This window comes from Pyxicephalus adspersus, chromosome Z (genome assembly GCF_032062135.1).
Source record: "Pyxicephalus adspersus chromosome Z, UCB_Pads_2.0, whole genome shotgun sequence".
NCBI classification, from domain to species: domain Eukaryota; kingdom Metazoa; phylum Chordata; class Amphibia; order Anura; family Pyxicephalidae; genus Pyxicephalus; species Pyxicephalus adspersus.
In genome coordinates, this window is record NC_092871.1 from 81677805 (window position 1) to 81821983 (window position 144179).

At 39.9% G+C, this 144179-nt stretch overlaps 5 protein-coding genes and 1 non-coding gene across 12 annotated transcripts in view; 3 read left to right on the forward strand and 3 right to left on the reverse strand.

Annotated features, from left to right (window-relative positions):
• Positions 1-14518: 14518 nt before the first annotated feature.
• Positions 14519-26294, reverse strand: APEX2 (apurinic/apyrimidinic endodeoxyribonuclease 2). The gene is made up of 7 exons (XM_072430314.1): positions 26158-26294; positions 24028-24143; positions 20615-20698; positions 20224-20404; positions 18801-18947; positions 18627-18696; positions 14519-16597 (listed from the first exon to the last, which is right to left on the reverse strand). Exons 1-7 carry the CDS (start codon positions 26184-26186, stop codon positions 15656-15658), a joined length of 1569 nt encoding a protein of 522 aa, XP_072286415.1. The 5' UTR covers positions 26187-26294; the 3' UTR covers positions 14519-15655.
• A 2828-nt stretch (positions 26295-29122) lies between these two features.
• PFKFB1 (6-phosphofructo-2-kinase/fructose-2,6-biphosphatase 1) lies at positions 29123-63644 on the forward strand. 4 transcript variants are annotated; one of them, XM_072431128.1, is made up of 14 exons: positions 29123-29292; positions 44420-44545; positions 45412-45508; positions 46149-46215; positions 46899-46973; positions 47630-47686; positions 47769-47890; positions 52447-52654; positions 54626-54772; positions 55427-55531; positions 56558-56687; positions 57376-57438; positions 58375-58439; positions 60190-63644. In XM_072431128.1, the coding sequence occupies exons 1-14, from the start codon at positions 29247-29249 to the stop codon at positions 60247-60249; spliced, it is 1368 nt and encodes a 455-aa protein (XP_072287229.1). In that variant the 5' UTR covers positions 29123-29246; the 3' UTR covers positions 60250-63644. The 4 variants fall into 4 exon arrangements, with proteins under 4 accessions (XP_072287229.1, XP_072287230.1, XP_072287228.1 ...); XM_072431129.1 differs by lacking the exon at positions 29123-29292 and adding an exon at positions 32900-32936; XM_072431127.1 differs by lacking the exon at positions 29123-29292 and adding an exon at positions 34579-34834 and having other exon boundaries at positions 57379-57438.
• LOC140344166 (non-structural maintenance of chromosomes element 3 homolog) lies at positions 63412-75482 on the reverse strand. Of its 3 annotated transcripts, none has more exons than XM_072431130.1 (11): positions 75424-75482; positions 74286-74349; positions 73247-73348; positions 71634-71697; positions 71147-71226; positions 70242-70336; positions 70054-70133; positions 69746-69788; positions 67743-67805; positions 66374-66488; positions 63412-63825 (listed from the first exon to the last, which is right to left on the reverse strand). In XM_072431130.1, the coding sequence occupies exons 1-11, from the start codon at positions 75450-75452 to the stop codon at positions 63685-63687; spliced, it is 876 nt and encodes a 291-aa protein (XP_072287231.1). In that variant the 5' UTR covers positions 75453-75482; the 3' UTR covers positions 63412-63684. The 3 variants fall into 3 exon arrangements, with proteins under 3 accessions (XP_072287231.1, XP_072287232.1, XP_072287233.1); XM_072431131.1 differs by lacking the exon at positions 75424-75482 and adding an exon at positions 75288-75416; XM_072431132.1 differs by lacking the exon at positions 75424-75482 and adding an exon at positions 75280-75409.
• On the reverse strand, positions 67577-67701 carry LOC140344653 (small nucleolar RNA SNORA11). The gene has a single exon (XR_011923627.1). It is a non-coding gene; the product is annotated as a small nucleolar RNA SNORA11 (small nucleolar RNA).
• A 15023-nt stretch (positions 75483-90505) lies between the features above and the next one.
• ITIH6 (inter-alpha-trypsin inhibitor heavy chain family member 6) lies at positions 90506-139223 on the forward strand. 2 transcript variants are annotated; one of them, XM_072430421.1, is made up of 16 exons: positions 90506-90748; positions 96843-96878; positions 108784-108938; positions 114674-114784; positions 115872-116119; positions 120315-120484; positions 120580-120696; positions 121691-121862; positions 123121-124665; positions 125642-125671; positions 127473-127529; positions 129115-129159; positions 130750-130863; positions 131181-131561; positions 132976-133219; positions 138447-139223. In XM_072430421.1, exons 1-15 carry the CDS (start codon positions 90644-90646, stop codon positions 133215-133217), a joined length of 3528 nt encoding a protein of 1175 aa, XP_072286522.1. In that variant the 5' UTR covers positions 90506-90643; the 3' UTR covers positions 133218-133219; positions 138447-139223. The 2 variants fall into 2 exon arrangements, with proteins under 2 accessions (XP_072286522.1, XP_072286521.1); XM_072430420.1 differs by lacking the exon at positions 138447-139223 and having other exon boundaries at positions 132976-134465.
• A 2800-nt stretch (positions 139224-142023) lies between these two features.
• Positions 142024-144179, forward strand: part of LOC140343361 (uncharacterized) — a 3621-nt gene continuing 1465 nt past the window's right edge. The window contains exons 1-2 of the mRNA XM_072430017.1: positions 142024-142159; positions 143991-144179. The exon at positions 143991-144179 is cut by the window's right edge and continues 1465 nt beyond it. Coding sequence (XP_072286118.1) covers positions 144008-144179 — 172 coding nt within the window. The 5' untranslated portion in view covers positions 142024-142159; positions 143991-144007. The remainder of the gene's footprint in view (positions 142160-143990) is intronic.

The window sequence follows — 144179 nt, forward strand, 5'->3', positions numbered from 1 at the left end:
GTGCAGCTCCCAGAGGGTGTAAAAAAGGGAATGGCTGCCAGAGAGCAAGGGAGAAAAGGAGACTCTACTGGAGGGGGCTTGAGAACCTTCCTCTACACAGTGTTCCTGAGAAAAAAAAAAAAAAGAGAAAAAGAGAGAGAGAAAGACTCTACAAACAAGGTGACCTAGTTGATTTTTCTGCCTTTTTGTTGGAAATGGACTGTTATAGTACACAAGACCGCTGGAGATAAGCGTTTATGTCTTTGATCTTTAACCGGCTGAAGTTAAGCCACCCTGTTGGGACAATTTTTGTTGTTGTTTTTACAATAAAACCCTAATTTGGCATCCAGTCCTGCTAGTTGCCTACCATTTGTCTAGCTAATTCCCACATATGGTGTAGGATGCGGGCTCAATGGTTGCTAAGGGTGACGGCTGCATACATTTTTTTTCTTGGACTCAGTAACCTGCATATGTCCTGGATAAAGGCTGCTACATTACTGCACAGCGAGGCCCCTGCCATGGAGCAGCTATTAAAGCATTTGGTGCAGGTCAGTGCTACCCAGCAGGGCACCAAGTCCTGGGGCAGAGGGTGTCAGATCAGTCAAAGAATATGGAGGAGTTATCTGGGACTATGAATGGGAAAAAGGCAGTGCACCGTGCCTTGCAAAAAATTACCCCAGATGACGACATAGAGGCTTATCTGGCGGTGTTTGAAAGGATTGTGGAAAGGGAGAAACTCCCTGCTGCTGAATGGGCTGAGGTTCTGGCGCCTTATTTGACTGGGGAGCCGCAAAAGGCATATTTTGATCTAACGGCAGAGCAGGCCAAAGACTTTAATGTCCTTAAGGCAGAAATCATGGCCTGGCTGGGATTCACCTTATCTGTACAGGCTCACAGAGTCCATGAATGGCGGTTTGAGGAAAATAAGCCATCCCGCTCCAAAATGTTTGATTTGCTCCACCTTGTGCGCAAGTGGCTACAGCCTGAGACACTGAGTACCGCAGACATGGTCGACCGAATCGTCCTTGACCGCTATTTGAGCGGACTTCCTTCGGACATTCCCCGATGGGTTGCTCAAGGAGACCCCAAAACACTGGATCAGTTAGTGGCACTTGAGCGGTTTCCAACCTCAAAGACCTGTCTGAGGCCTGAAAGTAAACCCCAGCAGTTTATGAGGTTCTCCGGTGTTTTTACAGAGATCCAACTCCAAAGCTATTTTTACATCTGACCAGGAGAACTTAACCAGCCGACCAATCCTGGGTGGACCCGCCAGGGGAAAGAGGTTTGACAGTCTAAGAAAAGTAACCCCCCATTTTGATACACCACTCAGAGGTCGAGCGGGGTTAGTGTTGTGGCTCTGTTGGACACAGGTAGCCTGGTCACCCTTCTACGCTCTGTCGTACCTCATGACCTGGCAATCCCTGAAAGGCGAGTGGGGGATGTTTGTATTCATGGGGACACTAAGCATTATCCGTTGGCCAAAGTGACTATAGAGACTGGCTGCGGGACAGTGACCCATGAAGTGGGTGTGGTACCAAACTTAATACATCCGTTGATTGTGGGACGTGATATTCCCTTATTCTGGGAACTCTGGTCTAAACCCCACTGTATTGATATGTCTGTTGCCGGGTCACCTTCTTTCAGCCCAGTTCCATTAGGGGAGGAGGCCCAAACAGATGCGGTAGGGGTGACCACGGATGTATCAGACAGTTTTCCCCTTGCAGTATTGGCTGGGGATGAGGGTGAGGCGTCTAACCCTGAGCAGAATGTCCCGGACTTGGAAGTGTCACGGGAGAACATCAGGACTGCTCAGTTACAGGACCCCACTCTGAAACATGCATGGGAAAATGTAACTGTACTGAAGGAAGTACCTCAGGAGTCTAATGCGGATCAAAGGTTTCCTCACTTGGCTGTAAGCAACAGTTTGCTATATCGTGTTACTAAGGTGCGGGGTGAAGTTGTGGAGCTACTGGTGGTACCCGTACCTTATAGAAGAATGGTCCTTGATTTAGCTCACACTAATTTACTTGGGGGTCATTTGGGGACTGACAAAACCAAGGAAAGAATCCTGCAAAGGTTTGGGCAGGTTGTTACCAAGAGATTGAAAAGTTTTGTAGGTCCTGCCCAACCTGCAAAGTAACTGCTCCTGTGAGTCACTTTCGGAGCCCCTTGGTTCCCCTGCCAATAATTGAGGTTTCATTTGACCGAATAGCTATGGATTTGGTGGGGCCATTAGCCAAGTCTGCCCGAGGCCACCAGTATATTTTGGTAGTGCTAGACTATGCCACCAGGTATCCTGAAGCAATTCTGCTGCAAAATACCTCCTCCAAATGCATTGCACGGGAGTTACTTCATGTATTTTCCCAAACTGGGCTACCAAAATAAATACTGACTGACCAGGGTACACCTTTCATGTCTAAAGTTATGAAAGAGCTCTGCAAATTACTGAAAATTAAGCAGCTAAGAACCTCTGTATATCATCCCCAAACAGATGACCTTGTGGAGAGGTTCAATAAAACCTTAAAAGGGATGTTGAGAAGGGTAGTAGAAAAGGATGGGAGGGACTGGGATTGCCTGTTGCCATATCTCATGTTTTCCATCCGAGAGGTCCCTCAGTCCTCCACTGGCTTTTCCCCATTTGAGTTACTATATGGGAGACATCCCAGGGGTTTGCTGGATGTTGCCAAGGAGACATGGGAGAGTGAGGCTACCCCATACAGAAGTGTGATAGGGCATGTGGCTCAAATGCAGGATCGCATCAGCAGTGTTATGCCCATCGTGAGGGAAACATGCAAAAGGCCCGAGTCCCAGAGCAGGGTATACAACAGAGCAGCCCGAGTGAGGCAGTTCAACCCGGGTGATTGGGTACTAGTGCTGGTTCCCACAATAAGAAAGCAAATTTCTGGCCAAGTGGCAAGGTCCTTTTGAAGTGGTAGAAAGGGTTGGAGAAGTAAATTATAAAATCCATCAGCCTGGGAAAAGAAAGCCCATCCAACTCTATCACGTGAATTTAATAAAACCTTGGAAGGATAGAACATCCCTAGTAGCAACCACAAAACCCCTAAGGAATTCTGATGCAGATATTGAAAAGGTTGCAATAGGCGAAACCTTGTCCAAACCCCAAAAACAAGAAAGCAAGGAGTTTTTTTATACCTTTATCCACAAACCCCTTCTTTGTTGCTATTTTATTTTAATTTTGTGGGGGAGGCTTATAAAATAAGTCACCTTCCTACTAGAAGGTCATTGCCTGCTCCATCTTTTTTGTTTCAATCCATGGTCCTATCCATATCCTTTTATGTTGCTTTAAGTTATAAGCAAAGGAGAAAAACTTGGGTTGACAGTTCTTAATCTCCTGACTATACAAGTTGGTGGAAAAAAACTTCAACAAATATGCAAGTTTGGAACTGGAAAATGTGCAGTAAATGAGTGGGAATAGGCTCTTTCCACTTTCCAGGCAAAGAATAGTTATCACCCAGAAAAAAAAAAAAAATACCTCCAGCTTATCAACCTTCTGTCGGCCAACTAGTGTTGACCATATAGGAGCCTTTAGGCATACAGTATGTTGGCAGGCACCCTCAACAAAGCAGCTGTGGGCAGTTCTATCATGACTAGTAATAAATTAAAATCCTTTTTACAGCATTTATTGTCAACTATCTACTTACAGGCTTTTGCTTTACCTTCTACTACAGATTTACATTTACCAAGCTTTACTTTAAAGCTGAACTCCAGGCAGATAAAAAGTGGAACTATCAGTTTAAAAAAATTTAAAATTTAACACTTACCTTTACAGGTGGAAAGCCGTTCCATCAGCGGTCCTAGTTCAGTCAGTCCTGTGCTGTTCTGTCTTACCTCTTCGTTCCGGCATGGGCTGGACACTGGTTACTAACATCCTCTGGGTTCTTCTTCCTATGTCACCCGCTAGTTCACATTAGCTATTTAAAATGTTTATAACTTTGAAACAAATGGTTCTATTTTTCTCTTTTTACTTAAGTACAGTATGTTTTTCTAGATGCTACATGCAACAATCAAGAGTAGTTACCTCTACTACTACTACTCTGCTACCTCTCCAGTCATCTCCATAGACTTGAAATGAAAACAATTGTTGCTGCTATGGCAGTGTTTTTAAGCACTTGCTTTATTTCAATGCAGTTTTAGTTAAAACATGCCAACTAAAAAAGCCTGAAATAGCATAGCAGTTACCTCCTGTTACTACTCCCGAGGTCTAGCGGTTGCCACCACACCAAAATGGGACGGTTTTATCTCAAACCCAGTCACTTCCTGCAATCATGAAGCTTTTCCGAAATTTCAAAAACATTCAGTTACATGATTATCCTTGACAAATCCATAGCCCTTTATCTTTATCCAAGACACAAACCCAGCTGGAGCACCTTACCCTTTCCAACCTTTACCCACACTTTAGATATTTAGACATGCAAATCCCCAAGAGCCCGGAGAGATTAAATGACCCTAATTTTTCACCAGCGTAATCACCTGCTTCTTAATCCATGGAAAAGGGTAGGAGCCCTGTAGAAAATAGGCTTTTTCAGGTACCAACACAATCAAATAATTCATTCTTTATAAGATACATGATCTTTATAGTTAACATAATTAAAATTAGATCCAGTCATCTAAAGCAACATAAAAACATCAACACAGAGGTAAGTCTAACCAGGGACCCTTTATGGCCACTAGACAAACTACTGCTACCAAAGAGTTAGAAACCTCAAAACATTTAAATTTTTCACTGGGGGGGTGGGGGGGGAGCATGTCTGGCTAGCGTCTAAGATGGCAGCGTGAGCTTAGAACTCCGGATCTGAGAGAGCCACTAGTGACTTTTCTAGCATCATACTGCAAGATCTCCTCTACCATAGAACACCTCAGCATGTCTGATGCATCCAGGCATCGGGTGAGCATGACGAAAAGAAGAAAACAGACAAGAGCCGCGAAAACAGACGGGATGGCGCAGAGGCGGAGCCTACCTCACTAGTGGTGTCTCCAGTTCCTCCTGCTGCCTCCTCAGCTGTGGACACAGGAAGTGGGGACCGTGGAAATCATCTGATATTCCAAGAGATGTATTAATTAGGGTGCATTTTCACCATAATAAAGAGAAACTGATGGTGGCTGCAAGAAAATCACCTGGTTTGCCTGAGATGTATAAGAAAGTTCAATTATCTGCGGACTTATCTCAAAACACTCTACATGCCAGGAAGAAATTGATACCCATCATTAAAATTTTGAGGGAACGAAAGATCCCTTATAAATGGGGTTTTCCAACAAAATTGATTGTATCTCATATGGGGAGAGCCTATACAATACCACATGTAGAAGCAGGCATGCAACTACTAACCCAATGGCACATTGTTACAGAACCAGCTCAACAACAAAATGTGTCTCCCAGTCGTATAGAATCTGGATGGGCTTGACTGTACACCAATTGCAGTATGTGTAATATTATGATACAATCTTGAGTGGCTCCCACTACCTTGTCTGTTTAGGGTTATTAAGTTTTAGAACCCTGAACAACAATGCCAGCACGGTTCTGAAAGGGACTATACGTATTTTTCCGCATCCCACACTTCCTATTCCCGGATTTTTTTTTTTGATGGACATTTGGACTCTACAGAATATTTCCTCTTCAACTATAGGAACTATCTCATGGTCAGACCATGCTCCTATTAACATTGAAATGGAGGATTCCTTCTCTCCTCCTGACCGCCTTTGGAAACTCAATACGTATCTGATGTCAGGTCCGCATATTTCAAGGAAAATTGAAGAAGCGCAACATATGTTCTTCGAGATCAATGCTCTAGCGGATACTGATTGCTTTGTACTATGGACCGCCTACAAAGCGTTCATTTGAGGGGTTTGTATAAAGGCATGTTCATTTTGAGACAAAAACAGAGGCAGAAAAAAAAAAAAAATCACAGATCTCCTGGAAAGCATTCGTTCTAATGATGTACTCAACAAACAAAAGCCCTCTCTTGCTAACCAAACTTATTTTGCAAGATAGACAACATCTCAGATACCTACTATAATATAAATTTGAACAGTCTGTCCAAAAATTTAAGGCACAACAATATGGCCTGCATAATAAAGCTGGTGCCTACCTAGCCAGAAGGCTTAAGTCCTTGAGAAATAAATCTAAAATTCTATCCACATTTGATCTGATTTCCAATTATATATGTATTAACCCCAAACATGAAGCGAATGAATTTTGAAATTACTACTCGTCTTTATATAACTTAATTTCAGATCCTAATACTCCACAACCTGAACCCACCAAAATTGAAAAATTTTAGCAAGGTTGAAATTATCTTAACAGAATAGCTTGAATCTTTATCGACCCCCTTCACGGAATTGGAGATTTTTAGGCATTAGATCTTTATCTAATGGCAAATCCCCAGGAGCTGATGGTTTTCCGAACGAATACCTTAAAGTTTTTTCATCACAACTGGTCCCACATTTGAAGGAGATCTGTGATTTAGCTGCAACATTGGGTTCCTTTCCCGCTGAAATGTTGCAGGCGATAGTGGTTACAATTCCTAAAATTGGTAAAGACCCTACAGTTACAAGTAATTATAGGCCCATTTCGCTCATAAATAGTGATGTAAAAATGTTTGCTAAACTTTTAGCTTAAAGATTAGAAGATATTATCCCAACTCTGATCAAGCCTGCCCAGGTGGGATTTGTCAAGCATAGACAGGCTCCAGACAACACCAGGCGTTTATTATTCTCCGCCATCTGGAGCTCCTTAAATGACCTTTTTTTCCATTGGACACAGAGAAGGCGTTTGACAAAGTACATTGGGGTTACCTGTCTAAGGTTCTGGACAAATTTGGATTTTCAGGGATTATAAAAACAGCGATATTGTCACTGTACTCTACACCATCTGCCAGTGTTTTCACCTCTGGAGCCTTATCCGATTCATTTTCTATATCAAACCAAACCACAAAATCAACCCATTTGCAGATGACATCATTTTAATGCTTACCAACCCCGAACAATCTTTGAGAAATGTCCGAGCTGTTCTTAGTGAAATTTCCTATTATAAGGTCAACGCCTCTAAATCACAAATATTGGGTATTCATATCTCACCTTATCGTAAACACCGTATTATATCTGATTTCCCCTATGTGTGGGAACCTAAATATATAAAGTTTTTGGGGATTAATCTCCCGTCTCAACTATTTGCAACTAATTTTCTTAATTTCCTGTTCGCACTTCCTAGAGAACTAAACCAATATGCACAAACTTTGGGCTGAGATAGAACAATCTTTATTTCCTCATGCCAATCTTAGACAACTACTTATTGATATTAAAATGGGCTTCCCTGTTCCATCTTCAATGTTCCCCTAGACGACTCCTAAGATATGGAATGCATCCGTCCTACACTAGCTAATTCACATACTAATATCACAATTTTTCCAGATATTAAGATTCTGGAAGTGTTTATTCTGCAACTATCCCTAGCTAGATGGAGAGCTTGCAACATCCTAAAATTGGGAGATTACTCTTTCGGGTCTTAAAATCTTTTCAACATTGCAGAGTATGCCCTTCCCGATAACAAATATTTTTCGTATTTGCAAATTCAGCATTTTACCAAATCAAAGATCTTAACACAGTTGATTTAGATGGATCCCTCGGTACGTATTTTCAACAACCTCTTAAATACCAGGAAAGCATCTCTAGGTACTATAATTTACTCAGTGAAAACTTAGAGTTTGCGACATCAAGTAATATGCAGAAGTGGGCTAAGGAGTTAGATAAAAATATTTCCCGGGTTTCTTGGACTAAGGCCCTTAAAGAGATATACAAAGCCTCTAAATGTGAAAATCACTGGGATCTCTACCAGCATATCCTTACCTATTGGTATCTTACATCCTATAAACTACCTTTTCTCTTGCTAGTTCGCCACCATGCTGGAGAAATTGCGGAGAAATAGGATCACTTTTGCATTTATTGTGGTTCTGTAGATCAGTTAAATCTTACTGGAATACTATATTCCAGTTGATTTCTGAATTAACTTCCATGCACTTCACCCCTATATCAGAACTAGCTTTAATGCATGTGAATATTGAACAATACCCCAGTACCCTTCGGTCTACGGTCATTCATATACTAATGTTAGCAAAATTCCATTTACCTAAATTTTAAAAGAAATCTCAAATACCTAGTTTCAGTAATCTTATTATGGATTTGAATATGTGCTGTGCAAATGAAAAGTTTTTAGCTCTTACAAATACTGCATTCTGACAATTTTCAGTTAACTGGGAAGTGTGGTTAAACTATCCTAAGTGTACTGTATCGAAATACTTTAGTAGTTAGGTTGTTCTACTTCTTTTATTACCATTTTTTTCTGGATTTCCAGTTACTATTTAAAAAATTTAATAAAGACTTATTGAACTATAAATTTGTCACTGGACATGTTTCGCAAAATTAGTCTGCTGCTTTAATTTAACAATTTTTTCACATTGGCAAATATTGATATTTAACAATGTGAAAAAAATGTTTTGTATTTACTGTTTTATTTATGTGTAACATTTGCCTTTTGTTTATTTGTAAGAAACACTGTTGCTAAATTGGTATAAGCTTAATATTTGTGGGACCCGTTGAGATTACACAAGACAGGAATTGTATTCACCTCTCTAGTTGTCTCCAGCTGCACGCAGAGCTCTCCTGACTTATTTTGCACAAGCTGCAGTGGTTTGGTACACAAGGTGCTGCAGAGCATCTGTTTGTGCTCAGTGTGGAAATGGCCAACAGGTCCCACTATACTCTGGGCAGGATGGGACTACAAAAGGAATCGCACACTACAACGCATTTCATGGTGTTTTGGGTGCTACCTGGCAGGGATATTAGTTCTCCCCTTTACAACTATTTCAAGCAACCTTTTCTGGATTTATTATGTAAAGGTAATTTGAGCTACCTATTCAGGCGGTTTTCAATTTAGCTCAATTTATTTGGATACTACCCTAACATACATGACAATAAACGTAAGTTATTATTATTACTGTTTAATTTTCTTTTCGAGTCAGGGATATTTATGGATGAATCAAGTTTAATTTTATACCACACTATTAGAATATTTCATGGTCAATATTTCATCATAATGAGGGCAGTATCTATACTGCCAGATAATTAATTCAACATCATCAAGAAGCTTTGTTATGCAGAATTTTTCGCTAAATGTACAAATTATTTATATAGGCTTTACTAAGAAACATACATAAGTCTGTCTGTGGGATAATAGGTTTATTAAGGTATTCAAATATGATCTACAAAATAATTCCCATACTTTAAAAATTACTTTACTTTTTGGAGATGCACATATTTAGAAAGATTTTTAACTATAAAGTTATATACACTCCTGAAGAAACAGATCAGTTCTGCGAAACGTGTCCAGTGACCAATTTACATGAACCTGTTTTGACATTTCTAACTATTTGTTTGGTAGCAGTATCTTGTCTAGTGGCCATATAGGCCCCTGGTTAACTTACCTCTGTGTTGATGTTTTCATGTTGCTTTAGATTGCTGTGGGTCATATTTAATTATGTTAACAATAAAGATCATGTAACTTTTAAAGAACTCATTTTTGATTGTGTTGGTACCTGAAAATCCCACTTTCTCTGGTAACTCGTTTTCTACAGGTCTCCTAACTAATTTCTATGTACTCTAACTAACCCTAACTAATTTCTATGTACTAGTTTTGGGATGTGGTACCTAATTTGAGTAGTTGGGGTCAAAAAATGCTTCTTAATCTAGACAAGTTACACACAAGGCATACTCCTTCCCTCCTTTAAAAATAATTTTCTATTCATTTCTGCTAATACAAAGCAGAGTGTACTGCAATCAGCAACATTCTACCTTTATAAGAATGTCAACAGATAAGACATTTATGGCGTCAAGTGGCACGCTTTATTCAAATGCGTCTCAAATTTTTGTACCTTTTACCTCTGAATGGGCCTTAAAGATAGCAAATTCTGCAAAACTTTCACCTTCCCCCACCTTCATTACTTTTCTTTTGTGACGAAATTCTAACAATTGTTTCAAATGAAATGTACAGAGGCCGATATTGGCTATCCCAGCAAACAAATACCAAAGAATCCAGGACCTCAAAGATCATAAAATATGCCTTTCAGGGAAGGTAAATTTACTCAGTAATGATACTATTTTCCTATTAAACCAATATAATGTACACAACCAAAACCAATATGCATTTCTTGTTACATGAACAAATCTAGCAACCAAAGCTGCTCAAAAGTGGAAGACCGATCCAATGAGGGGAGCATGATAGAGCTCAGAGACAGATTTTTCTAAGAATGCTAGAATCAGCAAACCTCCACAGGAGTTGGACTACCATTATAATAAAAGCTCACTCTTTCCACGACTTTAAACACAGCTACGACAGCCAATGAGAATTCCAATCCATGAACACGTCATTAAGACAAATACACCGGACATAACTTCAAAACAAAGTTACAACAAGCATTCTCAATTTCCATCCATAAACACATCCTTGAGATGACAAAAGCGAAAGCTAACTTTTTATGCAAAATTAGTTTTCTGTATCTATCCCTCAGTAGTATTTGACGTCTTGTCTTTTCCTCCTCTCCAACTTAGTGAAGCATTGGGAGCTGAATAATGGAAAACGCTCAGCTGAATAATGGAAAAAACATTGGAAAAAAAGACATCAAACACAACCTTTCATTTAGGATACACACAGTGGGGAAAGGGAAGGTGCCATGGGGAGCATTGGGTTTTGTGTGGGGTTAGTTACAAAGGAAACCCAGAGAAAAATCTTGTGAATTAAAAACTGATGCCAAGGGGACATAAGAAGATTATTCTGCAAAAAAAAAAAAAAAAAAAAAAAAAAAAAAAAAAAAAAAACACCACACTCATGAACCCCTATCATTTAGAACAAGCACAGTGGGGGAAGGGGATGAACCATGGGGTGCATGGCGCCCTGCGTATAAAAATGACAAAAAATGCACTAAAACCCACTAGAGGGAAGGATTACACCTATCTGTGGTCAATATACAAAAAAGCTTTATGTGGTTGTCAGTGACACTGAAAGCTCTGTGCATTTCCTGGAATGGCAGAAGAGCATATTACTACAGGGTTACCACTGCAATGACAAAGCGTTTTGAGGATTCAGTCCTCTTTCTCAAACTGGATGGGGTCTTTATTGGATCACTTTGCATACTGCCAGGAGGTTTGAGGGGAAGACATTAGAGGAGTAGGCATTATGTATTTGTATCAAGACTATGAAGAATATAAGGTTTTCAATGTCATGTCCGAGCCAAGCACAGAAAACAAGTGTTAAAAGATTTCCCCTACCAACTCTCCTAACAAAAGTGAGCAGCCAGTGGGGGCCCTCTAAAGCAAAATGCTTGGTGGGACCTCTGCATCACTGTTTCTAGATCACGGACCATCACGGCCCAGCAAATGTGAAATTTAGATCTTTATTCATGTCAAAATAAGCCACCAAAACTAACTGCATTTCTGGCACTACATGAAAGTAAAAAGACAGCATAGATGACTTGCCTCTACAGTGCAAGGAGTTTGCATGTACTTCCCATGTTTGTATGGGTTTTCTCTGGGCACCCAAGCTTCCCCAACCCAAAAAAAAGTAGGATGCATCCGTATGAGACAGCAAAAAAAAAAAAATCCTAAAAATAAGCGAATTCTAGTATCCATATGGATTGTGACAAATAAAAGACCAATTAGGTCACAAGGATTAGTAAGTACTTTCATCATCATCTGATCCAAGTCTGGAACAGGAAGTTGTAATGGCAAAGGGAAGCAGAAACCATTCGGTACAACACTGAAATAGACATGAAAGAAGGAAAAATACACCACCTAAAACTGTTACAACATGCATTTGAGGATTCTCATTAATAACAATCCTTGAAATGGCGAAAAAGCGCAAACACCTAACACTTACTGTACTCTAATCTACAGTTTTAATACAAGACCATTTTTTTTATCCAGCAGTAATGTTTCATCTATTGTCATTTTTGTTATCCCTCTTTCTAGCTACATGAAGCATCAAGTGTTACCAGATGCTCACATGGTTAAGGTTCAAACAATGGAACAAGGATTTCAGAAAATAAATCTGCTAACACGTGGATCATGATGCCATCTTTTTTAGGGGGGNGGGGGGGGGGGGTTCCTAATGTCCAAAAAAAAGTAAACAACGCAAAAACCAGAGAGTAAGAGATCATAACAGACATATCTCAATTGAGAGCATGGGGAATATAGGAATTCTCAGACTCCAACAGAATTTATGCAAGCTTTAGTTGCAGGGCCCAACACCAGACGCAAGTAGTACAAGATCTCCTCCTGTCACATCTATTCCCAGCAGAAATAGCCAGTGAAACTACACTCTGGTAAGCTGCTGAGATTTTGTGTCTGCTAACCAAGCAATACTAATACCTAATACATAGTTCTCCCCAGAGGTTTTTAACTGGTTGCTCCGCCCGGCTGACTTGAATACCCCAACCCAGCTCTCGGCAGCCCTCATCCTCGGATCCCGGATCTCAGTGAGGCTGCTCTGTGCCATCCATTCAGAGGATTGCTGCGATGAGAGGTGAGCACACACAGTTCAGCCTTCATGTGAAGGAGACACAGGCAGCCCCGCCCCCATCTCATAGCACGAGTTCAGATTTCTGCCTGTGAAATGTATCCACCTCTAGCTCTGCGTGTGAATTCTGCATCCTCACAGCTCTGTGTACAAACCTCCATATCTCCTAATATGTATGTCACAATGACCTGTAATCTTCAGAGTGTACAGGGGACCCTCATAGATACTGGGTATTACAATTTCAGCCCCTCAGCTTTAAAGAATTTCAAGATATGGGGGTCACAAATGTAAAAAGTACCTTCAGAGGCTTTCTTATAATGTAAAAAAAAGTGTTCAATCTAATGCATGCGCAGTGCAAGTGAGCATTAGAGAAGAGGTGGAAGCTGAGCCAGCATGGGCCTGCTGGGCTAATTTTGTAACAGAATCAAGTGAAAAAAAATTTTTTTCACAAAAGTTCACTTTAACTAAATATAGACACAGGCGCACATCTGAAGTTAGGCTGAATACACACCGGCAGTAAGGTTACATTTGTCCATTCCTCATGCCAGGAACCACTGCTGCCGTAAGTGCTAGGCTAGGGGCCTTGCACTTATGGCCTGTTACCAATACTAGATGCCTAGCAGTTGCCGGAAGTCACTCAGAAGGGGTAAATGTTTTTTGCTGCTAATATGAGCTAAGCCTAACTTGTTACACGACATTCATTATACTATTACATTACTACAAAGGATTACACTCTTAAAACTTAGAACACTAGTAAGTTGGGTCAATACATGGCATGGGACAGCTGTGGCAAAATACATAGAATAGAAAAAAAATGGATATAGTAACAGGGCAGACATTACAAAGTTGTAACAAATAATTGGGAGAAGGTAGAATACTGAAACAATAGGAGGTTACTGGATACCCATGGCATAAACAACTGGGAACACTAAATTTGCCGTTTTGCCACACCCCTTTTTTACCACCCGGCTGAAAAAAATTTCTGGGGAGAACACTGCAATATATATATATATATCTATATATATATATATCCCCTTCTGTATGTAGGTCTTGCACAATCGTGCGGTTATAGTTGAAAAAAAAATGCATATTTAGTTTATATATAGAAGGGTTATCTACTTTTTTTATATATAAAGTACAATTGTGGTGATAGCTCCACTTTAATTGTCAGGGGATAGGTTCACCACATTCAATATGAGAAATAAAATAGGCAATTCAAATATTGAATGTGCAATTCCAGTGTCTTCATTTAATGTGACAAACTAGAATAAGTACATTTTTTTGAGGAAAAAAAAAATGGTGTAATTAGGTAATTTATAAAGAAAAAACATGCATGCTTGCATTTCATGGTACATGTATCTTTTTCATGAATGTTCCCCACTTAATTTCAGATTGCAACTTCATATTTCAAAGCTTAGATCAGCTAGTGAAACTAAAACCCATTGATGTTAAAACTCAACAAATAATTGCTTTTATACAATTCCAATTTTTCCTGTGAAATACAGTAGTTAAACCACAACATGCTAAGGGAGGGAAAAAAACAAGCACTAGATTTACTGCAGTCTGTATAGAACTTTTTACACACACTCAAACTCCCTTATTTTGAAGGTTTTAACCTTGTTCGAATGATTCATTATATTATATTTAAACCACTGGTGAATCTTTATACTCATCCAATGCCATGGACCATCCTTAAAGCCAGAGAATTATCCCAAGGTTTTTGCCGAGATGGGAGACAGACCTTAGTTCCATTTTTGGATTAACAATAGGAAGCAGCAATAGTCTACTGAAATATTCTACATGTGCTGAGCATTTCGAAGAGTATTTGAAGCTTCTCTTACCTTGGTATCAGAATCCATATATTTTACCAAAATATAGCCCTTTCTCTCCTTGCTACTGAACCCTTTACCATATTTTCTGGAATTGTAAATGTGTAAGTGTGTGGAGGACAAGGTATAAAAGGCACCTCAGTAGTGCTGCATTTATTAAATCTAGATATGAATAGGATTCCTTGGGAATATCAGGCAATAACCACATATTACCTTTGAGCCGCTAAACAAGGGATTGCAAGCTGCTGGAAATCACCAGGCATGTCTAATCACTCAGACATAGTCTGCAAAGTCAACACACAAGCACAATAAAAAAAAAAACCTTGCTTTATTCTGGTACCTCACTATAAATTTAATGTAAATGGTCATCCTAGTTGTCCCACCCCAAATGCACAGAAATGATAAATATGGATCCCAAATGTCGGCACTTTCTGGATCCCACAGCCCCAAAATCAAAGGTTAAATCCAAACGACCTAACTAAGCAATCCTCTCCAGGACCAATTTCTATCATAGATAGGCCTTAAGATGGACACTTTAGAAAAGTCATTTGCCACTACCTGCCAGCTGTCACCCCACTCCCATGTATAGGACAGGTCCCACATACAGTATCCATAAGGTACTTCAGTTGTTTGGGCTGCCAACATACCATAAATCAACAAAATCTGAACCCTAGTCATTTCAAACAACTGGGAACACTAAGTTTTTGAACATATGAGTGCTTTGCATAAAAAAACTAATTGTGAGAAATACTCATGGGCTACCATCTGATCTCTCCTCCTGAAAATACAATAGGCCTGATTTATCAAAGCTCCCCAAGACTGAACATAGACTATTATGGGAGAACATGAGTAATCTAGAAAACTTGGAATGGATTTCTTGAAAATGATTTGCTATTAGGCTCCCCCTAGTCCTTGCTTCGCATTGCTGAAACTAGATTGAGAATATCTCATATGTGTGCATTAGGCAGCTGCTGATTTCTATTTGACACCTGCAGAATGATAATGAAAGCCCCCACGTCCCACCAGTTGATCTACATTAGAAATCATTCAAGTTCCACAACCTGAAACAAAGTTTGACGTGGATTTATGTTCCTAATTTGGAACACACAAGTCATGGGTAGTCCAGTTAAATCATTCTCTCAAGAAGGATTTTTGGACACAGCTATAAACAAGACGACCTACCCCTATTTTGGACCATATTGCAGTGGTGCTATGTGCAGCAGTTTGCAATTTTATTAAACAGGACAGCACCAATAAAACTTTGTCATCCATCTGTGCCATTTTTTTTGTTAACCCAAAGAAAAAAGTTGCAGCGGGCCTGTGGGTTGGAAGAGTGGCCTTCAGGACGTGCACACACATAGAATTGGCGCCCACAGTTAGGACCAGCCTTCTTTACAGTACGCAAGACACAGGGCTCTCCATGGCCTTTGCAGTTGGGTGGAGGAGGAGGTCCTTTCAATAAAGTTTTCCAAAAGGATGCTTGTGGTTGGTTAACTTTTTGAGAAACAATTGAATTGTCCTCGACACATTTGTGAAGTTCCTTTTCAGCTTCTGCGGTAGTAATGTTAGACTGGGATTGAGTAGTGGTTTCTCTCTGTGCTGCTGGCTTAAAAAAGCCAAGGAGACTGCCTTGTCCACCCTTGCAATTTACTTTTCTTTTTTTACTAACAGTCCCATTCACATTTACTTGTGTCCTCTTCCGGGTGGAGGCTGGCTCAGATCCTTCACTTGAAGACTGAGAATTTGAGGGGTCCTTAGTCTCCCCAGAAGAATCCAAAAAGTCTTTGTTCTTTTTCACAAAAAACTGTGAAAGCTTCTGCTGGCGACCTGCAAACTCTGGTAGGTATTTTGTACAGAGAGCAGGACATTTATCTGCTGCAACTGGTCTACATTTCATAAACCCCTTTACTGGACAATGGTCTGATCCCTCAACCTCTGGCATAATTACTGAATCTATAAATTCGCTCTCGACCAAACTTTTGTTGCCCAAAATATAATCAATGCGGGTGCCATAATTGGTCTGACGAGCCCCAGATGCAGAATGCCAACATGTAAAAGCATTCTTCTGAGTAGGGTGGAAGTAACGGAAGGTATCAAGGAAAAGACCTCCTTCTGGTGGATTGTCATCTTCTCTTGTTTTGGACATGATTGGGTCACCAAGGAACTGAGTCAACCATTGACGTCCCGGGTTCTCTGCAAAAGCTTCCTAAAAAAAATAAATAAACAAACAAAAGCCATCAAAATAAACATGATTTAAATCATGAAAATAAATGCACTTTAAGGCCAAAGCCATGTGGACAAATATTAGGTTAAGATTTTTTCAGTGAAGGGTGCTGTCAATTCTACAGCATACGGGAACACCTGAACTTTAGATCTTGGAGCAACAGTTGGGATAAGACTTTCTACTGTTCAAGCATGACTGTGCATGATAAAGCCATCTCCATGGTAGAAACAAAATTTAATAAGGGTGGTATGAACTATCACAAGTATTCTACAGAGAGCCATGACCCCAACCATGATGAAAACAGATTGTGGGCCTGGTCCTTTTATCTAAAATGAGAGCTAGACCACACAAACACTCGTTTGGCTAATTGGGTACGGCCTTCCACAGACACACTTCAAAAACTTTTCTTTCCAGAGTGGAAGCTGTTATAGTTGCAAAGGATGGCCAAGCTAAAATTAACGCCCATACTTTTTCCAATAGGTTTTCAAACAAGCTCATGACCTCAAACCTGGACACAAAGAATATATGTGGCATGATCACACAAACATTATTGCTTGTGAAATGTAATTCACTGCAATCAGATATATGATCATATATTCTAACCTGCAGCACAAAACAGCAGCTGGAATATAATTGGTTGTACAAATATTAATAATACAAATTTTGTTTCTCCACAACTCATGTCTAAAAATGGAAAGCTAAGTCAATGCTCTGTAATATTGACTTAGCAGATCAAACTGCAGATAAATATAAAAAAAGAAAAGGATGAATTACTACGATGCTGTATTACATCTGACAGCTTAAGAGTTTTGGTCAAAAACATAGGCAGATTTATTATTACCATTGCTGGCAGTGATAAAACAGATTTATCCCTAACAGATTCACCTACCACAACATTCTACACCTCCTAACTTGTAATATGATCTGGTGCTAAAAAAAACAAAAACAAAAACTAATTTTATATTTGGACACATAAGGCTCAATTTAAAAAAATGGGAATCAGACATTCCTTCAAACATTACCTGGTGGGAATCAATTTCTGCCATTGAAAAAACATTGACCTATTGACCTGGAAGATTACCAGGAAGGAATGTCTGAGGGAATGTCCAATTACCTGTTTTATAACTAGAGCCCATAGAAAGCATGTGTGGCATTCATATTTTATTTCTCCCCAAATTGGATTAGGGTTTTACATGATCAAATCGATCCAGTTGCTTTGCACTGATCCAGTAGCCACAGCAAAGGACAAATATTGTGTTTCCAGGACCCTTTTCAATCTCCAGAATGACTACACAATAAGTGTCTGTTTAGCCCTCTATTTTTTGTTCTGACTATTGAGTCACTAAATGTTTTGATCTGTTCCTTTCCTGACTTCCAGGGTTTTCATATAAACTTTTCAGATGAACGTATCGTGTATCATTGTTGATCGTGCTAGACAGCTATTGTCCTTGTAACTGCCTGTGTATCTAGATTCCTAAATAAGAGCTTTCAATCCGTCAACTACACAACCCGTCCAACCAATTAATAGACATGAAAAGAAAAGGGGCAATTTGCAGTCAACAGAGCTTATGCTGACAATGATTCCCCTTCATAGATACAGTACAGTGAAGAAATGTAGTCACCCTGGGACTGAAGTGTCATATTGGCAGGATAACCAGGTGAAACAAAGGCCTGGAAAAAGAAACAATTGCAAACATCTAGTAACTGGTAATCTGCAATTTATTGCATTGTTCTTCTTAAGCTTAGATATTCGGAGCACAGTAGCCACCCAAAAAATAGCTGGGAGGTTACTAAAAAGTGCTGGGTGGTGCTCCTGGTTACATGGTTGCGGAGAACATGGTGTATATGTATTTTAACTTTCTATTTGGCTGTTAGTCTGGAGTATCAAACACCAACAGTACCAACCATGTTCTGACATTTTGAGAAAAGTTACGTTTGAATTTGTACTCTCTTAAATCACAACACTGTCCTTTATATTCTTCCAGTGCACTGACCAAGAAACACAACTCACCAGATCATCGGGATCACAGTGGTCAATGGGCTTGTGCGAGGTATTTACATCTCCCAGTATAATCACATGGCTGAAAGATTGACAATAATTCATATTACTCACTTGTTTTCACTAAGACCTTGCCACAGTCCCCATTCCCAAGAAGAAAAAAAAAAAAAAAAAAAAAAAACTCACCCGCCTTTGCGCAAAATAGATTCCGCTCGTATCTGAAGCAATCGGTAAAATCGCAGCTTGTATGTCTTCCGCTCTGGCTTCTCCGGATCAGCCCGTGGACAATAAACATTAATTACCGTCAAAGTGTCCTCTTTGGCATCAGAAGTGCTAAAGACAGCAAACATTCTGGAATTATATGCACAGCAAGAGACATCTTTATAGATAATATTGGTCTGACGCCCTAAATGGGCAACGTGACAGGTTTCTCTGGTAAGTATACCCCAACCACTGATACCTTTTCTGTTCTTCCCCTCCGCTGACCTAGAGTGCCAAGTCCTGACCCTGTGTAAGCCTACCTACTTCAAATATGGCAGTGTTAATGAATGCCAACTTGCTGCTCAGATTGGAGAGGCATATCCTGAAAGAAGGCAATACGTTTTGCATAGTCATCACGAGAACTCAATATATACCAAGAGCACCATAGGAACTTTTCACAGTGGAGTATTACAGCTGCGTAAGAGGTAATTTTTCCTAAAATAGATTTGTCCTTATAGTTTTAGTGGCAACTGTTTTACCAGGCAAAAATTTAAAGGAAATCTGCAATACACAAAAATGTACCTACTCACTAATGCATTTTTGTTTGTGGGTTGGATTAGGAGATTTTTCTCACTTCTTGTCAACAGGGAGTGGGAATCACTAACTGATCCCCAAGATGGCATTAAAAAACAATGGTCTATTCCCTTAACATGCTACACTAATTTTAAGTATTAAAGTGGCTGGACAAACTGTACCAGGCATGGCAAGTGTTGATCGAGGATGAACAGCAACATAACATCAGGGAATGGGGAACATTCTGATCCATCAACATTTTATTTCACAAATCCTTCCTGCTGATTCTGACAGCGAGGATCCAGATAGGAGCATCAATCAAGATTTCCTCCGGGTACTCCGGTTTCCTCCCACATACCAAAAACATGCAGTGAGGTTAATTGGCTACTTCCTAATAAAAAATGACCTTAGACTACATTAATGACATATGACTATGGTAGGGACATTAGATTGTGAGCTCCTTTGAGGGACACTTAGTGACATGACTATGGACTTTGTACAGCGCTGCGTAATATGATGGCGCTAAATAAATGTTATATTTACAAACACTTCTTGTCCCTAAACAGTTGAAAATCCCAATATTATTAATATAACCGCGATATTTCTCATCTCAGGTTCCTTGAGCAACTAGCACCTCGGAGGCCTTTTTGACCATCTGCAAGGTTGACATTCTTCCCACTGGCCAGCAATGGAGGTATTCTTCCCCAAGACCAGTAGTGGATATAGTAATTATAGAAAGGGTTTCCTGAAGACCTGAAAGTTATTTCAAAGATTCCCTTATGTTAAAAAGGTAGAGAAAGCCTGCATTAGTGGGAAACCTGGATTATTCACTTACATAATCTTGTGCTGTGTGATTATTGTTCTTCCTTCTTGGTCCAAAGATAGCAGCTCCTCCTCGGAAAACTCTTCTGTGTTGCCATAACATCCAACAGATCCCTTCTGACCAGCAAACTGTCCCGAAAGCCCCTCCTCTGCTGCTAAAGGAGTTGCGCTGTTCTTACAAAATGTGGCCACTCCTAACCAAGCAACAGAAACACTTGATGAATCTTCCTATTTATGTTTCTACAGATGCACCACCAACATCATGAGTACATTTTATTTCTTAAAGAAAACTTACTTCTCTTAAAGGGATAAAGCAGGGGATTATACACATGTACTGCAGAGAACAAATATACACACACCAGTTGTAAATAAATATTGCTATAATATATAGAAACCGGTCTTACCTGAATATCCGCTTCTTGTGCGGCTGAAGCTAAAGTAGGAATTATAACCCTCCATAATGGCAGTAGGTTCATCCAGCAGGTCTCCTAGATAAACAAACAGCAGAACATTATAAAAAGGTACTGCAATAAAAATGTAAAAGTTGTCTAATCCCATTTGTACACATGATTAGGTCATGTGTTGTTTTAACGATATAAAGCAGACCTTGCATGTAAAAAGAGTAAAGTAGACTTCAAGACACTCAGTGTTGCGCTGAACTGTCTTGAGATATTCGGGGTAATCAGCAATACCAAGGATCCTGTTTAAGGAGGAGGAAATCACCCCTGCACAATGAAAGGAAGAGGAAAGGCAAGCATACATTCTTTCTTTTAGAAGTTTATTCCCAGTATTTTGGCAAAAAGGGGCAGGAAAGGTAGTCCAAAGTCCACTTTAGTTTCACATTTTATGATGTGTTCTCCAGTACCACCTACCCTTCAAATATGCATTCTAGGAATAATTATTCTCACAGCACTGAAGCATACCCTAAAAAAAAAAGCTTCTATTTTCAGGCAGAAAAACAGAGGTTGTTTGCTGGTTTGCCAGATGCTGCCATCTTCCTTCTCTTTTCTTTCTCCAAGAGACGATGGTCATCTTGACTGGACATGATGGGATGGCATAACTCCCAAGCAGTTGTACAAAAGTTAATTTATTCCCGACACAGCAGCACATTCATTCCTGGTGTCCCCAGCAACCAAAGCTGAAGCTCCGGATGTGCAATTCAGCTTTGTCACCAGAAAACTGGAACGATCAGGCCGGCAAGATAGATTATTGCAGAAGGGATGCTGCCTGTCTTTCTGCAAAATTAACCTGCCTGATTGACCATTTACAAACATGGAAATTTATTTAAAATCTCATTATCTGGTAAAGTAACTCATCATATAAATATGAGTGGAAATGTCCAGGCTCTCCAGCTTCTCCATTCATTCTGTGGATCTGTGCTTCATCTATTTTTCCTGTTGATCCTTCTTAAACATTACTCATCCAGGTTGAGTTCCACAAATCTTACTTATTGAGTGGGAGATATAATAAACAAACCACATCCTCCCTAATAATAATTTCAAAAATATATATGAACCATATGTAAAACTTTTTTTTTAATCACATAATTTATTTAAATGCAGTACTAAATACATTATAAAACACAGAGCTTCTATACACAGTTCAAACCAAATCATATATTTACTCCATTAAATCACATATTCTATAGATTCTTAGACGTGTATTGCATGTTTTTACTTGTTTCACCAATAGGCTTCCTCAGAAGCACATATTTCTCCATATACATCAAAATTCCTATATTCAATATCCAAACAAAGTTGAGTTTCTCTTTCACCTGTATTAAGGTTTATCTATTGTGCCAAATAATTAAATGCAGTGGTGGTTCTACCCCATAAAAAGGAAAACAAGTATGATCAAGGTGGCTAACATTTGCATACTAATCTAGTACTAGATTCCAAGGAAGTAAAGTATTAAGTGGATATTGAGTGTTTCCCTCCTTTTATCCAGCACTTTTCAGTAACCAACCGGATGTTTATTGAAGAGTTAGGTCACAATACAGGGCTGCTACCCACCTACAGTGTGACACTTACCTCTTCCTCCCTAAAGCACATGCATCTCTCTCCTGCGCACGCGGGCAGCTCTGACGCTGGGTGTGCCTCTGTTTCCAAGCTTTACCAAGTCCGTCCAATCCGCTGGCCAATCAGAAAACGGCCTCTCAACCAGCCCTGTTTTTTTATCTAGTTTACAGACTTCACTATGTGTTGGTGCAATGTGTTTCCATTGTGCCGAGCCGCTAGTTCTGTGAGCTAGTTCCTGTACACTTGTTGGCTAATTCAGCGCTTCCTCTGCCCAGCTCCTGCCTGAACACCTTGCTGCCCAATCTGTTGGTTCCCAGCCCATTCCCTTGGCTGGTCCAGTGTTCCTGTCTGCCTGTGTATTTCTGTGTCTCCAGTGCCTCCTGTTCCTTCCAGTGCCTCCTGTTCCTTCCAGTGCCTCCTGTTCCTTCCAGTGCCTCCTGTTCCTTCCAGTGCCTCCTGTGTTACCTGTGCCTGCAGTGTCACTGGTGTCAGGAGTTGTCTCCTGGCATGTGACCTGACCTCTCTTGCTTGCCGTCTGTCTCGACCCAGGCTTTCCTCGACTATCCTTCTGCTTTGTGATTTGGTACCATGATTTGCCCCCCTTGGTGTGCCCAAGGACCGCAACCTGGCAGTAACCAGCGGGGCAACATCCTCACCATCAGAGGCTCTGGAGAAGACCTGGTTACTGCTTAGACTCTGCACCTTGGCCCTTCTCAGGGCTCACACCACCTCTGTGAAAGCCGTAGCGCCCCCTAGTGGTCCTGTCTCTCCATGCATGACATACAGCTTCTTACCACCCAGCTTAAAAAAAATGTCTGGGATAAAAATGTTCATGAGCAAAGCCTAATTAATTAATTGTCACAATAGATAAAAGTTAACACACGTGAAAGAGAAACTCAACTATGTTTGGATTTTGAATAAAAGTATTTTGATGTATATGGTGAAAATATGTCCTTTCGAGGAAGCCTATAGGTAAAACACATAAAGGACAAATAATGTAAAAATATGCAATACACATACGGTCTAGGAACCTAAGGGATATGCTATTTCATGGAGTTATGGTAGAGTTTGAACTTTGTTTAGAAGCTCTGTATTTATGGTTTTTTTTTTTAGTAGTGCATTCGAATAAATTATGTGATTTAAAAAAAAAATTTATAAAGTTTTACATATAGTACCTAAAAAGTACACTAAAAAAATTGTGTTTGAAGTTCTAAAAAAAAGAAGCAAAGCTCTGCCTATACCAAGATGGCCACCACACAGTGAGAAACAACCCATGGTAGGTCATCCACAGGGAAAAGACGCTATACAGATCCCAATGGCAATACTCGTAACTAGCCCTTTGACAGCCTTTTTGGACAGAGCATCTATACCAGACTTTTTTGATGTTTTCAACATGGGGGGGACCCTTGAATTACGTTTCGGGTCTTCAGAGAACCCCTTCTATAATAACTATATCCACAGCTCACAGTACTTTATCATGGTGGTTAGTGGGAAGAATTCCTCTTACATTGCTGGCCATTGGGAAGAATGCCATCCTTGGATAGCCAAAAAGATCATTGTTGTCACCTGGGAGGTACAAAATGCTCATTGCTCAAGGAACCCCCACGCAACCTATGGAGGAACCCTGGTTGAGAAACACTAATTCATAATATAGGTCCCTGTTTTAGCTTAGGCTTTATAGCTACATTGTTGAGATTCACTAGAATTTTGTCAGAATCTTCAGACTAAAGCCCCCTTGTTCCAGTATAATTACAGATCACAATATTTACAATTTTTGCTTCTGCACCAAGACTACTTACTGGTTACTTTAGTCTCCTGCAGACAGATGACATCTGCATCCAGTGAGTCAAGGATTTCTTTCAGTCCCACACGAGTTGCCCGAATCCCATTTATATTCCAGCTGACAATCTTCATCCTTCAAGAAAAAAGAAAATTATCAATACTTTGCATATTATAGAGTAATTGCAACAAAAGCAGATTATGGTAGCTGCCTATATTTCTCTCCTCAATATGGCAACACACAATTGCAAAGCGCAGCATTGTGATTCACATTGGTTTGTGTCTTGTTAGGGCATTTGGGAAAAAAAGTACATCATACAGCAATGCTGTGCATTTCGGGACCATTAAAAATTTATGGCAACCAAGCAAACGTTTTCTGTGTTGCAATCTTTGACATTTCTGTTCTCAGGATTTAAATATGCTTTGAAGTGGACTAACACACTATACTCACCTATCCCCATTCCATCACAGGTCTTTTCCTGGATACAATATTTGGCCATCTTGATTGGTTGGGCCAGGATGACGACGACATGCATTCCCAGCAAGTGCAAGAAAAGTTAAGAATAATGGGTATGCATGCACAGCTCAATTTTTTGACAGTTTCCCAGAGCAATCAGGCAGGTAGGAGGGACTGTTGCAGAAGTGACATCACCTGTCCTTTCTGCAATAATGACCAGCCTGATCATATAAACTTAAAAGTGAAACTCTTAGATTGTAATCTCTTTTGAGCACAACCAAAACCAATATGCATATCTTGTTACAGGAACTGCAAGCAATTTAAACACCCTCTGGATAAAGAAGGCAGGAAAAAAATAAGATGGCTTCCTGTAAAAAAAAAAAAAAAAAAAAAAAAACACCAAAGCTTAACCCACGTCAGTCACATCCATCTCTGCAACCCAAATTACAGGAACCATACAGGGTCATTTGCAACCAGAACAATAACTTTAGTTACACTTTAGGGCAGCAACCTTTTTTTCTTCAGATAACCAAAAAAACAAATCTCCATTGGTTCCAAAGCTAGAACCTACCTCAAGGACCCATCATGGTTGCAAACAAATGTTCTGCTCCATGTCATGCCAATTGCACCCCATCACAAGTGCCTGGCTCCCAAGGACCAATCATAGTTTTCTCCCCAGCCCCTTTTAAAGCATACCTAAACTCAGAATTTTTACTTTACAGAAAAGGGTAGACAAACCTTTTAAAGTAAAATGTTAGTAACATAAAAAAAAAAAAATAAAAAAAAAATGGGAGCACAAAGCTTTCCAGGATAGCTATGTCACCCATCCCAGGAGGCTCTGTGTGCTCTTTCTATGCATGCATCTGGGGCATGCACAGAAAGACCCTTTCATCAAAAAAAATTGCATGCGCAGTGAGATCAGCAAGCTTTTTCACAATTTACATCACAGGATCTCACACAGTCCAAGTTTGGGTGACAAAGGAAGAAACACGGCAGGAGAAGATGTCAGCGTCTGGAGCTCCCTCTGCGCTGGGCCGAAGACAGATACCGGGACGACGCGGGACCCGATGGAAGAAACCTCCTAATGGATCGACGCATCTGCAGAATTAAAGGTGTGATTTTTTTTTTTTTTGTGTTTGCTTCTACTTTAACCGGGCACACCACATTGCACTTTTCCGTAACCACCCATCTTTTTTTGGTTGGTTACTGAAGAGTTGGGTCACAATACAGGGGCCACCATCCACCTATAATTTATTCACACCCAACTTAAAAACAATACCTGGGTTTAACACTGGATCATCTCCTAGACATACAATTAAACCCCTCCTATTGTGTGTTACTTCCCCCATCTCTTAGATTGTAAGCTCTTCGGGCAGGGTCCTCTCCTCCTGCCTGTATTTGTCATTTGCAACCCCTATTTATTGTACAGCACTGCATGATATGTTGGTGCTATATAAAACCTGTTTATTAATAATAATAATACCACATTGCTTTTTCAATAAAATGTTACTGCCACCTGCACAACATCATCACCCTCCTTTCAAGTCTTCCCCCAAATAAAGTTACTTGAGTTGCTCTCGTAGTAGAGCATGGAGAGGCCATATAAATAATAAGATGGTGATGCTGTTGCCAATAAAGTTTTATCAAAATTGGAAGAAATATAGTTTTCATGTCAAATACACATTTCACAAACCTACAACTGCGCTCCCCGTCCCCTGACATGTCTAACGCGCTCTGTCCGACTGCAGCACGTCATTGCCTTGTACCGACACCCGCTTCGCTTTCTATTTCCCGCTCATAGAAAGCAGCGAGTGGCGCGAACAATATACGTCTTCCGGGAGGCGGAGTCTGTCACAAGCTGTATGAAGAAGGGAGGGGTTATAGCGAGGGGCGGAGCAATAGTGGCAGCAATGACAGACGAACACGTGTTCTGGATTGGACAAGGCGAGGAGGCGTGGTCTTGTGGGCGGGGCGATAGTAGCAGCAATGACAGATGAGCACGTGTGCTGGACTGCTCAATGAATACTGTGTTCAGCTATTGGGAAAGTGGAAAGATGAGATCCAGATCAGTAAAAAAAAAAAGACATCATGGCTGCTAAAGTGCTGATTGTCAAGTTCAATTTCTGCAATATATATCTCTATATATTTATTATTCTGTTTTATTTCCATGCATTATCCACACCCAGCCTATTCTACCTAAATGGAGCTAGGAAGTCCTGGGCCACTGCAAATATGTGGATGTCCCCCCACATAGAAGGCCCTTATTATAGCACTCCCTCTTTGTAGTGACACTAATAAAGCACCTTCCCCTATAATGTCCCCCTTCTACTGCTTTCCCTTATAGCAAACCTGTTATAGTGCTCCCCAAAATAGCCCCCTCTCCTTTTAAGTGCTTCCCTATACCACCCTGGTATAGTGTTTCCCTATACAGTAAAACCCATTATAGTGTTTCCCCATATTGTGCCCCCAGATATACTGCCTGCCCTTTTACTGCTTCACAGTGACCCCTAATTATAATGTTTCCCTTCATAGTGCCCCCCTATTCTGCTTTCCCTTTTAGTGCCTCTGTTACAGTGCTCTCTCATTATAGTGTTTCCCCTATAGCGATCCCCATTAAAGTTCTCTCCCTTATACAGCCCCCAGATTTACTGCGTTCCTCTATACTGCCCCCCCTCCCCCATTCTGCTTTACTTTATAGTGCCCCCATTATAGTGTTTCCCCTCATAGTGACCCCCTTTTACTGCTTTCTCTATAGTGACCTTCATTAAAGTGTAATAAATAATAATAATAATAACGTTTTTCCCCTTATTATAATGCTTCTCCTCATAGTGCTCCTCTTATAATGCATCCCCTTAAATTGCCCCCATTTTAGGACTCCCCTTATATTATGTTCATTTTAGCATTTTCTCCTCTCTGTTACTGTTCCAGATACTCCCTTTTGACTCCTGTAAATAGTACACCTTTTCTAGTTCTTCTTCCTCTTAGAACCCCCATTACAGCCCCCTTTGTTATACTGCTCTGCCTTATAGTAATATAATATTATCCCCATTTTAGTTTTGTCCCCTTTTAAGTTTCCTATCCCCCTGTATTGTCCCATTGAAGTGCCCCTGCTCTATTGCTTCTTCTTATGGCACCCTCTTTATAATGCACCCCATAGGGTACCCCCTTTGTAGTTGCCTTTTCCATGGTGCTTTCACACATGCTAGATCATCTGATGTCCAATCAAGGACCAAAAAAATAAATAAAATTTGCTTAATGTCAGCCCGCTTTTTTATTAAAAACAGAACTGTTCATATTGGATTGGAAATCATATGCCATGAGTATTATTCCGATCTGCTGCCAATTTTCCAATTGACTAACCATACTGAACACTTGTCCAACACTAATCGATCAATCAAGATTCCAGAGTCACCGAACACCCAGCTGACCTTCCAATCAATTCTTTCCAATAGAAAATATCTTGTTTTATGATCAAATGTTATCGATGGTTTGCACAACATGTGTACTTTCTATCCAAAAAATACCAACATGTCCGACCTACCCACAACCGATCCATAATGGCAAAATCAGTCAAGAATAGATTTTAGTTAAATTGGGGAAAAAACATGTCAGCCTTGTGGCTGGTCCAACCTCTGTACCCCTAGATGTTTGTTAGGAGCCAGTTCTGTTTTATGGTGCGACAAGGGGAGGAGGATGAGCATCAGTGGCCACGCAGCAGGGACACAGCAATCAAAAGAACCAATTTTGTTGGATTAAAAAATCATATACCATTGTTCAGATCTGCTGCCACACCTGACCGACCAATCTAAACACTTGTCTAATCCAAAAAAGATCAATCTAAATTCCCTAATCACCGATCTCAGGGCTGACCTTCCAATCTACCTTTTTACTTCCAATGCAGTTCAGATCGATTTGCAAGTAAAAAAAAATATCTGCCAGCCCTGTGGTTGGGTCAACCTCTGTACCCCTGACATTGGCTGGCAGCCAGTTCTGTTGTACAGAGCAGCGAAGGGCAGAGGATGAGCGTGAGTGGGTATGCTGTTGGGACACAGCAATCAAATGAACAGGATTGGTTAATAAGCAAAGAATGATCGCTAAAAACCTTCCTACAATGACAGGGCACACCTGTAAACACACACAAACTATTGTTTCAGGCAACTAAAATCTAATGAGCTGCAAGTGTAGCTCCATTTTATTACCCTGAAAGATTAACACTCCATCTACCGCCACCAAATGCATCAATAAATCACCACCATGCTCTTATTGCTAAATTCTGTGCTACATTAACCTCTTCAAGGTCAGGAAGGGGAGTGCACAGGTTTACGAGCAGCATTGCAAGATTTGGAATACACAGACTGCATGCATTTCTGTGTCTGGTCCCTTTTAATTTTCCTGCATGCAATTAGTGGCTCTGCCTGTCCGCTATATATTGCAGGCCCGTCCTATGGCAGTGTTATCCTTGCAGGCTCTATTAGTACATAGAGGGTTGTCAATGGTCTGCTGACCGTGCGGCTTCCTGTCCTGCAAGATTCTCATCCCTGTTAATGTGTTTTAAGTCAGCGTCTGTGTGGGGATTGGTCTAACGTGTCTGGCTCACTTGAGGATTATTGAGCGTAGCACGAACAGCAGGTGCTGGGGGGGAATATATTAAGCTGCAAGTCAGTAAGACATAAAGGGCAAGGGCTGGTTTTATTTTTACTCCTCTTTGGTGAAGCTGACCTTTCTTTGCTGGTTGAGGGAGCTGCTGACTGTTTGGGCCTAAGGTCATATACACAGTACACAATGGAAGACTTTAACAAAACTATGGAAAAGGCCTCCAAGATCCCAGGTAAGTCTATGGTGATCATGCTGAGTGTATTGGCCAGCCCCATATTGTGTTTTGTTTTTGGGGGGTTATTTGGCCAACTAAACCAAAGTGTGCGGAAAAGCCTGCCTTAATTACACCCAGCAACCAGCTAGTGAATGAGTCCCTGGCAATAATCATGTGTGTTTTGGACACCCCTGTGTTGTGTTTATTTTTTTGGCCTTGTAAAACAAACTGTGACAAAGCCAGCCTTGGTTACTCCAAGCAACCAGTTAGTAATTATAATAATTCTGGGTGTATCTGACACCCCCATTTTATATTTTTGTTTTTGGCCTGCTAAATCAAGGTGTGTGAAAAGTCTGCCTTAGTTACTTTTCTGGTAATGGCTCTGTGAGTATCAAATGCCTCCATATTATGTTATGGGGTTTTTTGCCTTGTAATATGAGGTGTGTGTGTAGAAAAGCCTGCCTTGCTTGCTTCTAGCAACCCGTCAGTAAGTGAAGTCTGATTTATTCTGACTTTATTGGACACCCCCATTTTGTTTTCTGTATGCGGCCTAGTAAACCAGGGTGTGTGAAAAAGCCTTCCATGGTTACTCCTAGCAGTTGATCAATGAGTGAGTCTGTTATTTGGACACCTTAATTGTTTTGTTTTTTTTTTCTTAATAATTATATTTGGCCTACTAAATCATGGGTGTTGAGGGCACAAAACTACTTTATTTATTCACTTTATGTACTGGCAACCAGTCAATGAGTGATTATTTTTGGTGCGTTGGATGCCACAATTTTGTGTGTGTAACGCCTGCCTGGGTTACTCCTAACAAATTTTCAATGAGTGAGTCTCTAAAAATGCTTCTGGAAGTATTGGACACCCCTATATTGTGTTTTCAGTATTAGTTTGGCCTAATAAACCAAGCTGCATAGCAACCATTTATTACTTCTAGCAACCAGTCGGTGCGTAAAAACTGATAATTCTGGTTGTATTGCTCAAACAATATTTTATTCTTTGGTCAACTGAACCAAGGTTGCGTGAAGCTTGTCTTTAATGAAATTGTCAGTGATAATTGTGGGCTTTGGACACAACCCATATTGTGTTTTATGTTTATTTAGTTATATTTGGCCTAGTAAAACAAGATGTGGGAAAAGCCTGGCTTGGTTACCCCTAGCAACCAGCTAGCTAGAGTCTGACAATGATTCTGGCTGTATTACACATACTAACCAGTCAGTAATTTCACTTCTGACAAGAATTCTGGTTGTATAGCACACACCTATCTTGTGTTTCCAGTTTTTTTTTTTTTTTTAAGGAGCAAAGAAAACCAGGGTGTGTAGGAAAGCCTGGCTTGGTTATTCCTAGCAACCAGTGTGGAAGTCTCTGGCGATAATAGAACACCCTTATTTGTTGTTGGGCCTAGTAAACCAAAGTGTGTGGGAAAAGCCTGACTTGGTAACTCCTAGCAACCAGTCAGTATTACCCATTTCTAAGCTGAACATTAGCATGTGAATGAAATTAACAGTGGGCCCCAGTGCAAAAATTGACACAGGTACTTTCGGTGTCTTTGCTTTTTACGTAACGCCCATCATTCTGAATAGCCCAGGTCATTAAGATGACAGGCTAATGTGTGGCATGCTCCCTAAAAGTTAGCATTGTATGTAGCTGGGAGTGATTCTATTGCTGTAGGGGGGCATTCACTGCTAATTTGCTAGTGGCCGGATGAAGCAGTATTTTACCTGGTGGGTTGATGGGGTATGTGGTGGTTATGACTGGTAACAATTATTGCAATTATGGCTGCAAAAGAGAATTTTTTTTTTAGGCAAAATGCACTGACTTGAAAATGGGCTAATCAGACTTTGCAGCTGCTGAGTTTAAGCGCTCATTTCCAAGTCGGTGATATTTGCATACAAAAATCAACTTTTCTTTCAAACAAAACTTTTATTTGAGATGTTTCCCCATTGAGGTTTATCATTTTTGTATTCTTATGTTTCAAAAATGCCACCTTTTGTTTTTGTCTACACAGCACATTAATGTTAATACAATGAATTACCATTCCTAAAGTTTAGTTCTATTTGCAGAATCATAGACTGACATTGTGCCTGCGTTACACCTTTGCTGCAGGCACTTCTGTTCCCCACCAGATGGCGGTCTAAGGAGCGGATTTAGGGATCTCTCTGCCAGTATATGGTGCGCTCAAAACCAGGAGGCTGCAGGTTATCTTGTGTTGGGGCCATAAAATAAAAAATCTGACCTTTTTAGGATCCATAAATCACATACAAAATATTGCACTTCAAATGGCAGTAGTTATCTACTACATATGGTGCATGACCCAGCAGGAGTGTGAAAAAAAATTGCAGCCAAAATTGCACATTTTTAAATGGGCAGTTTTTTTTAAATGCTCACCTGTCCCCTTCTGCTGCAGGTACTCTTCCTTCTCTTCATCTGTTATAATGAACCTGCCTGATTGCAATTTTTTGCAGAACTATAGTTCCACTTTTAAGGATAACTTCATAAATTGGGCCCACTTTCATTCAGGCTGGTTCAGACAGGTGTTGTAGTTGATGTATTTCTTGTGCACCACCCCTGCGTCTAACTCCACATGCAGCTTCTAACCCACTGGGAATGAAGAGACAGTAGTGAGCTGTCCAGTGCCACTTACTGTAAGATGTTGATATGATTGGGGTAGCCAAGTAGCTGTAAAAGTGGCAAAATTGCAGACACACATTACCATCGCTTGGCTTTCATCCTCAATCCTGCAATCATTAATGTTCAGGCCTGCCTATAGAAGCTCCTCCACTAAATCCTTATCCTGTATATGCATGCCGAAGCCCCATTTATTCCTATAGGATGAGCTGTCCTGTGATGCAGACTGCAGTCAGTTCATTGTGCTGCTTTAATGCAACCAACATTCACATGTGATATACTAGGAAGTAAAGTGCAGCCATGGTTTAAAAATTGACTCATTGTAACCCTTCCTAAACCAAAAGTTGCACTTAAAATGCATGTTTGCTACAGAACTGCCCTCGGTCACACTTCTTGTCCCTATGTGTTGTAGTGTGTTAGGGCTCTGCCATTTTTAAAAACAGACCAAAAAGACATGCAGATTTTCCTGTGCAGTGTATCACAATTGTGTTATCATGCTTTGTGGTGTGGTGGGTAGAAGCTGGCCGGACTTGGCTCCTTAACGCATGCTGGCCATTCATTTTAAATTGGCACTTTAATATGTGTAACATACATTGAGAATACGCATTTGTTGCCGCAACCTCCCAAAGGTGTGATTCAGCCCTAAATATTCTAAAACCACATGACTATCATCTTTACCAGCATGCTGAACTCTGCGGCTTGTTAAACAAGGAGGGAACACGTTTACCAGCACGACCCATGGCTCGGCATGTGAGAACATGAAATCTGGGCCGGTTTTATATTTTACACATCAATAAATGTTTTCATGTGCATCAACCTGTTTTGTCACTTCCAGCCCATCATCCGACAGATGACGCATGTGAATTATGTAAGATCACCGAGTCAGGTGTAAGATTTGGCTTTGGGAAAAGAAATGTTTGCAGTCACAACCTCAATTTGGGTGTCAACATGGACTGGCAGAGAAGTGCTGCGTGAAATACCTACACCAAAGCTGGACTGATGGGATTTCAGAATGTGGCCAAGGGCTGCTACTGGTATGTTAATGGGCACAGTTCTGCATCTGGTGCAACATCTACTCATCAGCATGGAAGCCAGGAATAAGGCATTTTCAGAATGCACCCACAATACCTGCATAGGTAGCGATAATGTTTTGGGCGATATTCAGGTGGCTGAATATCGGCCAAAATATTAAAAACACCTGCCTGGTATTGTGTGGGCAGCTGGAACAGTTCTGACCAAAATGTGACTCATTAGACCAGGCCACTGCCTTCTACTGATTCATGGCCCAGTTCTGATGTCCATTGTAAAGGGTCAATAGTGGATAGGGGGTGAGCCATCCATTTTTTTTTTTTAGGGAGCCCCCTATGTGCATTGATACCCTTCCATTGCCTGTTGTAGCTGGAACATTGCTCTTTGCTCTCCTGCCCCCTGCTGGTAGGTGTTGAGAGAGGGTTGATTTGGCACAGGGTCCTGCCTTTTTCCAAGCTGCAGCGGAATAATGGACTGAATGGACATCTACAAGGCAGCCTAGGCAGGAGGCGGGGTCCCGATGCATATCCAAGGGAGTGAACCAATTCACAAGGGGGTGGGGGGCACTTGGCATGTGATGGAACTGTGAGAGGGATGGGGGGGCTCAGTAGAGCCCCCATGCAGAAATTTTAGGCGCCCCCCCTTTTCCTTTTTGCTTCCATTCAGAAAAGGTTTAAAGGGGCTTGGAACTGTGGACATTAGACTGGGCACTGATTGTTACTAGAGGAGCTGCTGGGGTGAGCGGTTATGGGGGGTGCCAGTGGATGGGGGGTGTGGGGAGGTACAAAATTGGTGTGCACTTGAAGCTGCCAGATGAACTAAATGATCTTACACAGGGCTTGGCAGATTTAATGAACAGGAAGGAGGGGAGGAATAAGCCAGAGGGTGAATTTATTGAACTGGGAGAGGGCAGATAGAACTCATATGCTGTCACATACCGGTAGGAGGGGAATTTCCACATCTGGAAAAGTTCTCCTAGCTTCCTGTTTCTGGGACAGGAAGTCAAAAGGAATTGTAGGGCATGCAATCTCGGGGTCACTTTTTTTTTTTCTCTGGACCAGGGACTAAATCTTTCGGTTGGCACTGGGTCAGACATCCAGGTGGGTGAGGGTCTGGTGTCGATGGCAGGGGATTATGGCAGGGGATTATCGCTTTGTATGTGGCTGTTGAGCTTTCCCTAGTGGATTAGCGCTGAGCGTTTCCTGATTGTTTTTAATTAGCTGTTCTGTGATCGCTTGCTGAGCCAAATCCATTTTTTGGCAGCAGAGGGTGGGCGTTCTGAGGAGCCAGCACTGATGGGGAAAATGTGCATGGCAATCTGTGTGGGGTCATACACAGCATCCATCATTAGATAACCATTTTTCACTCAATCCTGTGTTGTCACAAGGTCACCTGGAGACAAGTGGTTGTTCCCATTGGGGAAAGGGGGGGTGATGCCATCTGGTGCTGAGAAGTATTTTTAGTTTCCTATTTAAATAGAATATTTTTTTTCCTATTGCATTAGAATTTTTTTCCAGCACAGTACAATGCCCTAGAGTTGGGGTTTCCCTGTCCTTGCAAAGACATCATTGAGATTGTTTGCCCCCCCTAGGCGGTCTGGCCACGCCCCCTTCTGGCAGGTCTCGCGCTAAAGGGGGCGGGGTCTCCTTGCTCAGTCCGCGGCGCTCTCAGCCGGCTCTGCACGCCACCGGCCAGTCTCAGCGCGCGGCGCAGTCAGGTGACACCTCGGTGACCCTAAAGGACACGGCCGGGGCGATGCACAGCAGGGAGTCTGGGCTGTCAGTGCCGGGGTGGACTCCGAACAAGAAGGAGATGGCGGAGCGGCTCCGGGAGCTGACGCAGACCAGACTGCAGAAGATCTGGATCCCCCACCAGTGTGACCGGCTGCAGCAGAGGAGAGGATGTAAGTGCAATGTATGGGGGGTCACCGGGGTGGGGGCCACCGTGCACAGCCAATGGGGACACTTGGCACTGGCTGATCGTCCCATTTCCGCTTCCCATCGCTGTCTTGTCCTTGGAGACATCTCCGATCATTAGTACTTACTCCCATTGTGTCCCCATACTCCAGAATTCTCCCTGCAGCAGACTGTTGTCACCCTGCCCTGATCGCTTCCACATTGCTAGTTCATTTGTTCTTTGCACATTTTTGTATTTTTTCTTTATTTTGGCCAGGGGTTTCAAATTTTATCCCTGGTCAGCAGATACTTTTGTTTTTTTATGCCCCCCCTTTCACAAAGGTGGAAGGTGCACTGGACTTCTTGCAGCCCCCCAGATAAAAAAAAAATGATAAAAATACAGAATGCCCCTTATTTTTCAAGAACTCTCCTGTGACCTACTTTGTCCAGGTGGTAAAGGTGGGGTCTGCATCTTGGGACCTTCTTGCCAGGTTTTGAGCGGCTGAGGACCCACTGATGCCACCTGGAAAGGGTGAGGGGGTTAGATGCTTGGGGGGGGGGGGGGTAGGTGATCTGTCCCATACTACCCTGAACCCTTCATGTTGCCTGAGGCAAAAGCTGCCCATCCAGCAGTGGACAGAGGAAGGTGGCACTGCATTGCAGGGGGATGCAGCCATAATCCCCAACATGTCAGGCAGACTTCCCATTCCATAGAAAGTCTTGGAAGTTGACTACAAATATTGGCATGTGTAAGCCAATGCCCCACAACAAACTGAAAAGGGCATGGTGGGTTACTAGAGGTGGCAGCGGTCAAAATTGCCCTGGTGCCCAAAGTACAATCATAAAGAATAGCCCTTTTTTACAACCCCCACTGACCTCTGTAGGTGCTTTTATTGTGAAGTTGTTCATTCTCGGCGATCACATTGGGAGAGAGACAATGAATGACACTAAGATGTTTCACTGGCCAATGGCAGCCTCATCTCCAGGGTCAGGTGACGGCACCAGTTTTCTGACAACACTGGGTTAAGAGTAAGGACTGCTTAATTTTAATATACATGGACGACAATTGGATGTTCCTTGGAAATACTGAGTATGGGAAGACATGTGACCTCTAGGATTCAAGTAGCCAATCTCTGGGGCTGGCCAATGTCACATGGGGAGAGTCATTGGGCCCCTTGTAAATTTTTTTTTTTTTTATGCATAGTTACATAGTAGGTTAGGTTGAAAAAACACCATAAAGTTCACCTACTAGGGAAATAAACATATACCAGATTGAAAACCCTAAACAACATAGTTGGTACAGAGAAAGGCAAAAAAAACCCTGGTACAACTTGCTCCAACAATTTGTACACTATCGCAGGTCAGCATAAAGCAAACATCCAGCCCAAATGAACAATGAATGCCTATAAAGGAATATGTTTATCAAACCAGCTTTTGGGAAAGTTCCAATTGCAGTACTTTATTCTACCACTAGATGTTGTCAGTCTAATGGTCAGCATTCACTTTCTCTGAGCCCAGGACCCATTCCAGCATGTGAATGGAGAATTGAAACGGCTATAAAATTATTCATAACTCTGATCTATCAGCATTTCTTACCAGCTTTTGAGACAACTGGCTCCTTGTATTGCTAATTTTTTCACTTCCTATCCACCCCTTCTATAGGAAGACCAAAGCTCCTACAAAGTCAAATTCCCTAGCTGTATTATGTGTTATAGCTGCATTCAGTGTTTAATCCATGGCTACGTAGACTTCAGCTTTATTATAAATTCTCTATATAAATCAACCAGTGTGTATAGTGCTCTGATACCATTTGCAATCCTGAGGAGGCAGCTTGTTGATTGAACATTTCTGATTGGTAGACCAGTCCATGCAATCAATTCTCGGTCTCCTGGATTTTATAATTGGTAAAGTTTCATACCGATTTCCAGCACCTATTTTAGGTTTAGAATTATCCACAGGCCATTTATTAAATGTTAGAATAGATCTCAGCTCTCATTGGATGCTTTGTATGCATTGTGCAAATCGCAGCCAATCAGATCGCTCTGCAGTACCTTTAGCTGAGCGAAGGATGAACTTCCATTTGGTCGCTTTCAGTGATGGCACTTTAGACTTGTGTAATCCACTTTTGTGTTCATTTGAGGGCTTGGATTGGATTTATTTCTATATACAGAGAACGGAAGCTGAATTCAGTCTTCAGGCCGGATTTCTGTAATCCTCTGTACAGCTCGGGCTTTGTGGGGGCAACAGTGAGCTGGATAAGTATCATATAGATGAGTTTTTGCTGCTGGAGACCAATGGTTTTGGGTGACAATTGGGTAGCAGTGTTACAAAGTCACCTGGCATCTGTAGTGCAACTTCGATTGTAGTCCCTGCAGCAGAAAAACTTCAGTGTCCCCTTAAAAGTTGACACAATTTACATTGCTCTGCTGCAAGGTCCTTGTTCCTTACAATCACTAGCCTCTAGGGGGCGCAGGGAACTGTCTTTCTATTGCTGCTTTACTCTAGGGGTAAAAATGTCTAGGGGCAAAGTCCTTCCCCATTGGTCCTTGTTTCCAATTGGTGCTGTCACCTAGGGGTTGCAAGGAACTGCCTTCCCCATTGCTGCTGCCACCTAGGGGTGCAGGGTCCTTGTTCCCTCATCACCACTCCTAGGGGATGCAAGGAACTGGCTTCTCTCCTCTAGGGTGCAATCTCACCCCCTGCTTAATGGTGCAAGAACCTCAGTGTTCCTCCTAGAGAATTGCAAAGCTCCTTCTCCCTAATGCCACTACCCCTCTAGGGGTGCAAGGTCCATGTTTCCCATCCCTTCTCTCCTCTAAGGATGCAGGCCACCTTTCTCTCATTCCCTGCTATCTTCTAGTCTTCATTCTCCAACCATTAGGTAACCATTGCTGATGCAACACATGTGCACAGAAGTCGCCTTGTCTTAAAAATCCCTAGAGTGCACTCAGTACATGGATTACAATTTACATAAGACAGCTGAAAAAAAGTTTGTGTCATTTAAGTTAACAAGTTTTTATGTAAAACAGCAAAAATAGCTATGCAGTTTGTTGATTTTTATATCTGCAGTCACCACACTGCATGACGTGTTCCCTTGCTGTGGGACTTTAATCAGCAAACACTGCCTGGCTGTATTTACTCTTATGCAATGTTCATGACTTCTTGTTCATGGGGGTGTTTTTTTTTTTTTTTTTTTTTTTTTAGATTTGCTAATCTTTTACTAAATTTAATTCTATATTCAGGGTTTTGTGTTCTATTTTTTTTCCTTTCCTAGAAGACTCACAACATTCTGTCCTTTCACTTGTAAGGTTACACGGCTCATTAATATTAACCATTGCACTGCTAGTCAGTTTCAAGTATTCCCAAGGCAATTGATCTGTGATTAGTATTTTGCAAGGCTTAACAACAATCTCAATGCAAAAACAGAACAAACTGTCTTATGTTCTGTAGGTAAAGTTTAAATCAGTGTGTTGGTGTGCACAGGAAAAAAACAAATTGGATTTGTGTGCAGCACTCAAACACCTTGGAGCAGACTGCAATGCGCAGAAAAGCATAAAAAGAAAAATGCATTTTAATACCATGCATGTGCTTTCATGTGAACTCCTTATCTTTACCGTTTGCATATCGGTATTGCGGATTTGCTGCAACTACTGACTGTGGATTTGTCCTGATAATGGCAGACTTCAATGATTGCAGAGCACTGTCACCTTCAAACAAAGTACATGGATCTGCAAGAAAGGAGCACCATTTGTTTTATAAAGCTGCAGATTGGAAACATTTTAGTTGAAGTTATCACTTTATTTAGTTTTACATAGACTATAAAGTTGGAAAGAAGTCAGAACTTCAGATTTGTATAACTGTTCAGTCCTGGGATCTGACTACATGTTGCCAACAATTTGTTTCAGATCTTTTAACAATGTATGTGTGTGTGTTTAATATATTGCATGATGTTTATCTGTAGTCTCCCTTGTGTGGATATCCTAAACCTTGAGATCCAAGGGTGTCACCATCTTGGATGTAATGTCGGCTGTTTCTGCAGACCTGGAGCTGGTGATACTTTAGGATTTCCCTTTGCTCCTTTCCCAGAATTCTGTAGGGGTGAATGACATAGAAGCTAGATGATAATTAGACACTTCCAGAAGAGAAAAAGGACCCTAGAAAAATGGCTGCTGAAAAATGGGGCTTTGCAAGTTATGCTGTGACTTAAGTAATTTCTATTTATTTTTTTATGTAATTTTGATTTTTATACACAACCCTTTAAAAGTACAAAGTAATCATCATAATATAACTTCTTTTACTTGGCAAATGTCGGCAGTTCAGGCTTTGTTTTCCTTCCAGAAAGTGAAATGCAATCTTCGCTTAGCGGCTGGCTTTCACCTGTTTTTCTGTTTCTTCCTGGATCTCAGCCTGTGAACTCGGTGACCTCTCCATAGTGTTATGTAGGCAGTGTACTTCGCTTATCATATGACTCGGCAGTGGTTCCTTTCCCCACCTCAGCAGACATGATCGGGTGGCTACGCTGCATTACAGGAGGCTCCTTTTAAAGAGGAGTGAAAGTGAACTACAAATCCACTTTGAATAAGAATTTGTTAAACATTTAGTAATTTGCAAACAGAAATGTGCAACTGCTGGGAAACAGGACATGGTAGATGGCTTTTTTTTTTTCCTGTTGTAGCTTTCAAGGAAACCAGGCACAAGCATCCTAGACTCCATATCCTAAATGATAATCATTAGATTAATTAATGTGTAGTAAAATGTCATGGGGTGTCATTTGAATGCCCTGTTTCTACTGGGATTTTTGTGGCTGGTCCTTGAGGAAACCCCAATAAAGAACCTAGCCTAAAAGCATCGGCACATATATAACATAATCATGGAAAAGCTAAAAACTTTTCAGGGTTGTCAAGGTTCCTTGTCGGTGCTAAAGGAGATCAAAGGGATGAAGTTCAGACTGGACATCATCGGGTTGTCCCAATGGCACCCTCCTGTCTTATTCTAGTGTAGCGGCCCTATTGCAGGACCTTCAGAAACATGTTTGCTTTTCCCTAGGGATCCTAAATCGAACTTTATTTTGAAATTACAAATATGGACTTACAAATTACAAATAAGGTTATCCAAGGACTACCCAAACAGGTGCTAAAAGAGCTGGAGAGGCCAAATGTGTATCAAAAACCCTTGATGTATTGGAGTCATTTGGAAGTTCTAATTCTTCTAGCACTTGTGTGGATGGTCCTTCAGGAACCCTAAGAAGCATTGGCCCATATATATAATTCCAGAATGTTTCCATTTCAATCTCCTTCAGCCCTGAAGTTCCTCGACAACCTCTAAAACATGTTTGGCTTTTCCCTGGTGATCCTAAATAAAATAACACTTTTCTGGAGTTCTGAAGGTCCTACACTGGACTGCTGAACTGGAGCAAAAACAAAAAATGGGACATCTGTGTGATGAGGTGTAGTCGAGACTCAATTCTTTTGATCTTTGGCCCTAAAGAAGAGGATTGCATGACAACCCCTGAAACATGTTTGTTTTTTCCCTGGTGGATCTTGGATAAAATATTCTAGACCTTTATACATGGAGTTGGATGCCCATTCCCATATCCTTTATTTGATAAACATATAGGTTGCCAATCTTGAGAAATTTCAGATCCTGGACTCAAATGGTGTAGGATATTGGTTCACTTAATGTGTGGTAAAATTCTATGGAGTATCTAAGAGTTCCTTTGCTGCTCTAGATCTCTTGAATTTTTTTCTTTTCCCATGGGAAACCCCACAATGTCTGCACTGGTAAAAGTACCAGTGAATGGCAAGACCAACAATTGACCGGAGAACAGTATTTTCCCAAAAAAGTTGCATGGGAAGAACTTGTAGCCGGGTGTCGGCACCTGTATTGTGACAACTGTTGGTAACTTCCTAAAAACATCTGAGGGGGGTTACTGAAAAGTGCTAGGTGGTGCACCCAGCTAAAAGGGGCTGGGGAGAACACTGGAGTAGCAGTCAACTTGCCTAGTATATAAATAACATTAACTGAAAAGTGCTGTTTTTAGTAGGTCATTGCAACCTTCTGGCAATCTGAAGATTCTCCTTTGTATAAACCTTCCTCTTCACGTCTTTTCTATATTGGCAGCTCACGTAGGACTATGAAAATGAGCCTTGTACTGGCAACCTCCATCAGATACGTTCTTGGGTCTTCATTTTGGACATTACCCAATAACTCCAGAATGAGGGAGGGGGAATGAAAATGCTCAGAGCTCATGGAAGAGACTTTGTGCCTTTTGAAAGACTTGTTTTAGGGGTTGTGAGCATTTGCCTAGCAACTTATATTCACATCCATGGCAACTCCTGTTTGTAGACTCGGCCTGCGGAGATGTAGCATTGACCCTGACTGTATCTACAGATCTTTTCAACCACCGTGTGATGGGATATCTAATGGTAGAAAAACAAGAACAGCAGGTTATTTGGGAAACCTGCTCTTGGTCAGTCATTGCTGACTTTCTGGATTGTCCTGACGTTAATGCTTTGAGATGCTGACTTGGAACAAGCTTGCAGATCAAAGGAGTCATAAATTATATTCTACTTGCATTCAGAGGTGATCATGTGAATATTTGGACAAATTCTCATATGGGGTGGTCAAGTAATGACTTCCTCCATACTGTTTGGACACATTCATCTCCAAGGGTGGGAATTCCCTAAAATGTAAACCCTAAGAGAAGTCCAGTTACCATATTACAGGTACCATCACACAAACAAACAGTATTGGTAGCAGAATCTTCAGACCTCTGCACTTGCCATGTGTGCTTTATATCCTAATGGCTGTCTGCAAACAGATTTGCAGAAACTGAACAACTAATTAGACTATTGACACAAGGGAACACAGGCATGCCTCCACAGTCTGACCCATCCTGGAAAGGGACACATGCTAGCACAAAGGGTAATCTGGCAAAATGGCGCACTTCATGCATCAAGCAATATTTTTTCTTTTGTCCTTGGGTGTAGTTGGAGTTCTTGGACCATGTGTTTTGTTGCCTGGTCCTCCTGCCTTGCAGTGCATTTCATTAGTGGTATGTTGGCTCTCTTTGACATACCAACTTTCTAGAGTACATTTCTGAATTTAAAACCACTGAAGTGTTGAAAATGTAGACATTCTACTGTAAGGGTAGAACAGCTGCATAGATGACAGTGCTTCTTCCCTTTGCTTGGGTGGTTGGTATAATTTTGTAGTTGCCCAGTTTGGTAACCACACGCTTATATGTATAATCTGACCAATGTGACTCCCTGTAGAAAACATTTTAAAAGGTTTCTATACTTGGTTTGAAAACACTTTTATAGTTGTGCATTTTTTGACTTTTACAACTTGTTTGCTTTCTCTAATTGAGGGTTGGTGGTTTGTAGATCTCAATAACGTCATGGAATAAAAGTAAACTATCTGGATGATGGCTTGAGGTCCTGTATATTACTAACGCTACTGGTATACCGACGTTCCATCACCTACTGGTGCTTGGTAAGAGCTGATGTAGGTCAACAAGTGCAGAAAACCTCATATTGCCTTTCCTTCAATGCCAACTCGAAATGCTTTAGTGTTATTCTAAATGTTTAAAGTTTTTATATAAACTCCAATTGACTTTTTATAATTGCTCTTAAAGCTGTTAAAAATACCACTTTAACTTTAAGTGTTTGAATAAGTGCAAACAATACCCGTTGATCCTGTCTGACATTAGAGCTGTGCAACTGCAGGGTCATTAGGTTTTATCAGCCTACAGAATTCTTCTCTTGCATCAACACAACAAAGGAAGCCGCATGAATCATTTTCAGTCAATTTGCTTTTGCCTAACATTTGACTTGTGGTCTTCCTTCTCTGGTTCCTTTCACCAGGCTTTAGGTGACCTTCATGAGAAGTATGGAGTCACCATTGCAGTCCTCCATCTAAAAGTGCTACATGCCTAGTAGTAAACGTCAGGCAATAAATGTCTACTTAACTTACACAAGTTCAAGTCAACAACTTGGACAGCTTTGAAGCCCCAACATGATATCCAGAGAATTTGCATTTCAAAGGAGGCAATGGCTTCATAACTGGGCTCTCCTAAGTAACTGGCAGCATGGAGGTTGGATGTAATATGTAGTCTTTTCAGTCTAACATTTTTACAGACAGGACCCTAGGTACTGTTGCTTTCAACCCTGACTCCACAGCCCTGTTGGGGGGGCACTTTTATTTTTGCAGTTTTGTGAAGGGGTCCCTATTCCAGTGTTGTCCCCCATCCCATTTTAGCCAGACCACCCAGCACTTTTGAGCAACCACAGGGGCTGCCTCTATACCTACGAATTCTTCCCACCCAGCTTAAAAAAATTTCTGGGTTAAGCACTGCTATTCAAAGTTAAACTCCAGGCAGAAAACCAAAATGTTAGTAAAGTATTGCTAATTGAAGGGTCCACCCCCATGCATATGTAGGTATTCAACTCTATCTCAGCCTTCAGACGTTCCTCCAGTAGCCTCCAAACTGCTAAAGGAGGAAGAGAGAAAGTTATTAAAGCTTTGCTTTATTACATGGTGTTGCCCATATACCATTGAGAATGTGCTTATGGGAAGACCTCATTAACATTCTTCATTGCCTTTCCAGGGGTTTTCCTAGCCCAATCTGGTTCCTGGCGTCCTCTCTAGTTGTTTTCCAAGGATGTCTTGATCACAGAACTTTTGTTTTTATGCACCTAGACTGTATTTAGAGAAGTTTTGTAAACCTTTTTACATTTGAAAGAAATTTAGGTCATGGGAAACCCCTATTAAACACATTTGGGGGGGAACTTGCTTTACACTGGTGGTTAGAATATGATCCAGATAAATATGTTCATTGATGCAAACAGCTGGCTCTACCAAATGATATTGACCTGGAATATGCAGGTACCACCAATGGGTTGTCACTACATGGAACTCCAAGTAGCTTTGAGGGGGAACCCTGAATAAAAACGACTGATTTAGAAAATTTAAATTGAACACATATGAATTTGAAGTCTACATGATTATGTAAAATTCAAGTAGTGTTACTGTAGATCAGGGGTCGGCAAACTTTTTGGACTACTAGGCCATTTCAGGAGGTCAAAGGCACACTAGGTCAGAAGAAACAAGGTGTCCAACCACAACTGCAAGTGAGCAGCCTCAGTCTTCTGTTCATCTGCGGTGTAGTCTCTACGCGTGCTTGGCATCAAAATGCCCCCTGAGATTCAATCGCATAAAAGTGCTGTTGGTGTCGTTGCAAACTAAATGCAGGGCTTTGTTGCCATGTTGGACAAGGAAAAATAATTTGTCAGTCTATTCAGGGTTGAAAACATGACGTTCGAGGTCAACCTTCCGGAGACTGGTAGCTGCACGTTGCTTCTGCTCTTTAGGCATAGTAATTGGGGTTACTGTGCGGGAACTTGCGATACCGTGACAAATCGACTAGCCAAGATCCAACAATAACTAGGGGGGCGTTAGGCCTGACTGGAATATTGGCTGGGCCGCATCCAGCCTAAAGGTCGGAGTTTGCCTACCTCTGCTGTAGATAGAAGCCATGACGCTACTTGGGTTTTTGGTGGCTCCTCAATTGAACCCCTTTGTTTTCTTTGCAGCATCCATACCTCAGTTTACAAACTCTCCCACAATGATTGTAATGGTTGGGCTCCCAGCTCGGGGAAAGACTTACATCTCAAAAAAACTTACTCGCTACCTCAACTGGATTGGGACTCCAACTAAAGGTAATAAGACCCCCCACAATGATCCTTGTTTGTTCCTTCTGACATTTGTTTAGAAAAATGTCCCCATTGTGCAAATTTGTGTCTTTACACCTTGTGATATTATCTCCATGCTTTCACGTTTTCCAGCCACTAAAGCAACCTATTCATTTGTAATTGCTGACAAAGCACCGGAAACACCAAGGAACAGCACCTGCACCTATGGGGCTGCAAACATTCCCCCCCCCCCCCCCCCCCCCCCCCCCCCCCCGGGTAGATTAACATCATATGTCCACTGAGGCAAAATGTGTTGGGAAATAATTCTCAGAAGAACAAGGTGTAGTAAGGTTAAATCTCTCATAGGACACTTGTACCTATGACACTCTGTATGTAATTTGTTGGCACAGAATCTTAGATCATAGGCTATACTAACAAGGTAATACCGCATGACTGCAGTGTATAGCCCGAGCAAAGGGTGAGGCCTAGAAGGTCCAAACACAACAGGCTGCCTGCAGAAAAGAGGCGAAAACAAGACCAGTTACCCTGCACTAACAGAGGGTGCAGCAGTGTATGGTCTTTAAATACAGCAAGCTCCTGCACAGAGGCTTTCATGTGGATAGCTCCCTAGTTTAGTAAGAATACGCTCAACTTTTGTTTTATACCATACCTTTTTTATCCAGCAGTTCAGCTTTGAATGTATCCTATGTACAAAGTATTTAGTGTTTTGAATTTGTGCTCTGTGACCTTGCTTCATCCAGAATTTGACACAATCGTGTTGCTTTAGTATGTGAATGCTGCAATACAGTGTATTGTGTAATGTCACCTTCAGTAAATACAATCATAGTTGTTCCTACGCTTCCTTGTTCCTCATGTTCTCTTCTCACATGCAGTGTTTAACGTGGGACAGTATCGGCGGGATGCTGTGCAGAGCTACAAGAATTTCGAGTTTTTCCGCGCCGATAACCAGGAAGCTATGAAAATTCGGAAGTGAGTGGAAAGACCTGATTTGTGCTCTGCATGTAGTTTTGGTTGTATGTTTTAATAAGCATAGATTGCACAGGTGCACATAATCGGTATTAACCCTTCAGCTTTCATGGGGACCAGAGCAGTTTCCGCCATGGTCTTGTAATATACATTGTTTGAGGACAGCGTTGACATTTGATAGACTCCCTGTAAACTCTAAACTAAATATGTAAAAACTTAACTTAATTGTGTGATCAATCTATATTTTTGCAGCTTCTTGTGGTCCAAGTTAGGGATATTGTTCCCAAATAGCAACAAAGACATTGGCTTAAACCTTGCCTGAGTTTCAGAGATCTCCCATGAATTTTGGGGAGAGAAAAATAAAAAGTTGACTTTTGAAATGAGAATTTGTTTCCTTAACTGTGCCTCAAACATAAAAAATCGCACAGCAAGCCTGCAGCTCCATGTAAGCTATATTTGTGATCTGAAGCTTACAGTAGACCTCCATTTCGCTCCCAGAGATGGGGAGCAGAAGGAAGGCAGACCTTGCATGTGTAGAGGACTGCTTTAAATTTGAATCTCTTGTGTGAACAAGATTGACGTAATTCACATTTATGTTTCTTTGATTGGTTCTCTATAATAAACAAATGTCTTTGCTTTGCAGGCAGTGTGCACTCAATGCCCTCAAGGATGTCCACATCTATTTGTCACAGGAGGAGGGACAGGTTGCTGTAAGTCTTAAATTTAGATTTCTCCTCCCTGGCGGTTTCCTGCCCTGTAGAGAATTAGAGCCGTGTGTGTGCATATTTCCAGGGAATGATAAATGTAAAGCAGATTCATGGAAAGAGTAAAATGAGAAGCTACTCATTATGTAAATAGGAGTTTCTCAGTGGTGGTGAGGAGGGGTCCTGTGCTGAGTTAGATGCACCTGGCATGCGTGCCCTTTTCTATATTGTGCTGAATATAAATAAGCACTTTTTCCTTGTTGGCTAAGGGCCTGACTATTTACTGGCTGCTAAAAAGTTGGGTTTCCAGATGGTGCTTAGACAAAATCCTTCTACAGGGGTTCTCATTATTTTTTTCTTCCTGTATAGCAGTCAGGGCTGAACTTAGAACTTTATAAGTTTTTATTGGAACCTGTTAGTGGTGTGGTTACCACTTGATGAGTAAGGCCACATGCCCCCTATGCTGTAGTCATGGGATGGTTGGGGGCATTTTTATGAGTTCCTACCAACCATCGCAATATTTTAAGTAGTTGTAGATGCAGCTGGTGGACTTTTAGCTGCTCATGTGAAGTGAAAGGCTTAAAGCCATTAGTTCTGAGTCTGCAGAAGCAGCAGTTGCAACATTCCAGGCTTCTCTGTTCCATTCATGTAATTTACATTTTTTTTTTTTTTTTTTTTTTATGTTATAGGTAGTCGATGCTACCAACACCACCAGAGAGAGGAGATCGGTAATCTTGCAGTTTGCCAAGGAGCGCGGATACAAGGTAAAGCCTGCATGAAGCATTGCAAGCCACTTTAAATCCTTTTTTCACCTTTCCAAAGGTGCCTGTCTATTCAGTATACTGATACTTACTTTGTCACATTTCAAGCTTGAAAAAATGTCTAAGTAGGATTGTCTATCTGTAATGATATAAAGAGTTGTGAATATAATAAATATTCATGGGTTTCCCCATGACCTGGAAGATTTTCCAGGGTCCCCCATGTTAAAAGGTTGTATGATTACTCTACATTGTAGATTTTATACTGCAGTAAAGCTGGTTTGGGTTTTCATCTTTTGGCTGGGCTGTTCATGGTCTTGTTTTGGCTTGAGTTGAACTTAACTATTTGCACCGGTGGCAGGCTGCTGCTCATTCTTCCTTTATTACTAATACATCCTTATCACTTGCACGTTTCCCCTCCTCCTCTGTAGGACAGAACAGCATTGTGTATACAGAGCTCATTTGTTCATCTGTCACTGCTCACAAAATATAATTTGAAGCAACAATCTGACACCTGTATGAGGCTTAACTCTAGTTAATGTAAGATGGACATTCAACTGGCAAGAGCAAAATGTACTTATCAGTGAAGAAAATAGGAGTTGGTAAACTTTGAAAAGGTCAAAATTTCATCCACATTACATCTTATTTTATTTTCCCCCAAGGTATTCTTTATAGAATCAATCTGTGATGACCCGGATATCATTGCTGAAAATATCACTGTAAGTTACGGAACTGGGAAATGGGTATTCATGCTTCAAAAATCTTCAACCATCAACTAACAATTATATCTTTGTTACCTAGCAAGTGAAGCTGTCTAGCCCGGACTACATAGGTTGTGATCGGGATAAGGTGGTGGAGGACTTTCTGAAGAGGATTGAATGTTATCAGATGTATTATGAGCCACTGCATGATGACCTGGACAGGTATGTGCCAAGAGGCACTCTATAGGCATTGAGGACTGTAAGACTGCCCATGTGGAAGACAAATTCTAAATATCGATTTGTAGAGCACATGACGCTTTCATTGATTTGGACACAAAGCTTATTGGCCTAGAGCAGGGATAGGTAAACTCCGGCCTTTAGGCCAGATACGGCTTAGCCAGTAGTCCGTTCCGGCCTAACGCCCCCCTGGTCAATCCGACCTAATCCTGGCTGGCAGGGAATGACAACCCGCGGCTCATGAACCTCCTTGTTATGCCTCCAATCTCTATTTGCCACTGCCGGTGTTAACACTTCCGCTGCCGGGGTAAGGGGACATTTCCCTCTTCTCCATATGCATTGTGGAGGAAAGGGATTTCCCTTCAGGGGTGTTGGTTTGGGGGGGAGGGGGGCAGAGCCATCAGCTTGTCACTCAAGGGAGAGTCCAGCCTAGTGTGCCTTCTTGACCTCCTAAAATGGCCTAGTAGGCAAAAGTTTACTGACCCCTGGCCTAGAGTATAGTCTATCATTAGATGGTTTGAGTCCTGGAGTACTAGCCATAGTCCATTGGTGTGGTTTCTGCTTATGGCACACAAAGAATTTGGCTTATTAAAAAGGATTTTTTTTTTCATCCATGTCATATGCTCTTGAGTAAGGCTGGGTACACACGAGCAATATTTGTCTTTGGAATACATCTTTTACGATTCTAATGACAAGACTGCACAATGTATGAACGAGCACTGTACATACAGCACTGTAATACTCTTTGGATAGGGGAGGGGAAGAATGACAGTGGCACTCCGCTGCACACGCTCCCCTTCACTTTAAGCTGGGTACACGTTCAATAATTGTCGTTGGAAAGGATCTTTCACAATCCTTTCCAATGACTAGAGACTACACAATGCATGAACAAGTGTTCTACATACAGCACTGTTCTGCTCTATGGGGAGAGGGAGAACAACAGAGTGGCACCCTGCTGTGTGCTCTCCCCCTTCACTTCTATTACGATCATTCGTCATCTATCTTCCGTCGATCCGCCAGGAAGGTCGTATGGACGACACGGACTTTACATATGCCAGATTCTCGTCCGATATCTGCCCTGAGCCGAAAATCAAGTGAGAAGCATTGGATGTGTACGTAGCTTTATGGTGGTCCACATGCCAGATTCTTATCTGACATGTGTATGTAGTCGGGGGGATACTGCTGCTGTTTGCCAAGGGCTTCTCTGCTATTGAACCACACCCGGGACACACCCAGCCTAGGATAAGGACTATCTGTATTTCAGTGTCCTTGTGTAGAGTATTCCCATTCTCGCATGTCTTTTGGCATCTACCAAACATGCAAATCTTCACTAAAAGATTTCCACTGCCTATCAATATGCTGCATGGGTTGTGTTAATGTGGCTTCTCTTACTTGCTCTGTAAAGGTTAATACTAATTTCACACAGACACCCATGCAGCCTCTTTATCTACTTCACTACTTAGACATTAGACACTCTGGAGTCATCTCATTACAACGTAGGACCAACAGCCCTGTATCTTATGGTAAGAACATACAGGAACTGCCCAAATTCCAGAGCTGCTGGCAGAGGGAGAGATGAAACAGCTTTATCTCCTTGTCTGGGATCTAATAGATAAAACAAGGTTGTACTTTTGCATTGGGGAGGGGGATCCACTCCTAGGCTCGAAGTTTTGGTCCACCATCCTTTTAAATTTCAAATATTTTTGAAAAGGATCAGCGTTTCAATTATAGAGGTGAAGATGTTAATGAAAATATCACTGCTGTGGAGGCACTAGCGATCAAGATGGCCACATTTTGGGCTCTGCGTTCTCCTCGTGTGCTCCAGCATCGGCTAACAGTCTAAGCAGGTCTTTTTCTCCTCCCTTTACGGGATCCTTACCTTGTCCACCAGTGTTACTGGGATACGTAAGAAATCCGGTGGACTCCGCTACCAGATGAAGAATGCACGCGGTGCAGTCCCAAAATGGGGGACACACATGCAGTAGTTGACAACACATCAGCCTCTTCCTCAGGAGACCACAGATGAGATCTCCAGCGACGGTTCTCTCCTATCCGTTCCCAGTGCTCAACCTAATTCTTCCTGCAGAGATTGAGTTGTTGAAACAAATTTAAGCAGATGCTGCAGCAGGAACTCTCCCAGGCTACAGGCAAGTTATCTGTCAGTCTTACCAGGGAGATTAGAGATTTGGGCAATTGGAATTCACTCTTGAGCAGAAAATGGATGATACCATTACAGTGATAGACTCACAAGAACAGGTCCTTAGCATGCTTCAGAAAGATATCCAAGTGGCAATGCTTAGTATTGAGGATCGCAAACACAGGGCTAATTTTTGGGTATGGGGGAGTCAACTGTTGATTTTGGGGGGCCTAGGAAAACGGGGGGGGGGGGCGCCGCCCACATGACATTATTCTCAAACCCACTTTTTATGCCACAAAAGCTATTTTGAGAGCATCCTGGAATAAAAGGGACCTAGCACTGCAGATAATCCGAAAGCAGAAAGCTCTTTTCTACAAATATCCAGGCTTTGCAATATCAGGTACAGGTGAGGTTTCCCTTTTAAGCTCCAGTTCACTTATCAAAATCGTCAGCACTCTATCTCTACTCCTGTAGAAGCCCAAGAACTGTTTGATCCACAGTTGCGGTCATCTACTTTGCCTACCAAGCCACCACCTGCTTCACAAAGATCCCCATTGCCTGTCTGGGATAAAGCCTTCGTGAATAGACGCTCTCCTGTTAAAGATTGTCCCATTCGCCTGATTGTTCTCCGAGAACTGATCTGGTCCTAGGGGTATTGCTTATCTTATTGCCTTGCTATGATGCAATCCTGTGCACTGTGATGGATTCAATATTGGTTGTGTGCCTTTAACCTTACTTTGTCTGCTGATCTATGTGAGGCCCTACAGGGTGCATTCTGTTTTAAATAGGCTTGCTCTCATTTAGAATATTTGGGCGTAAAACTGACCACTGACTCCACCCCTTTTTTTTTTTTTTTTTTTTTTTTCCCTCTCCCTTTGTTGGCCTAACTAAAGAGGTTACGGCAAAAATGGGAGTCTTCATCCTATCTCTTGGATAGGCAAGATCAACTCGGTTAAGATGACTTCTCTTACAAAATTACTTTATTTCAGAACACTTCCAGTTCCGGTACCTGTGCATATACTGAAAACCTTCCAGGGCAGGAAATAGTCTAGAATTACCAGAACCACTATGTATGCCCACAAGCGTCAAGGTGGCCTGGGGGCCCCCAATGTTCTGAAATATTATCAGGCAGCCCAAATAGCCCCTCTAACGTCACTGTTTGCAGGCTGAAAAGCCCCATCCTGGGTGTCTTTAGAAGCAAGTCTGGTGTCCCCAGTGGCAGTGGGACTACTTCCCTGGCTACCCTCTAAATTATGCCCTCCCACCATGAGCATTCATCTGCAGCAAATTGCAAACGTTTGGGATGGTGTTCGGTATTCAGCAGGTTTGATGTACCCGCATCTGCTGCTCCTCCCTATACAACGCAACCCCCTTAAGCCGGGATTGGATTGCGCGAAGCTTTTAATTGGTGGAAGGCTTGTAATTATGGGACAGTTTATACCCTTTTAGGAAGGGCCTCTATTGTTGGGAAGAGGTTCGTATGACCCATCAAGCACCAAATAATGAGCTTTTCCGATATATGCAGCTAAGACATTTGGCTTAATTCTCTTGACTAGTGGTGTGGATCTTTCATATAGACTAACTTTGTTTGAGCATATTTGCCTAAGAACGCCTCTGTCCTAAACTGATATCTATAGTTCATTCCAAGCTGCCAACAATTACCTGAGCCCAGGTACGTACAAACAAGTCTCAATGGGAAAAAGTTGGAAGCTGTTAAACGGATGAAGAATGGTTCTGAACCTGGGTGACAATGGCAACATGTTCCACAAATGTACAATTTGAAATCTGCTTTCAAGGTGATGCTGCAGTGGTACCTGGTGCCCTCCAAGATTATTATTATTATTATTATTATTATTATACAGTATTTATATAGCGCCATCATATTACGCAGCGCTGTACATAGTCCATAGTTGTGTCACTAACTGTCCCTCAAAGGGGCTCACAATCTAATGTCCCTACCATAGTCATATATCATTAATGTAGTCTAAGGTCAATTGTTAGGGAGAAGCCAATTAACCTAACTGCATGTTTTTGGGATGTGGGAGGAAACCGGAGTACCCGGAGGAAACCCACGCAGACACTATTTGTAATTCGATGGACTGGGACAATTATTGTTCTGGGAAAGTGTTTCGTAATCCATTTGACCTGGTCCTATTTGTTTGCTTATATTTGCAATTTAAACTTTGAGATTTGTGTTTGCCTACTTTCAAATCTGTTTCAAAGTTAATAAAAAATATTAAAAACAAAAACCATCACTGCTGTGGCATTTTAAAAAATCTGGATTGCACTTTAAAACTAGTCTGGTGCATCTTGTAGTAATTATTGGTGAGAAACATTATGGGGATCTAAAAAAAATTGATCCTAAACTATATCCACCTATTTACTGACATTTTCTCTCTTGCAGCTCTCTGTCCTATATTAAGATTTTTAATGTTGGAAGCCGATATCTAGTGAACAGAGTGCAGGATCACGTGCAAAGCCGGGCAGTTTACTACCTGATGAATATCCACGTAGCTCCACGTTCCATCTACTTATCCCGCCATGGGGAGAGTGAGCTCAATCTTCTGGGCAGGATTGGTGGAGACTCGGGGCTTTCGGCACGTGGAAAACAGGTTAGTTGAAACATTATAAACTTTGTGCTTTGCCAGTGTTGGGCATATCAACATCAGTGTTAATCCCAGAAACTTCTTTAGGCTTTGTGGGTGGGTGGCAGCCCCTGTATTGTGAGTCAACTCATCAGCAACCACCCTAAAACAGCTGGGAGTGCCTGGCTGAAGGGGGCTGAGGGGAACACTGAACATGTTTACAATAACTCACCTCTGCCAACCCTTCCCTGATCTAAGGAAGTCCTAGATGTTATAGTTCGAGCTTATACTTTGCTTGGGTCTCCCTTTATCATTTGATTGCACTGGGCCAATTCTCAAGCCCTAACACAAAAGTATGTGGTAGGGGGTGTGGGTCACATACCCCTCCATATCTAGCATTATTTATTATCATTGGAATCTTTAAATACAATCATAGACAAATATATGCTGCTGGATAGGGGGACATTAATGTGAACCAATTGCCTCGCTCTTTAGCCCAACCTTGCAACTATATGAAAAGCTTATTTGTTACTATGGACAGTGCAGTGACCCAAATGTAGTAGGACCTCCCATTGCTGTTATGTTTACTTATTCACTCATGGACACTTTACCAAACTTGAACAAGAATTAAACCAGTTGTTGGGATTTTTGACTTGCACACACTGTATATGTTCTAGGCTTGTAAAGGTGTAAACATTGGTAAAGAAGTGACTACTCCAAACACTTCAGTGATGGCAGCTCCCATATCTATCCCTAATGCTTATGTTAAAAGAATAGACACATAAGCTATCTGGGTAATAAGATCTGAAATAGAATAAACAGTATTACTAAAGAAAATTTTCTTGTGTAATATGAAATTTGCACAACTATTTGAGTTTGCTGTGTCTGTCCTTTTTTGTCTCATTTTTGCTGAGCTCTCTGGCTCTGTTGCAAAAACAGAACAGCAGAGTAAAATATCCTCAAATTCTTGGAACATGTTCTACTAGAAAACTGATAAAATCTAACCAAAGTATTTCACAATCATGTGACCTGAAGTCTGTAGAGGGAGAGCATGTTGATGTGCCAAACGAGGCCTGGAACATTACAGGGACATTAGCTGGGAAATGTTAGCTGGTGATCCGGTGGGAAAGTCAGTAGTTTATTTTTGGGTGACAAGTAATTTGTAGCACAATTGTAACCCTGGTGAATTGGTAATTTGCAAGCTGTGAACAGGAGGGATACCATGTACAAATGCAGATCAATAATTTCTGGTATGTTTAACAATTTGATGGCCCAGCTATTTCAAGTGTTCCCACAGATTTTCTTAAGTTAGGAAGAATCTATTATTTTGTATTACTAGTGACAAGTTTGAGGCATAATTTCACTCAAGGATTGCAGCTGATTGGTATTCCACTAACCCGACTCTCTCCTCTACAATCTTATGAATGCCGCAGCCAGACTCGGCCATCCGTAATGTAGTTCTCCTCATTGGCTTCCATTTCACCTTACCATCAAATTCCAGTTTCTGTGCTTTGCCTTCAAATCTCTCCACAGTTCTTGTTCCGCTTACTATCTGACCTGGTAGAAAAATATTCCTCTAGCCGCTCTCTTCGCTCTTCCAATCATCTACTAATGACTTCCACTCTCATAACCTCATCACATGCAGGGCTCCAAGACTTCTCTAGAGTTGCGCTCACTCTCTGGAATGGTCTTCCACATCTGCTCATTTACCAGATCACTTAAAACCCATTTTTTTTTTTTTTTTTTCAAACTTGCCTACCCATCTACTGTCTCTTAATCCCTCACTACTTCCCACCATTCCATATCCCCCCCCTCCTATTGTTACTTTCCCCACCTCCTAGATTGTAAGCTCTTCTGGGCAGGGTCCTCCCCTCCTGTGTCGCTGTCTGTCATTTGCAACAATTTTCAATGTACAGCGCTGTGTAATATGTTGGTGCTATATAAAGTCCCTTCTTGACAAGCTCATTAGTCTCACTGTTTTCCTGTTCTCTCTTGCAGTATGCTCATGCACTGGGAAACTTCATCAAGTCTCAGGAGATTCCAGACCTGAAGGTTTGGACTAGTCATATGAAGCGGACAATTCAAACAGCAGAAGCATTGCACGTCCCGTATGAGCAATGGAAAGCTTTGAATGAGATAGATGCAGTAAGTGATGCAATTAGGATTGTTATAGCTCTATAACTTGCTTGGTTTCCAGGTAGTGGGACAATTAAATCCTTATGCCCATTCTTTGCGTCTAACAAAATGGTCATTGTTACGTTTAACCTTATTCTACAAGCAGGCCTTTATACTGGTTGATTTTTGGTCTTTGCTGAGTAGTTATAAAAAAAAAAGAAAGTTACCAGTAGTTATAAAAAAAAAAAAAATAAATAAACTTTGCAGACTGCCCTTATTAAGGATAACTACTTTCAGCATAAAGCTGTTATCCATTGCCCCACCCATAGTAAAATATGATGCTGCTCACTATTTAGAATGTGCCATTGTATAGATAGGTGTTCCTCTAATGGTCCCAGCTCCTGTCTTATGCAACTCTGAAACTAGGAAATGCATTGTATCAGCAAGTCAGGACATTTTCGCATTATTACTATGCTGAACGGTGGAAGATTCTTACAGAAGACGGTTACCCGTATTTTCAGATCTTGGCTCTTATGCAGAAAATTAGAATTGCAAACTCAATAAACTGAGCCTAATGTAACAAGAACTGTAGTTTAGGAATCTTCCGTGTATCATTTACCCATCCTGTTTATCTTTATAAAAAGATACTTTTTCTTGTATTTAACAAGGAATTGTTCTGTGCAGGGTGTGTGCGAGGAGATGACTTATGAAGAGATACAGGTTCATTACCCAGAAGAATTTGCATTAAGGGATCAGGACAAATATCGCTATAGATATCCCAAAGGAGAGGTAAGCACAGAGAAAAGCAAGCTGCTGCTGTCACATAGAATGTTTGGAACATTGGGTCGCTGACCCTTTCCCACAGAACTAGCCTCAGTCATGATGTGACGGGATGCACAGTTATCTGCAGGAAAATCAGCATTAAAGGATAACTGCACTGTGTATAATACAAAGTTATCTTCCTGTGTGGCCCCTTCTGCAAACTCCCCCCACTCTACCCTTTTTCAGATGTATTCTTGGAAATGGCTGATTTCTTGTTTGTTCACATTCAGGGCTGACCTGGTCCCATCTCTGTATTGCACCCCTTTGGACTTCTATGGGACTAGTGGGCAGATCTATCTACCAGCTCTGTAATCTTTGCAGCCTTAATGTCTCAAAAGCACTCACCAGCTTTAGAAATGGAACTTTTTTTTAAATAACGGTTTCTAAATGTATAAATATAAAAAGCACATTAAGTAGGAGTTTGACTTTCATACAGTCACTTAGAGCATGCAGCAAGCTTGTCAGAACTCTGAGTGTGTATTTGTTCATTAGTTATCCAGTGCATTGAAACCACTGGCTCATTGACAAAATAGTTTTCAAAAGCAGAAATATCCACTTCTGTCTTATCTGAAGATGTCTCCAAAAGACCCTGACCCAATGACAGGGCAAAGTGATGGTGTGCATGAGAATTGCACACTGCATACTTAACCAGGCATAGTAATCACTATATACTGGCAGCACTCCTTCCTGTCTAAGCCCCAGTGTTGGAACTTATACATGGGGATGACATGAAGACACAACCCTCTTGGACTGTATTTGAGCCTTATAATTGGTCGTTCAGTATGGAGTGAGCAGACATGCTGCCCCATACCCGAAATTCATAGTTGGCAGCAAGCTTTGGCAAGGCTGGGCTAGTAGCCATGCCTTAAGGCAGTGAAGTAGAAAAGTGACATTGTCCCTTTAAATAAATGTTTACATTTTTATCATATGATGTGTTGACGTTGCCGCCTTTATGTTGCATTGATTTTGTGTTTATTTTTTGGGTTTCCATAGTCCTATGAGGACCTTGTACAGAGATTGGAGCCAGTCATTATGGAGCTGGAACGTCAGGAGAATGTTCTGGTGGTTTGCCATCAAGCTGTTATGCGCTGCCTGCTGGCCTACTTTCTGGATAAGACGGCAGGTGCGTGCAACCCATTGTCCACAATGTCAATAAGTTCGTAAGATGACCAATGACACTTCATAGGGCTTCAACCACCTAAAATTTCAGGGCACTAATTGATGTATTGCCTCATTTACATAACAATGTTGTCTAACATTTTATTCTCAGTTAAGGATAAAAATGTAAAATGTTTGAGAATTGGTGAAATATCATCCCATAAAAACCTACTAACTGTGAATTATTGTCCCTTGTCTGACTTGGTTATCAATGTAAAACAGAAGGTAGCATTTGCCATTTAAAAAAGTATCAAGTTTTTTCCTTTTTGAACATACAGAAGTGTCATGAATTAGTAGCTGTTCCATATACAAATAAAATTGAAGCTTGGCAATAGTTGGGCTGCTTTCGCTAAATGCAAGTGCTCTGCTGCAATGGAAGTTTATTGTGGCAATAGACACGTGATGCTAGCACAACCTAGTGGCCGATTACTGCTACAGCAAAGTGGCACATAAGCTACACTGGTGTTAATTTTAAACACTTAGGTTCAAGCATTTTTAAAAAAAGAGAATTTCCTCATTCTGTAATGGATTAATCTGGTTACTTTTATGATGCTTGTATGTTAGGGAAAGGTACTTTAAAGGGATTGGCTCATACCTGTATGGCCCAGGATTTTTTTTAGATCGATGTATTAACATGATTTCATTCTCCATAGAAGAATTGCCATACCTGAAATGCCCTCTTCATACGGTATTGAAACTGACACCTGTGGCCTATGGTGAGTGATTTAATTTATATATCAGTGGTCTAGTCCTAAGGCAACTGCTATTATTTCACTAGCTGGATGGATACAAAATGGCTTCCCTGAAGTTTAATCTGACAATTTCTACTCCCCAAAGAGTTTTCTCCTTATTTCATGTCATTGCTTGATATTTTGTTTGCTACCTTGTACTATTCATGTAGGTTGGTTAACATTGTACAGCACCACGAAAGATGGAGCTGTATAATTTAACAAAAATTCTGTGTTTGGCAATAGATTATTCTCCCCTGCAAGGCTGAGTATTGCAGTAATAGGAGCATAGGCTGGGGTGATGACCTATACCCAGGGTGCACGTCCATGACGGCCTGAGCTCAGACGAATGGGTTTAGGGATGCTGGTTATTTCTTGACCCAAACCACTACAGCCACCTAGTGGCAGGGAGTGGCTTTACCACTTACCAGAAAAATGCACCCTTGTACCACTTAAAACCTGGTAGCTATAGAATATAATCCATAGTCAGACTCTGGCCTATCCCCTCCTATCTCGGTATTGGCTGATTATGATGGTGGGTGTCTTTACTAGCCAATAGTAAGGCATGGTTTGCTTTACAGAAGCTGGTTGTTGACTGTTACAGGATCTCAAAGGACTGCAGGTATCTTCAGGTACCAGCCCCACATGGTAACACATTATTTAACACATTTTAGTCCACAATACTTTAAGCCTCCTACTAAATATCTCATGGTAAGATAATAAACTTGAACCTAATGGCAAGTAATGATGTTTTGTGACATACATGTAGTATACAATCATGCAGAATAATCTTTACCAATGGACACAACCCAATGGCTGGCTATGCTGCTGCCAACTGCAAGGAAATAGTGTTGTCTGTCCACAAAAAGTGCTATTACTAGGATACTTTTTTTTTTTGTATTTATTTTTTTACTCCACTTGCAGGATGTAAAGTAGAATCCATCTACCTGAACATTGAAGCTGTGAACACCCATAGGGAAAAACCATTGGTAAGTGTGTGTGGGGGCTAGTGGCAGGTATTATGGTTACTGCCGTGTCTTGCTGATGTGATTGGATATCTGAATTTTCACTCTTTTCCATTTGCTTGCAATTTTATTAACATTGAGCAATTGCTTACTAATGGCACAAATGGACACATGGGGCAATACACAGGACTTCAGTGTAAATTGCACCATAGAGAGCCACTTGTGCCATTGGTGATGATCGGTTACCCCTCATTTCTAAAGCCAGGAATCTTGATACTGACCAAACGCTCGCTGAAATTAAATCTTCTAGATGTTTGTGCACCCATCTTTTGTTAATGGCTACCTGGTACCTATGCCAGAATGTATTGCTTATATTGCAGGCTTGTAATGGTCTCTAGAGTATTCCTAAGTAGGTTCATTGAAAAAAACAAAACCTCAAAATCTGAACCATGCAGACTGCATGAATCAAAACTGGACCATGGAGCAATGAAAAAGGATAGCTTGCTCTTGTGAATCACGTTTTCTTCTAGAATATGTGGATGGCCGGTTAACTGTGCATGCTACATAAACCTCAATTTTCCAAACTAAGGGCCACTTCAGACACGCAGTGTTCTGAGGGCTCAGCTGCTGTCCCAAACCCTCCTGTCCTGAATCCTATTTAACCACCTGAGCGTTACACTGAGGTCTAGATTTCTGTACCAAAAGTGATCCACTGTTTTTCATGAAATTTTTTTTTTTAATTGTAGACCTGTAACTTACAGAAATATGTCCGAACAGGGGTTCTAGTAGATATTATGAATATAAAAAATGTATTTACTTTTATTTATTTTTTGTATTGGATTGGATACAGGAGTTTGTATTCAATCCAATACAAAATGACAGTTTGAAATTACCAATTACAAACTTTGTATTTATTTGAATTATTTTGTATTGGATTGAATACAGGAGTTTGTATTGAATCCAATACAAAATGAATGAATGAGTTTCTATTTGAATTTCCCGCACACGCGCCGACGTCATCACGCACGCAGGGAGAAGCCTTCCGGTTTTTTTTCTCCGCCGGACGGCTTCTCCCTGCAGAGATCATCCGGCGCTGGACGAACACGGACGTGGACCATCAGCGGGACCAGGTAAGATGCCGGCCGGTATCTTGTGTTCGGCCGGCCGGGCGGCGGAACGCAAGATGCCGGGCAGCGGAACACAAGATACCGGCCGGCATCTTACCGACGCTGGAGATCTACGGACGACGATGGACGGAGGACGATGCTGGAATCCTTACCTCCATGGTCCCGCTGGATGTGCACAGCGGGACCATGGAGGTAAGGATGTGACAAAATTACGGGGTTAACCATCCTAGCCATTTTTTTTTGCCCGTACGAAGGTCGGGCATACCGGCTAGGTGGTTAATATCCGGCTGTGGCAGATTGTGTGCTTCATTTCCCAAAAGGGCCACGTCTCTTTTGGTTGCATGTTTAGATTTTTTTTTTTTTTTTTTTTTTTTTTTTTATTTGCACCATGGCCATAGTCACTTACAAATTCAGTCATGTGCAGTGAAGGCTTTCTTATAATAAAACTTATTAATAACTAATATTACTATTAACCAGTATTTACATAGCACCAACGTATTACACAGCACTTCGGTCTATTTTCATTCACTGAATATATGAGGGGTCATACTAATGACTGTTCACAAATTTGCCCTATATGTTATACTCTGTATATACAAAAAGTTCTGCTGATACAAACGTTTACCTGTGTTTTTGTATTTTACTAGAATGTAGAAGTGTCTCGTGATCCGGAGGAGGCATTGGTTACCGTCCCTGAACATTTTTAAAGATGATCAAGAAGCTGAATTTTTTAAATTGAAATGAGAAAGGACACTAACAGAAGAGCTGTAATGGAGATTACATGGACTTGTGTTAGAATGTGTCTAGCTTCAGACGCTGTTCTAATTTAAAAAAAAAATCTTTTTTTTTTTTTTTTTTTACTTGATTTTAACTTTTTAAAAGACTGACAGGTCCAAGAGTAATATTGATGGGGTGGGGGGGGGGGTTGTGGTCAGAGGGGGGTTCCAAGTTTTTAGGTCACTCAAACATATTGGCTTGCATACTCCAATACTCCCCCCTACTCGCCCTATTATGTTACCTGGGGTGATTGGAGCTGATGTAACTTTTTTTTCCTCCATATTTGCACTATTGCTAGAGAAGGCTTGGAGATCAATCTCCAAGTGTTGGCTGTCATTAATGGATGTGCCTTGCTGCAGTGAGCCCATATTTTACCTCCCCTTCCTGAGGAGTGTCCTATGTATATAGACCACTACAGCTATGGCATTCACTTGGGGTGAATATATGAAGGGTCATACTAGTGACTGTTCATAAATTCCCCCATTTGTTTGCAAAGCTGTCATTTTTACACAGTAGGAAAACTTTTCGGAACGGAGACTTCTTGTAGGACAAATAGATGTACATCTCTGCCTGAAATTAACACGTGAGCTATTAAAAAAAAAAATCTGTCTTTTAAAATGTATTTTTTAACCTTCTGAAAAGATGGCTGCATCTACTGCTTGTCACTTTAAAGAGCACCAGTCACTTGTGCTTATAGGGAAAAGAATTTTAATTCTGTATTATATAGGTTTACATTGTTTTCCTTGCCAATATCTAAAACTGATTCACAGGAGATCTTAAACCTTTATACTCCCACCTCCTTGATATGCATGATAGTATTAAAGATGAGGCCTTGTCTAATTCTGCATGTGTCTTCCTCTGTTAATATCCCTATGTTACTATGTGAAACCGGGCAGAGGTTGTCAAACACTGCGAGAATTCCTGGCTTCCAGGCTTTAAAAGATTCCTTTGATATGGAAGCCCACACCAATAGCATGAACATTTAAATTCTTAAACAAGTCGTGGGTTGTCATTTTTAATATGCTTATTTTTAAAGCCCTGGTAGCAGAATTGCACCCTCATACAGCATGCAATGATTGCAACAAGCCACCTCCTTTCTAGCAAAGGATTTTGCAGTGACTACTTTGAATTAAGAGAAGGTTTGCATCCCATAGCCCAAACGAGCCTGAAGGCATTCAACAAATGAGGCAGATTTAAGAATACAGATCCTTCATAAACAGGGCAAATATGCTGAAATATGAAAATGCCAGTCTGTGGTTTGCAGTACTGATACAAAGAGGTCAGGGGTAGGCAGGCAGATAAGAGTTTTAGACATTAGTGAATTCTTAATGTCACTAGTAGTAGAAGGCTACACCCGTATGAGCCAAATTGTCCGATTTCTGTCTGCTGAGGTTCTTTCATTGGGCAATCAAATATTTGGAGCTTGGCATTAGGACCCTAATCTCTAGCTTGGGCTGAACACTTTATACCAGACTTTCCTAATGTTTATAATAACAAAGATGAACACTTGCTATAACTTTAAAGTTTTGGGAAACCTTACTTAATTACCATACTCAGTGGGAAAAAATGCTTTTTAAATTGCTGGCATTGGGAAAGAATGTCACCTTAAGGCTGCATGCACGTTAGACTTTTGTCATTGGAAAGGATTGTTAAAGATCCTTTCCAAAGATGCATGAAGGAGCACTGTACATACAGTTGTTCTGCTCTATGGAAAGGGGAGAATGAGAGAGCACCACCCCACTGCGCTCTCACCTTTACTTTTATTGAGATTTGTTTGCGGATCTGGTGGGACGGCTCCACAAACTACGTCGGACAGCTGCTGAAAATGTCAGATTCACATCTGATGCCAGCCCTGAAGAGATAATTGGATGAGACAGCCAGAAAAATTATTGGAGTCACTAAAACTGAGCAGAGGCACAAAGTGCTCACAGAGCCTCTAGCAGAACGCTAATTGAGAAGCACTAAGCTAGACTAAAGAATGAAGGGTGAATGAGACTGAACACTATTACTTACATTGTTAAAAATACTTAGGCAATGGCAACCAAAAAGTCTGTACAGATCTTTAGTATACACAACCAACCATGGTGATTCTGCTGGAAATATATAATTAAGTAATATTATTGAGTAACAGCACCTTCACCTCTCCCCCTATTACCATCTATATACCTTGTTAATTGCAAGTGGTTAGTTATGTCCTGTCTTGTCCGTGGAGTACAGTGGTCTTTACTAACCTGGATGCAAGGTTTTTTTTCTAACCTTGCACTGATAAGCATTCAATTTAAAGGTATACTTGGGTTTGAAAGCCTTTTTGGGGAAAGGTAAAGTTACCTGGAAAAAAATACTAGGCTTCCTTCCAAAAGAAAACTCTGATAATTGGATAGCAAACACCTAATAAGTTAAGTCATAGAAATCAACTATGTCACCTGATCTTTTAGAGTTTGGCAAATAACTGATACTAGCAGCGTCCTGCATTTATTTAGAAGACATTAAGGCTGTACTCTGCTCACGAGAAGAATTTACAAACCAGCAATTCTGATTATTACCATCTATTCCTCTCAAAAAAAAAAGTTAATTGAATATTCAAATCCTTATAAGAAATTAGTGACTGGTGCTTTATAAAGTCTCATATTAAATTTGGTCAGGAGAAGCCAATGTTGCAAAATGTACATCAATGTAGAGTCCATGGGTTACTGTTCCCAAATAAAAGTGCCTGGGAAGGCAAGAGGTCAGTGATTTTCAGATACAAGCCAACAGCTCAAGCCACTAACTTTTTTTTTTTTCTTTCCTTGTTGCAGTTTTTAACCTTAGATATAAAAGGAAATCTTAAAAAGCAAACTATGTAATGTGCCTCTTATGTGTTTTTTTTTCCTTCATGTAGTGCAAGCCTTTTTTTAACCTCTGGTATCTGGAGTACAATCATTTTGTGTTTTTTTTGTTAAGTGTCCTTTTGACACATTTAGACACCTCATTTTGTAGAGGCTATAGTACAATTCAGCCATAATTATGACCTATTTACTAATGTAATGACTTTATAGATGTACATGCTTGTTTTGGTTTTCAGTATAATATTCTACGTAAAAATGAAGCAATCATTTTTGAATGAACTTTAATGAACTGTCAACACAATCTAACCATGAACGCACAGAGATGCGCTCAAAAGATGATTTCGGACGATAACCCAGTGCCAGGGAAATGGAATGAGATTTCTGAAGCTTGTTCACCAAGGATGTTGTAACTGCTGCTACTAGAACACCCTCCAGTGGTGAAAATCATTCTGAATTTTGTGGATGTAATCTTGTTTTAATAAATAATTCATGAAAGTTTATTTTGGTGTTTGTGTGTAAATGAGGCTTAGTACTTCCATTTTATATCTTTCTCTTGGCACCCTGTGAGGAACCCATGCTCTGCCTAGAAGCCTGTGAGGACGGCACTTGTGATGAAGATGGCATTGGCTGCTGTGCATCTTGGTACTGCGACTCCCAGTATTTGGAATCCCTTTGTTGAATCTAAATGAAAGCAAACAGCCTGTAAATACGACAAGGAATTCCAAGTTTACACAATCAGAAATATTAGGTGGCAGCAAATCCTAGCTTAGTCTTTGCCATTTTAAACCTTTTTACTATCCTATTTTCCATACATCAAATCACATTTGTCTGTTTTGGGATGTGCTTAATATATTTACTGACTGGATTATTTCATAAGTTCAATAAAGCTTTAGATCAGTTTGGAGCTCTGGAAACTAGGTTGATGTTCCAGCTTTGTCAGTCTTTTCTCCTGGATGATGCGCTTGTGGCCCATGATAAAATACCAGTAAACCCCGATTCTCAAAAGAATCATAAATCCAAGAATGACAATCATGGAGGTTACATTAAATATATTTGTACTAAATAAATTAACATATTTCTTAAAAATAAAATTGATGTTTATTTGTTATATCATTTAAGTCTAAAATGTCTTGGACTTGCTGCACTCATAACTAAAAGCAATATCAGACTGCAAAGAGTTTAAATGAAGTAAATTGGAAACAACAAATTCATAAAATTGTACTAAATGATTAACAATTACCCTCCCTGGAGGTAACTCTGAGTCTGACTTGGTGGTAAAAAAAAAAAGTTGCTGAAAGCAGTAACCCAGCAGTAGGTAAAACCCATGCAAAGTAATAGTAAGTACAGCCTTACCTGATCCTCCGGCATCCCACATTGTCCATCGCCACGCTCCTTGTCTTCTGCATACGATGAGTGACTGGGGGAGTTCCCAGTGACATCAGTGCATGTGTACGTTACTGGCAGGGTGGGAAATTCCAAATCCTTTTGTATTGCATTCAATACAAAATAACTATTGAATGCAATACATTGGATTTATATGTGTAAAAGCAGTACATTGTCTTTCATGCACATTTATTCTACAGTATAAAATTTTAGTATGAGAATACCAATTATATTTGTTTTGTGTTTTAAACCTTATTATACTCATACTATTATAATATACCACTTTTAGACAACTAAATTCAGACAAATGTACTGTAGGGAGGTTAAACTTCAACTTTATTTTTAATAAAAATTGGTTAATTTTAGTACAAATATAATTACTTCATTAAATGAAAACATTCCTGGGACGCTCCACCCTTCATGAATGCAAGTGATTCCCATTTTTGGAATTACGACTCTTTTGAGAATCGGGGGTTTACTGGTGTATTCCTTTAACACAACAAGCAGATTGTGCATATTATCCCAGCACTGTACTCTGAGGACATCTGGTGGTAAGTTCTGGCTATGACGCCACCTTGTACTGAAAAAAAAAACCCTCCGTGTATCACTCTGGTGTGCGCATGCAGGTCTGCATAATTACATCCTTTGTTTAGTATGTCTTCTATCCCAGCGGTCCCCAACCTTTTTGGCCCCAGGGACCGGTTTCACGGAAGGAAATTTCTCTGAGGACCGTGGTGGTTGGGTGCCGCTTCGTTTTCAATAATGGATCATGTACTCGCGGCCCACTGAAAACACCGCCGCGGACCGGTAGTGGGCCGCGGCCCGGTGGTTGGGGACCGCTGTTCTATCCTATAATGTCTGGGTTCTCTTAGACAAAACTAGAAAGCTTATGCTGCAGGAGCAAATAATCAACTAGCTAGTTTAAGACTGGAAAAATGTAGCTACATCTTGATTTCTGTCAACCCATAGATTGTGGCATCAAAATTTAGCATAAATTTAAGGACCTAACATGCATTGAGTCCTGCAATAGTTATGGTGCATGCTTTTAAAGTGATAACTAGCTGGTTTGGCATGAAATGCCATAGAAACAGGCAGGTTTTTTTTTTTCCTCTTGGTGGTCTAACCATTTTTTTTTTTTTAATTTGCATCTGGAAGAAAAGAAATTTTAATCTTTAAGGGATTCTTCACTGTAAGGTCCGTAAAATGTGGAATCGGCTCCCTCAGGGAGTTATTTCAGCAAGTTCTATAGATTTTCCTAAAGCAAAGCTGGATGATTGCTAGATTGTAAGCTCTTCGGGGCAGGGTCCTCTCCTCCTGTATCACTGTCTGTCATTTGCAATCCCTATTTAATGTACAGCCCTGCGTAATATGTTGGCGCTATATAAATCCTGTTTATTAATAATAATAATTGCTAGAAGCACAGAATATACCTGGATAATAAATCTCTAAAGTAAAGATAAGACTGTCGATCCAGGGAACATCCCATTGCCTCAGAACAAGGAAGGAATTTTTTTTTCCCCTGTTAGAGCAATATGTACCAGGGTTTTTTTTTGCCTTCCTCTGGATCAACTATTTTCATAGGGTTTAATATGGGATATGTTTATTTCACTAGTGGCTGAATCGGACGGACTTACGTCTTTTCAAGCTGACTAACTATGTAATTATATTATCAAAATGGCAATCCCCTCTGTGATCTGGCAAAAACACCAGTGACACACAAATCAGCCACTGAAAAGGAAAACCGTAAGTAGTTGTGTTGTCACTGAATGTGGAACACAATATTCCACTAAATGTAAAAAGCTTGCTTCTGGGTGCCTGAAAAAAGTTTTAGAAATTGGGGTTTTACCTTGGAGACAAACTCCAGGATTCTCATCTTGGACGTTTCTTTAAGCGCTCTCACTCCCCATTGGAATTCATACTCCATAGGATCCGTATGTGGGATCTTATTATACTCCAAATATCTAAAGTGCACACAAACAAAGGTGTAAATACAGCATGTAAAATAAAAAAATTCCAGCAGAGCCAATACAGTTTGTAACAAAGGAATAAATGGATTCAAATGGGAGAAATTAATGTATAGAGCCTGAATTTCAGATTACAGAAGTACTTTAGGAATTCAACCATTAAATTGTCTAAAAGCAGTACATTGTTTTTCATGAAAATTTATTTTACAGTATAATAATGTTTGAAACACAAAGTCATGTCAAAAACTATAAAAAACAAAAATGTAAAAATTATACTCATACTATTTTACTGTAAAAAAAGTTTGCATGAAAGCCCATGTACTGCTTTTAGACATAAATCTACTGTATTGCATTCAATACAGTTTTTTTTGTATTAAGTGCAATACAAATAGATTTGAAATTCCCGCCGCGCCCCTGACATCACCGGGAACTCCCCGTGACTCATCAGATGCAGAGGCCTCCGGCTGGAGGATGCAAGAGGATCATGAAGCAGACCAGGTAAGGCTCTATTTACTTTTGTTTTAGCTACCCCAAGTATGACTTGGGGTTACCGCTGGGGAGGTTAAAAAGAAAACCTCTTCTGCAGTATACATAATCCGGTCGGCTAGATGTATGGTATATTGATAAAATGCATGTACCTTTTTGTGTTCTTTCCAAGCTCCTGTGCATACAGGAGACCAGAAAGAAAGTGGTATAATCAGCAATATCCTATGTGTACTGCAAATATGTGCCATCGATTAGGGGCCCTGCCATTCCAAGTAATGGAAATTGCATAGCTTGCAATAAACAAGTGGAGGGACCAGCGTGTCAAAGGACAAGTTTGTTAGGTCTATGGAGCTTGAGATCTGTAGCCCGTGAAGTGTATCTACAGCTAAACCAAACCATTCAGCGGCACTATGAAATATACAACTCCAGAGGTCTGGAAGATTGGACTTTTAGACTGACATGTGGTCAGCCAAATAGCCAACCAAATCCCCACAGCATCGCCATTGTTCATGTGAACAATCCCTTACCAAGGATGTGACATTACCAGAATCACATCTGTGAACTCTTTCAAGTTTGCTGGCACAGACAATAAAAGACAAAAATGTATGCAGTTTTTTTCTATTCCAGGAGTCGCTACTGATCCCTGGAACAAGAACTGCATATTGCTCTGTGGTGTGTTGTAAACAGCAGAGTTACTGTACCTAAGCTGCTCTGATCACACCAGTATTCTGTCACCAGATGGATCAAATCATGCATACTACTTACTTTTGCTTAACAAATTCATCCGTAACAAGTTTTTTCACGTCTCCAAAAAGATCATGCCTTTGTCTGGAGTGGAAAAAAAAATATAAGGTAACTACATTGTAACAGGGAAATTGTCCTGTATGAACTACCGTATTTTTTGCCATATAATACGCACTTTTTCTTCCCCAAAACTGGGGGGGAAAAGTTAGTGCGTCCTATACGACAAATGTGTAAAAAAAAATAATTAAAATATTATACTCACCCGATACCCGATCCTGGCGTGTGTCTCTGGCTGCAGCGTGTCTCTCTTCTCTCCTCTGCCAGCATCGTGTTTTCTCCTGTCTGTAAAGCAAAGCGAAAGAAGCCGGCACAGCGCCACCTGCTGTTCCCTGTCCTAACTGCCGTACAATAGAAAAAAAAAGCACAGAGTGATCAGAAGGGGAATTTGAATGACAGAGTGATCAGAAAGGGAATTCGAATGGCACATGAGTGATCAGAAGGGGAATAATCTTTCAGAAACTTTTTTTCTAGATTTTCCTCCTTTAAAATTGGGTGCGTCTTATATTCCAGAGCGTCTTATACGGCGAAAAATACGGTACATAATCCCCTAAAGTAAAACCATTCATACTATAAAAAGGGGAGATCAATATGTGATAAATTGCCATGTGAGATCACACACTTCTGAAAGAACCAAACAAACTGATATTAAATGCAAATGCAGAAGAACCTCAATTATTAAGGTTGGAAAACTTCCAGAGATCATACAAGCATCTGGCAGATCTTGAAAAGATATTTCTGTTCAATAAAATGTTAGAGAACCAGCAGTGTTCTAGTGTTGATTAATTTGATAGGTGTGTACATTAAACAAAGTCAATCAAATATCAATTGTCCTAATGGGTATCTGGTGCATGGCCATCATTACACAGACCTTGCTTTGCACCTTATATATAAATCTGTGAAGACATTCCAGAGCAGCATTTCACAACCCCCCCACCAATGTTAAAAATATCAGGAAAGGTTGTTCTAGAGCAATGGTCGTCAGCCAGTGGTCCACAGAAAAGTTTGGATGTTATTTGCAATTTTTATGTTTTATTAAAAAAAAACCAAAATATTCAAATTCCTATATTCTGATGACAACTTTTGCCTTTATATTGCACTAAATTCAGGAACTGTACTAGAGACGGAAAAACAAGCGGCGCAGCGTGATGTCAGTGTAGTGTTAAGTTGTATGAGGCAACCATTGCCGAGCCGTACGCTTCAGTATTGTTTCCACCATTACAACAGTCACCCCGCTCCGCCAATACCGATTCTCATCCCATTGTTTTATGTTTATTTCTCAGATGCTCCTTTAGGTAAGTATGACCCTAACTGTGTATTTTCTATAACTGTTATATTTACTGGCACCAAATAGTTTGACTTTGATAACTATCTTTTCTTGTTTGGTCTTAGATGCCAATGAAATAAATCTATGAGTAAGAAAAAGCAAACAAATATTTTGCATCTCTTTAGTAATCCCAATGATAATGCAACTAATGATAAAAGTAACAATAGTAATACTTCACTTAACTGTGAGCTGATCAATGATTCAGAGCCTCCGCAGTCCTTGTCAGCACCATTAGGAAGATCATTATTTTACAAATGTTTTTAGCTTTTTTAAACAAATTCATAATAATGGTTCGTGGGATTTAAAATGATGAATTTAGTGGTCCCTGAGGTCGGAAAGGTTGGAGACCATGCTCTAGAGGAGTGTTTTTTCAACCTTTGAGCCCCAGCACATTTTTTTACATTGAAAAAAATCCTGCAGCACACCAAATCAAAAATGTTACAAAATGACACTCTGTAGCCATTTCTCATCTCTAAGAATAAACAAGAGAATTAAGCTACCTACTGCCACCCACTGACATGGAAGAGTATTACATTACAAGAGATCTCACTGCACATAGTGTGCCATGGCACAGTGGTTGAAAATCACTGCTCTAGAGGATAATATTAAACATTCAAGTTTCAAACACTTTGCAACATACCCTGGTTCAATCCGCAGTTGCCTCAGCATCTCCCAAACAGCCGCTACCAAAAAGAAGGAAATCTGTATAAATGTTTTTATATAATAGAAATTTCATACACCTGAAAGACCGTAATATACATTATACGAAAAACAAAAACGACTTTAGATTCTGTTTAGCACAAGGTACAGTGTCAGCTTAGCTTTGGCCTCAAATGGGGTTCGTTTCCTAACAAAATTGTCAGCCTAAAAGCTGGTAAAGAACTCGTTCACAAGACATGTAGACTTATGTCTTAAAAAAAAAAAAAAAAAAACCACACCATTACTTACATTCCTTAATGGTGTTCCCTTTCATGAATATAAGGCTCAATATGACTGTAAGCAATCCTAACTTGGCAGTGTCGTCAGTCCTAGATTTGGGGAAAAAAATAAATATTTTAACTGGTAAAGCCATAATACCTCTAGGATCTAGTCACTCCCCCACTCCCATCCACTTAATGTCATTTTACAATACTTACATTTTCATTTCATCCCCCTCTACACGCTCTAGTCTGTTGATAAGAAGATAAACATGATTTTTGGTGTCAATTTCTACCAGCTGGAAACCAAAAACCTAGAAAACAAAAAAAAAAATTGATTAGAAAATAAAGAATTATCAAACAGCATTGGCTTTAACTTTTGTAGATTTTAAATGTATTTAATAGGGCTGGCTATATTGGTAAATCTGTTTAGAATACCTCCTGAAGCCGATGTCTGGGAAAATATAAACCCCCTTAGCACTGATCTGGCAAAAAGAAAAAACTAAACACAAACTAAGTATTCCTTTTTTTTTACCCAATGCCATAAATCGGTCAGGATGCTCCAGACCAAAGGAAACATTGTGTTCAATGATGAACTGTACTTTTTATTATGCCAAGTTCCTTAGTTGTCATGTTAACATTATAGCTTAATTTCTAACTGAATCCCTGACATGTGTTGGAGACAACCAGCATTTTCAAAAGGACAAGCAGGACAATATTTCTCTTATGACAGATTCACTTTATGCACAATCAGTGTGCAACAATACTAAACAAATGCTATCAGATGTAGCTTTATTGTGTACATTTCCTGTTCAGTAATCAGGTATGGAAGTAAGGAAATCCCACCTATTGGGCAACCATATCAATGGAAACCCAATAGAGGTTTTAACTCCCCCATCATTATGCATTATTGTTATTTTATTTTTGTTATTTCAACATACGACATGGAAATGGGCACCAACTCCTGGAACAGGGCATCTGGCTTCCATATATCAGGTAATCTAGATCCCTAATAGTCAATTACATACGCCACAAGAAGAAAAAAGAAAAAAGAAAAAAAAAAAAAAAAAAAAGACTGTCAATGTCTTAAAACAGAACGAAGAGCTTGCCAGGGCTTCACTCACCTCTTGCAGAGTTTTCTTAGCACGGAGAAGTATTTCAGGATATACATCCTTGTATTCTTTTACCACATTCTTTATAATATCTGTAGAGAAAAAAATATATAAAAAAGTGTTGTCTGCTGTCATTTAATGACTAATTTTATTGTTGCAGGAATTGCATCAGAGTGGTATAGACACCAATATAATATCTGAAAATAAATTTGGAAAATTAGGCTATTGCCAACTATGAGGGTTGTCATGGAATCAGCTGAAGGTTTGTGTTGGTGCTTTCTGGGTCAGCACTTATTACTATAGTAGCAAATAAGAACATGCCAAAGCAATGAGTGCAGAGAGTCGAAGCAACAGAATGTTTCAACACTAGTTTGCATACAGTAAAATGAATACCCCAAGAAAAACAAAAAAAAAAAAACACAATTTTTAAATCTGAATTTTAATTTGTGGACTACAAACATACCAACACCATAAACAACCTTTTCAAGTGAAGACATACCTGCACGTTTAATAGGAAGCTTTTTCTGGTCCCTTACTAAGAAATATTGTACCAATTCACCAACCTGAAACATAATAAAACAATCAAGGATAATAATCACAGGAACATGAGCAAAGTGTCAGAATATAAAAGTCTAGAGCTACCTACAAAGTTTTATTTTGGATCTGATCTGTTTATGGTGCAGGGGTTATGAAAGACAGCTGATGTCAGCTCTGAAAGCCAAAACAGCCACTGCAAGTGGGGGTCCACATTAAAATCTGAATGCAATAAAACACAGCATGGGCCAACGTGTGATAAAACAGGTTTCTAATTCACTATCCAGAACAGTGTTTTTTGAGAGCTATAAATCAGAAAATTTTGAATAAAGCAGTTCAGCTTTATAGCACAATAAGTTTAGTCTGTTTTAATATTACTCAGTGTTTATATAGCACCGACATATTACGCAGCATTGTGCAAAGCCCATGGCGTTTCTCGGTGCGTCGGGAAATTCAAATAATTTTGTATTGAGTCAAATACAAAAACAGCGAGATAGAGATTAGAGATTGAGATAGAGATATATATGCTACTGTACAGTTATATTACAAGTTTCATTATTTGTTTTTACCAAATGTGTTTTAATTTAAAGTTTATTAAAATATTAAAAATATTTCAGTGGGGTTATGCCTAAGAATTATAAGCCTACAATATAAAATAATTTTCCATGCAAAAAATGTAACACTTTTTGCATTGAAATACAGACAGAATTAAAACACTAGGGGGGTAATATAGAACATAAGGTACACTACTAGATCTCAGCCATTTTGCTGAATCGGTATGAAGATTTGGTTATCAGTTTGGTACTCAAGACTATAGCATTTAACTGTTTAGAAACTTTGGGGTCCTGTTTATAAAGCAGTGAATCGGACATTCTCCACTAAGTTGCTTTAGAATCTACAAAAAATGAAATAAGGTCAATTCTGAAAAGCACTAGTTCAGCATTATAGCTTAAAATGAATGTCATACCCCCTAATAATCTCCCACCTAAGGCCATAGACCTTTTCCATAACCCTAGCCTGCACTGCAACTTCCAAATAGAAATCACATAGCAATTGTGTAGCCGATATTAGAAATACTTGACAATCAGCAAAGTTGTAACAGTTCGTAGAACTGCTCCCAAGTGTGGAAAGTAAAGTGCAACGAGAGGCAGACTGAACAATTTTTTTGAACACCATAAAAAAGGAATCTCAACTGTACAATGTCAGGGGGAAGTCACAGATGGACGGCAAAAAGTCTCATCATTATTTATTAACCAATGAAATTGAGCCGCCTATAGCGAGACTAAACTTTGGGTCATAGGACTATAAATAATAGATTACAGTTATGATGTTTTATCACATCAGATGGCTTCTAATAATGCCTACACCACTTTTTTGTAATGCATTACAGTAAACTGCAATACATTGTGCATTCGGGTTCCATTCTATTTAGAATGAATAGCACCCCAATACACATTAGGTGTATGACAACCATAGATTGTATGTTTTTTTTTTTTTTTTTTTTTAAATAACATGCAGTGTCAGATTTCAGTGCACACATTGATCATATTTTTAATGACACTGGTAGACCGTTCATACCTTGAGATTTACTTGATCAGGAGAACGCTTTTCTAGGTTCTTCTGCACCTGTGATGGCGTTTGGGTCGGAATGAACTCATCTTCCAAATCCGCATCTCTACACTATATAAAAACAGGAAGAAAAGTTAGATCAGCTTAAATTATAAATTCACCTAGTAGAAAGCACAAATGATTGAATTTTTTTTTAAATGGTAAAACAGCACCAGCATTTAACATTCTCTTTACTCTGCCTGTACTCACATCACTGGAACACAAAGCTGGCCGAAATCTTTGCAAGAACACCTTGCTTCAAGCAGAGTTTGGCGGCTATGAGAACAGGTTTAGTTTTTATTTGTAACTTTATTCAGTGGTCTTAGGCCAAGAACACACGTGCAAAAATTGTCTTTAAACAGAACTAAAGGCAGTGGATACTCACCTGTCCTATCACGGCACTGCCCACAATATTGCGACCTTCAGCTACCTTGACCCCGACATCCGCAGGGGAAGCCAGGATGTGATCGCAATTTTGATAGCAAGGATGGCGATCACTCACCCCTGTCTGCAATAAAGGCCAGCCTGATGCCCAATTTTATAAATGGAGCTAAAGTTCCACCATTAAAGACAAAAGTGTTGCTAAACAGAAAAACCCAAAGTAGAAATGTGAATTTTTCTGGCCTATAAGGGGAATAAAAATACTTTCAGCATTTGATGATTGTCAGCAAGCACAATGAAAAAAAGATTTTCCATCTTCTTGTATCCATCACTGAAAGACCCCCTCAAATAAATACCCTGAGGGGTTCAACTCTACCACAAACCTAAAGAACGGTGCCAAGCTCTCCTGTATTTTACCCTTTGAATGCACAAAACATGGCAGATAAATCACAACATGTGTGCTGCAGGTTGTCAAAAATCGCCACACTTGAAGCTTCTAGCAAGCACAGCAGCACTGGATTTTCTTTATGGTGCGGTATAAACAGCCAAGGAAGGACCTCACCGGAGGCTGCTCTGAGCACACCAACACAACACATTCTATATGAATACAAACACAAATCTAAGGTACCTCAGATCGGAAGTCCTGGAACCCACTAGAGCGACCTTTCCTTTTTTGTTGCGACATGTTGAACCTGAAACAACAGATCTGTTAGTACCAGGGCATGAGACAAATGGAAAGACAACATACATATCACACACATATATAAAACGCCCCTGCTGCAGTGTCACCACTTCTGGGTACTGTCGGAAAATTTGCTATGAAGATTCCAAACTATACATATGCACAGATATTAAATTCACCCTACATTTGTGGTTATTTCTTTAGAAATTGGAGAGGCTTAGATTTGTGTAAAATGTTCATCATTCTTCTCCTAAATGTGTGCAATGTCTTGGTGGTCACACGACCCTCACCTTTCCTCCCCTCTAGTTCAGGAGTCACATGACCCTCACTTTTCTTCCAACTCTGGTCACATGACCCTCACTTTTCCACCCCACCACCCCACTTGCTCCATATAGCCTCACCTTCCCACCCCTCACTCGGGGGGGTCACACAAGCCTCACCTTTCCACCCCTCACTCGGGGGGATATATATATATATATATATATATATATATATATATATATATATATATATATATATAAAGACGCTGCCTATTAGCACACAATACAGATAAATCCGGTTTCCATGCCATTGTTTTAGCACAGGTCTCACAATAATACATTATACAGCTCCTGGTGCAAGTCAGCCCTAAATCCTACAATTTATCATGATAATTTTGTCTTCAGACAATCTGCAGCTTGTTATTGAAATAATACCCAGCAATCCTGCCACATAGCTCAGGCCCTTAGGGTGACAACACACTGTCCCTGCCTTCCAATTGCTCTCCGGGGTTGTCACCTTAACACAAGGGCCTTCACTGGGGACAAATAATGACTGCTTCACGGTTGTCTCCGTTAGACAAAAATATAAGAAAGATATAAGGGAGGTAAAATGTAAAGGAAGTGGTGACCAAGAAGCAGCAGGAGATCTGCAACAGAGAGGAAAACAAAGACTTCCTAACCCTGGTACCTAGCTGTTTAACAAATGGCAGAAACATTCAGGCTAAACCCCACAAGAACCGCATCATTTCACCGACAGAAAGAAGCAGAAACACCGGCCAAATGCCTCCACAAGCGTCCGGCATTCTCTTTCCTCCATTACTCACCAACATCGCCGTCGCCTGCCCAGACACATTCAAACGACCAATCATCGCCTCCCGCTAAACCGCTATAACCAATCATAGCCCTTCGCTTATATCCGCCTCTAATCACCGCCCTTCGCCTATACTCCCGCCAATTACCGCCCCAGTGACTGACGCGGGAAAAAAGCAAGACTCTGATTGGCGGCCGGTGTAAAACGGAGGGTTATGATTGGCTCTGAGGTTAGACCTGCTTGAGGCTCTATTAGTTGTATTGTCTGAGGTAAACTTGTAGTATTGGCGAATATAGAAAGTGACAACAATACTATAGGAAGCCATATTAGAGCAAAAAGACGGTGTCACAGCTCTGTACACGCAGTGCAAACGGCTCAAATGTCTGCTGTAGTCATGTCTAATATTCAGCAACTATATAGGATATAATACTACTGTGAAGTGTACCAGCTTTAAAGTGTACTTGTCTAAACTAAATAAACTGGGTGCATATAAAGTAGAATAATACTCGCCCTTCTGGCAGATGGCAGTCCCCTTTTTATGAGCTTTGGTTGGACGCCATAGCATGCTACTGTGTCCTGTAATGGCGTGTAACGTAACCGTGACGTCCAGAAGGGGCGAAACGCTCGCCAACGCAACTGAGGTAAACCAGAAGCAGATTTATAGCTGATTTCTGGGATAAAAAAACCCTTTTCTCCAACGAATTACCCTTCAGGGACCCAATGCAGTCATGTGACAAGTCTTCTCCCTTCCCCTATTTATAACTGCTGGCGTGACATAGACACTTCCTATTGGCCGTCAGGTGGTGGGGTCCTGCAGGGATCCAAAAGAAGGGACTGCAGCAGTGATTGCCAGGGCAGGATTGGGGACTGCCAGGCCTGAGCGCCGGTGGAATAATGGTCTCCTGCCACCAGAAATAACAGATTTAAAGTGTAAAGAACAGAAGAATAAAGGAGCAAGGATGAGTTAGAGGGGGGTAAGAAGAAGAAAAAGAGGGGAGTTAAAGCAAGCCTATCACTACCCCTCCCCTCCGTCTTTACCCCCACAATGGTAAAGACTGAAGGGAAACCTGAGATACATATGTCAAAAATCCCAGGATGCTGCAGGCTCTTTCTTCTGCTCATGCCTGAGATCGAGCATGTGCCAAAGGGGCTTTCCTGGAAATTAAAAAAAACTGCTGATCACACACATGTGCAGCGAGATTGGCTCTTTTCTTTCGTATTTTTTTTAGGATGACGCATCACCTGATTTCATACCCATGCAGTGCAAGAGCAGGTGACATGAGCAGAACCTGGGCGAAGAAGTAAGAAGATGGTGGCCTCTGCTGTCCTGTCCGCTCCCGAAAGAAGAAGGAAGCCGATGTGTTGCGGGATCTACTTGACCCGGATTACAGAGAGATCGACGACGTTTCAAAAGTAAAGGTATGAAAGTATTGGTTTAATTTTTGCCCACAGAGGGGGTATAACATGCCCTCCTCCCAGAAAGGTAAGTAGTAAACTTTTATTTACCAGCCACCACTGACTTTTATTTTATTTTTAACCAATAGTTATATATTTTTATATACACATTAAAAATAACCACTATAATAAACTTTTGTAAAATACCAGCATGCTTACAATGAACTGAGGTCCAACTTTTGAGGTGAAAAATGGAGCCGTTGCCATGATGATGGAGGCATCTGTCCACTTGCTATGGTGAAAGAGAGATTGGCCCTGTTGTTTGGCTACTCAAATCATCAGCCCTTTTGCTGTGGTGCCCAGGAACACCATCATGAGGGGGTAGGTGCCATGGCACTTCCAGATAATTTCACTGATTGCAAAGGAGCTGTGAGGGAGAACAATAAAGGTGAATAGGTGGAGGTAAGAGGTGCTTTCAGAAACACAGTTTAGCACGGGCACCGTCACTTTACCCTTCCCTGCTGGGGCAAATTAATTTGATACTAGTCTGCCCATGATATCATTTTTCTAAAATGTCAGCCATTCTCAACCAGTGTTCTGGGGAACCCTATAGCAGTGTTTCATGACATGTATACCTTGTAATAACGTTCAGGTCTTAGGGAACCCCCTGCTATAATTACTATATCCACAGATCACAGTACATACGTGTGATGGCCAGTGGGAAGAATGTCTCTTACATTGCTGGTCAGTGGGAAGAATGTAATTCTTATAGATAAAAAGATCATTGGTGTCAGAAACATTGCTCATTGCACAAGAAACCCAAAGCACCCACTGAAGGAGCTCTAAGGTTCTGTGGAACCCTGGCTGACAATAGTCTGGGCTCAGGTATACCTTAAAAGAAGCCTGTAAATATGGAGAGAGACATTTCTAACCCCCTCCTAAAAATGGCAGCTGTCTATTTCTTCTGTATGTAACTTGTCCCTCCATATATTGCAGCATCTATACCATTCATAAATCTGCCGTCATTAAGGAACTTCAAGCAACCTCTGGAGGAACTCTGGGAAACTCTGGTTTGCTAGTGGTTCTTTGAGATGTGGCTGACTGGCCTCCCATTTAATGGTGCCTGCATAGTTCCAACATTATATAAAAGAGCCATCAGCATGGCAATATGATGTTAAAAGCATACCTAAACTCATCATTTACTTTACGTATTCTTTAGAGGGTAAAAAAAAGTTTTGTTGTTTTTTTTTAAGTTCAACACTCATTTTTTTTTTAAAGGGCGCAGCACTGCACCTTTAAGTCTAGGCGATGAAGACTTAATGGGAGCATAGAGCCTTCCGGGATACCTACGTCACGCATCCTGGGAGGCTCTGGCTGCTCCTTCTGCACATGCCCGAGATCTGGGGTATGCGTAGAAGGGGCATTTTCCTCCTAGGGAAGATAGATGCTGACCTCACGTATGTGCTGTGAGATCAGCTTTTTTTTTTTCTCTTTGCGGCGACTACGTCATTCAATCTTGCACCTGTGCAATGCGAGATCGAGTGACAAAGAAAGAAGAGCGAAGAATAGGACAGAAGTGAGGATAAAAGATGGCAGTGCCTGGCGCTTCCTCACTTCGCTGGGATGAAGAGGAATTCCAGGACGACACAGGACCGGATAGTGGGAAGGACTAGAACTGGAAATTGTTTGAGGGTTCCCCCATGGTAAAATGATGAAGTACCCATCTGAAATTCTTCTGTTTCCTCTAAACCAGGGGTCAGCAACCTTTACTATCAAAAGAGCCATTTTGCCTCCTCTTCCACTAAAGAAAAATAGTCTGGAGCCGCAAAACTCCCCCTCCTCCGCAGTGTCTTGGGAGGAAGGGGATCCCCCATCAGAGATCTCCCCGCGGCAGCCGAAGGGAGCCACAACAAGGAGGCTGAAGAGCCGCATGCGGCTCCGGAGCCGCAGGTTGCAGACCCCTGCTCTAAACCATTGTTTCTCAACCAGAATTCCTCCAGGGGTTGCTAGGGGTTCCATAAGCAGTTTGTGCCTTTCAGGTCAGTTTACATGATCTCAGTGATCTCTGTTGGCTATCTATAAGAGCGACATTCTTCCCACTGGTCTGCAATGTAAGAGGCATTCACTCCACTGACCATGATGCCAATGTAGGGTGGATATATTAAATATAAAAAGGGTTCTCTGAAGAACTAAAAACGATTTCAAGGGCTCCTCCATGTTAAAAAGGTTGATAAACACTGCTCTAGAGAATCTAGCTATAATTTTATATTATAATGTGCCATCTATAGCTGGTCAGTTGTCCAGCCATTTTCTTAGGAGACCGTACTCTTTATTGTGACCATCTGGCGTTCAATGCCCAATATCATACGGCATTATTAAACCAGTTGATGTAATGTTACAAACCTTAATTTTTGCCCTACATTGAAGGGTCATTTTTTTCCAGGCCTGGAAAGATATTTAACAGATGTTTAAAGTATGCAGTTCATAAGATACTAAATCTAATCATTCAATCAAATGATTTCTATGCACACTAAAGAAAGTATTTTTATGCTTTGCAGATTTATTGAGGCATGGTTGCCTAAGGATTGCATTTTCCTACCACATCACCAGTTCCTCTTGAGGACACAATGAGGTTCCTGACGGTAATTCATTACACCATACAATCTCAGTAATGAAGATCTGAATGAAAAAAAGATTATCTCAATGCAGTGTTTCTCAACCAGGGTTCCTACAGAGGTTACTAGGGGTTCCTTGAGCAATTTGTGGTAGCCCTCCCAATGGTCAGCAATGCATTCTTCCTACTGACCATCACAATAATGCACTGTGAGCTGTGTATATAGTGAATAAAGAAAGACCTGAAACGTATTACAAGGGTTCCCCCATGTTAAAAAGGTTGCAATGATTCTCAACCAGGGTTCCTCCAGTAGTTGATAGGCATTAGTTAAGCAATTTGCACTTCTCAGGTCAGTTTAAATGACACCAGTGATCTTTTTGGTTATCTGTAAAGGTAGCAATCTTCCCACTGACCACCATACCAATATACAGTGCACTGTGGATAAACAGGTATTCCTCATTTAACGACTTAACTGTGCACTCACAATCGGCTTTCTGACGAGCACACTGTAAAAGAACTGTACAGTGTACAGCAATACAGCATCTCCCCTTCAGTCTTCCAGGGAATTTTGGAGGAGATATTCTGCTGCAGAAGTAATGATTGATTCAAATCTGGTAAAAATAAATAATCACAATCTCGCAGGTCCTTTTTATTGCAGAAGGGACAACCGATGTACCTTCTGCAATAAAATATTCTTACCTGCCTGGTCACAATATTTTAAATACACTCACCTTTTCCTGTTCTGTCATGGGCACAACCATCTTCTTCTCATCCTGCTTCCAGATCTTTGGCCTTCTTGATTGAACCAGGATGAGCTAACTCCCATGCTTGCAGTCACTGGAGAATATCCCAGCATCAAACACCAAGCAGCACAAGCACAGTTCAGAATTTTTTCATAGGAAGATATCAATCTGGCAGGTAAGAATGTTTTCTTACAGAAGAGACAATGCCTTCCCCTTTCTGCAATGAACGTTGTGCCTGATCACAAATTTTTGAAGCATACCTCTAATTCCACTTTAAAGTGCAATTACATAGTTACATAGTCAGTCCAAGTCCATTGACTAGCCAGGAGAACAATAAAGAATGGTTGGTGTAAAGATAAGGGTTACAGGGAAGGTTATGCAGTAATGTTGATAAAGGTTACATGGGGGGTCAAAATGAGGGGAGGAGCTTATTGAAGAACCTTATATTCTGTGCCAAGATGAAGAAAACTACCAGCACCAAACTATTTCGGGCCTGATTTATTCAAACTCTCAAAGGCTGGAGAGAATACACTTTCATTAGTAACTGGGCACTCTAGAAAACCTGGAATGGATTTCCTAAAATAATTTGCTATTTGTTAGCAAATGTTTTCAATCCTGGACCAGATCCATTTCAGGATTTGCTTGATCACCCAGCTTCACTGATGAAAGTGTATCCTCTCCAGCCTTGGAAAGCTTTAATAAATTAGGCCAGTTAAACTGATGTTTAGGTGCAGCTGCCTTTTAGGTATGGTGCCAACAATTTTTATGGGCCCAACAGCATTTATTATGAGTAATATATAATTTTTACTTTGGTGTCCTTTTGAAAAACCTTTTTCTCACCTTCGGCCTGTTGCAAGATACAGCCAAAACATCTGGTGGAATTGCGTGATTATAGGTTTTTAAAAAAGATGAAGCAAGAGTTGAAACAAACAAAGCGTGGGCAGCAGTTTTTTTATGTGGACCATCTGCAAGGTTTTGCTATTTTAGTTATAGAACAACATGTGGTCTTGAGCATGTTTGTGTTAAAGAGAAGACCACTTGGGAGTCTTTTAATACATATTTCTCTTTTTATAATCTTTCCGCCTTTTCATGTCTCTAAATGTGAAATAAGACGCACATTGGGTAAGATTGACTTCTGCGTCCATCAGTTGTCAGTAAAACATATGTCTGTATTAATTCATGATATGAGTATGTTAGGCCTTGGTCAGCACCATGTTTTATCGGTAGATAATAGAGAGCATCTGGTATAGCAAAATTATTTTGTGTAAGGTTTGGAAAACCTAATTCATACTTCGGCAACCACCTGATGGTTAAAATGTAAGTGTCTCAGATAACGAAGCATGACAGCAAGGCTAGGATGAAGGACAATCCATTCAGCTATGTGTAAAGTCTTCTCCAGCTCATCCCAAAGATTTTCCTTGGGTTTCAGGTCTGAGTTTTGTGGTGGCTAATCCATGTGTGTATCCAAAATGATATAAAAAAAAAAAAAAATATGTGATAATCCAAAATGATACCTCATGTTTCCTGAACCATTCTTTCACAATGTGAGCTTGATGAATCCTTGCATCGTCATCTGGAAATATGCCAATGCCATCAGATTGATGGAAACAATCCATTAATGGAAATTCCTGGTCATTCTGTATAGTCAGGTAGTCAGCTGACCTCATTCTTTGGAATATAATATTGCTGAACCCCAAGACCTGACCAACTGAAGCAACCTCAGCCTATTGGTTTAGGTAAACTTTTTTGCAGACCAAGTAGTGTACCAAGAGGTTTGAATAGGATGACCTACCTCACCAATCCCTGGATAGTTACAATGTAATTGACACAGGTAATGCAAGACAAGAAGTCAAGGATAAAAGACTATAGATTTTAGCCATCATGTATAGATTTCCATGGCCATTTTACCCAAACCTAACAGTTCAATAATGAACAGATGGTGGATGGTTGAACGTATACCTGCAAATTATCTATAAAGGGAACCAGTGTCTAGTGTATGCACATCAAATGTTCTACATATTCTAGCCATGCAGTAAGCCACCTTAATGCAAGACATCAATCACCACTATATCTATAGGCATTGTGCAAAAAATAATTTTAGGTTTTGCAACAGAGGCACAGAAATCTCAGCTTTTGTCTATAAAGCAGAATCCATGCAGCCTGTGCAATCACAAAGCAGACACTAGTAAAGTTTAGGTTTGTGAAGTGGTGAGCTACCACATGTAAAACACAGCTGCCCCCAGCTACTCCCATTGCCTAATGGTTGACAGGCAGAGGAGTTTATTCACGCAATGAGTTGAATAAACAACCAACTGCTAACTAGTGTCTGAGAATGCAGGATCTACCATGAGTGCCTTCAATGATAGGTGGCACAGGATATCAGAAGACCAGTGAACAAGCCATATGAAACGGAATAAAACCAGGCTGCAAAATTTTTGCTGTGCTCTTTGAGAATCTTTAAGAATTAATTCACATTACAAGTAGCTAGAGAGGTAGGTGCAGGGTGGTTTTAAATTTATTTTTTGTTTAAAAATTAAATTTCTTTATTGTCTATAGCAACTTTTCTGAACCATTGGAACATAGGAGAACCCTTGAAATAACTTTTAGGTCCTCAGGGAACCTTTTCTATCATTACTATATCCACAGATCACAGTATACTAGTGTGGTGGTCATTCAGAAAAATGCCTCTTTCATGCCTGGCTATTGGGAAGAATGTCACCCTTATAGATAGCCAAAAAGATCATTGGTGTCGGTTAAATTGACCTGAGAGTCACAGATTGCTCTTTGCTCAAGCAATCCCTAGCAACCACTGGTGGAACCCTGGTTGACAAAAAAATGGTCTGAGGTCCAGGCTCGGGTATACCTTAAAAGAAACCTGTAAATATGGACAGGGTCATCTCTAACCTCTTTCTAAAATGGCAGTTGTCTTTAGCTTATGTAGCTTATCCCTCCATACATTGCAGCATACATGGCATTCATAAGGCTGCTATTATAAACATCTGCAATTGGAGACCTTGACAGGCATGGGGTACAAATCGGTAACATTTATGACCCACTTATGCCACATTTAAAAAAAATCAAATCCTACATTGCCAAACAAAGTTAGAAGTTTGGCAAATAAATTGACAGTAATTATAACAAAAATACTCCGGAAACTCGGAAATGGGTGTGGAGCTGTAAAATTCATATTATCACTCTGAATGACTTCATTTAAAAGAATTTCCCACTCCTGGGAGGGTGACCTTAACCAATTATATTAAATTAAATGTAATCCTTCCTTCTTGTAGCATATATATTTTTCCATAATAATTTAGTGCATGGCAACACAGAAGTTTGTCTGCACTCTAGGTTTGTACTCAAAAATATAAATATGAATCTATACAGAATAATATTTTATATCTTTTATGTTGCAGTGTTGTTGGTACAATGAAATAAATCATGGTTTTTTACACTGTATATCTGAAGAAACGCCTGTAGCACAATTTCCCTCAAATGTATAACTATAGCCATAGTGGGCCATGTGATTGTTATCATATTATTTTTACGTGACCCTCAATATCATGTTTCCCGAATGTTTCCAGTTCATAGCACTCCTAGTGTCTTTCCTATTTTTCATAATTTCAAAATTGCCATACCCAAATGGCAGAACAGTTTTCATGTGCCCCAACATACCCCAAATTTTGTCCCACAATACCATTGCCCCTTTTTTGCATCATTTCCAGCTTCTACAATGTGTTCCTTGTTTCACCATTACAGTATTCCCTCATTAAAGTACTTCTCCCATAATAGAGCCACAATTTTACTTCCTTCATTTAAATGCCTTTCACTAGTGCTCCATTTATTTCCCCTCCATAGTCTTCCCTTGATTAAAATTACTCATATAGTGCTCCCTTCATTATCATGCCCCTCAATATAGTGTGCCCTCACAGTGTCCCCTTTATTATAATAACCCCAGTAGTGCTTCCTTCTGCCCCCTACGTATGGCTTTATTTATAATTATTTATTATAGTATCCCTACCATTACAGTACCCCCAAAGTGTTACCTTAATTTTAGTGTTCCCATTTCCCCTTATTACATTCTCCACACATAGTTCCTTCTTTATTATAGTCTCCCCTATAGTAATCCATCGCTATAGTGGCCCCTCTTTATTGATTTTTTATTAGAGTGCCCCTAATAGTGTTTAAATGTTCTCCCTCCATTATAGTGTCCCTTTTTCCCCAATATTACATTACCCCCATATTCCTCCTTTAATTTTAGTTTCCTGATCCCCCGTCATTACAGTGCCCCCAAATTTCTCTCTTTATTTTAGTGTCCCCATCCCCCGTCATTACAGTGCCCCCCAAACTACTCCCTTCATTATAGTGTCCCCATATTCTTCCCTTCATTGTAGTATCTCTATCTCCCCTCATTATTTTGTCCCCCCCATGGTGCTCCTTTAATTATAGTGTCCCATCTCCCGCCATTATAGTGACCCCCCAATAGTGCCTTCTTCACAAAAGAATCCCCCATATTGTTCCATCATTAATGTGCCCCCAGTAGTGGTAACTTCACTATTGGGCCACCTCTATATTGCTTTATATATAATAAAGCCTTATTTAATTCTATCTTCATTATAGGGTCTCCATCTGCCCTCATTACAGTGCCGTCCCTTAGTGCTTCATCATCTTCCCCTCCAATAGTGCCTCCATCATTATAGTGCCTTCAGTAGTGCTGTCATTACTTTGGTGGTCCCTCCATATTGCTTTATTCATTATAATACCCCCATAAAGTACTGGCATCATTATATTATCCCCAGTAATGCTGCCTTAATATAGGACATCCCATCATTATAATACCCCTGTTGGTGCCCTACTTTCTCCCCATTCCACTGCAGAAAACCCCTAGAGGAAGAGGGCACTGTTTGGTTATATGTACCTATCTCCTTCCAGATCTCAGTCCTTTCCCAACCATATGTACAACCATCAGTTACATAACCACTGCTATGAGAACAACTTATATTCTATATCAGCGGTTGGCAACTAGTGGTTCCATATGTTCCACAAAAATTTTTTAGTAGTCAACAGAAAAATTTAGGCATTATTTGCAATTGGTATATTTTAATTAATAAAAAAAATCTAATAAATTCTTGTATTCTAAATGACAACTTTTGCCTTTATATTACACTACATTTACAAACTGTATTAGAGATGGAAAAACAAGGGAGGCGCAGAGCGACGTTAGTGTATTCCTAAGTTGTATAAGGCTACCGTTGCCGAACCCTACGCTTCAGTATTGTTTACACCATTACAACAGTCATCCCACTCCATGAATACTGATTCTCATCCGATTGGTTTATTTTATTTTATTTTTTTCTCAGATGCTCTTTGAGGTAAGTATAACCTTAACGGTGTATTTTCTTTAACTATTATATTTAATGGCATCAAATGATAACTAGAATTTCTTGTTTGGTCTTAGATCCGAATGAAATAAACCCATAATGAGTGAGGAAAAAGAAACAAACATTTTATGTATAATACCAAAGATCATGCAACTAATGATAATCGTAACAATAGTAATACTTCACTCACTGTGAGCTGATCAATGAATCAGAGCCGCCACAGTGCTTGTCAGTCACCATTGGGAAGATCATTATTTTACAAATGTTTTTATATTTAAAAAAAAATCATAATAATGATCAGCAGGATTTAAAATTATGAATTTAGTGGTCAGTGAGGTCCGAAAGGTTGGCAACTGTTGTTCCATATCACTTGTTAAATTGCAAATAAGATGAAAATCAAAGAGTCAGGCAGGCCCCATATGGGTTTGCTATAGGGCCCCATTCTTGCTTAAAAATATAAATATTTTATAATGTATTAGTTAAGGAACACAGCAACTTCAAGCTACTTGAAGCTTTAAATAGCTTGCATTGCAAACAAGGACTAAAGCTAGCCATAAACTGGTCGATAGGTGCACAAGCAGGTAAATGATTGCTATTTCCTTGATTTCAATTATTTACCTGGTTACCTTTATGCACCAATTGTCCATCCCCATTTTTTGCCCCCTACTTTTACCAATAGCAGGGAGAGCTCATCTTGGCGACATTGGTGATCATAGTTAAAGTACAAGATTTCCCAGTCAAACTTTAATCAATATGTTAATCAGTAGGAAAATTTATGTTCAGTTCCTTCACTCCACAAGTTTGTAATCAACAATCCCAATCACATTTCCATCTAGTAGAATGACCACCATGATCAATTGGAGCCTGTGCAAAGAATGGGATGCTTTATCTAGTCTTGTAGGCCTAAAGAATATAGGGCATAGGTCATTTTTTACCATTTACTGGACTCAAGTAGTCCTGGCACTGCTGTTGTGAATGAGTTCCTGGTTTCCTCCGCATTTCAGTATTTTGAATGGCCTTTCATTCAGCCTTCTCTAGAAAATGACATCATTGTTTATTTTCCTAATAAGGTCTCATGGTGACAGACTTGCGGAGGAGGATGAGCCATTTGGGAGGCATTCCAAACCGTCAGTTAACATCAACTGACAGGAAAAATGAGTTGAAAGGGAGTCCACAAACCAACGAACAAACTACACTTTTCAACATTCTTTGTGACGTGAAAATTAAAGCCCATCTTTGGGCAAAAACCACCATCCAGCCATTACCTACTAACTCATCTTGCATGTTTTCTTTTCCCTGTAAAGGAAGACAGTGCCACCTTCACCGGCCCTCCAAGTCCTTTAACAGGGGCAGGAAACTGTTCACCTAGTGCCACAGATGAGCCACTGCCAGACAACCCCCTATTGTCCCCTTAAGCCAGGGGTCGGGAAACTCTGTCCTTTAGGCCAAATACGGCCTAGCCGATAGTTCGTTCTGGCCCAACGCCCCCTGGCTGACCTGGCCCAATGCCGGGCGGAAACCTGCGGCTCCGGAGCTGCGGGTTGCCTGCAGATCGGCCAGGGGGCATTAGTAACTACTGGAACCAGATCCGCTGGAGCTCCGGTGCAGCCCTCTTGCAGTGGCTCCCCTATTTACCGCGGCTGGCGTTGATACGCGGGCACGGTACATAGGGAAGGCTCCCTGAAGGTAAATTCCTCTCCTCAGCAATGCATACGGAGGAGAGAAATTTCACTTCAGAGGGTGTTCCCTGGTGGTGGGTCCCGCCTAGTGTGCTCCTGCCTACCCCATAAATGGCCTAGGGGCCATAAAACTTTGCCGACCCCTGCCTTAAGCTGATGTCCCTGTTTTCTTCTGGATTCCAACAAGACATTTTTTACCATTGTACAGCCAAATAATAGTCACATGGACACTTCATAATAGCTGTCCATTGGCAGATATGAAGAAAAACTCTGAACATGGAGCATCACTTTGACCTTTGCTTTAGGTGATATGGGCAATTAGATATTTTTGGAATTAATTATTACCAATAGTGGTAGTCAAAGGAGGGTGGGTGGTTCTGGGGATAGGGGGGAGAGGGTACATTGGTAATATTCTGGAGATTAGTTTTAAATAAGGATTTCAATTTGAATCACATCACAACAATGTCATGGTATGTCTGGACTTGGATTGTGAGTGGACATTATTGGTAAGAATAGGTTCCAAGAGACATAAAATGCCTTTTTGGATGTTCTTGCATCATGGGGACAGTTAGAGACCAAAGAAGAAAATATTAGAATGGATTCAAAATACCAAATGCAAGACTAGAAAGATCTATCACGGAGAACCTAGGTGATCCAAGAAACATGGAATGGATTAATTACAATTAATTGCAATTGGTTTGCAAATGTTTTCAGTACTGGACCAGATTCATTTTTAAAGATCCAGGTTTTCTGGATCTTTAAAAGTCTATCCTCTGCAGTGTTGAAAAGCTTTAATAAATCAGGCAAAATGTGATGTACAAGCCTTATACATTTATAAAAAAAAACTCCACTGAATAAGCCAAATTCATTTGCGTCTCACATACTCCCCTTCATGACACTGCAGCATATAGTGGGAAGGTTTAAATAATGGAGACAGTGCAGCAAATCCAGAAAACAGTGGGTGGGACTAGGTGTGACCAGATGCTGATTGACAACCTACAGGCTTAATCAGCAATAACAGTGCTGATAGCCACATCCCCTTCAACATGTCTTATAACTCAGGAGTGACAATGCTGATAGCCACATCCCCTGTAACATCTTCTCCTCCCACAGTAGTGCAATCAACACACATTCTGTAGAAGGAGGGCAGCATAGCTACCACACCATTGCAAGAAGCTATGAAGACAAACTCAATTGGGTTAGTCTGTCTCATATAATCTCTTTTTCTTTGATTAGAGCTAATTTTACTTTTAGACATTTCTAAAAAATAGGACAGTAGTGAATTCATTTTTTTTTTTTTTTTTTTACATCAGCTCCCTCCGAGCCCCCTTAGCACAGTACTTTATCTGTGTTGGTGAGCATCAAAGACTTTTATGAACAACAAACACATTAAAGAGACTCTTTCACTAGGGGGAACAGGGGAGGGGAACTTCAGGAGCCTTCAAAACCCTACAATCATGGCCAAAGTACTTGGCCAATTGGTTAGAGAAGGTGTTAAGGCTTTGGAACATACCAGCACTGCCCTTACACATTCCTATTGGCCAACTGTATGGGTCAGTTGCAATTTGAATTAGTTAGTTAGTTTTGGCTGTCAAAATGGCTTAACACTCCTACATACTCAAATTCAATCATATCAAGAAGGGTTTGATAAATCATTGAAGGTAGGTTCACCCCTTTTTGTCTCTACCTTATAATTAAAGAACTTCTCCCACCTTTTCTCCAAGTAATAGGGTCACTTACCACTGCAGGTGTCATAATGCTGAAAATACAGTAAACATAAACAAAGTCTTGGCAATAGCTCTTGAGTGCCACAAGTTCCTGCTGATCTGGGGTCTTTAATTTAATTTATGTAAGTGTGGAGGGTAAGGAATGGGTAGGGGATAGGCTTTTTAAAGTCAAAAAGTATTACATCTTGAAATGTTCACTCTGCCTAAGCCGTATCCTGAAAAAACAACCTACTGCCTGAAATGTCTTTGGGGAAATATCAGTGCAATTTCTGGTATGTGTGTGTGCCTAGGCACTCCTACACCTAACTGTATATCTGCAAGATCTAAGGCACTGCTGTCTCTGTTTGAGATTTGGCAATTTCACTACAGTGGTTCTCACTGTTCTCCTTACTAGAGTTTCTGAAACTGAGAAGCAAAGCCCTGTCTTCAAAAAAAGATGGTGGCCTCCACACAGAGGCATGGTGCAGAATAAAGTATGGTCAGCAAGGGAGCAAAATCAACTGCAGGTGGTCTGTAGGCAAAAGAACCAGTCTTTTACCCAAGGCATGCCTTTTTTTGGACACAGCTTCTCGAGTTAATACATGGCAAGGATTAAATTCACTTTTACAAAAAGTAAAGAAGACATATCAAGACTTTGTTTACAACAGGAACAAAAGAGAGATAAAAGAGAGATGTAGATACCTTCTACATATAATCTTTGGCCATCATGATTGGTCATTTCAGGATGACACAGGTGCATAGGAGTTCATTCATCCCTAGCACATGTAAGAGAAGTTGGGATTGCCAGGTTTCACGCTGAACATGTGCAGCTCAGCTTTGACACAAGAAGCATGATCAGCCAGGTAAGACACACTATTGTAGAAGAAAAATTGCCTAACCCTTTCGGTAGCAATGGCCTGCCTTAAAATAAAAACCCAAAAGTAGAACTTTAGGTAAACTTTTATACCTTCCGAATCATGGACCTAGAATAAATGTGTAGCTCAGGTGTTCAGGTGTGTGACTGAGACTCCTGAAGCCAAAAAATCATCTTTAAAAAAAAAAACAAAAAAACAAATTAGCATTTTATAGAATGGATATCAATGGCAGCTTCCACCATCTCTCAGTATGAGGTCTACACTTCTGTAGGGGAAACAGATACAATTTAAAGATTTTCTGGATCGCTTTTTTTTCTATTTTATTAAAATATTGTAATTTTTACTTAAACTTTTAAAAAAACTAAGATCAAATGTAAATAATGATTTACGCAGGTCATTTCTGAAGAACATATAAACCACCTATTGCCATTATGGTAGCAGGACCAGTTGTCAAACTTGAACCAACAGTAAATAAGTAAATATGACTTCCAGCCGTCTACCTCCTTCGCCCCTTTGATGTCCTGCTCCGAGTTTGACTTCATTTAAAGAGCTATTGACACACTTCAGAAAACTGGGCTGAACTTCCAAATATTTTGGTTTCATTTAGAGCAAAGGGGGAGGTTTGGAAGAAGCTGGCCTGGCTCCAATTAAGCGTCCTGAGCCTAACTCATCTGGACAATCATGGCTTGTAAAGGAATGAATGCATCTTTTATAGACCTTAACACCCAAAAGAAAAAATTCCCTAGGTTTAAAAGTGCAAAAGGAAAGTCCGTGAATTTAGAGAGCAGAGTCTTCCTTGTGACGCTGCACAGATAGCTCAGTAACAATTTTAGAGTGTCAGGTATGGAGGACTTAATAACAAGGTGCATGATACTACTGATGGTGCTTCTATCTATTGTTGACTTGTCCTTGGCCGATCGGAACAGATTAGAGAGTCCTTACCTGAAGGTAAGCAAACATGTCATATTAGTTTGTATTTAATACTCATGTCTAGAACATCTAGTTTTCATATATTTTTACTTTTTAAATTATTCCTAAATTCTAATTTTACATACTTACATTGTTTTTACAAAATAAGTTGCCAATAGTGAGTGATGCAAACTTGCAAAATTATTTTTTTGCAGCATTTTATAGACTATGGGCTCTATTAATAAAACAGGGAATCTGACACCAGGGAATATATGAAGGAATGTCTGATTTCCTTTTTTATAAATAGAGCCCTATATGTTACATGAACATATATATGTGTTTTCTGCTTTTACAGAGCAAAGTTGGGATTGCTATGTTCTCCAGCAAAGGGTTTTATTCGTAGTTTGTACAACTTGAAATATTCAACTCTAAAAGTCTTATTGGCTTTATTTTAGTGTTCTATAAACTTGGAGCCTGTTTAGATCTATGTAACATGCATTTGTTAAGGCAGCATGGTCAGCAAAATAATTAGACAGCTTATATTCTCTGATGTACAAAAAAAGGACCAATGTGCAGAAAAAAATACCCTTTTTTCTTTAAGGCAACATAACTCATTACTGTGTGTCATAGTGTGATGCAACACAGGTGCACTGCTTTAACCTGCCGTGGTGCCATTCCAGTTTAAGGGCAAAACATGCCACCTGCATGTTGGTAATGTATGTGAATACCACCAGACACATATCTAAATAGGACCTTAAAATATATAGTCATGTTAAACAAGGCAATGAAAGTTTCTTAAAAAATGTAGCAACCTAGCAATCCATACCGTACTTTGTCTAACATCGGTACCAATTGGGTTGCCGAATTTGTTTCCATGCAATGATGCCTTGCTAGGAAAAAAAGCAGAAAAGGAGTGATAGATAAGAAAGAAAGAAAGAAAGAAAGAAAGAAAGAAAGAAAGAAAGAAAGAAAGAAAGAAAGAAAGGAAAGAAAGAAAGGAAAGAAAGAAAGGAAACGGTATTTTATCAAAAACAGATCACTCCAGGTGTTAAACCTAAGTTTCATGAACTTATGTAAAAAAAAAGAAGGAAAGAAAGAAAAGAAAGAAAAGAAAGAAAGGAAAGAAAGAAAGGAAAGAAAGAAAGGAAAGAAAGAAAGGAAAGAAAGAAAGGAAAGAAAGAAAGGAAAGAAAGAAAGGAAAGAAAGAAAGAAAGAAAGAAAGAAAGAAAGAAAGAAAGAAAGAAAGAAAGAAAGGAAAGAAAAAGAAAAACAGACTCAATTTATCCAGTCAAAATGGGTCTGATCTTGGAATTTTAAGATGCCCCTTTACCAAGGTGCATTACCATTTTGCAAAGGATATGTTATGTAGTTTAGGGAAGGTGATGATAATTCACTTTACCAGGAATACCCATCACATGCAAGAAAAAAAAAATGTAATTTTTGTAAACATTTTTCTTGTACGTGATTGGATGCTTTAGGTATGCAAAGCTTTATCTTATTTACTTAGCTAAGTGACATCTCCAGGGGCTAATTCACTTTACTTTGTGAACAACCTATATTCCTATAGTAGATCACCCCCAATACGTTTTAGAAAAGTTTTTTCATGACTATCAAATAACGTGTATTTCCCTTTGCTGCATAACTAGAATTTAGTTCTAAGAAAAACGAATAAGTGGACTTTTGTAAGCCAGCTATTCAAAGAGCCCCCACAGACCAACGTGCTTAAAAAAGCCGGCTCCAAGTGTCAGCAGAACAAGGCTCCATGTTAAATAAATCAGTGGAGTATACCCTTACTGTAAGGATTATACGCCAGGACAAGCATTTTATTACAACGGCAATACGCCAGGTCAGCAGGATTATAAAGCTTGTATTTGTTTTGCTTTATATAGTGTAATTCTATTGTGAAAACCACAGAAAACACAGAGAGGGAAGCTCTCATCTCAGAACAGGGTGTATGTTAGTTTGTGCGATTTAAATATATCCAGACCAGGACAAATGAACATTTGGAAAGTCATGATGGTGGCAGGAGTTGTAAATATAGCACATTTTACTTTTTTTTTAAATCTCTTGAGTATTGCAAATGGTTTTCTGCTACATTCCCAGGCATGTATCCATGACATACGGAGCCTGTTTACCAGTAAGGACTCCTTAGATGGTCCCATGTGGTAATGTTAGGGCTGCTGGAGTTTATTAGTAGGATGATGAGAGTTTTTTAAAATTATGTGTCATGGCAAGAATTGGTCAGTGAAGGGAAACAGGTGACACTGAAGTTCCAAATTAAAAAAAACAATAAAGGGCCAAAAATACCCTGCCCTCCTTTTGGGGAATTGCAAGAAAATACTAGTGATAAAAACTTTTAGGCAGGTTACAAACATTTAATCATACCATGCTTTAAAGCATAATTGCAGCCAAAAATATTAGGAGGAAAATCCATAGCTTGTTCCAAAATACAATACCAATACAAGCTTCTGCTGCAATAGCCACCTTAAAACTAAAGATTTCCCCTGCACTGCTTTTTTCCTCCACTAGATGTCCTCAATATGGTGAATGATCATTGTGCCAATTTCTTACTGCCTCCAGCAGATATTGCAGGGCTAAAAATGCAAAAAAAAATGTAATGATGGTGTTTTAAAGCTGTTAATGTGCTATATCTTTGTGCTGAAAGCAATTATCCCATTTCCCTGGACACTGGGACTTCAACACAAGAAACATTAGAAACTGAAACGGGTTCAGTGTACCTCATTTCCTGTCTGATGAATTATATGGAACATTTAGCCCACTCCTCTCCACTCCTCCCACTGCCCAGACTTTCTCTTTTCAGCTATTTGCTTTAAGTCTTACCTCCCCCTGACATATATCTAACTGTTAACAACACTGTTATTCGGCCCTCCCCTCAGGCACGTTGTCTTGGTGTCACCTTGGATTCTGCCCTCTCATTTACCCCCCATATTCAGAACATTTCCAGGTCCTGTCACTTTCACCTACGCAACATCTCCAAAATCTGCCCCTACCTGTCCCCAGAGACCACCAAACTCCTTGTACATGCTCTGATCATCTCTCGTCTGGACTACTGTAACCTCCTCCTTCTCTCTGGCATTCCACTAACCCGACTCTCTCCTCTACAATCTATTATGAATGCTGCAGCCAGACTCAGCCATCCTTCCCTCCGCTCCTCTTCCGCTGCATCTCTTTGCAGATCTCTACATTGGCTTCCATTTCACCTTAGAATCAAATTCAAGCTCCTGTGCTTTGCCTTCAAATCCCTACACAGTTATTGTCCCACTTACATTTCTGACATCTGACTCTCTCCACTCCTCCAATGACCTACTAATGACTTCCTCACTCATAACCTCATCACACGCACGGTTACAAGACTTCTCTAGAGCTGCTCCAACTCTCTGGAATGGTCTTCCTCGTCCTTCCTCTCCTCCTGTATCACTGTCTGTATTAGTCTGTCATTTGCAATCCCTATTTAATGTACAGCGCTGCGTAATATTTTGGCGCTATATAAATCCTGTTTATTAATAATAATAATAATAATAACTGCCATTTAGTCTCAGCCACCTGTGTGGACATTTCATAGAAAGATCTCTATGCAAATGTAATATGTCCAGGAATTCCCATTTGCTGATATCCATTTGCTCTCCTTGAGGAAATTTCCTAATCTTCTGGTGTGGTGTTAATATCACAGAGATTTCTGCTAAACTTACTCTCAATTGAGTCACAAAGCAGTTTAATGAGTTATGGTAATACAATGTAGTACCTTCTGTGCTACAATGTGCCTGCACAAGTGTAGACAGAATACAAAAAAGCTGATGTTTGTGATTTATTGCATTGTCAGAGAAGAACTGACAACAGAGGTTAGTAATAAACTAGGAAACAAATTCAGCATGAGGGGATGGATGTATGAAACAAGTTGTAGGCTTGTTCAGTGTTAACACAAGATTTTTATTTTATAAATGGGTCAGATAAAAGGTTACCTACAAACTACAATGTACAGCATGCCTGGAGAGCAGGAGAACCATAAATGGCACCAGGGACGGACATAGGGAGGTGCAAAGGGTGCCGCTGAATGAGGGCCGTGGACCCTTCTCATGTCAATTCAGCAGAGGGGCCCAAGTCTGTTCTACACAAAGGGGCCCTCTACATCTCTTAGTGTATGCACTATCGATGAGCAGGGTGACTGTGCTGAAATGTTAGAGCAGTAGAGATATCATTCCCTGTCTTCTCTGCACTGACACTTCTCCTGCCTCTGATTGGTTACTGGTAACAGGGCATGGCACAGACTGTGGGCTCCTTCTCCTGGCTCCTGAAGATCTTTTGCAGCCCCTGTAATGACATCACAGGGACAAAGAAAAAGGAATACGTATCAAAGATTCATGGAATTATTGAACTACTAAAGGGCACTAAAAAATAGGAGGAGGGGGAATGTTAGGGGTATATTTAGGGTACTGACTGCAGTTCAGCTTTAAATATTAATAGTAAACATTCATATCATAATAACCCAACATAAAAACAGTGCCATGTGTGTATCACATCATGAATATTCCATGGAATTGATGGGCAATTTCTGTACTAGCACGATGGAAATATTTTTCTCCATCATCTGCACATTTTTGCCTGGACTTACAGACCCCATCCTGTTATTTTTGTGGGTAGAACATTTCCAAAGTTAGTTCTGAATAGATAATGTGTTTTTTTAATTATTTTGATATGACCACTGTTGGAATTATTTATTAAAGCAATGAGCAATAAAGTCATGTAACCCACAGTAAAATATCCAGGGGCGGGCAAAGGGAGGTGCAAAGTGTGCTCCTGCACGTAGGTCCCAGACCCTCTCCTCTCCTAAGCGGAGGCTCCCATGTGTACCCCAAATCATTTTGGTGGAGAGAGGGCCCATGTTGATTCTGCAGGGCCAACTATAGGCTATATAAAACTAAAATCCTGTAAAGCCAAAATTCAGGCAGATATAGAAACCGCATATGAAAACAGCCCTGTGTCAATTAATAAATTATTACATGAGCTAACCTGATATCAACTGCTTGTAATCCCTGCACAGCAGAGCTAAAACAGGGAGAAGACACACAACAAGCCAATATGCGTTGTGCTGCAGCACTTATATACAAGGAGCTTGCTGATACAGGGTAACAGAGTGACAAACAACAAAATCCATTTTGCTGCTTCTGCTTTCACTGTCTAGTCATAGACTGGGAAGGGAAGGAAATGACCTGTGGGTGGCACATGCATACAGTATAAACCAATTCTGTAACGCTTAGTATGATTTGATCTCTGTAGATATGCATAATCTGAAGCATAATCTATCCTAAACCAGAGAAAGTACTAATATGTTATACAGTAGGGACCATCTTTAGTGGCTGCAAATATTAGCACCTCAATACTCCATGCTTTCTCATGCCCCATGCACTGTGCCATATCATGCATTGTCTCTCCATGGTGTATTTACAAAATTTGGAAAAAGTGCACCTATTACATCATATGGAAATGTGCAACAAGGAGCATCATACATAGAAAAAACCTGTACATATACATACATATATTGCCAGCCAGTACCTGTACATATACATACATACATTGCTAGCCCTGTTTATTATTCAAATGACTTGAATAAGATTGCTTTTCAACAGCATTAGAGAGACATTGTGAATTGGTTCAAAGTGTGGCAAGAGAACCGCAACCAGCATGTTCAGCAAATGCTCTAGAAAGTGCGTCAATTACGTCCTCCTCGCCTCTGCTGGGTGCAAAGCAGTTGAAATGGGGTACCCAAGCTAACCATGTGGTTATTCGTTAGAAACAGCTCCAGAATATGCATCACTATCAAATAACAAAACTCTATAGCAAGTAAAAAATTAATGTGATTGCAAATTAATTTTGCTCTGTTATGATTCCAGGTTATGGGCTTTATATTGTCATGCACACTCAGGAACTTGCAGACCACACAAATTCTTTAAAGGTCTGGTCATTGAAGGGGCTTATCTATCATACATCAGGAAACCTAAACTCTAGTTTTCATACCTAAAAGTCAGGACAAGAAAATATGGCAGATAATGTCAGGATGTCCTTATGATTTCCTATGACCTAAGAAATGCTAAAAAAAAATGTTTTATCATTGCAGAGATTTAAACGTCAACTGCGAGCAACAAAGACTGAGGTAAGGAGATTTGATTTTCTTAAACCTGTTAATAATGTAAAAATTTAGAAATAGGGGATTTTGTCCATTGTACTGCTATCTAGAAATTTCCTGAATTCTTGTTTTACTGACAGATAGGATGTGATGGAAAAAACTCAACAGGCATGCAGACAGAGATCTAAAACTGATTGCTGTTGGAGGGATCCCCTTAATTTTTGTTGGGATAAAGGTTGACAGTAGGTCAGAATACATTTCTCAAATGGATGGACCTTATATAGCAGCTCAATGCATGAAAAAACAGTGCAAGTTGAATTGGTTTTGCAATGCACTGTAATGCTCATTGTGTGTCACGTTGCAACTTTGTCCACTGCAGAGCAGTATGGTGGTCGTGCATTGAAGCGCACCAATCCTCATGAATGTAACCACAATGCACTGTAGTGGCTAGACCATAATTCGCAGGGTGTACCTAACAGTTAGGGATTGTTTAAGTTTAGGGACACTTAGAGGGGCATTTAGCTGGAACTGGTATGGATGTGCTTTAAAAACCCAATCAATAGGGTTTAGTAAATTTAAAAGTGAAAACAGAAAGGAAAAATCAGAAATCAGTTAAATCTTATCCAGTTGGATCAATATGGAAATTTAATCGAAATCCAAAATTATGGGTTGGAATTTAAGTTTTCTTTTTAAAAAAAAAAAGTGTAGATTTTTTTTTTAGTGGTAATTAAACAAGAGGTAGTTCATTTAGCCAATTTTAGAAACCATAGACAGCACAGGAGATGTCTGGATCCATTTTTGCTCTCGGTTAACAGTCACAGTATGAAAAAGCAAGTGAATTTTTATGCAACAATAGAGATAAATTGCATGTGTATAACTGGAAATATTTGCTGTGATTTTACTTGCTTAAGAGTCATACTTTTACCATAGCACTTTCCTCTTTTTTGCAGCAAGAACTGCCTTTTTCCAAAATCACTAGTTCCAACGCACTTTCCCCACAAGTACTTTGCCGAAAGAATTGCCATTACCCAAAACACTTTGCTCAAAGTCTTTCTTCCCTAGTACTTTGCAGCAAGACTGTCCTCTATTGCTTGCTTTTTCTCCAAGTATTTTAAAGCAAGCATTGTTTTTACCCCCAACACTTAACCCAATGTACTATTCCAAAAGCATTCTGCCAGAAGCACTTTCCCCAAATACTTTGCTGCAAACATAGTTCATGCCCCAAGTATTTTTATAGCAAGAACTGCCCTTCCCCAAATAACTTGGCACAAAGTATATTTGCCAAGAGCACTTTACCTGGAGTACTCCCCCCAAAAGTATTTTGAAGAACTGCCTTTCCCCAAAACACTTTTTCAACAGCACTTTCCCAAAATCCCTTTCCTCCAAGAACTTTGCAGCAAGCCCTGTTCTTACCTCAAGTATTTTCCTGCAAGAATTGCCTTTACCCAAACCACTTTTCCCAAATTACTTTCTCCCAAAAAGTTTGCAGTAAGTATTGCGCTCTATTGCTTATTGCCTTTCCCCTAAGCACTTTCTCCAAAACATATTTCCAAAAGCACTTAACCCAAAGTCCTTCCACCCAAGTACTTTGCAGCAACCACTTTATTGTTAACTGTCTGTCCCCAAAGCTATTTGCCCACTGATAGTTGTTGCATGATCATCTCTCCCTATTACAAAGCTCTCCAGGCTGCATTAGAAGGACTCCATGGAACTCTACCAGCTCCACACCTCATCCACTATTTAAAGAAAGGGGGATAGATTGTAGGTCATAGTCCATTGGCAATGTCAGCTCTCCAACACAAACCAGCGAACCGGTGAGCTTTCACCAGGAACGGCTCTTCAATTAGAAATACCATGCCTATCGCTTGTGTATCAAAAATAACATATCATAACACTACAGTCTGTAAAAATCCTTTTGGAATTTATTTTAGTTCTAAAATAACATTATTCGAAATACATGAGAAGCAGAAAGTCAAATAGTACTCACATTCTCTAACACAGAGTATATATAGTGTAGAGATATATATAACTAAACCATATAAACAAACTGAAAAACCACATAAAGCAGTTTCAGCCTGCCAATTTTAGGCAGCATACCCAAAAAGAGAAATGAGGGTGAGTATCAAAGCCTCCATCACTGAGTACAATTTTTTTTCAGGCATCTGAAAATTCCTTTATTTGCAGCCTAAATCAAAGAGACCAAATATTTTGTAATAGCCACAAAAATTAAAAAGGAATCAATATGTATTTCCCAAGATGCCCACCAATACCATTGTGGGTTTAAGCAAAGGTCAACTGTTTGCATCAATTTCCAGATGGATGATAGAAATTCATTACACATGTTAGTAGAACAGAAACAGTGGTGTAGTCAGGTATGCATTTCGCAATTACAAAACAAGCTGCTTCTTCAGGAGTGCATTAATGTACATGTGAAAATAGAGATCACAGGATAAAGTTGTGTATGTGTGACCCAGTTTTCATGGGGAAGCATTGGGTAGGCATGGTCTATACCAGAGGAACTGGAAAGAGACATCCAATGCAGCAAATCTGACCATAGTGCTCAAGGCTGAGGAGGCTGGGCTGAGTAAAGCTACCAACACCTCCGACACCATGTGTGTGCTTCAGTGTGCTTTTGGACCTGACACTTAGTGATGGTGACTTTGATATCCACCTATCTTTTACTTTTACAATTATGGATAGACATTCTTTGATCACATTTATCAACATAAATTTATACAATTTTAGGCAGCATATTTGGTTCAAAGTAGTTTTTATCGGGGCTATGTTCACACTGGTGGTGATGTTGCAGTGCGGTTACCACTTCCTCATACCAGTGGACCGCAGCCTTGGGGGAGATGCTACCTGAAGCTTCTCCCCATGGCATCCCCATAGAGCAGGGGTGTCAATCTCTGGTCAGTTTCTTTGGCCCCCTGAAGAGTTTTAAAAATAAATGGCATCTGGCCCGCCTGCCCGCCACTGCCTTCTGCAGCGAGTGATGCCGCTACTACAATTCACAATTCTATAGATCAGCAGCTCTGTTCTATAGACACAAGTAATTCCGGGAACTGTAGTCTCGGCATCACTTGCGTCTTTTGAACAGCTCTCTGCCTATGCGTAGCTCCGCATTGGGCTGTTCTATAGATGCAAGCAATGCCGGGAATTGTAGTCTCAGCATCACTCGCATCTATGGAACAGTTTTCTGTTTCTCTTCTCTTTGAAAAGCATGATAAGTCAAATAATAATATATTTTTGCTTAATCTCTATTTATTAAGCTCACTAAGCATAACATTTATGGCTTTTTAAATATAGCTAAATGCAGCAGAAAACAGCAGGAGAACCTGACTTGTGCCATGATGCCAGCACTAGGCAGCGTAATAACTTTTTACAAACATAGAAATATATCAGAATCAGAAATTAGCAATATACAGAGTAATTGATTTCACATGCAAATGTTATTGAGGGTTTCCTGAGCGCAGTAGACAACAGTAACAAGCAACTTATCAGTTTGTTGTACTAGTAAGCTGAAAGATGATTTAAAAAAAAATAAAAAATAATATTTTTTATATATCCCACTGTTTGCAAATATAATCATTCAAATGTTCCCCCTCTGCTGCTGTCTTGAGATCCTCAGCCTTGTGCACAAACATGTATTCTATTCTTTTCTATGGAACAACTCTCTGTCAATGTGTGGCCCCGCATTGGAATGTTCTATAGATGCAAATAATGCAGGGAATTGTAGTAGCGGCATCAGCTCTCTGCCATTGACAGGTAAGCTTATTACAAAAAACAGTTTTTACCTCTTTGTTTCCATATAAATATGTTTTATATTTAATTAGAAGGAAAAACCTTAATTTTTTCAAAAAATTTCACGTTTGTCCCCTGACCTGGTCTAAGTTTTTAATTTCGGCCCTTTGTTTATTTCAGTTTGACACCCCTGCCATAGAGTATGAATGGGAGTGGCAGTGAGTGGTACCAGTACTGCTCACTGCCACTAGCTGTCAAATGTGTAAATTTTTTTTTTGTGAGAACCAGAGCTGAAATGTGAGTGATCAAGTAGCTGGCAAGGTGCCAGCCGCTGGGAGCCACACGGCATCGCTCAATCCAAAAGTAGGTCTGAATTTGCTCCATGGAGTTGGAGTGCAATGAAGCTATAAATATGGGTTCAATTCAGCCATGCTGAAGAGCTTAGATGCGTCCATCAACCCTAAAAATGAACCCTAAAGTTTAAAGTGGAACTGTCACTGAGAGATTATGAAAGTTGCCATTGCTGAATTCCGTCGAAAACTATTTGCTGGATTTAAAGATGACCTTTGCTTCATTGTACCTTCATTGTGCAGTTCCCTCAAATCCAATAAAACAAGCGTAATTGGGACGCAAGTTGCACTATAATTACATGAACGCCGTAGCTGCATATTCATTCTGGGTCAGTGATTCAGAAAGTATTAAAGACAGAAGATCAGATCACCAACCAGAAAATGCATAAGATCTAAACAACTAATCCACTTTGAAAAGTGAAATTTCATTTTAGAGGTTTATAGACAGGACTAAGCTCTTCTGCATTGTTGGACTTTGCACTTCACATTTAGGGGACTAAATCCTTAGCAACTTTATGGATGTAAAGATGTTTGATAAATTGAATATATCACTTTGATAAATGCCAAAAATGTATTCAGAGCTGTCCTATGCATACTTCATGGGTTATCTTAAAAGGTTCTCCCAGTTTTCAGACCACAGAACAATTGGTTTCTATGTAGTGGATAATAAGATAGGGGGGAGGGGGTTTGTGTAGTTGACCAAAAGAGAACTGGCAGAGCTGACACAGCTCATTCCATAATATGATGTGTGTTGTCTGCCCACAATATGGCTCGAGTGTACTCCTCGCAGATTAATGTACTCGGTACTTGCAAAGTTAATAAAACACAGAGAAACATACATGCAATGCAAAGCTGTTCTATAACATTTATTTTTACCCTAAACCTTTAATTTAAAAAAAAAACATTTTTGCACACAACATTTTTAAAAGGACCATGACCTGTTCCCCCACCACATATATTTGTAAATCAACTCATGGCATATTTGGAAGTTTTTGAGAAATTTGCTTTTAACCCAGTTATAATAAAATAAGGTTGCCCACCATGAATGTGCAATTTTTCTTTTTTTTCCCTCACACACACCCAAAATAGTATGCACTGACATTTAGGAGACCCTTCAATCAATACATAATTACAGATTTTGGATGTGTGGTGTGGTTTTGGCAACATTTTGACAAAAACAAAACTCCCAGTTTTGCTCACTAAACTGCTTAGCAAAATCCACTGAAATAGTTTTATTTATATTATTATTATTTAACCGGTGTTATATTTTTTCAAAAGATTTATAGAAATTTGTTTTATTCAAAATAGTGGGGATTTTTTTGTGTGCGTTTGTGTGCTTTTATTTTTTTAGTGTTTGATGCAAGCAGACCTTTATTTGCAGAAAGAGACAGGCGATATCCCATTGCAATAAAAAAATACTTACCTGGCTGTTTCCTATCTTCTTTTAAAATAACAACATTAAAATATGTGCAGCTCAGTGGGGGGGGGGGGGCGGGGTTTGCACATGCACAGCTCATTGTATGATGCCGGGATATGCCAGGTATTCTGTCATCCCCTGGGGCTGCTGGGACTGAATGAATGCTGAACATCAGGAAACTTGGAAGAGAAGAATATGGTGGCGGAATCTGAAAAAGAGGAAAGACAGGTGAGTGTATTCAAGCCTCTTTAAAAATATTAGTGACAAACTCTCTTTGACAAAGATGTGTGAATGGGTGAAGCCTGCTGCAGTTTCTCTTTTTTTGTTCTTCATGTGGCTGCTTTTGGGAGAACCTTATAAAATATAATGGGTTCATCCTCTGTGGACACATTCCTTTAAATAAAATTCTGTGAATGTCCACCAACCCTTCACTGTGCAAATTAGACAGCAAATGCTTTATAAACACCCCAATAATAAGGAATTTTCAGTATTCTTTATTCTGCTGAAATAAAAAAAAATAGGTGTAAATACTTTTTTATGGTGCTGTATTACGACACAAAGTTCCATATTATATCATCATGTTGAGGTTTAGTTTATATAGAGGAAGCAATTTATTGTTGGCAGTCATGGGCTGATCTGGGAACATTCAGGGTGCCAACACTGAGAAGTGGAAGTAGGTTGATTGGATGGGGTAGACAGGCTGGCATCCAAAACCCTCCCCCTTCCCCCACTTTTGGGTAAAACTTTGGCAGTGTTTCTACCCCATGCCGACATATAACATTTGTAGAAAACCTATATTTAGCATAAACATGCTCATGTGAATACCATGTGTTGTAAGAATACATTTCATTATATTATGTAGTTGAGCAATATTTTCTATCCCCACACTGCAAAACACAGCTTTTATTCTTGGCACATCAACTTTCACTGATTAGAAGGTACCTCTTGCTAAGATCTTCGCTTCTCTTAATTTAGAGGAAACATCTCAGGAATTTGAGGTAGACAGGATGTTTACACAACAAGTCTGTGCTCTGTGCCTGCTGAGAAAAAGGTAAAAAAGTGCAAGTCCTCAATGTGCCCCAATGTCCCAACATCCCTCTAAAAATAACCATGGGCTGAACATGTTAAGGAACATGCATCATCAAACTCATGCATTCCATTTTTTTTTTAATCAGAGACAGAAATTTAGTAACCATGAAAACAGACAACAAAGTCACTTTGTCTTATATTTTGTTGAGTTCTACATGGTAATATCTGTGGTTGTTACGTCAAGCACCCTTACTCTATTACAAGGTCTGTTTGCTGTAATGTCCATACATTCCATAAAGGTGGTGTGAACATCACATTAGTTGCCTCGGCTCCAGCACTCCCTCTGGTGGTGGGTTCGGATACCCACTGCTTACATGATCTCCATTTGCCACATGAAAGATTTCAATGCTCTGTCTCCAGGTCCCTGTCTGCATTTCTTATCCTGATCCTGTTACTTACCTTTGTTTGACTATACCTGATTACCATCTGCCCTGACCTCTGGCTCATTTGACTGCACTTCTGCCTCAAGCTCCTGTACTAGACCTGGATCTTACCCAGTCACCAGTTACCAACCCCTGCTTGCACAGGGTTGGGGGGGGGGCAACCCGGGTACCACCTCCTAAAGTTCCTCACACCTTGTGGGGTGCTCTGATTTGGCCAAAGACTGGTGTCTTAGACACAGAGGGTCCACCACCCCACCCTGAGACACTGTGACAATTACAATATTACTTGCTTGGAGGGCTTGTCTTGGTGCTGTGCCGTTCTCCTCCAGGAAATTTTGAAGCGCTATGGTTGCAGCAAGCAGGATTTATGGAAGAAGGGCCGTGGTGTTCTGCTTAAGTTTTTTATCAAAAGAGTACCCTAATGCTGAAGTCAACAAACCTTGGAAACTTGGTTCTTGGTCAAGAAATCAATGTTAGCATGAAATAACCAGAACTGTATTTCCTGACAAATATTAATGTCCTGTAAACAGAATCTAATGTGAACATTCCTTGAATCCTAATGGATACTATGTTAGAAAATCTTGCAAAAAAAACCCTGTGGTGTGGGTGCGGAAGAGGCTCCAGCGGAACTGGAGTTTTAGGTAGGATTAGTTCCAATCTGTGGTAGAAGGGAGGTGGCGCATTTCTTTTGGGAAGTTCTTATAGTTACATAGTAGGTTAGGTTGAAAAAAGACATAAGTCCTTCAAGTTCAACCACTTGGGAAATAAATATATCCCAGATAAAAAACCCTATAAGACATAGTTGGCCCAGAGGAAGGCAAAAAAAACCCTGGTACAATTTACTTCAACAAAGGAAAAAAATTGGATTGGATATTCCCTGGATCAGCAGTCTCTGTTATCTTTATTTTAAAGCCTTAATACCCAGGTATATTCTGTGCTTCTAGGAAAACATCCAGCTTTTTCTTAAAGCTATTATTATTAATATTATTATTAAATATTAAACTGGATTTATATAGCGCCAACATATTACGCAGTGCTGTACATTAAATAAGGGTTGCAAATGACAGTCGAATACAGACAGTGACAAAATCTGTTACCACACAGTTGTCACCAGAACAGGAAGTGAGAGAAAGAGGAGATTTTCTTTCACTTTCTTCTGCATCTCCCCAATAAGACAAGCAGCAAGGAATCATCATGCAGGGTATTTCAATCTATAGTAGTTGCTGAAACTACTTCCTGAGGAAGCCAATTCCACATTTTCACAGACCTTACAGTGAAGAATCCCTTCCTTATCCGGAGCTTAAACTTCTTTTCCTCCAGACGCAAAGAGTGCCCTCTTGTTCTTTGTAATGATCTCAAAGTGAATATTGGGGAAGAGAGTTCTCTATATGGACCGTTTATATATTTATACAGGCTGATCATATCCCCCTTATACGTCTCTTCTCAAGGGAGAATAGATTCAGTTCAGCTAATCTCTCCTCATAGCTGAGCTCCTCCATTCCTTTTATTAGTTTAGTTGCCTTCTCGGCACTCTCTCCAATTCCACAATGTCCTTTTTGTGAACTGGGGCCCAAAACTGGACTGCATATTCCAGATGTGGTCTGACCAATGCTTTGTACAGGGGCAGGATTATGTCTCCATCTCTGCAGTCTTTTCCTCTTTTATTACAAGTACTTTGCTAGCTTTAGATATTGCAGCTTGGCATTCATGATCAATATGTACACTAAGCAAGAGTGTGTTTGGCCTGGAGATCCCGTTCCAGACATGGAAAGCCTGTACACTAATCCTTCCTTGGTATTTCTGCCAACTCATTTCCTCGAACCAATATAGCTGACTGGATGCTGGGTGCATCTATGAGGGGTGTCTATTAGCAAGGCAATGGGTAGTCAGTAAATCTTAGGCTCTAACACTCAAGGATGTGTTGATATTCAGAAGTTATTGACACTGATAACTCAATTTAGGACTGGACATTAGTATTGCTTGTAGGTTGCCTACAGCTGTTTTTTAATAAATGATTTACCATGACTGGCTCTGGATCTGCAATGTGTTGCTGTGTGGGGGCCGCCATCATGATAGAGGCAAGGTTTTGTACCCTTATGTCAAAATTGCCCTTTTTTAAATACTGGGGTAATGATTACAAAATAGCTGATGTAAAGAAATCACAGATTCAGAGAATGAATGAAACCTAGGCACAGTCACATATCAGAAAGCACTCAATAGAGACAATGGTTCCAATGGAATGGAACCTCAATGGTTCCATTTGCTGGCCCTTCTCCAGTTCTAATATTTACAAAGCTCTACTATACAACACAACCCTGACTGGCAGGAAATTTGATTTTACAGTTTATTAGCCTCATCGTCCATTAGGCAGCTTTGAAACTATCAGGGTTGACCAGGGTCAGAATGGTGGCCTAGGGCTCACTAGAGGAACTGAGATAGAGGGCTCAACAAGGAGAACTAAAACCTAATTTTGGGGGTTATGAGCCTCCTATGGGCCATTTTGACATGTGGCTTGACAACGGGTTCTGTCAGCTACCAACATACAGACACAAAATATTTGTACATGAAAAGATTCTGCCAAGAATAAATTTAACTGTGCCTGTTCTGTGATCATCTTGGTTTACCGGGGGTGTGAGGTCTCCTGTTTTCTTTTGTTTTCCGGCAGGAACTGCAAACCATCGCAACAAAACTTCATTCCAATTTAAAGATGCAGAGCCGGTTGAGTGGTGCATTTTTAAATCGTAGTTGTTTCAATCCCTCTGCGATGCAAAAAAGAGGAATATCATAGCATTTTTATTCATTTCCCACTTTACAGAGTAGTCTGAGAACTTTAACATATGGACGTAAAAAGAAAGGCTGCTTATATAACAGCTAACAAAAAAAAAAAAAAGATGATGATGACATGGTGGCATAAGTGTTTCCTTTCTCTTCAGGTCATGATTTCCAGTTATTTTCCTGTTGAATGGAACTTTGTCCTGAAAAAAAGGAAATGAGTGATAGTCAAATATTTTCTTACTACTACGGAATGAAAAATTAATTTCTAGACATACAGAAATATCACCAAGGAGAAAAAAAAAAAACTTTACTATTTGTTGGGTTGCAGAAGCATCATTTGATTTTTTTTCTTGCAGAATTCAATAATGGCAAGCAATACTAAAGGAAAGTGGGTCACTGTCTGCCTTCTATCAAGGCTGGGGTACTTCTTTTAAAATTTAAAAATCTTTTGAGCAATGATTGTCTGGTAAAACTCCCCTCGAGTATATTTTGTGGGCCCTCAAACATTGTCTGGTGGAGAATCTTCCAGGTCCACATGTTTCAATGGCAGACGTTGACTCCCAGCTGGAAATGTTTGAGGGAATGTCAGATTTCCTGTTTTTTTTTTTTTTTGGTATTTCACTACTCTATGAGGCTTTTATCAAACACAACGAACCATTACCCCAAACTGTAAACACGTTCTTGGTTAAAAGCTATCTAAAAATAAAAATGTTCAATAAACTTGTTTGTTTTTGCCATTACAATTAAAAAAAAGTAAAATTTAGGCTTTTAGCACATTGCTATCATTTCCCCACCACCACCACCACAACTGTCACACATACACCATTTTAAAGGTGTTGCTTTGCACAATTATTTTTGCTGGTGCTGATTAGAGTTTCACCGAACACAAATAATACAATTCAGATCAATAAAGAGAGGAGGAAGCGGCTCTTTATAGCAAAATCACATATTTAAAAAACCTTAAAATCCCTTATTTGAATCAATTTACATCTCTTGAACATCATCTAAAAGCTCACGATTTTGGGTACCCTTGTACTATTTGATTATCCTTAATCTGGCCATAAATTTTTACACACCTCAAAGGTACTACTATTTGAAACAAGAAGGAGCAACTGACAGTTCACCTATCTTTAGAAAGTTCCAATATCTCAGATTCTCCCAGAATTTATACTTATATTACCTGATACTTTCTTCATCTAAACATAATATAAGTTTCACAAAACATAAATATTCCTGTTACTGAATAACCCTTAAAACCTTCTAGCAATTGGTTTAAAATAACATACTTTCTTCAAGTCTTCAAACTAGTCATTCTTTGTTATCTCCTACTTTGGAACTTGTAGGAAACATACTTTGTTTTTCTTCCCCAAGGTCAATATACTCCAAGGTCTTAAAAATGCCCTGAAGAAGCCCACAAGGGCGAAACGCATTGGGTGAGAGACTGTAGCTGCATCCCTTAAATTGACCCAGTATACTGGGATCCAAACTTGTGAGAGATTTAAAAAAATTACTGACTGTATAAATTTGACCAAAAATGTCATCTTTGTACTGCCAAAAATATACTGTGTATTTATGTATGTATCTTAGCAATTAGAATAAAGGATTTTAGGGTTTTTAAAATATGTGATTTTGCCATAAAGAGTCGCTTTCTCTTACCTCTGTACTTATTAATAGTAACTGGCTCGGCAACTACTTTATTGGTAATTCTAAACGTTTACTGTGGGTTTAACTCTTTATTGTGAAATTGTTACCAATTCAGAAATAAATCTGGTTGGATTGGTTTAAACATCTGCAAGAAGAGTCAGAATTTTTATTTTTTAATTTGCAATTACAGGTATAATGGGGCTCAGTCAATTTGTCAATGACTGGTATTGTAATGTCAAATCAAAACTAAAATTTTGTATTCCAATCCAAGGTTGTGATAGCTCCGATCTGAGTCACAATCATCTCTGATGAGCACTAGCTTGCAAATCATGGACAGGTAGTATGCAGGTTTTTAGAACTTGCTACATTATGAAAAAAAAACAAAAACATTAACAAACGTTTTAACATTAGATATACTTTAGGTGACTTTATTAAATTTATATGCGAACAACACTGAAGGGAAATACTAAAGTGCCACTTTAGTGCCAGTCTAATGTTATGCATATCTTTTTTCTTTGTTTTACTTTTAGCTGACAATAAGCAGCCTGTTCGTTAAATCGACCATTGTATCTCGCTATGCCCATACCAAGGTACAGACTGTTATGTTCAATCCTCATGCTGAGTCAAAAGAAGCCATCTTTGATTTGGAGCTGCCCAGTTCAGCCTTCATATCTAATTTCACACTGTAAGTATATTGAAGCTTATTCTTTTGTAATATTGTTTTAATTACATTTTTGATTCATATGCTCAGAGATTACAATTCAGGATTGCCTCTTTCATTCAGCATGCTCTAATAAAAAAAAACAAGTGCAAATGTTCCTATGGCCACAGCAATAATACAAATGAAAATAATGGGTACATATCTGGAAGATTGCTACTATCAGGTAATATTCAATATTGAAACATCTTTAGGAGTTATCTATAAATACATGGTGTTTTAATTCATAATCCTATCCTTGGTAGCAGGATGCCAGTTATATTTTATTTCATAATTCCATCCTTGGTGTCAGGGAGTCAGTTATATTTTATTTCTCAATCCCATCCTTGGTGTCAGAAAGTCTGCATAGGTGATAAATTCTCAAATGACATGGCTGCAGATGTGAATTGTTTTTTAATCTGCAGGGTAAAGGGTTGTTGAAATGGCATTATATGTATTACATTGTGACAAAGGCCACCAACCCTGTTTGGGAAAAGGTATTTCAGCTTTATGTAGATGTTCTCTTTCATGCAACATGCAAAACAGTTGTCCTCTTTATCCAAGACATGCAGCAAACTTTCCTCAAAAAATGTTCTTTTTTGAAATACTGCAAGTCTTGACTTGTAGAGTCTGCCCTTCAATGTTGGGCCATTTGTTTGTTGAGAGTTTTGTTTATCTCTGTTCTCCCTGATACACTTCATACCAAATTACTTCCCTTGGTTTGGGTGTTGGGTCTTTTGGAAGTTCAAGGTTCCATCTCAGTGTATTACTGGGCTTGAAAAACACAGGGATAGGATGTTTGTTAGAGAGAATTTGTGGCATTCCAGCTACAGGCAGGATGGTTATATTGCTCCATGTAAAAAAAGACCTATTTTTCAGGGAGATTATTATATTATATTTGTACCGGGAGGACAGGATCACTTTAATGACTTTGCTAGAATAAACCTTATTTAGCGAGCTGGACAGCTGAAGTTCACATTCCAAACATAGCTTATTGATGTTAGAAGATGAATTATTGCCCTCTCCCTCCTCTTCTTTGCCTATGTGGCTGCCATTCCCCTTGCGGTGCTCTCATTCATATGTGAAAGCAGAACTAATTTTTTGTGCCTTACCTGTTTGTGTTCCAGCACCGGGTGCTGCCATCTTTATTCATCTGCTCAGCTTTAGCCCCAGAAACCTGGAGCGATCAGGCAGGGGGTTGTATTTTTGCAGAAGGGACATGACCTGCATCTGCAATAATGACCTGCCTGATCACGAAAACCTAATAGTGAAACTTTGGTTCCTCTTGAAAGGGGAATTAAACACTTACCTCAAAGTGTAGCTAATTCTGGGCAGTGCATGCAGCTAAGACTGAGTAGGGTTAAGGAGACAGGGTAGCCACCTGCTAGCCGCTCCATGTGAATTCCGAATTAAATAGAAATAAAAAATAAAATCCAAAAGAGCACATCTACTGGATCACTCTGCAAATCCTCAAATACTATCTGTATACATTTTTTTTATTTTTAAAAAAAAATCTGAATAATAAAAAGATGTGGACCATACCATTTTAATAAACCACAACAGGAAGATTTTCCTGATATAGCTTAATATTTTGGATGCATTTTCCTTTTTTTTTTTGGATGAAATTGAAATTCAATAACACTTTTTGATTTTAAAAATATCCTAGTCCATATTTTAATATGTGTAGCATAAGCTAACCCACAGGATGTTTTGGTCAGAGCGTAGTATGCCTGTCTCTAGGTAATTACAAGATGGAAGCCATTAGGACAGGGGGCTGTTGCCGTGTTCATACAGCCCTGCTGATGTTGGCTACAGAAAAATAATTCAAAAATAACCCATACCTTTGAAGTCCGGTTTGGAAAGAAACCAAGGATACACAGAAGAGGGGGAAGAAGTGGTGCTAAGCATCCGAGCGCACACACACACACACAACTCCCTGTCACAAGGAAAGGTTTTGTCACTCAGGCCAAGTTAATCTTGGCCAACCCTTGTCCTTCTCAAGTTTATGCTGGCCTGGCGTCTATGCGTGTCTCTCTTAAACTTCAGCTTGCCTGGAGACCTCGAAACAGAGGAGCAGCTGTTCCAGTCCCTTGAGATTTTTAAGGCGAAAAAAAAAAGCAAGACTCGACACTATTTGTCCAAAATAGATTTTTTTTTCTTTTTTTAATTTAAAGTCAGGGACGTTCCCAATTAGAGCTGTTTGTGTCCTTAAATCCATTGCTAATGAATTCTACCAACCTTTCTTTCAAAAAACAGAAAAAGTGAAGATCAGCAAAGTTCAGAACAGAGTGTGCTAGAATGTGAAATACGACTGGGAATAAGGAGTTCCCTTTTCATCCCAGGCAAAGCTTTCAAACGGGCAAGCTCAATACAAAATAAAGCTAATAAATTATAGCCTCATTAGAAAAAACAGTTGAGTAATGGCTATGATACTTTGCTTATTTGTACCAACAATGAAAATTTTTAGTTTTTATGGTTTTCTTGGTCTAAATCAAATAAACAAAATATCTTGAACGGTACTCCTGTGCTGTTGCAAGTGCATTAATAGGGGGGACAATCACCCTTATATGTTGCAAACCAAGAATGGCTGATCTATGGTAGATGATGAAACTATGATAATAAATGGCTTACTGTGCTTCTTCAAGCAGAGATGCAAAAGCCAGCAACATCACGATGCCCTGTATAGATTTTTTTCCAGGTGTATAGAGCAATGTTTCTCAACTAGGGTTCTTTGGAATGCTTTAGCAATGAGCAATTTGTACCCCTCAGGTCAGTTTAAGTGAAATCAATAATCTTTTTACTATCTGTAAGGGTGACATTCTTCTTAATGGGCAGAAATATGAGAGGCATTCTTCCTACTGACCACCATACTAATATACTGTGAGCTATGGATATATCATATATAGAAGGGGTTCGCTGACGACCTAAAAGGTAATTTAAGGGGTCTCCCATTTTAAAAAGGTTGAAAAAGACCTATATAAAGTAATAGTGCTTGATTTGTAGCAGGGATAAATCTTTGAATCTGGCCTGGCCTAATGCAATCTTTCCCAAGTTTAGCCTGGGGCAGGGAGAAGCAGCACAGGCAACCAGTCATTTGTGCTACAAATAAAGGAGCCTGTTAATAGGAAGAAAAAGGCGAGTGAATGAGAGATGAGCTCCTCAGTATGCTGCTTCTTCTTTCATTCTCCAATCGCAGACTGGGGGGAGGTAAAAGACTAGTAAGTGTTACTTTACTGCATTGGGGAAAAATCAGGTTTTCTGACTTGCCAGTCAGAAATTTACTGGGCATCCCTGGGCACCTGAAATCAAACATGGCATACATTCAGGATCATATTGGCTAACTTTCCATTTAAAAGGGCTACCTCCCCTATAACATAGCTGGGTACCCAGATTCCTGCCAAGCTGTGTCTTGTGCTTGAGATGAATTTTATCTCATTGCTTAACTGAATCCGTAGAGACCTTCATAGATGGAGGCAGAAAACTTTTACCTGGTTTGGAAGGTGCAATATTCTAAAGATGAATATAATGCCCCCATTGCTGTACCTTCTCCTCGCCCTCCCGGGGAGAGTTCCTCTACACATGCTCACTGGCTTCAAGGCTGAATTTATTAAGTTTATTTTCTTCCCGGACACCCCTAGAATAAGCTCAAAGATACTCAGATTACCTAAAGTGCATGGGGGAATGGCGTTACCCTACGTGGTAATTTACCATAGAGCGGTGCACCTAGCCAGGGTACTGGACTGGTGTACCAATAAATAGAGAAAGCTTTGGGTTATGCTGGAAAATGAGATTTCAGATGTTCCGCCGGAGACAGTGGCCTGGGCTCCAGCACCGGCTGGGGCTAAATTGTTCAAACACCCGTTGATAGGTCCTACATTGGCAGCAATTACCAAATATATCCACTCCCATAGAGCCCAGTCTTTCCCATCCCTGCTTCCCCCAATTTTAAGTCACCCTGATTTCCCTACTGGGATCCAGTTTTCCGCGTTTGGCGCTCTAAAGAGATCTACAGAGCGACACATCTTCCTAAGAAACAATGACTGGGTACCCCTTGTAGAATTGCAAACTGAATATGATCTACCAGAATTAAACATATGGCGTACTATCCAATTGAGGTATTTTACCAGATCCCTTCCTCCTCCGTCTCAATTCAATCGTCCCCTTCTTACTTTGGAGACACAATGTGCTTCTCAATCTGGCTTGAGGGGCACTTTGTCCTGTGTTTATCACATCCCTAATTTCATGTTGTCTGATGAAACGCCACCCTTTGTGACAAAGTGGGAGTAGGAATTGGGTCTTACATTCACAGTTCAGCAGAGGGAGATGATGTTGCGCTTTGACCACAAAGTCTCAGTCTGCAACAAGTACCAAGAAATTATTATAAAGCAGATGGTACAGGACACTTGCTCAGTTGGCGAAAATGTACACCTAGGTCAACCCCACCTGTTGGAGGTGTAAGAGGGCCCGTGGCACTCTACTACATTTATTTTGGGAATGCCCGAAATTAGCGACTTTTTGGGAAGCTGTAGCAAAACTTACCCAAGACCTCACTTCCATTGATAGATGTGGTAAACCTGAGATGGTATTGTTACAAATCACTGACATGTCTAAAAAACTATATAAGACATCTTTATTGGGACATTTATTGAATGCTGCTAAAGCTCTAGTTGGTATATGAAACACCACCATCTGTTGGTCACTGGCTTATTAGGGTTAAGGACAAATATCATATGGAAGATATGATGTCCACTGATTCTAGGACTCTGAAGTTTAATAGTACCTACTTCTATTGGATCTAGTTCATTACCACCCCTGCCTTCACTACCCTGTCCTCACAAGATTTTTAGATCCAAGCTGATCAAGTTTTTGTTGACCCTTAACTCTTAGCTGTATGGGCCAAGGCATGGTTTGTTGGACAATGCTGCAGTACCTGTGCTACCCCTACCCCTAACCATCCCCCTTTTTCTTCTCACCTCCACCCTGTCTCACTCCCTCTTTTTGATCCTATTAAAGTTGTAAAATGTTACTAAGATTCCCTGGGTTACAGGTTTGGAAGCAAATTGTTTTTTAACCACCACTGTACTGTTGTTCTAGTTTGCATGGAACTGTTTATTTTTATTGTGGATAAATACTATGTTGTTATCTATTCTCTGTACCTGATTATGTCTCAATAAAAAGTTTACATTTAAAAAACATGGCATACATAGCATAATTTGTCTTCCTCCCAAATTTATAGGGAGTGACCATTCTCAACAGCCTGTTTTTTGTCAAATACTGCCTAATCTAGCAGAGAGGAAAATTAAAATCTGTCTTGTTAACCAAATTGTGATAAAATTAGGGTTTCAGTTTCTGTTGGACCATTCTGTCGCCACACACTGGGCCCTGTCATGGGGTAGAAGTACCAATGACAATATAAAAATAAATATTTCCTTCAAGACAATGAATATTGTAACTCAGCTGATCAGAGGCAATGACCATGCATGTCATTATACAGTAAATTGTTTCTATTTTTTGTGGCAAATGCAAAGTTTTTAGCTAAAAGTCTATAATTTTAAGATTTGTGAGCTCATGGTAATAGAGGAACCTGAAACTCATCCTTAATAATATCAATATGATACATTGAACGTAGAAAAGTAGGATACCTTTACCAATGGATGCCATCATGTTTTATAGTTGCAAAAGCATTTTGGATTCTGTAAAAATAAAGCAATGTTTTCCTGCAGAACATTGAATGGGAAGACACATGTAGCTGAGGTTAAGGAGAAACATCAGGCTAAGAAGATGTATGATGAGGCAAGACGACAGGGGAAGACCACAGCTCACGTAGGGACCAGGTAAGCATCTCCTTTGATTTGGAACCAGTATTGCACAAGCCTATCATGATTTATGCTCCACTTGCCATCTTATTCAATAAAGATACATTATTATGCAAAGTCTAAACAGCATGACAGTAAGCATAGGGCAATAAATTCTTTCAAATACTGGGTGATTTAATTGGTTCCTGACACATGTGTAATAAATTCTGCCTTTTCCACCGTTGACAGTTAGATTAGGGTGAACCCCCAGGACATACTGAAGATACTCCAACAAACAGGAGATCTTAATTAGATAATACAAGACTTGCATACTTTCCATAAATGTTAACCAACTTGTTTGGGACAAAATAAAACAGTTGCTTACACCTGAAGTTAAATTCACTTCAGATTCCCCGGCAATGCAGTACAAAGTAAAAATCGACCCATTGTAACCAGGCCTAATAGTAACAACATAGACAATGGGGCTATTTAATAAAGAAACATACCTACCCACATAATAAAAGCGACATAACCCTTTTCAAGGGATATTTACCTTACTTAGTGAATAGTGTAAAGCTTTTCTAACTCCGGCCCCTCAGTCCCGGTTTGGTTGTGTCCTTACACATCATTGGTTTTTCTTTGCAAAGTGAAATTCCACCACAGTTAGGTTAAATGAAATATCCATTGCAAGGGGATAATTTACCTTGGTAAGTGAACAGCCTATATTCCTATAATAAAACAACAATGGTCCTGATTGGATAAATCTTATCTCATGCCGGCGGTAGTTGGGAACCTGAACCTCATCCCTAATAATATCTATATGATACACTATGCCTGATTTATTAAAGTTCTTCAAGACTGGAGAAGATAGACTATCATAAAAGAACCTGGGTGATCCAACAAACTTGGATCATGGATCAGGTCCAGAATTGAAAACATTTGCTACTTAAATGCAAAAGAGTTTGCAGCAATCTGTTCAAGGTTTCCTGGATCCAAAAAGCTTTTGGATTTACAAAACCACAGAGAAGAACTTGTACCCAATTTCATTATTGCCAGGCTGTCAGCCCAATCCTTAATCAACCAATAAAATGTTGTAAATAAAGTGCCCTACTTACTATCACAACAGGGACCGGGAGACAGAGAAGTTCCGTGTTTCAGTGAATGTGGAGGCTGGAGGAGAAATAACCTTTACTCTTACCTATGAGGAGTTGCTGAGAAGACAATTGGGGAAATATGAGTATGCTGTCAGCTTGAGACCTGGTCAAATAGTCCAGAACCTCACTGTGCAGGTGACAATCTCTGAAAGGACAGGGATAGAGTACGTCCGAGTGTTACCTCTTCGTACCAGCCGACTGATCACCAATGCTGTTCGAGGTAGGTGCAAATCACGAATGAGAGAAAAGACAAAGACAAAGTTAATGGTTTGTCAATATCTAAAGATCATAGACCGAGGTACAGTTTAATTTATCCTAATTATTTTACAGGGGCTTAAAGGTTCAGAACACTTAAACTTGATTTTTTAATTTTGGATAGATCCTGATGGGTTTATTTTCCTCTGATTTCTTAAGGACAAAAACAGAAAACTTGAGAGACATTTACAAGATGTATCTGGGCTCCTCTGAACCTGCTTCTGACTTTTAGGCTGGTTCAATTCAAGATGATTTTGAATCCCCACTGACTTGAATAGAGATGATTGCAGTTCTATTGCAAACCTAAACCCCTATACCTGAAATGTGTCAGCAAGATCTCCTGGTATGTGCACCTAATCTCCTGGTATGCCCTCCTGGGGACAAGATGGTCTCTGTCCATAATCAATCAATAAATGATATTACATTCCAGAGAATGCAGTAATATGGGAGCAGACCTGGGGACACTAAAATCTAGAGTGGGCCAGAACATGATTCAATGCATAATGATCTTCTTATAGCTAGATATGATATTTTCATTTCAGAAATGTTGCCACGTATGAATATGATAAACAATATGATTATGTTGTTTAAGCCCATGAGGCAGGGCAGTAGGAACCAAATGTAGTACTGAGACCAAATGTCAGGGTGTATGGTGGAGACAGTTTTGTCCCGGTGGAGGACAAACCTAGTGAGTTTTGTGCATGATCCACATTTTAGAAAGTTGAACTAGAGTTTAGGTGATAGACAACCCGAAGGAGGTGGAATGCAGCCATGATCTCATAAGGTTTATCATGCTTCTGTTAAATAGGTAACTTCAAGCAATCTGTAAAACGTGAGCAATAGCAGACTTCCCTGGGAAAAAGGTCATCTCCCTGATTGCTGGAAAAACATTTCTCTAATGGAAATAAGAAAATAGCCATGCAGAGTGACCACTGTTGTCAAAGAGGCAGGGGTTTGAGAAAGATAGCAGACAGAAATGTGGTTGAATGGGCATGGGTTGAGGCCCTTAGCAGAGATAAGCATGGTCAGACAGGTCAAGGCAAGGTGCAGACAAAAATGTGGACGAATAAGCAAAAGGTTCAAGGCTCCGACCAAAAAGGCTTTAGAACTGGATTTTCTGCAAACAGGCAATAGATACAAATATTTTTTGAAAATCTAAAGGTTTTGATTCCAATAAGCAAATCCAAACACATTGAAATCAGGCCAATGCATCCTTTTTGAATCTGCTGATTAGGCAATCTGAATAATTACTGAGTTTTTAAATGTGATGTAAAGAGGGTCAGGTGTGCAAACTATAGAGTAGCAAATTGCAATGTCAGAAACTGTTTTTAAGGGGAAGGAGACAAATTTAGGCAAATAAAAATATCTCATACACCTAGGCCATGCATGATCTGCAATCCAAGATCGGCATTGGGCAGACACTATCAATATAGTTTTATTTTTTGCTTCCACTGGACTGCCATCTTCATTTAAGGTTTTCTGCTTTTAAGGCTATTGAGACCAAGTTTCCTTGCAGCAATGCAGTGGAATAGTTGTATGCAGGGAATTAGGCATTAGCAGGCTAGTTAAAGTTTTCACACTCCTCCCCACTACTCACTAACCCATGGACACCAATAACACAGGTCAACATGTCATTTTCATCAGATATAATTTTATCTGGCTTTGTAGAATTTTTAATGCAAATTTCAAATCTGTGTTCAGTTTTTATCTAGCATATCTAGGTTTTGTGATGCAGCTAATTATATATTGTGTTAAATTTGTTACAAATACTTTAACATATTTCAACATTTAACAACATTTTTCTTTTTTTAAGGTTAGAGACCACACTAACTGCAATTGATTTCATTTGTCATCATACCTAGAAAATGCCTTGATGGTCCAGACAGTTTCTGTTATGTGTGTGGCTCATTCATGACGAAAGCACAACGTCCCCAAATTAGCACAGAACTTAAAAAGATGTAGAAATTTTATTTCAGCTGTCTACTTGGTGACCAGGATAAATCTTGGGCTCCACATGTCATCTGTACCAGTTGTTCCAACGGACTGCGTGACTGGCTAAATTGGCGTAAAGCAGCAATGCCATTTGCAATCCCAATGGTGTGGAGAGAACCACGGGACCATCTAATCAACTGCTATTTTTGCCACATCAACAAAAGGATTCTTAGGCAAAACTAAGCACAAAATTGTATATCCCAGCCTCGATTCTGCAATTAGGCCTGTTCACCATGATGATTCATTGCCAGTTCCGGTACCGCCACATGATGGACTTGCTTCTGTAGAAGGTGATGAGGAATGCGCTGGAGTTGGAGCCAGTTAGGAATCATCTGATCCTGACTACTTGGCCGATGAAGGTTCAGAACCAGAGACCTTTACACTAGCTGAGCTGAATGATCTAGTTTGTGATCTAAATCTCTCCAAAGACAAAGCAGAACGTCTTGCTTCAAGGCATAAACAGAAGCACTTGCTTGCAAAGGTGTAACTGTAACTCACTACAGAAAACTAAATCATAACTTGACAACGTTCTTCACAAGTGATGGCTTACTGTGCTACTATCGCACTCTTTACCAGTTTGTCACAAGAGCATTTTCCATCTGAATGGCGTATCTTCATTGATTCCTCTAAAAGAAGCTTGAAAGCAGTCTTACTGCATAATGGTAATTCCAAATCAAGATTACAGATTGCCCATTCCGTTAACTTAAAGGAGTCCTATTACAACATGAAGTTACTGCTTGAAGCAATCCAGTATAAAACACACCAGTGGAACATCTGTGGGGATCTAAAGGTCATTGGCTTGCTGATGGGAATGCAAAGAGGATTCACAAAATATTGCTGTTTCCTATGCATGTGGGACAGCCGATCTAAGGGAGACCATTGTGTCAAGCGTGATTGGCTACCAAGAGATACCCATAAACCCGGAACAAGCAGTGTCACGTTTCTGCCTCTGGTTGATCCACATAAAATATTTCTGCCACCTCTCCATATCAAGTTAGGCTTGATGAAGAACCTTGTAAAGGCCATGGGTAAATCAAACTTCATGGGTTTTCAGTACCTTGTTGAGAAGTTTCCAAACATCAGCACTGCAAAAATGAAGAGGGGATATTTATAGGGCCACAGATCAAGTCTGTTTTGCAGGATGATGTTTTCAAACAATCTCTCTCAGCAGCTGAGCTGGAAGCTTGGGATGTATTCAAGTGTGAAAATTTCCTGGGCACCCATAAGTCTCCTGCATACAAGGAAGAAGTTTGTCTGCTTGATTCATACCAGAAACGGGGTTGTCATATGTCACTAAAAATCCATTTCTTGCACTCACGTCTAGAATTCTTCCCTGGAAAATCTTGGTATGGTGAATGACGAATAAGGAGAACGTTTTCACCAGGACATTCAGTTAATGGAGCACCGCTACCAAGGTTTCTGGAATGAAAGTATGATGGCTGACTACTGCTGGATGCTGTACTACGACAATCCAGACAAAGACTACACAAGAAAATCACACTCCAAGCCTTTTGGAAAAAACAATGGTACCTGACTGACACTGTTCAGTAGATGTATACCACAGTTGGCCTTGTTTTACTTCACAGTGAAGATGTATTACCATTCACTTCAATGGTGCTTACGTTTTAGTACAAAAAACATCCACGTACAATGTTAACTATATTAGTATTCATAACTCAGAAACTGTACATGTTAGGGAAAAACTGAAAACAGATCTGAAATCTGCTGTCTGCTTTCTGATGATTATCAAATCTAATTTTTGGTTGATCTGTGTAATTAGAAGAAAGTTAGGGAAATCTTACCAATGGTGCCCTGGATAGCAGTAAAACCTTTCCCCTTTTATCCAAAACAAAAACAAACTAGGTATATGTACACTTTAAATTCATGTTGTGTCTACAGGACAGAAAGTAATATTCTCTATATGGTCCACAGATGGAAAGAAATTACCTGACTTGGTTCTCTATTTCATCCAAAAGTAAATTAAAAAAAGGTTTAGTTCTAGATAGACTTTGGAAATCAAGTACAAAAGCATAATACAGGAAGAAAAATGGGTATTGCCCAGACAAGCCCGCAGACTTAAATATTGGTATTACAAATTATGACTTGAATGTATGATACTATACCATACAAAAGAATGCATGGTTTAAAATTCCTTGTCTGTTTTACAGGGGAGACAAAAATGCCTCCATCTACAGAAGTAGAGAAGACCCCGCACTGTGCTCGAATCACATTCAATCCAACTCCAAAGGACCAAGCTGCTCAATCCAGTTCTGGCATTGCAGCAGATTTTGTAATTCAATATGATGTGGCCCTGAAAGACCTCGCAGGAGATGTTCAGGTAGATGTGTGATGTGTAACACACAAGGTGCTATTTATCACGTAGAGATAAAAACTTGTAAAAATAATTTACCATTTCACGTGTATGTAACCTAGATATACAACGGATATTTTGTTCACTATTTTGCTCCAAGAGGGCTTCCAACCATCCAGAAAAATGTTATCTTCGTTATTGATGTCAGCGGGTCAATGTTCGGCACTAAAATTAAACAGGTAAGTTCATCTGTGATATGTTGGTAAGGTATCTTTGCAGATGTTCTTTGCAAAACAGCACAACATACTATATTAGATTGTGCACACATGTTCAATTTTTGTCGCTGGAAACAATCTTTTGTAATCCAAGAGTGGCAGATGAATGAATGAGCTCTGTGCATACAACGCTCTTCTGTCCTATGGAGAGAGGAGGGGGAGAACGGGCCAAATTCTCAGCCGAGACGAGCCCGACTGTTCTTATCTGCCGGGTATTAGTCATGTACATACGTAGCCTTAGCTACATCAAATTGATACTGAATTCAACTATGTAAAAAAATTCATGCATTGAGTTTCTTTTTTACCATATTTTAATGAGAAAACATTACATCTTTATTCAAACAGATAAAAGTGATATACAAGTAGTAAATAAAACTGATATAGATATGGAAAAATTAGGTTCACCCTACATTTACCACCACCTAAAAACTATGAAATTAGAAACTGGCCTTCCAGATATGGTGGCGATAATAAGAACCAGCTTAAGAATGTGTTGGGGAAACTGTCTGGTGTCCTCTTTGATAGTGATGTGTCTAGTGTCATCATGACAAGATCATAGAAGTTTTGTAAGGCCTTCAGAAAGAAAGTTGTGAATGCTTGAGTCTGGTAAAGTTTTAAAAGACGGCAAATCATGTGCAAATGAATCAATCCACTGTATAGAAAATAAAAGTGTGGATTTTAAATGACTTCCGATTTGTCCAGGACTGGTTGGCCAAGCAACTGCAGCGCAAAAGCTTACCATTTGAGGATAGAAGAAGTCTCCAATGATGTCAAAATGCAAAGCAATAGCATTGTGAAATAACAAATGTTTCATTTTAATTTTAATATTACATTGTTATATTTTTACATAGTAAATATCTATTTTTTTTTTTTTTTGTTTTCGTAATATATTGGTAAGCAGTGCATTTAGCCATTGCTGCACTCCAAGTAACAAAGTGCATTATAATTATCCTTTCAGACAAAGAGTGCAATGTACGTCATCCTAAATGACCTCCACCGAGATGACCACTTTAACATCATTACCTTCTCAGATGTGGTACAAGTGTGGAGACCCGGCACGTCCATCCAGGCCACAGCTCAGAACATCAAGAGTGCAAAGGAATATGTCAACAAGATTGAAGCTGATGGATGTAAGTGAGATTAGTTTAACAAGCTGCTGATGTTTCATAAAAGTTTTTCTAGTAGTAACTTGTTTCTAAACTGTAAATGTACAATATAGGGGATAAAAATCACATTATTTAAGGTATGGGCCTGATTTATTTTTTAACATGAGTGTCTTGAATTGAAATGGTAATTTAAAGCCAGGTCATTGCCCATCAGTACTTGACCTCACAAATGCTCTTTTGGCTAAATAGACACAAATTCCCATAGACACATGCCACGATCTTATGAAAAACCTTCCTAGGAGAGCAGAGGATTTCATATCATAGCATAGAAAAGGTTGGGGGCTTCATGTCAACGCCCATGGTTTTGAAAGAGGATGTCCCAAGTTCATATTGTATTGGAGTAATGGTCAGATGATGGTGAACCTTATTTCAACATATAGGACCTGATTTATTAAAGCTTTCCAAGACTGTTGACAATAAGACTATCATGTGGGAAGCTGGGTTATCCAGCAAATCTGGAATGGATCTGGTCATGGAAAACATTTACCAACTAATATCAAATTATTTTTATGATGTCTATTCTAGATTTGCTGGATCACCCAGGTTCACCCATGATAGTCTTATTTTCAGCAGCCCCTATATTTACAAAAAGATTTCTTCATTCCAAAAAGATCATCTGACAATTACACTGAGACCATATGAGCTTGTTCCCTTTCACAACCACAGGCATAATTATGAAGCCTCCAGTCCTTTCAGCTATGAAAGCCTCTGCTCCTGGGAAGGTTTTCCATAAGATTTTGGAGTGTGTTTACAGGGATTTGTGTCTATTTGGCTGAAAGAACATTTGTGAGGTAAAGTACTGATGGTGTATGAGAAGACCTAGCTTGAAATTAGCATTCCAATTCAGGATACTCAATAAACTTAAGGATTGGGCTTGGTGCAGGTCATTTAGGTTTCTTTTTTCCTTTACACCAAAGTAATAAAACCATGTCTTTATGGAGCTGGATTTGTACATAGGTCACAGTCATGCTGAACCAGGAATAGGCCTGTACCCCATACTACAAGGTTTACCGTAACTCAGTGTTTAAAACAAACAGAATTGATATCCATTGTGGCCTATAGCATTCAGACCCCAGGTTTACTCTTTATATAGGGTAATATAATATATATTGACCAAAATAAAAAAAAAATGAAATTATATTAATATAATTAAACTTCCATAAGATTTTAGTAATTGTGCTTAAATATACTTTAAAGAAAGCAATGTTGTATTTCTCCTTAGGGACAGATATCAATGCTGCACTCCTGGCTGCTGCTTCTATTTTTAACAAGACATCAAGTAAACCAGAGAAAGGTGGCACTAAGCAGAAGATCCCGCTTGTCATATTCCTGACAGATGGAGAGGCTACTTCTGGGGTAACATCTTCCGCTCGCATTCTTGAAAATGCCCAAAAAGCCTTGGGAGGAACTATCTCTCTTTTCTGCTTGGCATTTGGCGATGATGCTGACTACAACCTCATGCGTCGACTGTCTTTGGAAAACCGTGGCATAGCACGTCGAATCTATGAATATTCTGATGCCACCCTGCAGCTGAAAGGATTTTATGATGAGATTGCCAGTCCTCTCCTCTTTGACATTGAGTTGGCTTACCTCGGGGAAACTGCCCAAAATGTAACACAGACCCTGTTCCCTAATTATTTTGATGGATCAGAGTTAGTCGTCGCAGGCAAAGTAAAGCCAGGAGCAAAAAACCTTCAGGTCCGAATGACTGCCAATAATCAGAAGGAAAAGCTCAATCTAGAAAATGACATCTCTGTGGTGAATAATGCCACCCAGTCTAGCTTTGGGTGTTCAGGAAATGTAGATGAAATTCAGTGGTTTGTTCAGAGACTTTGGGCCTACTTCACAATCCAGGATTTGTTGCAGGCTAGGATTAAGGCCAACGACACTGTAGCCCGAAAAATACTGACAGAGAAAGCAACTAATTTATCTCTTAAATACAACTTTGTGACACCTGTTACTTCCCTCATAGTAGTAAAACCTGATGACCAAGATGACCCCAAAACAACCACAACTACAACTACTGTCCGTTCTAGCACTACAGTTACCCCTTTAACTACTACATCCCAGCCTACTGTAACTACCACTCTTCCAAGCACTACTTCCATAAAAGCCAAGGTGACAACCACAGCCCGACCAACAAAACCATCCACCAAAACTCCAAAGCCTCCAACAACAACCAAGATCAACACAGCAAAGCCAACCAATTCTAGGACAACAATTTCCCAGGCGCCCGGGACCAGGGGTCAGCCTATTGTAACTCAAGGATTGACGACAACCACCACTTTAGAAAAGCTCATAACATTGGCTTCAACTTCTGCTCCATCACTGACAACACTTTCAGATATTCGTCATAATACTACTTTGCTTCCCACCAGCACACTTCATCCAAGCACTTTTGCCCCAATTGGAACGCCATTAACCAGGACAGAGAAACTCTCCACCAGCTCTGAAGACCCAACAAATTCATTTGTTTCAAGCAGTGTTTCTACTGTCACAGTAACAGAAAGGACACAAGAGACAGTGACGGATACACTTTCTAGCTCTTTAAATAGCAGCACATTTACTCCAGGGGAAAGGATTGTAGAAGGCTTGGAAGAGTCTCAAACTACAGGGCCACCAACATCATTCACAGTCTACCCCACTCATCCCAGGCTTCTTATCCTACCTGAGGAAACTGAACTTTTGCCTGGTACATTCTCCTATCCAACTTTTGTGGAGTCACTCAACCCTCCTCCTGTCTATAGCTACTTTGAAGAAATCACAGGTACAAAATATATCAAGGAATTTTTCAATATTTTGATACTGAATATGTTTTTTTTTATTTTGGTGTTTATAGCAGGGGGCATTTTGCTAGCTGAGCTAGTGTTCTATTCTCTGGTAATTATTTGGATCACCAATGGTACAGTCCAAAGTTATGAGGCAGCTCTCTATACCAGGATTGAAAGGAAAGATCATCCATAATAAGACAAAAACATATAATACCAGAATTTTTTGCTGCGTACCAAACACAGTCGTCAGCTAATGCATTTCAGGAGACCTTGATTCCCCCTATATTATGGCTTTAATATACTTTGTAGCTCAAAAAAAGCACAATTTGTACCCAGCTAGACCAACAGCAACAAAAATCAATATGTTAAAGGGGACTAAAGTTGCATACACATGCTAGATGATTCACATCTTAAAACAAATGGTCATATTTGTCTCAAGTGAAAATCTGATGTGTAAAGCAGTCCCTCCTTATCATTACCAATGCAGCTATCGATTGGGAGCAACTGATGTGCATTCCTATAGAGCAGGGCACAGTGGGGTGCTGCTCGCTCATCCTCCTCCCTCTCCTCCTAAGAGAGCAGAACAGTCCTGTGTGTAAAGTGCTCGTTCATTCATCTGTCACTGGAAATGATCACAAAAGATTGTTTCCAGCAACAATCATCTGACATTTGTCATCCATATGAGGGTTTAGGAGCTTCTTTTGCTGCATGTTATACACACTTTAACAAGTATTGATATCATCATTCTCTACATTTTTGCTAAGCTTTGGTGAGTTTTATTGAGTTATATATTGCTTAAAAGTTGTTTAAAAATGTTTATGCCAAAGAAAAACGGTGCAAGTATGCATGTGAAAGATTTGATTTTTCTGTATTTTTGCAGTTGGTTTAGTTAGTAACTATGTGTCTTATGAGGCTTATTTTTTTATACCAATCAAGGTAATATTTTTAGATATATTTATATTTATTTTTCAGGTGTCAGCAGTAAAACATATTCTACTGAAGGTAAGTAAAGTCTCCTGTTATATCCTGTGCAGTATTCAGATAATTTGATTGTATGTTGGGCCAGATCATTGACACAACAGTGTTTACCGTAGTTTAAAGCTGTCTAGTGACATCAGATAAATGTTATATATATATATATATATATATATATATATATATATATATATATATATATATACACACTATGCCACTGTGCTCTGGTCTATAGGAATGCACAGCAGTTGCTTCCAGTCGATTGCTCCATTTGTTTTCTATAGCTTTAAACTGAATATATATTTTATATATACACATTATTTGACTGCCAAGTGATCCCATTGGACCATTGTATTGTGGTTTATTAACTAATATTATATTTTTATAACCATTCCATATATATTAATTGGGCTAACAGCAAAACTGGTACAAGGGAATAATATCAGTGGGTGGTAGTAGAGGAATGAAGCCACGCACTGTGGAATGTACTTTGTAGATATCTAACAGACAGGGCCCGTGAATTGATATACTAATGTAACGTGGGGAAAACCTAATCTGCGAACAGAGAAGTACCTGACCCCTAGACTGTTGTTTTACATTATGCTTGGCTGGTGGACCAGTGTTTTGAGATGCCCAACACTGTTCCTTTTTAGACCTCTGCTAGAGCAGCACCCCTAAGTATAAACACAATGGAATGTGTTGCATATATATGCTGTTATACTCTAACATTGTATACTTGTGAATCAATGGGGCTAAGTTTCAAAGGGAGTTTAGAGAATTTGTTTAGCAAAGAGAATTATTTAATTTGTTTGCAAAATTTTTGGAAAGCTAATGATTACTTAGTAATTCGACTCCATTGTGGAATTTTATGACTTGACACAACATTCTAAATTAAAAAATCCTCTTATGAACTAGGCCAAACCTGAACAAGATTGCAATATTCAGATTCCTCATGATAAAGACTAATGTTCTTTATCCTCATGGGCTAGGTCTATAAGCAAACACATTTGTCACAGTTAGTGGATAGTAGACGTCAATCCATCAGGTATTCACCAATGCACCCTGCAAGGAGACATGGATTTTTCTGGTGGGTGTACACATGCAGATGTCAGCTATTCAGGGACAGAACCTGAGCCTGGTGAAAATACAGTAATTATAAAAATGTGGCTAGTCCAAGGTTAGTTTGGGCAGAGAACAAAAATAGTCAAAAATACATTGGTAGTAACCAAAGAGATGTAAATTCAGTTACTAACATGATATGGAACTGGAGCTTAATCATTGTTTATGAAACAGTTGTTGGCCTGAGCACAGATACATATTGAGGCTGATTGAGAGGGTGAGTGGGGTCTGGCCATGTAGCTGCCACTCAGGTGAGATCTGGCAACACCATGTCCTCTGCAACAACAACCTAGGAGGGACCACATGGAGGCCCAAAGACAAGAGACAAATCAGCTTTTCTGCTGATCTATGACATTGTCATAATGTTCCACCAGCACCAGTTCCACCATTTATACCACACCACTGGCATTAGGCAAATATCCCAATCTTTCCTTTTAAAAAGGCCCATTTAAAAAAAAGCAGCATGTTTCCTTTGACTAATAATTTTATGTCGGGGTTGTCCAACTTCAGTGCTCAAGGTTAAGGATCAGCACACATTTTTAGTAATTTGTCTATAGTAATATTAAAGGTCTGTGGGTTATAAAGAGTCAGAAAATGAAAATCCTAGCCTATTTGTGCTCCTCCTAGTTTGCAGTTGGACAGCACTGGTCTATGTAATTTACGAGATGTTGTATTTTAAAGGATTAAAATTTTTGTATTGGATTTGCAGATTCTGATTACGAAATGATAGTTGACCCATTCCTGGAACCAGATATTGACTATGATGGTAAGATACCTGCTGAGGTTGATTTATATGACCACCTTTTTTTATTGTTATGAGATCACTATTACACAAATAAATGTCCACATTAGATTTTTTAAGACGATATTAAAATCTTTCATGGATCTAACTTCGTCAAGAAAAATCTCCAGGGCAACTGTATTAATTATTATTATTACACAGTATTTATAAAGGGCTGACATATCTCACAGCGCTGTACAAAGCCCATAGTCATGTCACTAGCTGTCCCTCATAGGGGCTCACAATCTAATGCTCCTACCATAGTTACATGTCATTACCACAGTCTACGGTCAATTTTGCTTGTTAACCTAACTGTATGTTTTTGGAATGTGGGAGGAAACCAGTGCAAACTCCATGCAGATAGTGTCCTGGCCAGTACTGCAAAGGCTACCGTGCTACCCTCTCATTATAAAGATTTTTGGAAACAAATTTTTTATTTGAGGACCCACATGGTCTTTTTCTGCCCTAGACTTTTATGGTTCTACCTGATGATCTCAAGCAATACTAGGCATACACCATGCAAGCATATGTTTATACCAATATAACCATCAATTGAAATTATTCTTGAAATTCACTGCAAGTATTTGATGTGCCATCCACTGGTCAATATTTTATCTGAATTACAGTGATTTTACCATTGTATAGTATTAACTTCCCTAGCACTTCATTTATTTCCGGTTTTATATGTCTAAAAGCGTTACATTGTTTTTCATGAAAATTTATTTTACAGTATAATATATTAGTATGAGTATAATAAAGTTTGAAACACAAAATCATGTAAAAATAATAAATTGAATGAATTGAAAAATCTATATAATTAAAAAAAATTATTTAAAAAAATTAATAATAATAATATAATTTATAATAATTTTATTTAAAAAAATACATATTATACTCATACTAATATATATACTTTAAAATATATGTTCTTGAAAACAATGTACTGATTTTACACGTATAAATCCAATGTATTGCATTCAATACAGTTATTTTGCATTTAATTGCAATACAAATGGATTTTGAATTCCCCGCCCCGCCCTGCCGGCAACGTACTCACGCTCCGACGTCACAGGGAAATTACCGGTGACTCATCGGATGCAGAAGCTGGCCGTAAGAAGAAAGAAGAAGACGGAGATCGCGGCGATGGACGATGCGGAGCGCCGGCGGATCAGGTAAGGCTGTATTTACTAATACCTCCCATAGGTTTACATACCCGAGTGTGACTCGGGGTTACCGCTTTTAGCAAACTTTTTTCTACCCCGAGTCACACTCGGGGTTACCTCTAGGGAGGTTAAACAAAAATAGGTTTAGATTTTGATGCGATAGTTAGCCAATTTACAAAATTAATAAAAAAAAATACACAGCCTATTTAATTTTTGATCCTCAGATACTGTAAATAGAGCCAAATTTTCCTTTTTAAAATTGATTTGTGATCTATTCAATTCTTTCTTAGAGTATGGTTAGCTTTTGTTGCCTTGCTGCCATTTGTCAGGCCACCATTGGCCACACTAATGACACGTCTTTGTTGTCAGATACAATAACTATACATTCTGTTTCCCTCTCTTGAAAGGAGTTCCTGCTGGTGCACCTATGCTTCAGACTTTTATGTCCTCCGGTGAGTAAATTCCAGAGATCAGACCTTCTTGGTACCCTTTATGCCAGTGTTTGTTGGTATCTTGATATTTTATCTTGTTCTTTACAGTAAACCTTTCCTTTGTATCTTGTAATTCACATCCAATTACTTTAGAAATCCTAGCTTATGTCAATGTTTTTTTTTACCCCATACAAAAATTATGCAGGGTTTGCATACTTGTCATGCTTTGAATTTACTTGCCTTCATCAATACATTTTGTAATAAACCTGTTAACATTTAAAAAACTTTTAAACCAGATCTTGGATTCTGTATTTGTAAAGAATAACAAGCTATCATAAATAAGTAATAAAAAAAATGATTTTGCTGGCAGTTTTACTTTTTCTGGTTGAAAGGCAGCAGAACTGCTGCAATGTTAACTTCCTGCCTATAAGAAAACTTCACTTCCCATGATTCCTTGCATTGTGTATAATGGATGGGGGTGTTCACATTGGTACTCTTAGCTCCCCACAACACAATGGGGTGGCTACAAAGGAAGGTACTCTGAACAGAGCATGAATTGTAGCCAAAATCGTAAACGATATTCTGTTCTCTGCAAATGATATCAAGTAGTAAGCAATGTATCATTACACTATTTAATGTACAGCACTGCGTAATATATTGGCGCTATATAAATCCTGTTTATTAATAATAATAATAATAATAATAATAATAATCATAAAATAAAAAAGATATGTTGATTTTTTTTTATTGATACTTTAAATGAAGTGTTGTGTAATACAGATTGCTTAAACTTGTCAGAATTACTTGAATCTCTGGGACAGAACCAGGGCTAGGAGGGCACCGTCGCCTCTTTCTGTCTTTGAGACCCACAGGGGGCACAGACCACTTTCTCAATTTTTCTTTTTATGTAGACACTAGTTTTGTGCACAAGTTCATCCCAGGATTTGAGAACCCCTGTCTTTAGGGCAGGAAAAATGTTGTTAAACCTGCCCACTGTAGGCTCCTTGCTGTCTCTCAAATACAAAAATACATGAAAAACTGTATCACTACAATCAGTCAGATTCAAAACTACTTTGAAAGTGGGTGAGTACAGAAAGCAGAAAGAGGGAAAGCTACATAGTACAAGCTCTTTTAAACCTGCAAATCAAACTGCATGGATGGCAGCTCCTGGGTACACAGCAAACTTCAGCTGAGAGGAGCAAACTGATTTGCAGGCAATAAGATTTGCAAGTCAGTGTGGCTTCAAGCAACAACCATGTGTCCAAAAGCACTGTGGAACTTTTTGGAATCGTGTCACGATCTGCCGCAGCCACATGTCAAATTATATTCCCAATTTCTCCCATTCACATGAATGTGGTTGAGCCTATGGCAGAACACCGTTGTGTAAAACGGCCCTGAGAAAGTACACCGCTAGTGCACACCTGAAGTACTTTCTAGATCCTGTCCTTGTAGGGTTGCAGAGAACTCAAAGTTCCCAGAAGGTTAAAAATGGTAAAAGGGTGTCAGTGTTTCTTGTACAGATGAGTAGCTCCCCAATTGTAATTTCTTGTTCTTTGGAGTTTTTGTTACTAAAATGTAATTGTTGAAAGTATTTTTCTCTTACCCTAATAGTTGATGGAGATCCACATTTTATGGTGAATTTGCCCCAGGTCCAGGAGAAGCTGTGCTTTACTTTGGATGGACGACCAGGGGATGTTTTAAACCTCCTTTCAGACCCTGTTACAGGTATGCATATCATGAAGGCATGCATTTATTTTTTCAAAGTAATACGTATCAGATGACATATTTACCTATTTTAAATGATGGGTGAGTTAGTGATAGCCCATTGTTTAGTGGTTGTTGACCCAGAAAAGTGCAAGATATGTAAAAATTAGGATCTTGACTTGATGAAGTCTCATGCCTAAAAAGACACAGATTGATGAAATGATTAGCTATGGTTAGCCTGTAAAATAAATCCTTAAAGCAGGGCCCTACATATTTGCCAAATAAAATTGGATGTGTTATTTGATAAAGCAATTATAATCTAGTGTTATCCTACACAGGTATCACTGTGGAAGGTCATTTGATAGAAGCCCCACCACGAGTTGGCCATGAAGACCGGCTTCGAACCTACCTCAACATTGTAACCATCACCATTAACCATCCCCGGTCCAACTACATCATCAACATAACTCTGAACAATTTGACTCTTAAAGGGGAAAAGAAACTTACTCTCCCTGTTAATCAACCTGCTGTGCTACGAAAACCCAGACTGGCCATAAGAATTTATCCTTCAACCAACATCACTATATGGATTGGGCGCAATGTGGAGTTGTTGATCATGTTTCATCATTACCAGCATCCAACGTACCTGCAGTTGAACCACCTGGGCTTCTACATAGTAAGAGGAGATGGCTTGTCTTCCAACACTGGAGGCTTGTTAGGTGAGGCATTGTAACATTACAGTACAGTGTCACAGCATGCAGACAATATACACGGTGGAGGGCAATCATAATATTCATTCCCTTTACAAATGCAAATATTTTTATTGATACATGGCAAGTCAGGGGGAAATCATGAGGGTAAATAATATTAAAGTTGCATGCACTCTTAACCTTTTGCCCCCAAAACCAACATCCTGAAGCCTACTGTCCTTGATGTCTGATACCATAGAGATACGCCTATTGATCTTGCCAGAAATGCAGTATTGTTGTAGCTTCCTTAGAGGTGAAAAGACATCCCAAGTAGTGCTACAATAAATACACTATATAGTAGATAGCCATAGCTAACCATAACTCCCTCCATAGATACCACCTAGAAGTAAGTGTAGATGCAAAGGAACAGGAAACTGCTTACTGCACATTGAGAGCTTTTTGCAATATGTATTAGAACCTGCAGCAGGTCACAAAGAACCTGCCACATTTGCTGGCTGATGCACATGGCTGACCCAACATCACCTACTCCTTTCCTACTGATGATCCCTTTTATTCATTGGATTTCTGTCCTTTTTAATCATGGAGGCCCAGCATTGCATGTTGGCATTACCTATAGCTATTACCTGTAGCTATAGCACATGACAGACCCTTTCTTCATCCATAATTAACTTGTATATTTTGAAGAACACAGGGACACAATGATTATGTCACTGGACCTGAAATGTGATATATGATGAAAACAAAAAGTTTATTTAAACATCTTCATATGGGAAGAATAAGAAACCAAGGAAGGCAAAATCAGATTAAACCTCTGCTTTGAAGCACAATTCTATCCAAAACTTTCTTTCAGTTTTGGCTAGCATGAACAATAATTAGAATCTCCATCATGTTTTAAATGCAGCTTGTGGCCCAATTGTAGAGATTGATGCTCACTTTCTGTTCTCTCTAATACCCACCCACCAGGAATTGAGGGAAATTTCTTTAATGGGAACCGAGTTCAAAAATGTTTTCCAATATCTCCAAAAAGAAGCCACCATCATCCAAAAATATTTTTGGTCACCTAATGATTATTATTATTATTATTATTAATAAACAGGATTTATATAGCGCCAACATATTACGCAGCGCTGTACATTAAATAGGGATTGAATACAGACAGTGATACAGGAGGAGAGGACCCTGCCCCGAAGAGCTTACAATCTAGTAGGTGGGGGAATTTCACACACAATAGGATGGGCGATAGGGTGATGCCCTTGTATTGGGCTTTATCATGATATACATGGTATATGCACCCAAGAAAACAAAGGTGGATAAAACAAAATTACTCTTTGTCAAGAACCCCTGATAAAGGATAATGACCAAAAAAAGGTTTTCTTATAGGTTTTCTACAAAAAATGTTCAACCAGTTTGTCTATTTCTTTAGGTCAGTTCCAAAACAGCCACATAGAAGTCACTAAGCGGAAGCAGAGCAATGATCTGAATGTGTCAGCAGTCCTGAAGATGAATAATTACACAGCTCCCGCTATTCTTGTTGTGAAAACCCTGAAAGACTCAACAGCTCAGGCACACATGTCCAAATGTTGGCTGGTCAAACACACGGATGTTGAGCAAATTCTAGATGGACCTTACATGTCTTATGTGGTATCTGACCTCCAGAAGATGTAAAGGTACCAGGAGGGCATATGGACTTGTGTAACTAGTATCATAAATGGAAGTGTCCTATGTGTACGCGACCGCAGTCTGCAAGGTGATAAGACATAAAGTAAATACTATTGGCCAGGCAACTTGTGAGAGAATACAGAGAAAGCATCTTCTATTGGGGAAGAGCAGAAATTGGCTTTTATTAACTCCCATGTTGTCAGCAGGTTATGTATAGCCAGTAGTGCCTAAAGTGCTATGTACACACTAATTGTTGTCACGTATAGGGCAAATTGAAGTCTAATGCACACGGATATTTACAGTATGCATATATTATGTTTGTTTGTATGGTGATTATCTCCCACTAAGGGTCTGTGAACTGGCACAACACACATGTTATTGCTTGTTATGTGGGTTAGTACATTACCTGCCATTCATTGTAAATGGCACCTTAGCACATTACAACACAGATGTGTTGTAGTTCATAGCACATGGGGAAAAAAGATTGTTCTTGTCCAATTGTTTGTTTGTTCTAGTTCCCTAGCAGCCCATGGATTTAAATGGGCTTCTTTCAGAAGTGCAGTTTGAAACCTGGTGGTTAGTCACTCCGGGGTGAATAGTATACTACTTCTATGAGCCCAGGAGCAGCAAACCACACCAAAGGTTAACATGTTTGCACACAGTGGTGGTGCAATTCAGGTCATGCAGTTCAAAGGAAAACCAACCGCATGGCCAGAAGCAACATGTTTCTTGAGAAACCATAACACAATGCAAAAGCAACTGTATGCAAATTGGTATTACCAAGTTGGTTCTCAACTACCCCTATTTCTTTGAATAGGAGCAGTTAGCGCAGTATGCCGCTCCAATTTATTGAAAGTCTGAAATTAGCCATAAATTAATCCATGTTAAGGTTTAACAAAATAAGGTAAATTCTCTAGCAGATTATGCAGGCACCATGTTGAAACTTTGTTATCTTGCTTTGGTTTTGGATGTGTGTCTGGTAGTGTTTCCTATTCTGGCTGCTGTAGTTCCCCCAACTAACCACTACTGTGTTCACAGAAGAAAAAACAAATGTCCGTGTGCATGAGCTCTAAGCCATCATCTTTTATTCTAGCCATAAGGTTTTACTGTGTAGTAATTGAATAACTTTAATGCTACATATATATTTATACAGCAGAGCTGTTTGTTTATGGAAATGTATAAAATGTCCTATTGAAAAGCCTGTAAAATGCAAAGAATGTTTAGTATAATATATAAAATAACACTCTACTGAAATTGAATCTCATTTCTCTACCGTATACCAAAATACACTCCAGTACACAAGTACAAAAATGGCCTTCATTCTCCAAACCAGTGTTTCTCACCCAGGGTTCCTCCAGAGGTTGCAAGGAGTTCCTTGAGCAATGGACAATTTGTTCCTTTCAGGTCAGTTTAAGTGACACGAAGGAATTATTGTTCCTGTTCGCTAATGTACTATGAGATGTATATATAGTAATTATAGCAGGGGTTCCCTGAAGACCTGAAAGTTATTCCACAAAGTTAAAAAGGTTGAAAAACATTTCTCCAATGGCTATTTACTATCAGGCACATTTTAAATATTTAAAGCTGAACCTCAGTCTTGCACAGTTGTACTTATTGATTTATCTGTACATTGTGAGCTATTGTGCTATTCGTATTGTGCATTATAAGATGCAGAAAGTCAGATAGAGGCACCCCTTATTTCCTGGCCAGAGGACATCCAGTATCATTTAGCCCCTTTCTCTGTGCAGGACTTTTACAAACATTTACAAACCCTTTAACCTTTTCACACCAACATTTCATGCATATTATAGTATGCAAAATATAGTACAGTTATAGCATGCAAAATAGTAATTCCAATTATCGCTTTGTGTATTTTTATTGATTTTGATTCCAGATGTTTTTTCCAATTTATATTTTATTTACTTTTCAATTATCACATAAAGGATAAATATTGGAACTGACAAAAGGAAAAACACCATGGTTAGCGGAGAAAAACAAAGACATATTCCAGTTCCATGACATGTTATAAACACTAAAGCATCCTTAATTGCTATGGGGATCTGATGGGTACATACACTTGATTTTTAATGCCCAGTATCAAATCCCCTTAACAGAACTCATCCAGAAGGTAACTGAATCAAAAAATCTCTGAAGTAGCAATAGGTGGCTTTTTATTAAGTATTTCATTTTCAAAAACCTTTTTTTATACATTGTTTTCCACTAAATTGAAGTGGTTAGAATTCCTAATGCACCATTATGAAATTTCATACAAACCTAAGCTCTCTTTGAAAGCAGTCAGCATTCATTATTGAAACCTGGAGACATTTAGACCAATTACTTCAGAAATGAGTACAAAATCCTAAATATAGCACATTCAAAGGGGTGTGTAAAACATTCCCTATCTTAAGGCCTCAAAATTAAGGCCTCATTCTTACTATCCTGGACTGCAGAGATTATTAAAAGCAAATCAAAGGCATGTATAGTCTTCTTTTGGTGAGTTTGAAGAATTTATGTCTGGTTAAGCAATAATGTACTGATGTAAAACTTGGTATACTCTCTCACAACAACAACAATGGCAAATGTGATGTCTTGCAAATCTAGTAAGTGCCTTGGAAGCCCTATGAACTTCATCCAGGAAGCTGACATATGGACCTTTTACTGTCTTCCTCACCAATAGTTAGTGGGACCACCTAATAGACTCTTGTACCGTGTTCAGGAACACTTGAAGGGGAAGTTAGAATTTACATAATAGAGCTTCTGAGTTTCCAAGCTTTTAATTAACCCCAAAGAAACCTAAAACTACACATAGTGCTAGGGAACAACTCATTATTATGTTCAATTTTAATACAGCAGGTACACTTTAATGTCTGGCCTGAGGTCTGTACCTTATCTGGTGGTCATGGAACATCAATGTACAACCTCTCTTGCCCCCTCAATACAGAAATGTTCTACCCCTTGCAGGTCTGTACCCTCTCTCATGCTGTCTGTAGCCTAGGTAGTATACATTTAGTACAAGGCTGCCTACATATTAATGTCCTACAGATCTCACTAAGCGATGTTTCTGCAGTACAGCCACTGCCCAATTTGGTCTACTGGGCTAGTTCTTAATCAGTCAGGTTGCAAACAATGGGCCTGATTTATTAAAGCTAGATAAGATATACTATCATGGGTGATTCAACAAACTTGGAATTGATTTCCTAAAATCATTTGGTATTAGTTCCCATGATGGTATATCTTTTCCAGAATTTGAAAACTTTGATAAGTCAGGCCCATTATGGCAATCTACAGCTGTCAGAGAAGGTAGGTGGTGGTGACCTAGGGTTGTTGTATAGTAAAAAACCTCCATAAATTGAGGGGAGCTAGGGAGAGGGTGCTGGAACTATTTTTGGAAGAAATCTGAACTTCACTTTGAAGTACTAGTACCCCAACTAGTTGTAATTTCCCATCAGTGATGTTAATCAAATGAGGTTGCAGTGTTTACTAAACAGAGAGGAACCCTTGAAATAACATTCAGGTATTAGCGAAGCCCTGCTATAATTATTATATCCACAGCTCACAGTACATCACAGTGGGAAGAATGTCACCCTAAAGATAGCCAAAAAGATCACTGATGTCACTTAAACTGACCTGAGAGACACAAATTGCTCATTGCTCAAAGAACCCTCAGCAACCTCTGGAGGTACCCAAGGGTTCCAGAGAACCCTGGTTGAGAAACCCTGCAATAGAGTGTCACTCAAGTGACAGCTCTGGGGTCTCTGACATTATGTTCAAGATGGCAGCAGTCAGTAACAGTCCCAGGGTACAGACCCAGGATGTCTAAACAAAAGTATATAATTTATGATCCTAAAGGAAGATTGTTGTTACAATAATTAATCTGAAGACAGGTGGAAAAGTTATATTATGGTTGAATACAGCAGTAAAAAAGTGCCAATGGTTGTGGTGCACCATGGAGTTTGTTAGCAACAGACAGTAAAAAATGCGGATAACAGCGGCAATGGCAAGAGAAAATGCCCTGAAATAAATGTAAGAAAGAAATCAACATGTTGGTTAGTGGGAGCCAGCAAGTAGGAAGGTAGAGAGCTGAGGAAAAGGGGGGTCTAAAAGGCTCCCGCTGCATACTTACATATATGTCATACGACAAGGGAAGACAAAAAAAACACTCCCTAGATGATGCCTGTATGATGAAAGATGGTTATTTTCAGTACGTACCCCCCTCTCGCTGATTTTTTTTGCCCACAATTGGAGGTAAAAGCGAAATATCTTCCCAGCAGGTTTCAAAATTCCTGCTCTACGTGGCTCAACATGCTTCCATCCTTTCAATCAGTGGGCAGCCAGAGAAAGCAGCCTTTCATCAAAAAAACCACAGGCCTAAGTGAAAATCTGGCATCTCCGGTCAAAAGCCAATGAGTTCCCAGATATGCATATTAGGAAGACAGTAAAAATAGGTAAAAAGACTGGACTTCTGTTTCAAAGGTCATCTTATACCAAAGCACATACTTTAATGATGAAAAGAAGCTTTTTAGGCCATGCTGCAGCTAAGATACCAAGCAACAAGTAATAGAGACATTGATTAGAAAAAAAAACAAAAAGCATGGAATGGCATCCAATGGTAACAGTTCTTATAGACAAATTTAAATCTGATATGTGAAACAAATTAGTTTGTATAGACAAAAAATGGTTGAAATGTAGAAAACTTGAAGAATGACATTGCCTCTTTCATGGTCTAAAAGTGTATGTCAACAATAGGGGAGACCTGGTCAACACTGATGGAGTATAAAAAGTTAACGTACTGTATGTATATATATTTCGATTCGGCATACTATACCTTCAGTAAAATAAAAAAAATACTGGCAACAATTTCATCTTTTAACATAATCGTGACCTTGAACAAACAACAAATACAGCTGTGACCTCCTCTGAGTGGAAAATGAAATACTTACAGTGTTGGATTGGCCACCTCTGAGCTCTGACTTCAATATAAGTGAAGCTGTGGGGGATCACTTGGACAGAAAGAAGAACAAAAAAAAAATAAAAAACAGCCCAAATGGAAAGAGGAATCATAGGAGGTCCTACATAAAGCTTGGAGTAATTCATCATTTTAAAAAAATAAATACGATAACAAAATGTATGTTGATTTTATTTCCAAGGGAGGTAAAATACATTTTCTCACAACTCTTAGTCTGGTATTGTTAAAGTTGATCCTAACAATAAAGTGTTTTTTTTTTTTTTTAACAGATAATAACCTTAAACCGCATCTTTGGGAAAATGTACACCAACTACTCCCACTTATTTCCAAAAAAACCTTTTGAACCCAACTGGACCTGCCATCATGGGACCCTCTGGGGCGTTTGGGAGTGAAGACCAGTGATCCACTACATGAGTCAAGGCTAACCACAGAATGCTCTTGTTGCCAGCTTTCATTTTGGCATCACCATGCTCTGTCAGTCTCCTAGAATCCAAGAGGACCCCCCATCGGACAGCCAATGCAAAATATCAATGTCATTCATAGAGCAATGTAGGCAAAAGGGGGAACCAATAGCTCTGCAGAAAGGATAAAAGAAGACTCAAGACCTGGTGTATCACCTGACCCTGAATTTCTTTGGGTAAAGGGGCATTTGGTTTTTCTTAATAAAAAGTGTGTGGAGTTTAAATGACAGTGGGGCAGAGGGTTTTCAGGGAACAGCTTTCAGAGCAGAACAAAACCCAAAAATTAAAAAACTGTAACCAGCTAGGTACATTCAGGGCGAAGGGGTAGTCGATGTCCCATCTACAATAAAATAGGCTTGTCTGCCTTATTGCAATTTTTTTTCATTTCATTCACTAGTTGTTCCTTTGTGGTACCACTTCCCTTTTCTCTTATCATTTCTCATAAAAACTCATTATAATTATTATTTTCTTATACTTAAGAAAAATATATTTACCTAATATATTTACTGCAAATAGCACACTATCTATCCTTGCAAGACAAATATTAATATTTTTAATAAACAGGATTTATATAGCACCAACATATTACGCAGAGCTGTACATTAAATAGGGGTTGCAAATGACAGACAGATACAGACGGTGAAAGCCTATGAGGGTATTTGCTTTTCCTGCTTTTCTGTAGTCTAAATTATTTCAATCAGCTCTATTTAGGCTATTGAAATGTTAATTTCAAAAATGGATATAGATAGATGGCGACAGGTTATGTCCTTTTTCAGATCTGTGATTTGTGCAAGTGTTTGCATGCTGTTACACCTACATTGCCATGGGGCTGCAGCACAGTTCCTGGAGGTGACATGTTGCATTTTGCAGATGCTTTTCTTCCTTTGAGAGAGAACTAAACCACCACCACAAAAGCAAGGGCAATGCATACTAACACATTGACCTGCAGTGCAGTTTGCCACTCCCAGAGGCATAGCAGCAATTTCTTATATGCCTGGGATCAGCTAACCATGTAGTCCTTAGCATCTTGTGTCTTCATAGGCATTAAAGAATAAACCTCCCTGTTTCTGTTCCCAGCTATACCATGGGAGGCCTTGGAGTTTCATTGGTTTTGTTGCAATGTAACAAGCCTTACTTTCCCGAATTGGGTCCCACTCTGTCCTGGAATCTCCTTTTACTGCCATCCATTTGTTGCCATCCATCTGGCTTCCATCCGCCATCATTGTCTGTTTTCTTTCTTCTCTTGGCTATGTAACTTGATCTTGAACTGGGCAGATGCGGGATCAGGTGATGTAGCCTGCTGTAAATGCGAAAAAAGAGTGCCGATCTCACGGGGCATGCAGGAAAAAGCCCTTCTGAACCTGGCGAATCTCAGGCATGCGCAGAAGGAGCAGCCAGAGGCCTCCTGTGATACGTGACGTAGGTATCACACAAAGCTGGTGGAGTAAACACACAAAGGTTTGCTATTTTCTTTTTTAAAAAACAGGGTTTTAAACCAAAGAAAAAAAAAGAAAAGAAGTTTAACGTTTAACATTATATAAAACGGTGATAGTTTTGGTGATAGGTCCACTTTATGTTTGGGAGAAATGCAACGCAACTCAACATCTGGCTGAAGACCAAGATCGCATCTACAGGAGTCCCAAGGGGCTAAAGAAAACTAGTCCATGTTGGAGCTTCCACCCTACCTCATTTTCACTTTGTTAAAACCCAAAATACAGAGGGTTCTTTGTAATCATGAATACCTTTGAGGGTATCATATGCCAATGAAGACAAAATAAACATTCTCAACAGAAATAATGCTGTGAAAACGTTAGATTTAAACAATTCCTGTTTAAAAAATTAATAAGTAGTTTAAAGGTTGTCTTTTATGGGCATGTTAAAATTTTTAATTATTTTATGTCGTAGGATATTTATCAATTTGCTTTCCTGTACAAAACGTTTGGTAATATATATAACCCATTAAATGCTGCAAGCTGAGAAACCTAAATCTTACCCTCCTATAGTAAACTCCTCTTTGTATTGTGCATGTGCAGGCACATTGTTAGCACAGGTGGTACAACCCTTTGGTACCATGACTCACTGAGCTACTTAGTGACTCCACTGAGTGTAATTTAAGCAAAAACAATCTGTGAAATAAATGCCATTTAGGCAGAAATATAAAGATTTGCAAGGAAAGGGGAATTCTGACAGCACTGTCTCTCACACATTGGGACTGAGTAATTAAAGCTCTCCAAGACTTGAGAAGATAGACTGTCGTGGAGAATGTGGGTGATCTAGAAAACCTGGAATATATCTGATCCAGGATTGAAAACATTTCCCATCTAAAACAAATCATTTTTAAAAAATCCATTTCAGGTTTGTTGGGTCCCCAGGTTCAACTATGATAGTTGAACTAAAATTCCAAAGCACTGTGTATAATATTACTACATTTTCCTTTACCTTTAATGCATCCCAGTGCTGTTGATCCCCTACAGCCTCTTTGTAGCCACATGCAGACTTCCAGTTGAGTCTTATGAAATTTTGAAAACAGTCACATGGCTAAAAACAAGTGCCTTGGATTAAGAAAGGCCTGGAGCCTAGACAAGAAAAATTAGGTGCAGGGACTGCATGACAGGATGTCATTGGATCCCTGTTAATAAAAGGGTTAAAGAAAGTACTGGAAGGAGAGGTGGGCGAAAAAGTGGGTTGGTAGGTGGAGAAATAAAGGGGTTAGGGAGAGGTTGAAAAGGCCAAGGTGAGAGGGGGGAAGGCAATTGAGGTCTGGTAGGTCAAAAGTTTCCCACCGCCCCATTTTTTCGGGGTTACTTGTATTAAGGGTGGGCATGGCTTTGAGTTTTGGAATAGAGGGCAGCTGTGGTTGGAGAATGTGAGCAGCTCATCTGTGGTATGGGTGTCCTCGGAGGTGGTAAAAACATTATTCTGTCTAGATCAGGGAGGGGGCTGCATATGGCAGATATCGGCACCTGTACAGGCTTTGGTAACTGGTAGCCAAAAATATCAAGCCTTGGCAGACCTACCGGTAGTTGGACTAACATTATGGTGATTTCCAGGAAAGGCAGTCAAAAATGATCTGTGTGTTAAGTTCTTTGAAATGGTTATGTTTATTGAAATAAAGTAAAGTTCTTAAAGAAATATTTAAAGTTTTTTTATAATAAAGATTGTCTATTTCAGCCAGTATTTCTCCAAAAGTTGTGTGAACAGCTGAAAGGAGAGGGGGTTGGCGGAGGAAATGGGGTCATCAGGAATACCTTAGTCATGTTAAAGCTTTGTGAATAGAAAGAATGAATGAGTTAATGAGAGCCAGACGATTGTTGACGTCCAGCAGCGAGCGCTCTTGCATTGGGAACCAAGATTTCTGTGCTGGGTTTCCAACGCACAAAAAAAGCCCACCATGCACCTTCCTGTGAGCTCAGCAAGTGTACTGTGTGAATGAAAAGGGAGAAATGGCAGCAAGGACATGCTCATGAGGATTATGCACTGCTGTCTGAGCTGATGTGTATCCCTGCAGAGCTGCATTGGAGGTAATTATGGCCGTCTGTCCCAGCATGCAGGCTGCATCTATTGTTGTGTTTCTACAAGAAGGACTCCATGCTAACAAAATCTGATCCCACCAAAATCCTGAGATCTGTACACCAGGCAGCAAAAGTTTATAGCCGTATCCATGAAAAAGTGCCACTTGTATAATATTGCCACTGGTCTGACCATCCAGAACTGAAATCCTGACCTGCTGCCCCTAACACCCCCTTTCTTGGTGCCTAAACTTAACCTCTTTTTGCCTGGTGCCTGGTGCTGGTACCATAACGTTGAAAACCTCTTTTTAGGTGTAGAACGCAAAATATAGTATTAAATGTAAATGTATCATAGCACGATTTTATATTTTTGTTCTTGGGTTTTGCAACACTTTAATTCTTTTCATATTCTATTTTACATTCATTTTTTATTTTACATTCCACCCCTGCAGCTTTCCCAGACAGCACTTGTCTTGCTAATGGCTAAACAAAAGTCCCCAATTCAGTAGGGGCATTGTTATATTCTGTGCACCTGTGCAGACAGTGGTATGATCTGGGGTGCCTGTAGGGGAAGAATTATGATCTGTGGTGGCTGTGGGGGCAGTGTGATGATCAGGGGTACCTGTGGGGGCAGTGTTATGATCCGGGGTATCTGTGGGAGCAGTGTGATGATCAGGGCTGCCTGTGGGGGCAGTGTTATGGTCTGGGGTGTCTGTGGGGGCGGTATTATAATCTGGGGTGTCTTTGGGGGCAGTGTTATGATCTGGGGTTTCTGTGGGGGCAGTGTTATGATCTGGACTGCTTGTAGGGGCAGTGTAATGATCTGGAGTACGTGTGGGAGCAGTGTGATGATCAGGGGTGTCTGTGGGGGCAGTGTTATGGTCTGGGATGTCTGTGGGGGCAGTGTTATAATCTGGGGTGTCTTTGGGGGCAGTGTTAAGATCTAGGGTATCTGTGGGGGCAGTGTTATGATCTGGAGTGCCTAAGGAGGCAGTAATATGATCTGGGGTGCCTGTGGGGTCAGTGTTATGATCCGGGGTGCCTGTGAGGGCGGTGTTATAATCTGGGCTGCCTGTGAGGGCAGTGTTATGGTCTGGGGTATCTGTGGGCGCAGTGTTATGATCTTGGGTGCCTGTGGGGGCAGTGTTATGATCTGGAGTGCCTAAGGAGGCAGTAATATGATCTGGGGTGCCTGTGCTGGCAGTGTTATTATCTGGGGTGCCTGTGGGGACATTGTTATAATCTGGGGTGTCTGTGGAGCAGTGGTATGTTCTGGAGTGCCTGTGGGGGCAATGTTTTGATCTGGGGTGCCTGTGCTGGCAGTGTTATGATCAGGGGTGTCTGTGGGGGCAGGGTAATCATCTGGGGTGCTTGTGGGGGCAGTGTTATGATTTTTCGGTTATGTTATGAGGTTTCGGTTTAGCAATCTTATGAGCCTAAAAAATAAGGTCAGCTGGATTCATGGTTAGGACTATGAAGAAGTGGTTTAGGGAACTTGAGACATCATTTTCACCCATGGATTGGGCACCACACAGTCCAGACCTGAACTCCATTGAGAATTTTTTGGATGTGCCGGAGAAGACTTTTCACAGCTCTGACTCTACCAATATAAGATCTTGGGGGAAAACAATGGAACTCTGGATGGAAATAAATGTTGTGACATTGCATTAGCTTATCAAATGTTACCACAACAAATGTGTGCCGTAGTCAAAGCAGATTCAGTCCAATAAAATATTTGAGTGCGTGACTTTTTTTAGCCAGACAATGTATTTCTGTGATGTAACTAAATTTTGAGTTTTATTTTTATCTGCTTACACATTCATTTTCCGAATGTTTATTTCAGCAACAAATCTGAAGAAAATGGAAGGACTGAGATCCTGCTTAAATGACATGCTTGACAGTATAAAAGTAGCCCAAGCGAAACTGGACAGCGATCCATTTACAATGGGAGACTTTTTAAAGAAAGCAGGCATCACCAACAATCAACCAACTGTTGTGATGGGAAAAAAGCAATACATGTGTGATTTATGTG

Coding starts and splice junctions, on each gene's coding strand:
- APEX2 (XM_072430314.1), bottom strand. CDS start 26,186: ATGTCAGGGGACGGGGAGCGCAGTTGTAG. Junction 20,699..24,027: donor GCAGGAGACTAAAGTAACCA/GTAAGTAGTCTT, acceptor TTGTTTATCTAG/GAGACCTGCTGGATGAACCT. Junction 18,697..18,800: donor TCTATTTTGCGCAAAGGCGG/GTGAGTTTTTTT, acceptor TCAATCTTTCAG/CCATGTGATTATACTGGGAG.
- PFKFB1 (XM_072431126.1), top strand. CDS start 34,687: ATGCACAGCAGGGAGTCTGGGCTGTCAGTGCCGGGGTGGACTCCGAAC. Junction 47,891..52,446: donor CTGCATGATGACCTGGACAG/GTATGTGCCAAG, acceptor TCTCTCTTGCAG/CTCTCTGTCCTATATTAAGA. Junction 58,440..60,189: donor CCCATAGGGAAAAACCATTG/GTAAGTGTGTGT, acceptor GTATTTTACTAG/AATGTAGAAGTGTCTCGTGA.
- LOC140344166 (XM_072431130.1), bottom strand. CDS start 75,452: ATGTGTCTGGGCAGGCGACGGCGATGTTG. Junction 73,349..74,285: donor TCCAGGACTTCCGATCTGAG/GTACCTTAGATT, acceptor GTTTTTATATAG/TGTAGAGATGCGGATTTGGA. Junction 70,134..70,241: donor GAGGGGGATGAAATGAAAAT/GTAAGTATTGTA, acceptor CCCCAAATCTAG/GACTGACGACACTGCCAAGT.
- ITIH6 (XM_072430421.1), top strand. CDS start 90,644: ATGGAGGACTTAATAACAAGGTGCATGATACTACTGATGGTGCTTCTA. Junction 108,939..114,673: donor TTCATATCTAATTTCACACT/GTAAGTATATTG, acceptor GTTTTCCTGCAG/AACATTGAATGGGAAGACAC. Junction 130,864..131,180: donor CCTTTCAGACCCTGTTACAG/GTATGCATATCA, acceptor TATCCTACACAG/GTATCACTGTGGAAGGTCAT.